The sequence below is a fragment of the Lytechinus variegatus genome, chromosome 6 (assembly GCF_018143015.1).
Source record: "Lytechinus variegatus isolate NC3 chromosome 6, Lvar_3.0, whole genome shotgun sequence".
Lineage (NCBI taxonomy): Eukaryota > Metazoa > Echinodermata > Echinoidea > Temnopleuroida > Toxopneustidae > Lytechinus > Lytechinus variegatus.
The window spans coordinates 27,353,960-27,477,488 of record NC_054745.1 but is presented as its reverse complement, the minus strand read 5'-3'; the positions used below and the strand labels follow the sequence as shown (position 1 = coordinate 27,477,488).

The 123,529-nt window shown below is 37.3% G+C and overlaps 3 protein-coding genes across 3 annotated transcripts; 2 read left to right on the top strand and 1 right to left on the bottom strand.

The window, feature by feature from the left end:
* Window positions 1–13,469: 13,469 nt before the first annotated feature.
* On the top strand, window positions 13,470–37,385 carry LOC121417673 (aldehyde dehydrogenase family 3 member A2-like). Its single transcript, XM_041611407.1, has 11 exons — window positions 13,470–13,632; window positions 16,475–16,570; window positions 18,154–18,375; window positions 20,782–20,945; window positions 23,219–23,449; window positions 26,193–26,319; window positions 31,651–31,721; window positions 32,102–32,217; window positions 34,190–34,325; window positions 36,330–36,468; window positions 37,341–37,385. Exons 1-11 carry the CDS (start codon window positions 13,576–13,578, stop codon window positions 37,383–37,385), a joined length of 1,404 nt encoding a protein of 467 aa, XP_041467341.1. The 5' UTR covers window positions 13,470–13,575.
* An 8,810-nt stretch (window positions 37,386–46,195) lies between these two features.
* LOC121417297 (protein XRP2-like) lies at window positions 46,196–61,580 on the bottom strand. The gene is made up of 9 exons (XM_041610952.1): window positions 61,425–61,580; window positions 58,101–58,218; window positions 56,432–56,523; window positions 55,167–55,339; window positions 54,404–54,507; window positions 52,962–53,090; window positions 51,124–51,201; window positions 49,580–49,682; window positions 46,196–47,202 (listed from the first exon to the last, which is right to left on the bottom strand). The coding sequence occupies exons 1-9, from the start codon at window positions 61,493–61,495 to the stop codon at window positions 47,033–47,035; spliced, it is 1,038 nt and encodes a 345-aa protein (XP_041466886.1). The 5' UTR covers window positions 61,496–61,580; the 3' UTR covers window positions 46,196–47,032.
* A 90-nt stretch (window positions 61,581–61,670) lies between these two features.
* On the top strand, window positions 61,671–79,900 carry LOC121417298 (SPRY domain-containing protein 3-like). Its single transcript, XM_041610953.1, is given in 9 exon segments — window positions 61,671–61,939; window positions 66,748–67,216; window positions 68,386–68,516; window positions 70,448–70,598; window positions 71,867–72,058; window positions 74,152–74,359; window positions 75,909–76,023; window positions 77,530–77,737; window positions 79,139–79,900. Coding segments are annotated over 8 exon segments (1,530 nt in total). The 5' UTR covers window positions 61,671–61,939; window positions 66,748–66,829; the 3' UTR covers window positions 79,277–79,900.
* The last annotated feature ends 43,629 nt before the right edge of the window (window positions 79,901–123,529 follow it).

Sequence of the window (123,529 nt, the reverse complement as noted above, 5' to 3'; positions counted from 1 at the left end):
TTTCCTAGCGAAATACATGTAGATACCCTTCTTTCATTATTTTAGTGTTTTTTACACCCTTATTACGTTATGTACGTAATGTGCCCTATCTTGAAAAAGACATGTTTTTACGTGTTTTTGGGGTCACCCAGGGTATCCACTCGTCAATGTAAGTGGCCCCCCCCCCCGGGGCACTTGCCCGAAAAAATGGTGGGGGTGTGCCGCGGGCGAGACAAAAAAACGATAGCCTTGGAATGGGCTTATTTTAAAAGAAAGGTCCTCGGAAGAGCCTTCGGAACTACAAACATTTGTGATAACAGGGGTCCCTAGAACGGATCGCCAGCGTGTGAATGCATACATGTATGCAATTATGCATCCCTATGGAAGCCAATAAGATGGAAGGATTTCAGTAGCTTTTAACTGTTATTTTATCAGCCTCTATACTGTATCCTTGAATCATCATGTCAGTATCTGTATGTACAGTGGTAGGGGGGGATGATGTTAATATCCCTCCCTATTTTAAGAGTAAAATCATAAATAGTGCTGAATTCTTTCAATTTTCTTGACTTTCCAATGAACTTGATTTTTTCATGATTATTTCAATTTTACATGGCATAAGGCTAGTATTAACTTTGATGTTTGTCTCTTTAATAATTGTCTCATTGCTAATTTGTTGGTTTGATTTTTGAATTGTAAAAGAATCTTTATAAAAAACTTACCATATCATCGATAATCATTATTTGATTGATAATCATCACATGCATGTCGGACTGTCATCATGATGCCACCATAATTATTTCATCTTTTGCTTTATCATTATCAACCAGCATCATCATTAGACCAAAAGCCTTAGTCTCTGTATTTTGGTTGTTCCGCTGAACTACGTTGGCTCCACTCACCATGAATGGGGATTTATTACAGTAAAATGTCAGCTATTGTTGAATAAATCCCCAGAAACGATGGGTATTCCTGTCTACATCATCATCCACATCACATCATCATCATTTTATTGTCATCATCATCATCACCACCATCATTGTCATCACCGGGGAGGGGGGGGGAACTCGACAAAAAAAGTAGTAGGGGTGTGCCGTGGGCGAGACAAAAAACGCGATGGGAACCATGGAGCTTCGGAACTACAAATGTTTGTGAAAACGGGGGTCCATGGAACGGATCGCCAGCGTGAGTGCGTAATGCATCCCTATGGAACGGGCTTGAGTGCATGATGATGCAGCTAGCACGGCCTCCACCGGATGCGCTCACGCAGAGGCGATGGTCGGATAGCGTTCTGCTGCCACTTTTCTCCAAAATTGCAGCTCATTGTAGCTGACCAGTGCGACCTTAACTGCGTAACGAAAAATATGCGAAGCGTGGGGGCGGATTTCTTTTTTTCTTTTTTCTCGAGAAGAAAATGCTATGCTTTTGAACGGCTTTCTTTGTTCTTTTTCTCAAGAAAACGAAAATGCTATGCCTTGGAACAGAAATTTGAGTGTAAAAATGGGCGTTCCCTCCGCTGCACATATGGCCAGAGCTGCCAAGTAGTACTGATTTTCAGTATTTAATACTGAAAAGTGAGAAAAATAAAATACTGATTGCTAAATTTTCAGCTTTATGTGTTGTCCTATGGTATTTCTTGAAATTACTGATTTCCTCACCGACATACTGATTTTCAACTTTAAAAGTACTGAAATATTCTTATTCAGGTTGGCAGCTCTTCATACCCACTATGTATTATATACTGAGTGCCCCCCCCCCCGGATCATCACCATCATTGTATCATCATTATCATCATCACCGGCAGGCTTCATCCTCATCATATCATCATCAACATAATTATCATCGTCATTTCATCAACATTTTATCATCAATATCAGAATGATTATCATCATCTTCATCATTATCACATCATCATTACATCATGAACATCGTCATCATCATCATCATCTTAGCTTTCATCATCATCCTCATAACCATCTCCACAAATATCACTGCCACCACCCTCACCGCATCAGGGGCAGCGGAATGATTGCCCGTTTCCGCAGCCTGTGCACATCATCATCACAACCACTACCTAGCTATCACCACACTTTCATCATAAATATCGCTAGCAGAGAATGAAATGTATTAACTCTTCATCCTTTACCTGTAAACCCCCTGTGTGTTGCATTATTTTAGCAGTGATCCCCTCTACGCAGTATAATACACTCTGTTATTTAGAGTGCCATATTAAACTTTTTATCTGATCATTTTGAAAGAAAATGTTGTGTAGCAAACTTGTAGAGTGTTTCCTGGGCTTTCTTATCATATATAAATTTATTGGATAAATTATGGAAAAATGTATAGTAAATTACATTTTCTAAATGCTTTCTCCTAATACTTCCAACAAAATTTAGCCCCCCTTTTACTTTGGTTCTTGTGTTAGTGGCATGATTTTTATTTATCCACTTGGACTCTAGCAGAGAATATCAAACACAAAACAAATAATAAAAACATGGAGGTCTCTATCTAGCCCCTCTACATGTACAGGTATCTATGTCACTGTCTCAGATTTTAAATTTCTCATTAGATCATTGTTTACTGCGTGTACATTGTGCTAGGGGAGTCGTGGTCTAGTGGTTTTGACACCCTTTCAATCTGAGGGACCTAGGTTCAAATCCCAGCCATGTTGCATTTTCCTTCAGCAGGAAATTTACCCACATTGTGCTGCTCTCGACCCAGATGAGGTGAATGGGTACCCGGCAGGAAGAAATTCCTTGAATGCTTCAGCGCCTATATGGCAGCACAGCTAAAGCCATGGTAATACCAGCAGCGGTTCGTATCCTCAGGCAAAAAAGGGCTAATGAATCCAGCCATTATAATTATTGTTGTCCGGAAACCTTGCCCTACATTGTGTGTGAAGACATGACAACATGTTCAATTACAGAGCTGTATCAAAATGTAATGCATAGTTCATTTCAGTTCTTTGCCTGATAGAAGCTAATTAATCAATAACTAAGTATTAAATGGAAGAGGTACAAGCTTTGTCCTTGACGATCTACATGAACTCCAATGATCTTACCATGTATTATCAATAGTCAACTTTGTACTATGAGTGTTTGATAAGAATATACTCAACAGTCTAGTTATCTTGTGATGCGTATTCAAGAAGTTAACACTGTACTTGATATGTACAATGTGCAGTGTAAGTACCCTGCAGGCTTGATAAGCTCGCCTTGTTATTTGCACGCTATGGATCTCCAGGGGTCCCGATTTTCTGGGTGAATTCACCCTCCTTCTTTTTCCTATATATACAGTGTACCACCTGTGGTGTATTGTCGTACTGTATTGTGGATTTGAGCGCTGAGTATCCACCGTTTGGTGACTTCCATAAAAAAGGTTTCGGTAAAATAAGCCAACATATATATTATTTACATATTTACAAACAAATGCAGACTAAAACATAGTCTGACATGTTGCACCTCACTCTTGAATATATTTGCTGAGGTGCTCTGTGCAGGTTATTTTACTTGATGTTGGGGGGAAAGTACTGTCATGTTATCGTGATTAATTTCGAGCTGGCTACATTTTATGGAGTTGATCACCAGAGAGCTATAGTCGAGAAAAAAACGCAAGTATATTGTACACTCTACTTGTTTTGATAACAACCAGATAGATTTTAAATTTGAACGGTTGTACACATTGTATGGTCTTTATTATTCAGCAGCTGTTGAGTGATGAATATGATTGATTGTATGATGGTGGGCCCCAAGTCTGCGCACCTAACAATTTGAGTTCAGATTTAACATGATTTTTTTCTTATTACACAAAATCTTTGAGTTGATAATGTTCCTTATATTATTAAGAGTAAGTGTACCAAATTTCTCATTAAAAAATAAAAGAAAATATAGGATTTTCTTGAAAAAACTGCGGGCAGTCATTTTCAGATTGAAAAAAACAATGGTACCCCATGTCTGCGCACTCATTCACTTTTGCACACGTTTCAGGGATTTTGATGACAAAGGCTGCATTTATGAGGCTGTCACATGAAATGCCCTGAATTCATTATTTTTCCACCATTTTGAGTCGGATTTTTTAATGAATACCTGCCTATGTATTGCATTTGTAAAGTTCGTGCTCGTTGCGTATCTTCTTTAATTAGAATCGCGCAGATACGCGGGTGCGCAGACTTGGGAGACTGCGCAGACATGGGGGAACTGACCATACAACAATGCTTTTGATAATTTGTGTAGATTTTAAGCAACAACTTTTCTCAGCAACGTACATTATCCCATGGCCCATGATATGATCCATTTTGTAGGGTTAATGATGTACATGTACATGTATGAAGCAAAATAGGCATTGCTTGTTGGCCTAGGTATAAAAGGCAAGTACTGTTTTAGTGACAAACAGAGGAAGTGGTCATGGCTTATTATTCATCCAAAGAGTCATGTGATTACTTGGTTAATTGGAGAGTAAAGTCTATTATACAAACGCAAAGTCCATTGCCTATAGATGGATTATTTTCATTTAGCTTTTATTTCTAATTTCATTTGATGTGAATTATGAGTGTTTTTCCTGTTGAAGACGGAGCCTGCATAAACTGTATGCGGGCTGTAGTCCACATGTGTTCAGCAAAATTATTCAGTCATTTGCTGTCTCCAATATGCAGGTTCAAGGTCAGAGGTCAAAAGATGTGGGTCATGTGTGTGATTTCATACAGAAGCGTGATTTTGAAAGTGTAATTTCATTTTGACTTTCCTTTTTCATTCAAAATGAAAATTTAAACTTTCACAATCATGTAGTTATGAATCTCTGAAATGTTTAGATTCATACCTACTCAAGATTTGCCATAATTGTGGTCACAAACGTGACCAAGAATGGCCCTTATGCGCATTTAATGAGCACTTTTAGAACATACATAAAAGACTTGTACGAGATGACATCATTTTTTGACCTGACATGCCTCAGGTCCTCACACACGTCCACTATCAGAATCAAGAACCTCGCCACTTCCATTCTAAGGTTCTCCTATATCATAGTCGACGTGTACGTGAGTAACGTCATTTTAAAGGGCCCAGCAACTGACAAATCATGGGAAAATTGAAACTATACAAAATTTGCCAAACGCCAATTGACTTGCATAATATAATCCGTCCGTCATGAGCGCCCGTCGGACTAATGCGATATAAGTTCGGACAGCACGAATTTGACCGAACTCTTGATGGTTATTTACATGTACGTACTTCGGATCATCGCAGTTCCAGTTTCTAACAATCCCAATTCCTAGACTCAAAGCAGGTCTCTTGATTGCTAACCCCAAATAAATAACTACTGTGGAGGTACATGTTTCATGAAAACACACAGTTAAATACTTCTGGTTGGTTAGTCTACTTACTATCCCCTACAGAAATTTAAGCGTGCCGCTTGCTAGTAACTAGCATGCGACTAGCAGGGCGCTCGCTTAATAAGCGAGTGCATGCTAGCGAACAGTCCCTGCTCGCTAAAAGATCGCTTAACTATTACTCTGCACGCATATTACACGCTTATTAAGCTAGCCGCATGCTAGTTACTAGCATGCCGCAAGCTTGCGCAAGCTAGTCGCACGCTTTCCGCAAGCTTGAAAATTTCTGTAGGGGATTGCTCTCCTCCAGACCTCCCAGACATGCCAGCATCTATTACATAACACCCTCAGGCATGCAGCCGAGTGAAAGACTTGAATCCCTTCTCTGTTCCGAGATAAGCCTTGATTTCCCCATGATTTGTCAATAAAAGGTCGCTTTGACCGCTCAAGCTCAGCATGAAGATCAACCTTTCCCTTCTGAAACACAGTTTTCAGTGACTTTCCAAAAAATCAATGTAAGTTGTGCGATGCATTATATGAATTTATCATATTTGAAATTGCTTTTTGATCACCAATATATATATATCGATCTATATATCCAAACTTACGTAAAAAGGAATCAAAGCGAGTGAAAGGGCAAGTGTGCACAATTTGCACCTTCGCATCACTCGACCGGGTCGCCAGGCGACGGTACGCCAAATCTTCCGGTCGGGCAGCGTGTCATGACCCGCTGGTTATCACGCTTTTTCACGTGGACGTAGTCGAGTGAAATCTAAAATATTTGCATCTGTATTGAACAATGGCAGACGACGATGTTGACTCGAACAATCCGATGACTGCAACGCCGTTCTCATTCACTGCTCTTAGTTAAAACTATCATCATGTTCGCATCGGCGCTAACCCTGATTTTAGGTCGCACTTACATCTTTGTGAAACACCCCCCAGAAATATTACATGTATGCTTATCCTAATTAATGATTTCCTTCTGTTCATGAATGTTTTGTAATCTTAGACTGCTAACAAGAGCCTATGTGGCACCCGATAAGAAACTCTATCAGATATCTCTCGACGGTCAAGAGCGGTTGGACCATTCAAAGGCAAGTTAAAATTTTGAACAAGTTTATTAAACAAACGTGGTCAGAGGTTGTTTGAGGCCAACAAACCTAGGATTTATTTATTATTGCTAAGAAAGCATGAATGCATGTAAGCAAGCAACCAGGGGACTGACGGCTTAAGGTCCTCGAAGGACCTGGTAATGAGGATTAATGCCTTTAATACCAAAGGGCATTAGCTCACCAAGTGGGAATCGAACCCGGATCACAGGAATACGAATCCACCGCTCTATCTACCGAGCTAGATCAAGCCTCCACTCTCTCTTTATTCTTTATGATGATTTTGAAAGTTTAATTTCATTTTGAAATTCACAGGAATTTCATATTTGTGCTACATGTAGATACTTCTCAACACAAACATTTCAGATTACACTTTTTGTTCCGCAGTGACATATCATGATAGAAAATGTAATATAAATATAGATTTGACATTTATATATTTTCAAACAATGTTTGAAAATATGATATGAAAAAACAAGAGAATACATTTGGCACAAATATGACTTTTTCTTCCACCTGAAATATTCCTTAATCCCAACGGCATCCCAATCTTGTGAAAGAGCTTAATATGCTCTTTCATTTAATACCAACTGTGTCATGGTAGTATTTATATTTCTAAACATACATGTAAATATATATAGTAAATTCTACAATATTTGGCAAGCGAAGAAATTTAACTGAATGCATATTCCATGGAGTGTGTACTTAAAACTCTTAAACTTCATCAGGGAAAAATAAGGGAATTTTGTTTTCTTGAAAAGCAGGGCCCTGTAATTAGACTCCCTAGGGCCCATATGCACATAGTAGCTGCGCTATATAAATGGACCTATTATTATTATTATATTCTGAAGTTGGGTTTAATGTAAACTCTGCTCTAAAGTTGTGGTTTAACTATGGAAAGCCAATTGTAACACAAATCTCAAACTGTAGAGGTTCAATTTATCAGCTCATTTGACTCTCAAATCATTTCTATTATTATTATTTGTTTGGCGCCACCTGTGCCTGGGAGGCAAAAAGCGAACTGAATCACTATGACCCGCAGGTCTCTCCTCCTGATCTAACTGATTGTAAATACAATGTAAACAATATTGACGTTTTTTAGCGCAAGGTTAGACCACGAACTAGGTTTAAACCGACTTTAGAATACGGGCCTGTAGAGTACTGAAGTGTGACGTCATCAAATTTTCACTTTTTGCATATCAGCGTTTTTGAAACGGTATTTTGGTGGAGCATGGTGAAAAACCCCCACTACCGAAATTAGGTGGGAATCAGTCCATGGGGACCTGAGATATGACCTCATGAATACATAATTAGACCTTTTGAAGTCAATGTATTATTATTGGCCTGGTTCCTAACATTAAGAACCAGGGGGCCGTTTCATAAAGCGGTTCGTAAGATAAGAGCGACTTTAAGAACGACTGGTGAACCTTTCTTACGCGCTTAACCATCGCCAATGTATATATACATTAATGGTAAATGGTAGATAGCCTATATACCATTTACCACAAGAAAGGATCACCAGTCGTTCTTAAAGTCGCTCTTAACTTAAGGCCCGGTCACATATAGGCGACGCACGAGGGGCGCATGGCCCACGTGTTGAATTTTTGCTGTTTTGGTCAATGCGTTGTTACTCGCTAGATCTGCGCTATTGTTCGTTAAGCGTTCGACGAGCGCGTTTTACCAACGTTATGTATTCGACGCTCTTCGCTTGTGCGTCGTGATTTTTTGAGCATGCTCAAAAATATGCGCAGAGCTCGACGCATGACTCTATACGCCATGAACTCGCTAAACATTCGCAAAGCGCGCTAGACCAACGCTAGACGTACGCTGAGCCTACGTTGAGTATTCGGCGGCTGATTTCGAACGAACGACTGGCGCACACATAACGTGCTTTCCAACGAACACACAACGAATATGAACGAGCTGAACGAATGCTGAACGAGTGCTGAACGTGTCTCTAACGCACACAACGTGTATCTTGCGTGTTCATAACCTATACCCGGCGTGTTTCTAGCGTGTAGTCATAGGGCATTAAAGTGGATCCGGCACCAACTCCTCATCACTTCTCCTCCAGCCCTCGAAAGAATCACCTCGGAAGATGGATGATCCTGACACTCAAATGAAATATAAAATTGCAGTTCTTCAACATCAGCATAACCTAATGGCACTGACTATTCACCAACTACAAGTCTCCAGAAGGAGAAAGGAAACAAATGTAACATTTGAAGACAAATCCGGGCATGGTGGCTCAGCGGAAGAGCGTCCGCCTCATGAACGGGAGGTCGTGGGTTCGATCTTTGGCCGAGTCATACCAAAGACTTATAAAAATTGGACCTTCTGCCTTCTTACTAGGCGCTCAGCATTTAGATTGGAGAAGGGAAATAATTACATCTTATGTTATGCAGGGCCCGCTGGTAGAACAGTTTCCTAACTGAAATGGCTACCCTGGGTAAATAAAAAGTTATTATTTATTATTATTTTATCATTAAATCCACACACCCCTTTCTCCTACATGTGTCTATTAGCTTTTTTCATATTTCCCCTCTCTTCTTTGTAAAGTATTAAAAATATTATGTACAGTGATAATATTCAGATATGCCGGCAACTTTTTTTTCAAAAAATAACTTGTGTTTTCCCTGCCTGATAAATTGAAACTGCTTTAGATATAAAATATTTTCAAATTATTTTTCTTTGGTAGTGTAAGTATAAGTAACAAAATATATTTTCTTAATAACTTAGTATTTTTTCTACAAAATTAATGTATACAGTTGTTTATAGGGTTTTGCGTACTTGTTTTTTTTAATGGATATCACGTCAGTCTTTTTTACCAAATGTGTTCTAATATACTTCTGCTCCCATTTTCCTGATATCCCTTTCAATTCCTATTCTTTATCTTTTTCTCATTATTCATGTCCTCTCTTTAATTATGTAATTATATTTTGTCTATTTCAAGAACTAAATGTATTCGCGTTTTTATATTTCCATTTCATTGATTATTATGTCGACTTTTACATTGTGTAAATCCAATTTGCATGCTGCAGAAGAGTAAGTTTAATAAACATAAGTTTGACAAGAAACAAGACTGTGCTGTATTTATTTAATGCACTAATTGTTTTTATTAAATACCTTGCAAAAGTTAATACCCCCATCATTTTTTATTGAGGGGAAGGAAGGGGGGTACAAAACCGAAATGGAATAAACTAAAATCATTATAAGTGTTTTCTTTTTTAGCATTTCTATAACATTAAAATCTTTGTCTTAATCTTTTGCATTCAATTTTTTATATCATTTACTTGGCAAGTCCCCTTACATTAGTTTTCATTATTAATATTCAGGTAATAGCAAATCAATAGTTCAAACAATATAAACGAAGAAAAACTAAAAGAAAAAAAGAGGTACAAACACTGAAACTTGAACTGAGGGACTTGTTCAATTAGGATAGTTTCCATAATCTACTGCACATTAAACAAAACGTGTTGTAATGAGAATGAAAAAATTGAAGGTGTAATAAACATTTTACTATGTTTAATAACTAACGCTTTCTCTTTTTACATTTTTGGAATATTAAAATCGAATACAAAGCACATTGTTTAACAGTTGAAATGAGAGGTTGATAAAAAATCATTTACCAAGACTTTTATTACCACTTGTTTTCAATCTGCACTGTCCACGTATGAAATAGGCAAACACAAAGCGTATTATTTTAATTAAACATTAACAATGAAATATGCATTAAAAAGCAAAACTGTCCTTGTGCATCATTCCATAGCGTCCCTCCCAATCTTGATCAAGACTGATTCTCACCGGCACCCGACATATTAGTAGGAGTATTCATATCCCTGGGTGTCATCTGGCCCGAGGTTATTTTTAGTTTTGCAGCCACAGTCACGTGACTGGAAGTTTTTGGTCGCGGGCTGCGCGTTGAATGCGCAGTGCATGCGCTAGCCCAGCGCTAGCCATTCGTTCAACACGCTCGCAATACGTAATGCATTCGTTGGGAGGTTTTGCATATGCGCTCTGTGTACGGTCAAAATGCGTCCAGTATACGCGCAGCGCGTTAGCAATATGTTATGTATTCGATGCAAGTTCGCTAGCCTTTCACAAATTCTGACAGGAGTTGAGCGCACAACAACGCACTGGCCCTATTTTCCAATTTTCAATGCGCGGGTCGTGCGTCGGGCTATATGTGACCGGGCCTTTACAAACAGCTTTATGAAACACCCACCAGGCCAATAAAACTACTTCAATAGGACTAATTATGTATTCATGAGATCATATCTAAGGTCCCCATGGACCAAATCCCACCAAATTCTGGTAGTAGTAGGGGTTTTTCATCATGCTCTAACAAAATACAATGTATAGTATTAAAAATGCTGAAATGCTAAAAAAGTTGTTTTCTGATGTCATCACTTTGGTACTCTGTAGAAAGTCACTTATCATTTTCAATTTTTTTTCTGTAGGTGTATTCATCGTTTACCACATTCTCCCATCTTTCAAGGATTAACCAGATCTGTTACCATGGCAGCGTTTGATGCAAAAGCGGTAAGTTTGTACTCTTTCACACCATTACATGAAAGTAACAGGAAATTGGTGATTTGTATTGAGGAGATTTAAAAAAGGACTCTATCAGGACAAAAGCGACAAAATTTAAAGGGCACATGAACATTCAATATCATTGAAAGGGATATTGAGGCCCTTTAACGAGGCATCCAATGGAAGCGCTGTGGTGTAGCGGTTCTGACTCTTGCCTTGTAATCAGAGGGTCGTGTGTTCGAATCCCACCATGGCCTAGCGCCCTTTGGCAAGTCAATCCACACATTGCTACTCTCACCCAGGTGCTAATTGGGTACCGGTAGGAAACAACCGTCATTGTGGTTGGTCTAGCAAGTAAGCGCCTAACAGGCTGCATGAAATGCTATGAATCCAGTGACCGGGTAATAATAATTGTGAAGCGCTTTGAACAGTCGTAGATTGATAAAGAGCTATATAAATGCAAATTATAATTATTATTATCCAATACTATGATCTTGAAAGACCTTGGATTAATTTAAGCTCTGAATAAGACTTTGATATTGGTATACTATAAAAAATCGGCATAGGAAAAACTTATGATGACAGGCAATTTGGCCCTCATAAGACAACCAAAACGGCCCCTTAAATTTGAAAATTGGAATGCTTTTGGGAGATTAAATTTTCTAAAGTTGCCCCAAAGATCTGCCACAAAAAAAACATTAATCAAGAACATACACGTAGAAAATAATAATTCTACATTACATGCAGCAAATGAGATACATGCTTTTACAGCATAAATTAGCCATTGCAACAAAGAATACCCCCCCCCCGCAGCTATCACCCCATGATGGCAATTAAAAAAAAGGTCCATTAACCCTATCTAGGCCGGGGTATTTTGGGAGTTCCTATGGCCGGGGGGGGGGCCTCCCAGGCCCCCCCCTAAGATCTCGGCCGTCGACCGCGCGATCACGTCGAAAATTGGCACGCGGGTTGCCTGGGACATAATCTACAAGATTGTATAGTAATTTATTTCATGCGAATCGCTATTAAGTGATTATGCTAATTTATGCGTAATTAGTATACGAAATCATACTTTTTCCTCTAACTCCCTAAATAGAGCTCCAAATGTACTAATTTTTGGTATAGAAACTCTTTGTGGTGTCCTTAGCAAGTGTACATGAAAAAAATTCTAATATCAAATCATTTTCTTATGTATTATATTGTTTTTTGCAATTTCTTATGTATTTCTTTGTTTTTTTTACCTTTTGTTTTTCATTGTTTTTTCAATGAAATTTGTTGGGGACTCTTCTGTGATCATAAAAAGCATAAAATGAATACATTTAGACTAGCAAAACTAAAAATAATCATACATTTATGAATTTTGGTTGAAAACACCATTTGCATTGACTTTGTACACGAAATCACGTTTTTGAGCAATTTTCGGTCTGACATGCACTTACATAATGTTGCGTAATTTCGGAACCACGTACCCGGGTGACGCAAAATTGGTCTCAAAAGTTGCGCAAGACTTAAAGGAAAAAGTCAGCGAGCGGCGTGGTCAAAAAATTTCGCACGGCGAAAATATCGCGCGATTCGTTGAGGGGGGGGGCCTCCGAGGCCCCCCCCCCCGGCCTAGATAGGGTTAAAATAAAACTTATTGTACAGTCCAACCTCTCTTATCCGGACGCACACTTTCCGAGATTTTTTAAAAAAATTTAATCTAGTACCGGTATGTGAGGAAATGAGATTTCAATCTAAACTCAATCCTATACGTAAACTCACTTTGATTACATATATTTCCCAACATAGTCACCCTACACCAAACATATTTTTCATGAAAATATCTCACCCAAATCACCAAAAGAACTTTAGGAATGATAATTTCCAGTAAATCAGGCTGCAGCGCAAATTATCATCACGTTTCTCTTTTTGCTTCACGGGAAAAACAACACATGTCTTGCTAGCTAACTTTAGGCCTCAATACGGACAGCGCCATCTATCATGTTTGAGCCTACAGTCAGTGTAACAATGGCTGACATTGCGAAGCTGCGATACCCGCCGCGATGATCTAATTTTAAAACTTGGTTTCATCGAGTCATTCTCTTTCTTTCGAGGTATGCTCAATGTATACCTCAGTCATTTTAGCAGGTAAATTATCCGAGAGTTTTGGCCATGGATGAATTTAATTTCCATAAAAACAATGCCTATAATTTGCACTGACTCTGCAGTGAATATTGTCTTTACCGTGCGCCCACTACAAGTGTAGCTACCGCCGGTAGCCTGGGGAGGCAGTCGGCAGTGCAGCTGCTTGTATTTAATTGGGTCTCCCAGATCCGGATAAATCCCTTATCCGGATTGGTGCTGGTCCCAACTTGTCCCGATAAGAGAGGTCGAACTTTAATACCTACCCTCTTTGAAAAATATTGAATACCTGCATATGTATATCATGCAGATCTACTGTTCACTGTCTTCCTTGGGTAGAGCAATCCTTCTGTGATGCCTTACTTGTCCAAAAAGATATCCAGACGATCTTAGAATATGAATGCACTCTGTCATTTTTAACAGGTGGTCGAGCGAGGGCGGGCTGCATTCAGAGCGGGGAAGACACGATCTTACGAAGCGAGGATCAAACATCTTTCAGACTGCCATCGCATGATCAAAGAGCATCGGCAGGACTTTATCGATGCCATTCACAAAGATTTGAAAAAGGTAAGATTAACAGCTGGGGCAGGTACAATGAAGCTTCCTGACAGTAATTCAATTCATTTCAATTCATGTATTTTTCTCTTTTAATCTTTTTACATTTACAATGATAGTTCAATATACATATTTACAAAATATAATATATAAATCATTTCTATAATACAATGATACTATGAAATTGAAAGAGGAGGTGACCAACTAAAAAGCAGAGCTTGTAGGGTGAAGGCCCCCTTTCATAAGTACATTTTATGATTAAAAAATAAGATAAAATAAAGAAATAAACAATGCATATATATAATGAATAAAAAATAAACAAAAATAAAAATGAATAAATAAAAATAAATGAATTTCTGTATACAGAAATCATAAAACGATTAAACATATGTACAAAGAGAAATTAACAAACATATTTACATATTAAGTTCTAAATTACATTACTTTGTGAAAAAAAAATGATTTTTTAAATTTTTATAACTAGTTTGTTCTTAGCCAGTGAGATGCAAGGATTTCACTAGCTTTTAACAGATTCCAGTGAAAATCAGTGACCAGTTGTTTTATGAAATACTCCAAAGCTCAAATGAATGGAAGGTGAGGGAAGAGGGAAAGGGGGGGGGGGTAGAGAAAGATAGAGAGGGGTATGGGGATAAAGACCGGATGGAGGGTGGGAGAGAGCAATCGTCCGTTATGTTGTCGTTCATACTATATGCTTTAATCCTAATACTCTCGGGCTATTTCAAAGCTTATTATTATCGTGGGGAGGGGGGCATAATCCCCCCCCCTCCCCCCCCCTGAAATCTTTGTATCAAAATGTGCAGGAAAGATCAGAGAAAAAAATTGGGGCATTGGGAAGTACCAACAAAAGTTTAACAGGGAGGGCCACTACGGGTCAAGCGTCGGGCTGACATTCAAAGCAATAATAATACACTGTCCCACGTGCGCTTATCTGTGTTTGTGATCTTCAGTAGATTTAAAGATTTCACAAAGTTCAGTTTTAACTGTACCAGATCTAGATCCTCAATGATATAGTGACAATTAAACCTGGTTTTACTTACTTTCTCATGAAATCAGTGTTTACTGCAACTACTTTCATTTATCTTTAGATATAGGCTCAAATCAAATTAAATAGAACAGCCTATCAAAAGGATGATAATTATCAAAAATCTGCAGTGCAGGACCCCCATGAATGAATAAAAAGAGAGGGGAAAGGAAAGAGGGTGGGGGGGGGGGGGCTAATAAGGGGGAGAAAGATATCAGAGCTTCTTCCATGATAATAATGTACTTTGCAATTGATATGGTTGTGAGTATAGGTGTCATTCTTGCATCCAAGTCAAATGATAGTACAGCTCTCATCAAATCAGATAGGAGGGATTTTCTCATCCATTCTATATTAAACAAAATGAACCGTATTCTAAAGTTGTGTTCTTACTAGGGTTAGTCAACAATGAAACAAATCTCTAACGGTACAAGTTCAATTTATCAACTCATTTGGCAATCAAGTCACTCATCACTGACAGGAAATGATGGTAATTGTTTTCTTCATCATTAAAGATAAATGCCAGTTGTGGTAACGATTTCAAAATGAGCTCATACAGAATCCAATGAAATGACCACCAAAGTGTCTGTTTGTAGAAATGAAAAATATGTGCCAAAGGATTCTGGAAGAAAAATTGCTGAGAAATTAGCAAATAAGCACTGGATTCCAGTCAAGCATCGGGCCGACATTCAAAGCAATTCCAACACACTGTCCCACGTGCGCTTTATGTGTTGGTGATCTTCAGTGTGAACATTTTTTAGTGTAGAGTTCAAGATTTCACAAAGTTCAGTTTATGTAACTGTGCCAGATATAGATCCTTGATGATTTAGTGACAATTAAGCTTAGTTTTACAGACTTTCTTGTGAAATCAGTGTTTACTGCAACTACTGGCATTTATCATTAAAGCATGAAGAGAGAGCAAAGTAAACATGAGAAACAAAAATGTAAATGAGCTTTTTCACCATGGGTGTTGATTTGTGTTGTGAATCTATTGTTCAAGGGGGAATGATGTATTGTTTCATCCCCCCCCCTTGAATAGTATGACATCACTAGTGCTTTTTACATTTTCAGCTTTGCGTAATTTTAGCTCAGAGTTTATAGACCATTTAACAGGGTGCTACATAACTTTTTAGAAGCACTTGCCCAGTTGGGCAAGTAAATTATTAAAATAGTTTGGATTTACTTGCCCCAAAATCTATTTCACTTGCCCCCAAAAAAAACGTGAAAAAAAGTTTTACCTCTTCTAAAAGAAAGTTTGGTGGTCTTATTAACCATTGACCTCAGAGCTACCAAGTCTCATGCGTTGTGTGTGAGACTCAAGCATTTTGGACTCTTGTTCATCCCCTCAAATCTCTGTCTCACGCAACTATCACAGCCTATCCCCATATACATTGTACACAATGTCTCTGATCTCACTCAGATTCACAGAAAATCTCATGCATACATGTAGCTAGTCTTTGAACTTGGCATCTCTGTGACCTTTTTCTCTCTTTTGACATGAACTGATTACCTGCCATGACCAAAAGTAGGGTCAATATCATATCATATCGACCCTAATTTCGGTCATTCTACTGTGAGAATTTTGCTTACCCAATTCAGACAAGTAGTTTTGTTCTTAACTTCAAAACACTTGCCAGACTCTAACTTTTACTTGCCCCGGGCAATCGGGCAAGTGCTTGTGTAGCACCGTGGCCTGCATTTATTAGTTAAACCAGATTTCAGAGTATGGGCAATTGTATATTGTATCGCTTTTGTTCTCCAATATTTTCATATAACTCTTTACGTGTATGTTATCTGATTTTGATCCTGAAACAGCCAGCCTTTGAATCTAATGCGTATGAGATCATGATGGCAGAGAAAGACCTGGTTCAGTTTATGAATGAATTAGAAGATTGGATCAAACCAGTCAATGTAAGTATAACGGATGGGTGTAGGACATGGCCACTCTTGGATCGGTTACCTTTTGTTTGAAACGCCACGTACATGTAGGCCTATACTTTGTTCAAAATTATGCTGTGTGTATGATATGCTTAGTATTATGTCAATCATTGTTAAAATGTTTATGCAAATATATGCCCTATCGGAGGGAAATTAAAAAAAAAATTGAAAAAAAATAATAATCACAGATGTGACCAGCCAGTTTTATGTCATTTGCACCGGCGATTATTGCTCCGCTCTAAATTCCACACACTAATCGACCAACTTCAACCCTGGGTTTAACACAATACCCTACCAGACATGCCAATCATACCTATTTTACAGTATTCCTCTTTTTTGCTATAAATGCAACAATACTTTTTTTGAAGTATTTGTTACTCTTTTTTAAATTTCTGATCATGGAGTATGTATTCATACACAGCACGTGACACAAGTGCGGGTCTGACAGTCCCAGACTGGGAAAAATCACTGTCGGGCCGGTAACTCCTTGCATGAAAAGAACAAGTAAATTCTTGCCTACGAGCACATGATTAAAAGGGTGGATTATCAAGTTTTCAAGTAGAGTAGTTTCACATGTTTTTTCATCGATCTCACTACAACAGGCTGGTGATCGTTACGTTGAGACAAATTTTTAGAAATACTCTTTTTTGTAAAAAAATCCTTTTTTTTCCCTTATTGTGTCACGCGCGTAAAACATTCCCCATAGACTTGTGTGTTGAAATGGCACTTTTAAAAAATTCATAAAAATAAACGTGAAATTAGAGGGTCGAATGTTTATTACCATTGGATAGGATATATATCTAACATTCCATATCTGACCAGAGAAGGGTATCGTAGCCAGCTCATCTTAAAAATAAACGCCATTTATGAACTATGATGGGCTCAAATTTATCAACTCAAACAGTAAAACAGCCCTAATTCTTCCACCGGTCAAAAAATAGTTCCAAAGCCACTATTCTTTACGATCTTCTACCAACCTTGTGATTCCGCGTAGCAGGACCAAGCATTATGGAGATCAGGCTTTTAGCTATGTGGAATAGACTGCCAAATACTATCAAGAATATGAACACTCTTAAGACATTCCAATCAAGTGTCAAATATTACCTATCTTTACAATCATATTAGTGAAGGCCATGTTTTTTCCTCATATGAATGTTATGTTTGATGATTTTAATTGTGATTATTTACAATGTTTTTGTTTATTTAATGTGTAGCGCCTTGAGTAATGATCCATTAGAAATATTAGGGAACTTTGATCAGCCGAAAAGTCGAAAGCATGGTAGTCAGTCAGACTCTGTTATATTTTGTTGCATATCAATACAATATCCATTGAATAACTGGTTATGGTGGTTTTTATAGTGTTTTTTTTACTTGTTCACTGCAACAACTTAAAAAACATGCGAAACTGGGAATGGGTTTAAATAATTATCAGAATTTTCAAACTTCATCGGGGAAAAATCAGGGAATGTATTCTTGAAAAGCTGGGAACCCTGGTGCACGTTTAGACCACTGTTCAATCTCGTTTTTTCTTCCATCTATACATGTATCTTTCCTAGGTGTCCACCAACCTGATGACCGTGGGCAAGGTGGCCTACAACATCTGGGAGCCCCTGGGCCTGTCCCTCATCATAGGAGCCTGGAACTACCCATTCCAACTGGTCATCGAGCCCCTCGTGGGCGCGATGGTCGCGGGGAACACCGCTATCATCAAACCATCGGAGCTCTCACCCGAAACGGCCCTTCTCTACGAGAGGCTTATTCCACAGTACCTGGACAATGTGAGTTGTTGCTTACAGGTCAAGTCCACCCCAGAAATTTTGTATTTGAATCAGTAGAGAAAAATCAAACAAGGATAACGCTGAAAATTTCATCAAAATCGGATGTAAAATAGGAGAGTTGTGAAATTTTAAAGGTTTGCATATTTTTCACAAAACAGTTATATGCACAGCTCAGTGACATGCATAACTTTCTTATTTTACGTCTGATTTTGATGAAATTTTCAGTGCATTGCTTGTTTGATTTTCTCTTTTTATTAAAACCAACTTTGTTGGGATGAACTTGTCTTTTAATTAGATGGTTCTCTTTATTTCTGATCTTCAAACCCTGGTTCGGGCACCGCGGCTATTTTAGGGTACAGACAAGAGGCTCCTGTTTTTCTGGACCATTGCTCTACCACCCAAACCTCTTTCTAACGCCTGTATCACAGCCTTTGCTCATACGTTCTACACATTTCGTGATGATCTCATGCATTTGTACCATCAGTTCCAGTGATTACAACAAGCTCCGTTATCAACTCGATCATCTGTTGCAGTGCATTCACCTAGCTTGACATCTTCGCCATCCATTCCAGGTTCTAGCTACTCCTGCTCAGCATCTCTTACTACAGTCGATCATAATGAGAAGTTCGTACACCGCTTCATTCAAACTCGCTGTCTGCATGTATGCAGAGGAGTTTGGCAACAGGGCTGCAGGCAGGAAATATGACGTAGATGAGAAGAACGTTTGTCGATGGTGCAACAGCAAGGAGACCTTGAAGGCCATGCTGAATAAGAAGAGGGCGATGAGGAGTGGCAAAGCAAGGTGGCCATAGGGAGAGGAGACCGTCTTCAGCTTGGTGCAGGAGAAGAGGGCACAGGGCCATGCGGTGTCCACATTGGCTCTGCACTTGAAGGCTAGGAAGATTGCTGAGCTGTATCGCAGACGGTGGGAAGTTGCCCCCATACGTCATTTTTAAGAGGAAGACAATTCCCAAGGGCGCTACCCGCAAGGTGTCACCGTGATGGCCCAGGTGAAGGGGTGGAAGGACCAAGAGCTCACCGAGGATTGGCTGAAGATTGTCTTGGGTCGTCGTGTCGGAAGGCTCACCAATCGTCGAAGCATGCTGGTATAGGATGCCTTCAGGTGCCACAACTCTGCCCCCACCAAGGCGTTGCTACAAGACCAACACTGATCTCGTCATGATTCCAGGAGGAATGACTTCGCTTCTACAGCCTCTGGATGTGGGGGTCAACAAGCCCTTCAAAGTTGGCATGCGGCGATGCTGGGAGGTATGGATGATGGACGGAGAGAAGGAGTACACAAAGGGCGGTCATGTGAAGAAGGCAGTTCCTCCAATCATCTGCGGGTGGATCGCCAAGGTTTGGCAGGAGCTTGACCTGGAGATCATCAGGCGGGCATTTCTCAAATGCCGCATCTCCAATTCACTCGATGGAACAGAGGACGACATTCTGTGGGAAGACGACTCAGAAGTAGATGGCGACTGCGACGAGGATCTGGCCTACCCAGTCATGGATGACAAGCAGCTCCGGAAAGTATTTGAGGACAACTCAGACAAGGAAGATTTTTACGGCTTTGAGCCTGGAAAACAAATGGTCTTTTTCAAGACCACAAACCTCCAAGAAAGAATCAGTGTTCATCTTTATTTCACTTTGTCTTTACCTCTCTCTCAGTCTTTATTTCTCTCATATGACATCGCCGACTTTAATAAAAAAAACATTGAAACACCACCCATGCTTGTGTATTCATTTAACTTTATTTGTAAGAAAAGAAGACGTTAATTGAAAGAAATGAAATATATCCGCTGCGCTTGATTACCTTCGCAGCGCTTGTTTATCTCCGCCACGTTTTTCACCTCTGCAGCGCTTGTTTATTTCCACCACGCTTGTTTCCCTCCACAGCGCTTGTTTACCTCCGCTGCGCTTGTTTACCTCGGCCGCTTCTTCATGCCGATGGTGGTGGATTATTTTCCTTGCGTCGCCTTCCGGGATAGATGAAATAGTACATATTAGTTAGAAGAATTAAAGCATGCGTGTTTATTATTTCCCATTCTGGGGCTATTGTTGAACAATTTTCACACCAAGTTTTTTGTCCGACTTTTCAGGACTGCTATCAAGTTGTGAATGCTGATGCAAGATAAAAACCAAGTTGTTCGAACCAAAGTTCGATCACATTCTCATGTATGTTTTGACTGGTAGCCTTTCTATTCAGAATGCTTTCAAATTGTGAATGGGATGCCAAGGTATCAAGCAGAAGGTATCAGCTCAGAAGTTTGTTCCTATTTTTTCAGTGGTACACTTTCTTTGCACGATTTTGATCAAGTTGTGAATGTTGATACTAAATTACAAAAGTGTAATTGAGGACAGAAGTTTGATCACTATCTCAAGACCGGTACCCTTTCTTTTCAGGACTGCTATCAAGTTGTGAATGGTGATGCGAAGATAACGACGGAGGTGCTAGCTCAGAAGTTTGATCACATTCTCTACACAGGAAGTGGTGTAGTAGGGAGGATTGTGATGACAGCTGCTGCAAAGCACCTGACACCGGTCACTCTCGAGCTTGGAGGAAAGAGGTGAGTATAGACCAGTTCGTAGTTACTTCATGGGCAATTTTGGTCAAATGACCTTTCATTTCTTTCATCATGATAGGCAGATTTCAAAGCACGATATTACGTAAGCTTGCCTTACATAGCAGGATGAAGAAATTGAATAGACCAGGTGACTAGAATAGCACACCAATGAACACTTAATGAAGGTATTTGTTGCATTCCTACTTTAAATGCATATCTTAGCATGTTGCACAATGTACTTGACAAACTGTGAAATACCAGTCGTTCGTGGAAGCATTGTTGTTTTTTGTGGATGTAAATGAAAACGACAATTCAAAAGAATATATGAATAATCAAGACATCAAAGTTGATGCTTATCTCATTAGATTTTAAAGCACCATGTCACTTTAGTACAAATGACCTTCTTCTGATCATGCATAGAATCTTTTGATCATGCGCAGAAAGGAACTACGAACTGGCTTATTCCATCTTTGTCATGTTTGGCCCCAGAGTGACCAGACGTCCCGTATTTCCCGGGATTGTCCCGTATTTTGATTCTTTGTCCCGGCGTCCCAACAAACCCTTCCCGGGACGCCTATATGTCCCGTATTTGAGATTATTGAACAAATTGTATTCAAAAGTGACAAATTTTCATCAAAATAACCAACAGATGACGAAGTAGAGACAACAATAAAATCGAAAAATAAATAAACTTTTGTGAGTTCTGCGGTGATTTTGTCGCTAACCCAATACATCGCAAATGAACTGACCTCCTGCCATTGTGTGGCAGGCTTCTAGATGGCCATGAGCAGATTCTCTACACCAAAATAATCACAAAATTGGCGGGAAATTTGTATAATTACATCATGGGTTCTCAGATTACTGATTTGGAGATAATTATGTAATTGGTGGAACAAGTTATTGAGTTTTCATAACTAGATCTAGTTGTTTCAGCTTTTGTTTTGAGTCTTGTCGTGTATGATGCCGCGATGTTTCATCTAACATTTAAGTTAAACAAAACTTTGAAATTTTATTCTCTTCTAAAACATTTTTTTTATTATTTTAAAAATATATTTGAAAAACACCTAATATCATTAGGATTTTTGTTAGATGATTGGATTTTTTTATTTGCTTGAAGTTTGAACCTTTTTTCTTCTGTCTTTCTTTTCTATCCTTTCTTTATCCTTCTATCCTTCCTGGCTTCCCGTTTTTGTTCCATCCATCTTTATTTCATATTTGTCTTTCCTGATCCTATCTCTCTCTCTGTTCATTTTCTTGCTTTCCTCCTTTTTCTTACCCATCTCCTTTATCAAATTTCTTTTTTTATTTCCTTCATTCATTCTTTCTTTCTTTTTTCTTCCTCCTCCCTTCCTCTCCTTTTTCTTTTAATTCTTTCTCTTCTTCCATTATTTTTTCATTCCCTCTTCACTTCATTCTTCCTCCCTTTCTTTCCTCTTTTCTTTCATTCTTTATTTTATTTTTCCTTCTAATTCTTTCCCTTATTCTTTTTCTCCCTCCCTTTCTCCCTTAATTCCTTCCTTCCCTCCTCCCTTACCGTTTTCCTTTCTTTCTTTTTTTCTTTCTTTCTTTCTTTCTTTCAAAGAATGAAGGAAACATTTTTCTTTCCTTCATTCTTTCTTTCCTTCTTTCTTTCCTCCTCCTTTTTCTTTCTCTCTATTTTGTCTTTCACACATGTATTCTTCTTCCATTCCTTTCTCTTTTTCTTTCTGTATTCAATTCAATGAATGATGGAAACCCTTTTCTCTCTTTTATTCTTTCTTTCATCCTTTTATTCTAACTTTCTTTTATTCTTTTTTCCCTTTAATTTTTTCTCTTTTCTTTCTCTCCTTCATTCTTTCATTCACCCTCCCTTCCAATACTTTATAATTTTCACAGGTCTAACACTGTGTAGCCTTCTTTGTTGATCTTTTTTGTCAATTGTCCATATTTCATTTTGTGAAATCTGGTCACCCTGTTTGGCCCTTATTCTGAAGTCGGGTTCAACTTTAATAGACAGTGGTCTAATTCTATGCTAAAATTATTGGAAGCCAAAAGTGCCAAATGTTTTATTAAGTTGTATGTTTCTTGTGTTTACTGTGCTCTTTCCTGATTCATCGATGGTGAATACAATCATCTATTATACTTCCTAGACAATTACGAATGATTTATAAGCCAAATGAGTTGAAATATGATTTCATGGAACCTTTAGTTTATGTGTAGTTGATAAAATCACTTTTTCAAATTATTCACGAGCAATTGTTGAGTTTTGTGATGGCCACTATCTTTGTTCGTTTCAGTCCTGTGTATATCGATTCGAACACGGACATCAATACCTCTGTGCGTCGGGTCACATGGGGGCGCTACATGAATTGCGGGCAGACCTGTGTCGCTCCGGATTACATACTATGTCACTCGAGAGATAATGACCAGATACTGAAAGCGTTCAGAGCGAACATCAAGGAGTTCTTTGGGGATGACCCACAGAAAAACCCTGCCTACGCGAGGATTGTCAACCAAAGGCACTTCAAGTAAGTGGGTCAATGCTTATGGTCAGTCAGTGACAATATTCTGACCTCCAATTGATGACCATATTCTCCTAATTATGTGATAGAGGAATTCTGTTTCTGATAATGTACAATTCCGATTGGTTCCCAGTCAGTATGCAGAGCAAAATGCACATGCAACGATTTTGATAGGCTACTTCATTTAGCAATTAAATCGCTAAGCTTTGTATTACGGTGCCCAGATAAGATTTTAAGATCACAAGCTCAAAGGTCTCAAGAGGTCATTATCAGAAACAGAATTCCTCTATCACATAATTAGGAGAATGTCGTCATTAATTGAAGGTCAGAATATTGTCACTGACTGATGGATCTGATGGGTAGTTGTATAAAACAAACAATGCATGCATTCTTGTGCAAAGAGGACCTAAATAATGAACTCTGTGCTTGACTCGCCAAATGGATATACCACACTCGGTCTTGCGGACCTCGGTGCAGTATATCCATTGGCTCTTCTCGCACATCGTTCATTATTTGGCCTTGCATGCATGCGTACATGCATTATTTGTATAATATGGTGATCGGTGGTAAGACTGATAATTCTGATCTCTACATTGTACCCACTGGCAAATATCTCATTAGATATTAAAGTCACAAGGTCATATGTCACAGAGGTCATCAATATAAAATTTCTCTCTTTGCTTTATTTAACTAGGAAAATATCAGCAATAATGGAAGGTCAGAATATGGTGATAGATGATGAGACTGATGAATCTGATCTGTACATTGCCACCATTGTGGAGATGCTCTGATTAGATGTTAGCGTCACAAGGTCATAGGTCACAGAGGTCATGGATATATATATTTTTTCTTTCTTTGACCTAACTAGGAGAATATCAGCGATATTGGAAGGTCAGAATGTGGTGATTGGTGATGAGACTGATGAATCTGATCTTGACAATGTTTCCACTGTTGACAATGATCTGGGGCCCATTTCATAAAGAGTTCACAACAGTTGCCACTTTGCCATTATGACGACTACCATGGCAACAGGGCTCAGCAGCCAATCAAAATCAAGATTACCATGGTACTGTAGTTGCCATAATGGCAAAGTGGCAACTGTTGTAACTCTTTATGAAACTGCCCCTGATTAGATTTTAGGGTCATAAGGCCAAAGGTCATAGAGGTCATTGATAGAAAATTTCTCCTCTCTTTCACTCAACCAGGCGAATATCAGCGATATTGGAAGGTTTGAATATCGGTGTTGGTGATAAGAGTGATGAATCCGATCTGTACATTACGACCATTGCGGAGCTGGTCTGATTGGATGTTAGCGTCACAAGGCCATAGGTCACAGGGGTCATTAATATAAAATTTCTCTCTCTCTTTTACTCAACTAGAAGCATATCAGCGATATTGGAAGGTCAGATTGTGGTCATTGGTGATGAGACTGATGAATCTGATCTTGACATTGTTTTCACTTTGACAATGATCAGTTTAGATTTTAGGGTCACAGGACAAAGTTCATAGAGGTCATTGATAGAAAATTTCTCTCTCTCTCTCTCTTACTCAACTAGAAGCATATCAGCGATATTGGAAGGTCAGATTGTGGTCATTGGTGATGAGACTGATGAATCTGATCTTGACATTGTTTTCACTTTGACAATGAGCAGATTAGATTGTAGGGTCACAGGTCAAAGGTCATAGATGTCATTGATAGAAAATTTCTCCTCTCTTTCACTCAACCAGGCGAATATCAGCGATATTGGAAGGTGTGAATACCGGTGTTGGTGATAAGAACGATGAATCCGATCCGTACATTACGACCATTGCGGAGATGGTCTGATTAGATGTTAGCATCACAAGGTCATAGGTCACAGAGGTCATTAATAGAAAATTTCTCTCTCTCTCTTACTCAACTAGAAGCATATCAGCGATATTGGAAGGTCAGATTGTGGTCATTGGTGATGAGACTGATGAATCTGATCTTGACATTGTTTTCACTTTGACAATGATCAGTTTAGATTTTAGGGTCACAGGACAAAGTTCATAGAGGTCATTGATAGAAAATTTCTCTCTCTCTCTCTCTTACTCAACTAGAAGCATATCAGCGATATTGGAAGGTCAGATTGTGGTCATTGGTGATGAGACTGATGAATCTGATCTTGACATTGTTTTCACTTTGACAATGAGCAGATTAGATTGTAGGGTCACAGGTCAAAGGTCATAGATGTCATTGATAGAAAATTTCTCCTCTCTTTCACTCAACCAGGCGAATATCAGCGATATTGGAAGGTGTGAATACCGGTGTTGGTGATAAGAACGATGAATCCGATCTGTACATTACGACCATTGCGGAGATGGTCTGATTAGATGTTAGCGTCACAAGGTCATAGGTCACAGAGGTCATTAATAGAAAATTTCTCTCTCTCTCTTTTACTCAACTAGGAGAATATCAGCGATATTGGAAGGTCAGAATATGGTGATCGGTGGTAAGATCGATGAATCCGATCTGTACATTGTCACCATTGTGGAGATGCTCTGAGCAGATTTTAGGGTCACAAAGAACATTAATGTAAAATTTCTCTCTTTCTCTTACCTACAACTAGGAGAATATCAGAAATATTGGAAGGTCAGAATGTTGTGATCGGTGGTAAGATCGATGAATCCGATCTGTACATTGTCACCATTGTGGAGATGCTCTGAGCAGATTTTAGGGTCACAAAGGACATTAATGTAAAATTTCTCTCTTTCTCTTACCTACAACTAGGAGAATATCAGAAATATTGGAAGGTCAGAATGTCGTGATCGGTGGTAAGACCGATGAATCGGATCTGTACATTGCCCCCACTGTTATACTGAACCCAAGCGAAACTGCTAAATGCATGACGGAAGAGGTACGTATTGAAACTAAAGCCAAGGAGAATCGCCCAATTAGGATTACTGCAGCTAGATTGATCTTAAAGGGGAATCCAACCCAAATAAAAACTTGTTTTTATAAGAAAAAGAAAAATCAGACAAGTTGATAGGTGAAAGTTTGAACAATATTGGACAAACAACAAGAAATTATGAATTTTTAAAAGTTGTAAATATTGGTAATCACTATACCCATGGAGACTTCAAATTGGCTGCATATGGGATGTCATAGTGGTGTACATGTAAGGCAAGGACTACTCTTCCATGTACTCCAATACATATTATGGCTAAAACAGGGCTCGACACTAGCGGCGGTCCGACGGTCCCAGACCGGTAAAAATCGCTGTTGGGCCAGTAGATTTTTAGAAATTGGAAGATTTACTGGTCCGACATGACCAGTAAAAAATATCATTGTCGGGCCAGTAATTTTTCCAAAAATAGCAAGATTTAAGGGTCCGACATGACCAGTAATAAAAACCATTGTTGGGCCAATAACTTTTCCAGAAATGGTCAAATTCACAGCAAACCATTTCCCCCCGTTAAATTCTGCAATTCACACACAGAATACACACAGAATGAATCGCACGTGTTACTAGAGTACTATACAGCATGCATACAGTGTACATGTAGTCAGCCACACAATCCACATGGTGAATTCTCCACTGGCCGCACGAACGAAGCCTGGCTAAACTCTGGCAGAAATCTCTCACAGAACTGTCAAAATTCACGGTTCATACTCATGAAAGGCTCTTATAATGTCCATATTTCCTAAAAATTGGAGTAACTCTGTCATCTGTAAGCAGTAAAAGGGTAAATTTTCACTTCTGTTTGGTTCAAACAGATCGGGTCTCGGGTGGTATCGTCTGAATACATATTAGCCCCACATATGCATTTATGTGTGTGTTGATCGGGGTGTTGATACACTTGGTTTCTGACTTTCTTTCGTAGCTATTTTAATTGAGCCAAAAAAGAAACATAAATTATTTATGATAATAGTTTTAGCTTTCTTCCTCTGTTTTCTTCCTGTTTTCTTTCCTTCTTTCTTTTCAATCTTTCTTTTAATTTTTTTTCTCTATTTCTTTCCTTCCTTCCTTCCTTCCTTCCTTCCTTCTTTCCTTCCTTCCTTCCTTCTTTCCTTCCTTCCTTCCTTCTTTCCTTCCTTCTTTCCTTCCTTCCTTCCTCCCTTCTTTCCTTCCTTCTTTCCTTCCTTCTTTCCTTACATCCTTTCTTTCTTTCCTTCCTTCTTTCCTTCCTTCTTTCCTCCCTTCTTTCCTCCCTTCCTTCCTCCTTCCATCCTTTCTTTCTTTCTTACTTTCCTTCCTTCCTTCCTTCTTTCCTTCCTTCTTTCCTTCCTTCTTTCCTTCCTTCCTTCCTCCCTTCTTTCCTTCCTTCTTTCATTCCTTCTTTCCTTACATCCTTTCTTTCTTTCCTTCCTTCCTTCCTCCTTCCATCCTTCCTTCCTCCTTCCATCCTTTCTTTCTTTCCTTCCTTCTTTCCTTCCTTCCTTCCTCCTTTCATCCCTTCTTTCCTTCCTTCTTTCCTCCCTTCCTTCCATCCTTTCTTTCTTTCTTACTTTCCTTCCTTCCTTACTTCTTTCCTTCCTTCTTTCCTTCCTTCCATCCTTTCTTCCTTCTTTTCTACCTTCCTTCCATCCTTTCTTTCTGACTTTCCTTCCTTCTTTCTTTCTTTCCTTCCTTCCTTCCTTCCTTCCTCCTTTCCTTCCTTCTTTCCTTCCATCCTTTCTTACTTTCCTTCCTTCTTTCCTTCCTTCTTTCCTCCCTTCTTTCCTCCCTCCTTCCTTCCTTCCATCCTTTCTTTCTTACTTTCCTTCCTTCCTTCCATCCTTTCTTTCTTACTTTCCTTCCTTCCTTCCATCCTTTCTTTCTTACTTTCCTTCCTTCCTTCCATCCTTTCTTTCTTTCTTTCTTACTTTCCTTCCTTCTTTCCTTCCTTCCTCCTTTCCTTCCTTCCTTCCATCCTTTCTTACTTTCCTTCCTTCCTTCTTTCCTCCCTTCTTTCCTCCCTTCCTTCCTCCCTCCTTCCTTCCTTCCTTCCATCCTTTCTTTCTTACTTTCCTTCCTTCCTTCCATCCTTTCTTTCTTTCTTACTTTCCTTCCTTCTTTCCTTCCTTCCTTCTTTTCTTACTTCTTTCCTTCCTTCCATCCTTTCTTTCTGACTTTCCTTCTTTCTTTCTGTCTTACTCTCTTCGTTTCTGTCTTGCTTTCTTTTTGTCCTTCATTCCTTCGTTTTACGGGGGGGGGGGGGGGGTCACGAAAGGCTAGAAAAATAAACTTGCGCCTTTTTTTAATGTTTTCTTTACTTTTTGGGACCAGTAGATTTTAGGTTCGGACTAGTAAAAATTTGAAAAACTGGGTATCTACTGGTCCGACATGAATAGGTTGGACCAGTAGAAAAAATGGGTTAGTGTGGAGCCCTGGCTAAAATATTATTTTTCCCAAATTTCAAATTATATTTTTCTTTGATAAGGACATAAAACATTATACTACCTGGATTACATTACGATTACTGCCCCAGGGGAATGGGTATTTAGGAGAAAACCACAAACCGCTGATAATAAAGTATGTGGCCTATGGGAAAGTTGTCCTTGCCCCTTGTCATAATTTACTTACCCAGTTGCCAATTTGAAATCTACATACTATTAGTGATCTCAATTTTAAAGTAGTTATAATTTTCTTATTGCTTGTCCGATTTCTTTGAAACTTTCGCCATTCTGTTGAATTTATTTTTCTCCTTCCCAGCAGAACATGTTTTGGCCAAGGCTGGATTCCCCTTTAATTCTTTGCATGATTTAATGAATTTAATTGTATGAATATGCAAAATACATCATTAGGAAGGCTGCCAAGTTGTACTGATATTCTGTATTTGGTACTGAAAAAATGAGAAGAATAAGCCTGTTCACGATTGTAAACTGCGCACGAGCAGAAAAAGGTCATTTGAGATAAACCATGAAGGTGGCTTTCAAATTCACTGACATAGGCATTTGTGATTTGATCATGTATTCCTTTCAAAATATTCATTTTATCACATCCAAGCTGAAGAGTAATAAATAGAGCCTTCATAACCACTGGTATTTGACAGTAGCCTAGACAGTAGTCAAATGTGCCAAAGGCAGACAATAAAACAGATTTCCAAACTTTATCCCTGATGTACTATTCTAGTCACCTGGGGCCTGTTGCAGAAAGAGTTGCGTTTAAACGCAAGTCAAAAAATCAAACGCAAGTCCCAAATGCGCGCTGTTGATTGGTTGAAAATCAAGTTGCGCATGATTTTTAGAGTTGCGATCGATTGCAACTCTTTCTGCAACGGGCCCCTGGTCTGTACAATGCCTTTTGTTCTTAGAATTTGAATACTCTACCAGTAAAACTTACGCAACATCTGCATTTGAAAATGATAGTGCTTATCCTAATGAAAAATCACAAAGGTCATTTGAGAAAAGTTGATCATGACCTAACCGTGAACTGGCTTATTCTGATGGTTTCATGCAAAATACTGATCTCTCAAGTTTCAGTTTATGTGCTGACCTGTGGTAATCCTTTGAAAATTCTGATTTTCTCACCAAAATGCTGATTTTCAGCTTTAAAAACACTGAAATGTTTTTTTTCATGTTGGTAGCTCTGTATTAGCATACATGGCCCCGTCTTACAAAGAGTTACGATAGATCCAATTAATCATAACTCTATGGAAATCCTTCAGTGTCGTAATTTTTTTCTACAGGAAATTTGCAAAATGTCCTTTGTAAACAAAGGAGAACACACCAAATTGTCAAGAAATCAATGAATTTATGGATATACATTCATATCTAGAACTTATTTTGAGCAAACTTGTATTTTATATGATGACTTTGCTGGCTTTCCATAGTTGCGATAGATCGGATCAATCGCAACACTTTGTAAGACGGGCCCCTGAGCTGCCAACCAACTTCATAAGGCGTCTTTTCTGGGGGCCCGTTGCAGAAAGAGTTGCAATCAAACGCAACTCTAAAAATCATGCGCAACTCTAAAAATCACGCGCAACTTGATTTTCAACCAATCAACACGCGCATTTTGGACTTGCGATTGAATTTTTGACTTGCGTTTAAACGCAACTCTTTCTGCAACGGACCCCGGATTTTGATTTACCTCTGCTGCAACAATAAAAAAAAAATGCAGTGCTTGCTGGTATTGGTGTTAAAGACTGATGAATGTCGTTGGGGGGGGTGTGGTCTGGTTGTTATGACTCATCTTTCAACCTGAGGGAGGTTGGTTTGATTCTGATCAATCGCCTGTTTTCCTTCAGCAAGAAATTTTCCAACTTTGTGCTGCACTCAACCCAGGTTAGATGAATTGGTACCTGGTAAGGAAGCAGTTCCTCAAATGCCTAAGTAGTCGATTTGACAGTCCCTCAGGCTCAATACACCAACCTAGAAATGTTCTTTCCGATGAAGTTTTTTTCTTGATTCGTGTTCCTAAGGGGTCCTAGAACAAATTCAGCTCGGTTGCCCAAAGTTGCCGTTTGGGCAATTTTGCTAATTTGCATAAATCCAAAATGGCCGCCAGATGCCATCTTAAAAACCTAACGTGTGAACCCCTTGCCCCAAAATAATGAGTAATGACTCTTCTTAGGGGTTTAAGGGTGTGTAGAATCGATTCCTATTATCATTTTTGCAATATAAGGTAATCTTCAGGTCAAAAACAAGATGGCCGCCAGATGCCATCTTGAAATATTGACTTTTGATCTCCTTGCCCCAGAATGACAAGTAATACCTCTGTTTGGGGGTTTTAGGATGTGTAGAATTGCTTTCTGCTAACTATTTTACGATATAATGTCATCTTCAGGTCAATTCCAAGATGGCCGCCAGATGACGCCATCTTGAAATATCAACTTTTGAATCCTTTGCCCCAGAATCATGAATAATAACTCTATTCGTGAGTCATTTTTGTATGTTGCTTCAATTTCTGATGTAATTTTGCAAAAAAGGATAATCTTCAGATCAAATCCATTGCCATGCCTGGGATTCAAACCAACGTCCCTCTGATTGAACGCCCCCACGATTTTCATTATTATCATTAGGAATTAAAGGAAAATTGCCAATTTGAAAGAATAATCGGTGATCCAATCCACTTTCCCCAACGTGAATTAGTGGATTTTTTCTTAAAGTGATCTTACCAGATTTTTTGAAGGCTTCTGAGGCAGAGAAATATTAGAATTCATCAATTTTGTTTTCACATTTTATGAAGAAGTTTTCAGTGATTTTTATTAACTTATCTGCTCTCGGCTAATTCTTAACACACAGCTTTTCTCTCTTTCTTCAGATCTTTGGCCCCATCATATCTATTTTCAATGTAGATACACTAGACCAAGCCATTGATTTCATTAACGACAGGTAAGATATGGTTCCAGAAGGGAGGGGGGGGGGGTGGGAACAAATTACATAGGGGTCAGGGTGTTATTCCCTCCCCTGAAATGCTTAAAAGACCCCTGCAAACCCCGAAAGGGGCCCTGGAAAATCCTCATCCATTGTTATGTTTACGCTTATCTAATGTTGCAGATGTGAAATGTTTTCAATTACCCTGAGACCCCCCCAAAAAAAAAATTGCCGGGGTGGGGGGGGGCACAAAACGATTTGTTTTTTTACTTTATTAAATTGTTTATTCATTATTATCATCATCATCATTATTATCATTATTGTTATCATTATCATCATTATTGTTGTTGTTATCATCATTATTATTAGTATACATTCTGTTTTTTTTTCTTTGACAGGGATAAACCACTTGCGTTATATGCCTTCTCCAACAACCAGAAGACATTAGAACGCATTGCTCATGAGACATCGAGTGGAGCCTTCGTTGGAAACGATGTAATTATACATGCTGCAAGTGAGTTACTCTACATTCTTATTTATGGAGTAAATTATATGATGGCCCGTATTCTGAACTCGGGTTTAAATTAATCCCTGGGGGCTGTTTCATAAAGCTGTTCGTAAGATAAGAGCGACTTTAAGAATGACTGGTGAACCTTTCTTGCGCTAAACCATCGCCAGTGAATATACCATTTACCACAAGAAAGGACTACCAGTCGTTCTTAAAGAAACCAAAACCCAAGAAGAGAAGCAATCTTATTGGAAAGAGTAAAATGAGAGAAACAATTTAAAAAAAAGTTTCATCAAAATCGGTTATGAAATAAGCAAGTTATGGACGATTAAAAAGTCTTGTTGTACTTCCTATGTGGATCCTCAAATTGGCAAACGTGCTTCAAAATGGCTGATTTTGTGGACAACTCTCCATTTGTTTTGTAAACATATTTTCAGATTTCCCCCTTTATTTTACATATTTCACATTATCTCCTCCTGACCTTGACATACATGGTGTGCATTACATTTATCCATGACATATGTTGTGCTCAGAAGGAGGCAAGATGCAATTTGAAAGATAATGAGGAAAATCTGAAAATTTGTGTACAAAACAAATAGAGTTGTCCACAAAATCAGCCATTTTGAAGCACGTTTGCCAATTTGAGGATGCCCACAGAAAGTACAACAAGAGTTTTCAAACTCCCATAACTTGCTTATTTCATAACCGATTTTGATGAAACTTTTTTTAAATTGTTCCTCTCATTTTACTCTTTCCAATAAGATTACTTCTCTTCTTGGGTTTTGGTTTCCTTCAAAGTCGCTCTTAACTTACGAACAGCTTTATTAAAACACCCACCTGGTTTAAAGTTTTGGTTGAACCATGGGGAGCCAATTGGGGCACAAATCCCTAATGGTTTATTCAATTTATTAATGCATATGACACCTATATTGTCTGTGAGTGATCAATGAAGTATTTTGAAGTATTTTTCTTCATTATAAAAGCAAAGTGACAGAAAATAATAAACATAAGAAATGTACAATATAAACAAGATTTCTGAATTTTTGGCTCCCCATAGTTTCAGCACAGAGTTGATCGCGGTCAGGATACGGGCCTTAGTGTTTCTCTCAATTAATCAATTTGAAAGGGAAGTTCTTCCTGATAAAAAGTTGAAAAATACAAGCGAAAATGTAAAAAAATAATTGGTGAAGGTTTGAGGAAAATCCATCAAAGATCAAGAAAGTTATTAGAATTTTACATGTAAGTTGTTCCCTTTTTTGCTATTTTTACTAGAAATGTTTGGTCAGGGTGAAATTCCCCTTTAATCAAATCCAGTTCAATTAAAAGCCTGACTATATCTTAGGCAAAGTGTCTGTAATTTGAATTATACTCCAGTTTCGTCCAATATTCCAGTATTACAACAGCGTAGTGCTTATTGAAAGTTTTCCATTAGAATTTTGATTTGGCATCTATCATCTTCTCTCATTGATTTTGGTATTCATATTGAAATATGAATTTCTGCACTTAATTTACAGTATGATGATGATCAAGATGATTGGAATGATGATGATGATGGTGGTGATGATGATGATGATGGTGATGATGGTGATGATTGTGATGATGATGATGATTGTGATGATGATGATGGTGATGATGATTGTGATGATGATGATGGTGATGATGATGATGGAGATGATGAAGATGATATGATGGTGATGGTGGTGATGATGATGATGATTGTGATGATGATGATGATGATGATGATAATGATGATGGTGATGATGATGATGATGATGATGATGATGATGATGATTGTGATGATGACGGTGATGATGCTGATGGTGATGATCGCGATGATGATGATTATGATATTGGAGGCGGCGATGATGACGATGATGATTATTGTTTTTATTGTTACTATTATTAGTAGTAGTAGTAGTAGTATCATTATTATCACCATCATCATCCACAGCATCTTAATCATTATTATTATTTTCAGTTGAGGAAATGCCATTTGGAGGAGTCGGTGGATCAGGCCAAGGGGCGTACCATGGGAAGTTTTCCTTTGAGGTCTTCTCACACAAGAAACCAGTCCTCATTGACAAGCACATGTGGTTCACCGAGAAGGCACAGTCGTAAGTTCTTAGATTGATTTCCTTAAAGAGAAATGCCAGTAGTTACGGTAAACACTGATTTCATGAGAGTCTGTAAAACAAGGCTTAACCCTATCTAGGCCGGGGGGCCTCGGAGGCCCCCCCCCCTCAACGAATCGCACGATATTTTCGCCGCGCGAAATTTTTTGACCGCGCCGCTCGCTGACATTTTACTTTCAAGTCTTGCGCAACTTTTGAGACCAATTTTGCGTCACCCGGGTACGTGGTCCTGAAATTACGCAACATTATGTAAGTGCATGTCAGACCAAAAATTGTTCTAAAACATGATTTCATATACAAAGTCAATGCAAATTGTCTTTTTAACCATAATTCATAAATGCATGATTATTTTCAGTTTTGCTGGTCTAAATGTATTTATTTTATGCTTTTTATGATCACAGAAGAGTCCCCAACAAATTTCATTGAAAAAACAATGAAAAACAAAAGATAAAAAAACAAAGAAATACATAAGAAATTGCAAAAAACAATATAATACATAAGAAAATGATTTGATATCGCAATTTTTTTCATGTACACTTGCTAAGAACACCACAAAGAGTTTCTATACCAAAAATTAGTACATTTGGAGCTTTATTTAGGGAGTTAGAGGAAAAAGTATGATTTCGCATACTAATTACGCATAAATTAGCATAATCACTTAATAGCAATTCGCATGAAAAAAAATTACTATACAATCTTGTAGATCGCGCGGTCGACGGCCGAGATCTTAAGGGGGGGCCTGGGATGCCCCCTCCCCCCCCCGGCCATATGAACTCCCAAAATACCCCGGCCTAGATAGGGTTAATTGTCAGTATATCATAGAGGATCTAGATCTGGTACAGTTACATAAACTGAACTTTGTGAAATCTTGAAATCTACGCTGAAAAATGTTCACACTGAAGATCACCAACACAGATAGGCACACGTGGGACAGTGTATTATTATTGCTGGAATAAAGACCCGACGGAAGTGACCGAATCCGCGCTTATTTTGCTTATTTCTCAGCAATTACACAATTTCTTCCAGAATCCTTTGGCACATATCTTTTATTCATACAAACAGACACTTGGGTGGTCATTATAGTTGATTCTGTAAAGAGTCATTTTGAGATCGTTACCAAAACTGGAATTTATCTTTAAACTATACATAGATGACATGAATATGATATTTGTTTCGATTCTATTCCATTAACACAGCTGACAATGATGTTATTGCCTTGATTAATATGCTTTTTCACCCAAATTTCATCATAGCAATTTTTCAAATATTATATATATTTAAAATTTATTTATGTATTCATTTATTTATTTATATATTCATTTATTTATTTATTTATTCATTCATTCATCCATTCATGCATTCATTTATTTATTTATTTATTTATTTATATATTTATTTATTTATTCATTTATTTATTTATTTATTTATTCATTTATTTATGTATTCATTTATTTATTTATTGCCAATGCAAGGATCTCCATAGCATTACTGATTGCAATATTCAAATGCTCGTAACTTTCTCATTATTTGTCCGATTTTTCCTCAAATTTCCTTTGTTCTTATTCTTTGATTTTTATGTTTCCACACAAGCCTACACAGGTTCCAAAGGTTTCATTCCCCTTTAAGATTGATGTTGACAATTCCTCCTCTTTATCTTGTTGAAAACTCCTTTTTTTATGATTATGCCCAACATTTACTGTGTGGGCTGGCTGATGCGGATAAGTACATGTATACACTAGCTGTATAATCATGCACATGCATGCTACCCTCTGGTCACTAGACTGAATAGCCAATGTCAATGCACTTACACTGACAAGAGATGGGAGCCTCCATGTAGAAGCTTTCGGCATGAAATTTAAGCTATTATTTATTTTTGAGACATTTTTGTGAAGTCTACTTCCGGCTGCATCTTCCGTTTAAAGGGACAGGACAAGCGTGATAACATCTTTGTATGAATTATTTTTGTTTTCACTCCTTTGAATACAGACTTCGTTATCCCCCATACACCCCTGGCAAGGCCTCTGTAGCAGAGTTCTTCCTGAAGAAGAGTCCAAAGAGAAAGGGTTTCTTTTACACCTTCCTCAGACTAACGCTCATCGGCTTCCTACTCGCTGTAGTATGCAAGGTAACAACGATTCTCTGTTTATTGTAATACTTTCTTTATATTATTTTCATTCGTTTCTATTTTTTGTTATGCTGATGTATGCATAAAATCAAAATTTTACTCTAATTTACTGAATAATGCTCCTAAAATGCTCATTTTTTGTATACAGACTCTTTATAGGGATTTTTGTTCACCATGCATAACAAAAAAATAATGTGACTGAATGTCATCTATATTTTTTAAATGTATCTTTGTTTTTCAAACTTTTTTTGTGTGTGTGCTTTTTATCCAAATTTACAGCAGAGCCTTTTTAAAAGCATGAATATGCTATAATTGATTAATTTCAGCTGATGGAAGTAAAAATAATCATATCGTCATGAATAAGATGAGAAAAGTCGATTTACATTGACCTTGTTCTCAAAATCATGTTTTGGGTCTGACATGCACTTACGTGATGTCGTGTAATTTTTAAACCGCATACCCAGACATCGTAACTTTGGTCTCAAAAGATGCACAAGGTTTCGAAGTAAAAATTCAGCGAGCGGCGTGGTAAAAAAATAAATCGGCTCTCGCTTAATTTGACAAAGACCTGTTATGGCAATGACACGTTTGCTAAAATGCCCTCTAGATCAAACTGTCACCCCAAATGCAAAATGCTTGCTCTAATGAAATATTCAAATTGCTACGTAAAACTTGCCTCTTCATTTCTAAGAAGTACAACTTTGGTTTATTTTTTTCTTCTTTTGTTGTCATAAAACAGATTCAATGTTTTTATTAGTTTCTCTTTCAACCTGCACACTTTGAAATATCTGTGTAAAGCACCCGGCAAATGTTATAGTTTTTTAAAAATAATTATTGATATTTTTTCTCTCTCTCTGACTGTTGTTTTCTAGGCCTTCGGTGTGGACAAGTATCTCCCCCAGGCCCTTAAGCAGTGAATGAAATGGATGATCAGACGATGGACCAAATTTTTTAAAAAGCCAAAGAAATCCATTGGTTTAGGATTTAGTCACTAATTGGAACCTAATTCAATGATTGATTGTGAATATGACCAGAGCCTCGTCTTACAAAGAATTGCGATGGAGTCAGTGAACCTCAACTATATGGAAATCATCATCATAATTTGTTCCTACAGGAAATTTGCACAATGTCCTTTGAAGAACTTGAAGAAATTTCTTGGCCCCAACTTACAAATAATTACAAGTGGTCCCATCAACAACAACTATGGAAAGGGATTTCCAATTCAAATGAAAAGATGGTTTTAGACCCAAAAAAAAGAGAAATCAGAAAAGTAGATTGGTGAAAGTTTGAAAAGCATGGAATTTCAGTACATAGTGTAGTAGGTTTCACGGTACACCATGTATCTTTCTTGGGCAAATGTTGGTCCCGAAAAGGACCACCCAATCTCGACGTTTCAACAAGTGTGTTCTTGTCGTCCTCAGGAGAAATTTCATTTCATGTTGGGTATTTTTCCAAGCAATATAACTACACTGTCCCACATCTGCTTTTCTGTGTTAGTGGTCATCAGAATTATCGGTTTGGAGCTAAGCTTTTATGGGCCTGACAGGTAATTCCAACTCAAACTGAAAAGATGTTTCTAGACGAAAAAAAGAGAAATCAGGCACGTAGATATGTGAAAGTTTGAACAGCACAGAATTCCATTAAAATGACCACCCAAGTGTTATATGAATAAAAACATAAGTGCCAAATCAATGGCTCTGGGAAAAACTATGTAATTGCTAATAAATGAGCCAAAATATGCATGGAATTACATTTAAATGTCAGGTATTTTTCCAAGCAATATTAATACACTGTCCCACATAATGCTTTTCTGTGTTAGTGGTCATTATAATTATCGGTTTTGAGCTAAGATTTCATGATTTCGAAAAGCTAAGTGTACATTTATATGCCAGATACATGGTATGGTGACAATTGACCTTGATTTAAAATACTTTCTCTCATGAAATAATTGTTTGCTGCTATTACATTCTTTACCTTTAAAATGATTTTGCAGTCAGTTAAAGATAATTACTTTGGAGGGTAAATTGGTATTTATGACTGGTTTTTGTCATTATCTGTTCTTACAAGGATTTAATATGTACAAAAAAGGGCGAAATTAAGGTTAGTGACAAATGTAAATGATAAAGGTACTGTTTATTTTGTTATATGATTTGTTTACATCAAGCAATATCTCTGAAAAATTTGCAGCTTTATTGGACTGAAGTTGGCACAAGTGACTTTGGATAATTAAAGGGATAAAAAGATGCAAGTTTCTGTATATCTGGGACTGCATATGTACTTCTTTCATGTAATATACATTCAGGTTTGTTGATTGACATGATAAATGACTCGGATATGGAATTTTAGATGAAATTCTGTGTATCAAACCTTGAGGGACCATAGTAATCTGTCTTTTGGCTGTACTTAATTTTGTTTTTTTTGTAGGGGATGGGGGCGGGGTGAGATGCATAAAAAATTGAAGAAACTCAAAAGTGAGGAACCAAAGTGACAGAGTTTGACATGTGGGCACTTATGCATTTTTTGTTGTTGTAGAATTAAAGGATTTCATGCACACTTACGGTGAATATTTTCAGTGAAAAAAAAAATATGTTTTAGTATTTTCTGGGGGTAACTGCCCCCATCCCCGCTGCATACGGCCATGATCTTTTAACAAGAGTAATGTTTGAAGAGACAAATTGCCAATCATGCTCTGAATAATCTAGTCAGAAAGCATTCCCTGACATCAATCAATTATTGGAATATTAATTATTGCTGACCGAACTCTATGGCCTGTATTCCGAAGTCAGGTTTAACTTAGACCATGGCCTAACTTTGTGCTAAAATTACGGAATGCCAAAACTGTCAAAAAATTTCCTTACATTATATGTTTCTTATATTTACTATGTTCTTTTCTAACTTGTGAATGGTGAAGAAAGCTGCCTTATTGAGCCTTCCGAAACCATGAAGAATGATTTAAGAGAAAAATGAGCTGGTACATTGAACCTCGACTACTTAAGATTTATGTCACCATTGGCTATCCATAGTTAAACCACAACTTTAAACCACAATTTAACTTAAACCTGATTCCAGAATACATGCCAATATGTACATAGATGTGTTATTTAGAATGTGTGCAATCAAAAAAAATTAATAAAGCACCAATTTTCAATTCAATGTTATGCAAGATGTACATGTAGATGGTTGTACTTAGTGAATGTGCCTTGTTTGTACATGTATGACATATTGTGATAATATTGCCTTAAGTTTGTATTCTATGGATTTTATATTTCCATACTATCTCTGACATTTATACTTCTGGCAATATTAACTGCCATAATTATTCTGGTGAATATTAATTGCCACTCATATGTATGAAATGTTGTTGCATGCATGAACTTCATGTTCTTTCTGAATTGAATAGATGATTCTCAAAGACTTCAAATTTTTATTGTAAATCGATTTTCATGTATTATGATGGAAAGCTCTATTTTTTGATATCTACAAATTCTTATTTTTCTTCTAAGTTTTATTCTTGAAGGGTAACAGAAGTTGTAAGTTCTGGGGTCCGTTGCAGAAAGAGTTGCGTTTAAAAAAAATCAATCGCAAGTCCAAAATGCGCGCCGTTGATTGGTTGGAAATCAAGTTGCGCATCATTTTTAGAGTTGCGTTTGATTGCAAATCTTTCTGCAACGGGCCCCACAAGATGGAAATAATGTGAGCAATCAAATTCTCTTGTCACTTACATGTTTTTGTTCAAAAATGAGAGGAAGGTGCTGCACCTTGGAATAGTATACTAGATAGATGGTGCATAATTCAAATTTTATCAATAGGATGATGCATATACTTATGTGCATGTCCGCACTAAAGGCCACCGCACACCTTACGACCCGACCGGTCGCCGACTGGCTTGCGACTGAGTGAGGGGAGATGAGTCGCAAGGCAGTCATAAGCCTCGACACCGCACACCTTGCGATCCGATCTGCGACTCACGCATGCGCTTTTTGCTTTTTGGCATAGCATCTGAGAAATTGCGCTTACTACTGCGTATGCGCGTTGTTTATCATAATACGCATTATGCAACTCTGCTGTCTGATTGGCTGGAGGTTGGATTGAGCTTGCGATCCAGTCATAAGGATTCGACATGTCAAATCCTTCCGATTTTCCTTGCGACTTGTCTCTGACCGGTCTGCGACGCTCAAGCTGACAAGAGCTGTGACGTCACATCTCCCCTCACCCAGTCGCAAGCCAGTCGGCGACCGGTCGGGTCGTAAGGTGTGCGGTGGCCTTAACAGCCTGGGGCACACACACTATACGATCCATTGTGACCTGATTTTCAAAGAAATTGTAATAACATTTGCTACAAACATTCTGACATAAAATGTTAACGATCTTAGTTCCGAAGAGAAGTATGATACTGAAAACTAATTCCCAGTCTATTTCGAGCCTTCCTGTAGTTCAATTAAAGCGCATTCAATTCCAAATCGTAATGACATTATCATCGGCTGCAACTTGAAGCCGATTTGGATTTTCCTCCGACCACAAGGCTTTCAACAAAGTAGAATTCTGATTTCGGTATATCTAGCGTTATGCCAAACTTCAAGTGAAATGTCACTTCTTGGAACTTTAACTTTAATGCAAAGTGCGATTTGTTGAAAAATCGCGCTGTATGTGTAATGTGCGCTGGTCTTAAAGGTAAATGCTAGTTTTGGTAACGATATCAAAATGAGTTCGTACAGAATCCAATGAAATGACCACCAAAGTGTCTGTTTATATAAATAAAACATGTGCCAAAGAGAAATCAGCAAATAAGCACAGGATTCGGCTCAATCGTCGGGCACGACATTCAAAGCAATGATTATACACTGTCTCACGTGCGCTTATCTGTGTTGGCATCTTCAGTGTGAAAGTTTTTCAGCGTAGATTTCAAGATTTCACAAAGTTCAGTTTATGTAACTGTTCCAGATATGGATCCTCGATGATATACTGACAATTAAGCCTGGTTTTACAGACCTTCTCATGAAATCAGTGTCTACTGCAACTACTGGAATTTCTCTTTAAGAATTCATAAGTCTTTACAGTGATTTCACTGCCTGTGTATATTTTTGTTTTTAGTGGATTTATCGCAATTACACATATATTTCAGATATTGATCGTAGAATGGGACCAAACAGCACGACAATTAGATGTAAAATCATTTTTTTTTCAATTCAGCCTTAGTTGGCTTGATTTGTTTCATTTTTAGTGGATTGATCGTAACTACGCGTGTATACATTTCAGATATTGATCGTAGAACTGAACCAAACAGCATGACAATCAAAGTTTAGACTGTCATTTTTTTTTCAAATTAAACCTTAGTTGGCTTAATTGGACTTTGGTACCTTGTCAGGCGTCTGCGCAGCATCTTTTAGCAGTAATCCCGCTTATTAACCATTGCCTACTGGAACCGAGCGATTCCTGTACAAAGCTTACGGGAAATAAAGAAATCAGTAGTCAATGGGTTAAGGCACTTTGCGTCTTTGCATAGCGGCTCTCCTGCATTCCCCCATTGTCTTGTCTGTGATGAAATGCAAGAATTCGGTGGATTCACAATACGGTGCGCCCTCTATGGGTTGCTGCGGACAGGCCGAAATTCGCAATGCCTCATGGGAAAAGTCGACATCTGTTGCACAGCCTAGTACCATGCAGGGATGCCAGTTTTCAGGCAAAAGCCTGAATTCAGGCTCTGGCAATTTATTTTCAGGCCATAGTTTTCGCATTTTTGTGTACAACATATTGTATTCTAGGTGATTCTCAGGCCCTCTGATCAATTCCAACTGGCATCCCTATAGTACTAAAGTGCAAGGCTCAACTGATTATGCTGTTTACTAGGGTCCAGGTGGGGGGAAATTTGCCCGCATATTCATGTGCGAAGTTTTGACCGTTTTGGGTGAATTCCTGCCATATGGTTTAAATTTTTGAAGCATCACAGTCACATTACAGTACATGAGCACATGAGCCTTTCACCTGCATGCAATGTCGGCCCAAAAGTTAGACAATTGGCCTGTTTGCCGCAACCGATAGATGGTGCACCATATTATGAATCCACCGATTGGTAATGAAAGGCTGCTTATGGGATTCCTGTCAGAAAGACGCACCTCTTGCCATTGACAAGGTACCTTCAGGTAATTGAACACTTTTTGCATAATATCTTATGAAGACTTGTTTCGAATTGGATGTTTGTACTGTGCCATGATATTTCCACTGTATTTAATGAAAATGTTCATAATTTATTAAATAAAATGTATAATCATGATCTAATCTCTACTTTGATTTAATGTAAATAAAATATTCACCTGATTAAAAATATCAAGAGATTAATTATATGCAGAAGTGTTACAGATTCTTATTGTGTATAAATCCCCGTTCTACAGAGAACGAGACCTCTGAAAGACTGCTGTAAGACCATGAAACTTGCTTGATCTTTCAAGGGTCTTTCAACAAACTTTCAAAGATTTCCAAGGTCTTTCACGATGGATTCCTGATGGTTCTTCCAATGGCCTTCGTGGTCCTCGTGAGTCCCAAAACTTTTTGAAACTGTTCAAAATGAGTCTTTCAGCAGTCTTAGGCCCCCATTCTTACTGGTCTTAAGAGTAGTCCTATATAGATCTTTCAATGGTCTTTCAGAGATCTTGTATGCAACAAGTGATCTTTCAGAATTCTTTCCATGGACTTTGCCTGGTCTTTCAATGATCTTTCAATGATCTCTCAAGAGTCTTATAGTGATCTCCACAAAAATCTTGACAGACTGCCGAAAGATCATTGAAAGACTATTAAGACCTTGAAAGTTCATCCAAAGATCGCTGAAAGACCACTGTAAGACCGTTGTAAGACAGTTTTGAAACTTAAAAGGTCATAACTTTCTTATTTTACATCCGATTTTGATTAAATTTTTGGTGTTTTGCTTGTTGCATTTTTCTCTTATTATTCAAATCAACTTTTTGCTGGGGTGGACTTGTCCTTTAGCTCTATCTAGGCCCGGGGGGGATCCTCGGAGGCCCCTGCCCCCTCAACGATTCACACAATATTTTTGCCGCGCGAAATTTTTTGACCGCGCCGCTCACTGACTTTTTACTTTCAAGTCTTGCGCAACTTTTGGAACCAAATTTGCATCACCCAGGTACGTGGTTCCGAAATTACGCAACATTATGTAAGTGCATGTCAGACCAAAAATTGCTCAAAAACGTGATTTTATGTACAAAGTCAATGCAAAATGTGTTTTCAACCAAAAATTAGAAATGTATGATAATTTTTAGTTTTGTTGCTTAAATGTATTTATTTTATGCTTTTTATAATCTCAGAAGAATCCTCAACAATTTTCATTGAAAAAACAATGAGAAAAAGGTAAAAAACAAGGAAATACATAAGTTGCAAAAAACAACATAATACATAAGAAAATGATTTGATATCACAATTTTGTTCATGCACACTTGCTAATAACACCACAAAGAGTTTCTATACCAAAAATTAGAACATTTGGAGCTTTATTTAGGGAGGTAGAAGAAAAAGTATGATTTTGCATACTAATTACGCATAAATTCACTTGATGGCAATCGGTATGAAATAAATTACTAATAATACACTTTTGTAGATTATGTCCCAGACAACCCACGTGCCAATTTTCGGTGCAATCGCACAGTCGACGGCCGAGAACTCAAGGGGGAGCCTAGAAGGCCCCCCCCCCCCGCCATATGAACTCCAAAAATACCCTGGCAGCAGAGATAGGGTTAAAGAATATGTGACATAAAAGAAATACATGTATTAATCTTTTCTCAGGTATTCTATAGTTTATGTACTTGCTTTATTCAACATTGATCTGAATATACATAAGAAAGATCTGTAATATACAATAATCAATTCAAAATGAAATATTACATCATTAATAAGTAAACCAAGGTGATAGCATTTGAAAATACATTACAATCGAAAGATGAGCAATATTATTGAATTCTTCAAGGGGAATTTCACCTTCACAATAAGTTTGTTTTAATAAAAGCAGAAAATTCGAGAAAAATCTGTGAAGGTTTGAAGGAAATCCGTCAAAGAATATGAACTTTATAGATTGCGAAGTTTGGATTTTGTGACGCCAGTCAAGCAGCTCTTCCATTTCTGAATTCCAATAAAAAATTTAAGGATTGTATTTTACGTGATATATGGTGGAGTTGTTCGCAAATGACATCACAAATTAGGCTTTATAAATTTGTAACTGTCATTCTTGATGGATTTTCATTAAAACTTCACCAATATTTTTCTCCATTTCATCTGCTTCCCCTTTAATAAATTATATAAGCATGTACACATAGCACAGATTATTGAGAGAAAGTTCAAGGTCTTATTTTTGGTGGAATACTGATTAATAATTTAATGGGTGGTCGTGATCAAGTTAATGATGATGATGGTGTTGATGATGATGAATTTTGGTGATTATGATAATGATGATGATGAGTTTTGATGATGATGACGGTGATAATGAAGATGGTTGTAATAAATTAACAATACAAAGCTGATAAAAAGGATAAAGCCAAAAGCAAGGGATTAAATAAAACTTGTGAACTGTTCTTACTCGCAGGACAAAATTATACATTCAATCAGATACATAAGCACATTCATCAAATATAACATACACTCAATTAACATCATCTATTCTTAAAATACACAAACATACAATGAATACAGATTAATGTCAAGGTACACACAAATCTATGAGTTAACACAGTATACACACAATACAAATATACACATTCAAGTAGTATTCATAAATTAATTATATATAAAAAAGATAGTTTCTCCAAAAATGCTTCTAACACTTGTCTCTTTACACAACAACATACTTCTGTTATTAACAGGAAAACAGAATTCATGATACAATTAGCACTTTTTTCAGTGCTATTTTTTAAGAGAAGGAAGTACGTTACACTTTCTAAGACAAGGTAGTATGTTACATTCCATGCCTCTAAATGTTTGGGGTTTTTTTTGCAATTTGTCCAAATTAAAAGCTGAGAGGAAAACATAACATGCCCAAAAAAACATTTTCTTGGACAAAAAGGGTAACAAATAAACATTGCTGAGAAACTAATAAACATGTAACAAACAGCATATTTTTCAAGCCAATAATCGCTTTAGCAAAATTTGCACAACACACATTTGAACAAAAATCGCAGCCAATGGCATGGGTAGGGTACGGTATTTTCATTGTCAAAATCAAAATTAAGACAAGTTCATGGATGTGGCCAATGACGATTGCTTACGCAAATCATGTACTCACACTTTAATTATATGCACCCATACGATGCTGCATAGTTCGTTGCAGCACTGTGCACTTTTTGCTGCACCACTTCACTTCTGCGGCAGTAGACTGAGATGCCAATGACGTCATGTTCTCTCACAAACAAAGGCTATGGCAAGGATTTTGAGGCAGTTACTCAGCCCCGAAATTATATTGGCAAGGCTAAAGTGATTTCGCCATAGAAAACAAACGTCGCCTCTTCGTCTGCGCAATTGATGTAAGGAAATGTGGAGAGATTAACAAATTCTTTCCTGCAGACTCAAAATGCTGAACCAATTTATAAAACAAATAATGCACAGATTGAGATTGGAAAGGTACATGTAATGAGCTAATGCAGGCATCTCGGTTATTACAAATAGAAAACAAACGTCGCCTCTTCGTCTCCGCAATTGATGTTAGGAAATGTGGAGAGATTAAGTTGATTAACATATTCTTTCCTTCAGATTCAAAATGCTGAACCAATTTATAAAACAAATAATGCACAGATTGAAATTGGAAAGGTAATGAGCTGATGCAGGCATCTCGGTTATTACAAATGAATATTTGGCGCAAGTGCCTCATGCTTCTCACACATAATAAAACTCTTGATGTGCTGCATGGCCACTCACACTCTCATACCTGTGCATTATTTGTATCTATCAAACCACTAAATGAAAAGTCCATAAATACTTTCAATCATCACACAAGCATTTTAAAATCTAACAGCTCAATCTTATCAATCAAATAATTATGATTTTGCAACTAAATTTGCATCAAACACTATTATAAATATACATTCAATAAAGACGTTTTTGTCACAATCGGCCGCGCAATCCTGTAGGCACCATCATACATACATGTACGATTGGTGACACACAAGGAAATTTTCGTCAAATCCACATTACTGACGTGAGAAGTCACCTATGCATCTCCCTACAGACAGTGAGATGGGCCTTGAATACAAGATATTCTTATCAAGTACTGCAATTTTCTTTGAATGAGTCACAAACCCTTTCAAATATTAAAATAAGCGAACTGCATGCCAATATTGCCATGCAAGGCCTCCTTACTCAAAACACAGCAGGCGGGACTACACAAGCCCCCCACGACTTGCATGAATCCACCCCATATCGGACTACACAGCCCCTTCCTACTTACACAATCCACTCTATATGGGACTACATGGGGCAGCCCAACACCCAACACAAGTCACTGCACGTGGGACTTAAATCAATGAAATCTAAGATGACAGCCTCTATCAACAATCAATCAATGGCTTCCAGCTCACATGGTCATCTGGGAATCGATGAAATTGACCCAGTTGTCGTGATCGCGGGAAGCCGCTTCCTGATCTGCGGATAGGTATACGACGCAGTCTCCTGCAACCTGCTCTATGATGCTCCGGCATTTGTTTATCGTGTCCGTGCCATTGACTTCAAGTGATGTGACAAGGCCTACACGAGGAGAGAGAAATATACGGAAGGAATGTTGAAGGAGAAAAATTAATATTTTCTTCACAATGGCTGTTCCCTACAACCAGTGGCGGATCCAGGGGGGGGGGGGTGGCACAGCCGGCCCTTGCCCACCCCCTCCTCCCCTTCGAGAGCCATAATAAATATTTGTGATGTAAATTAATATACCGTTTTACTGAAGTTCGCCCCCCCCCCCCTTTTTTTTTAAGTAAGGACCTTTTTGGGTGTCAAATTTTCTGCTGACGAAATGACCTTCAATTTTTTTGTGAATTTTTTTCTTTCTTTTTGCTTGTCAAATTTCCATTGGGAAAATGTGCCTTCTCCCCCCCCCTCTTTGGAAAATCCTGGATCCACCCCTGCCTACAACTACTTCTGCCAAACGACAATTTTGATAAAACCTAGTGGCAATTTCAGGAGCAGGAGGAATTATGGGTTGTTTTGAGTTCTAAGTGAATCATTCTGTGCCATTGTACACTTTTCTCCAAGGCTGTTTTGTAGTGATGTTTTAGATATGGAATAAAAAATGTACAACAAAGTCTGGTCACTCCACTAGTATGATATTGTTGCATTATGTACAGATGCGGCCAAGTTTAGTATTTGCAAATCGCAGATACTCCGCTAGACCCCTGGGCTCACAGCACCAACTCACGGCTAGAAGCGAAGAATCCAATAATAATAATATAGGATTTGTATAGCGCACATATCCACCTTTTTAGGTGCTCAAGGCGCTCCTATATTACCCCGGCTAGGCAAGTCTACCAATACTGGTGCACACAGCTTTTTGAGGAATTACTTCCTGCCAGTAACTATTTACCTCACCTGGGTCAAGTCCAGCAAAGTGTGGATATATTACAATACTTGTAAACAAACATGACAGTGCGAATGCAACAATATTGTAACACTCCGGAATGATAAAATATAACCGAGAAGTCTTGCATAGAAGTTTACTTTCATAGTTCCACTTGATGATGATATTATGAATTTTTTTAGGATGTAGTTCTTAAACTGGTTACTTGTCAGTCTCTGTGAATTTTTAATGCATTTCTTTATTCCATGGGTTGACCAATCTGCAGGAAATTGCACCGGTGGGTGGTCGATTTGACTCGACCTTAGTGGCTGGCGACCTCTCTCACTATCTGTGACCAACCAGCCCAGAACCAACAATATATCACCACAGAAGCTTCTCTGTGAAAACCCCAAATAGAAATTTGGTCTTCAAAATGAAGAAATTCTAAATATTGCTTATCTGAGAGAGTAATTTCATCTTCTTCACAATGTCAAACTTTGAAGCTGTAAAGGTAAATAAAAGACGAGGTATAATAGTTTCTTTGACACTGTTTTTCCCTAACTGCTTGGGAAGTTCATCAAGATTGCACCGTGAGCACATCTCATGCTTGAGTGAATCCTTGGTTTTCCTTTTTTTTCTAGCATTTGAGGCTTTTTGGGACACCATTTTTCCTTCATATTTTTTTTAAAATCTCGTCTTAATGTTTCATGATTATATTTGTGGAGCGTTATGGCCCAGTGTAATAGTCTCCGGACTTTGAAACAGAGGGTCGTGGGTTCGAATCCCAACCATGGCATAATTTCCTTCAGCAAGAAATTGATCCACAATGTGCTGCACTCAACCCAGGTGAGTTAAATACCTGGCAGGAATTTATTCCTTGAAACGCAGCACGCGTAACAGCTGCACTGCTAAAGCCAGGGTAATTATACTGCATATACTGTAGAGCACTTTATAGAGACTTCTGCCAAAGTAAATATTAAGTGCTATATAAGCAAGTATAATTATTATTTGTATATTTATGTTCTATTGTATGATTTTTGTATGTTTATACATGTATATATTATCGAAAAATGTGAGCACTTTCACTCTCCCTCAAGTCGAAACTGAAACTCAACCCCAAACTTCAATCGCAGTTTTCTCCTTTATATTCGTTAAAGCTCTCACCAAATTTCTTCTACATTCAATCAAGTACATGTACTTAAGTGAGCTACTGCTGATCAATTTTGACAATATACCATTTTAAAGCTTAGCAGAGCTGCGAACCTGAACAAGAACATTTCAGTATTTTTAAAGCTGAAAATCAGTATTTTGGCAAGGAAATCAGTATTTTCAAAGAAATACCATAGGACAACACATAAAACTGAAACTTGAGAAATCAGTATTTTGCATGAAACCATCAGTATTCTTCTCATTTTTCTAAATATTGAAAACTAAATTTTACTAAATACTGAAAATCTGTACTACTTGGCAGCTCTGGCTTAGGATGCGCTCTGTCAGCTCAATGAAATCTCAAAATTCATTTTGGCGACTTATTCTTGGTTTTGTGGTGTCTGGTCACATTTATTTGATTACCTTTCTTCGTAGCTTCCTTATGCACAGGGTTTCCCCCGAACATCCTCGTCACATCTTGCTCATTCAATTTAGTTTGTCTAGTGTTCAGCAGCACACAGTCACTCTAACAATAGAGAACAGACAGAGGAAAAACAAATCTTGTAACAAAACGAGTTATAACACGGGTGTGAGTGGTCACAAATAAAAAGACCTGAAAAAAAAGCTGAAGAGTGTTGAAAAAGTCTGAAATAGAAAGAGCTCCCATACTTTTTTGTACAGAGGAATAAGCTGAAATTAAGCTGAAAATCAAAACAAAAAAATTGTGAAATCAGATAAAAATCTGAACTCTCACATCCCTGTTATAATCAGACCTGCCAACATTTTACAACCAAAAAAGTATTCTTATAAGGGAAAAAACAAGATTTTTTTGACAAAAAAAAAGTTATTTCTAAAAATTTGTCTTAACGTGACGATCGCCAGCCTGTTGTAGTGAGATCGGCGGAAAAACGTGTGAAATTACTCTACTTGAAAACTTGATAATTCACCCTTTTAAGCATGTGCTCGTAGGCAAGAATTTACTTGTTCTTTTCATGCAACGAGTTACCGGCCCGACAGTGATTTTTACCAGTTTGGGAATGTCAGACCGGCACTAGCATCACGCGCTATGTATAAATAAATACTCCATGATCATAAATTTAAAAAAAAAAGTATTGGTGCATTTATAGCAAAAAAGAGGAACAAATACTCAAAAAAGGGAACGGTTGGCATGTCTGTTATAATGCAGGGTTCGCACAGAAATTTGAAAACGGAATTCCACAACTCTTCCATGACTAAATTGCTGCTTTCCATGACTTCCCGTGACATCCCAGGAGTTATGTATAATTTGAGATGTCACCAAACTGGAAAAAAAGGAAATCATGAACACCAATAATATGGACCTTTGTAATGCGCCGGGTATCCATCATGGAAAGATGGTAATGGCACAGAAAACAGGAGAAAATCAATGGAAATTGGAAAGAATTATATTTACTTGAAAGCTTGCATAAATAACCAGGTTTCTCATGATTTTTTAAGGTGGTAATACAAAAAAATAGCAGGAATGGCCCAGCATACTAAATTGATTGATCCCCCATGAATTATGAGATTGCGGTACAGCAGTTATGGGAGATAAAAGGGAACAAACAGTGTCGAATGGGGGAGGTCATAAAGATCAAGATTGCACAGTTATTAACACTGAATTTTCCACCTATCATTCCCTTTCAACTCACAAGCTTACAAATCTATAAATCTGTCAAATGGAGGTCAGTACAATTTCTTCTTTCAACTGAGATAGGGTGGTCAAAGGGGGGGGGGGGTGGGAGGTTGAGGGGGTTCTTTAAGACTTTAATTGGCAGTAAGATATCATGCTAAATTACAACTATCATTGACTTGTCAAATCTCCCAGCGTTATAGATCAGTCTAATGACGACACATTTACTTTTTCTTTTAACTGATATTGACCAAGTATGGAAGGTGGAGGGGCTGGGCAAGAGGAATAGCTGAAATGAACTTTGTATTTGACTTACAGATTTGTGAACCTCTCTTATGATGGCTCTAATCCTTTCGTCAGAATGCTCGTTCCTAAACACCAACATCAGACACGTCTGTATCAAAGAATACATGAAAATAAAGACATTAGGTTCTTAAGTGGTTGACATATATCACACAGTCAATAAATGAAAGTTTCAAATGCATTTGAAATTTCGGATCCCTAGCATTAAATGATATTTGATGAATAATAATTTAATAACTAGAGATGCTCGGCCGAGCACATGTATCCCCCAACCCATCGAGTCATCCGTAATTGCAATATAGAGAACTCACACAGAAATTTGACAATAAATACAATTATCATGGCAACAATAACCCTAGCATGCAGGTCCCCCAAGCCCATCTACCATCCAAGTTTGGTTGAAAAGTGACTAAAGGTTGCGGAGAAACGTTAACCTGAAAATGACCTTTGACCTTTCCATGTGACCTACGACTGCAGCATAACATGCAGGTCCCCCAAGTCTATCTACCACCCAAGTTTGGTTGAAAAGTGATTTACGGTTGCAGAGTTATGTGTCATAAGGTTTGTGACGGACGGACGGATGACATTTGGATCCCCAAGTCTCACCTTCACCTCTGGTGGGCGAGACAAAAACTATTGTTTCCATGAAGAAAAGAATGAAGAAGAAATGCAGCTGGTAGAGTGCTCACAAGGACATCTGTTTATTTTCACAAAAACTCTTGTTACCATAGCAACGATTACTCCGCCCACACCAAAATCAATAGGCGGCTTCGCTATACCATACTCAACCGTTATGCCAAATTTGAAATTGATCGGAGAAGAAATGCAGCTGATAGAGCGCTCACAAGGAAATCTCTGCGGCAACACATACATTTTTTTAGAGTGCAGAAACTATTCCCCAAAGTATATTCTACTGTGCTTTATGGGACTCCTAAAATGCTTGTTATGAGATGTTTTGAGCTTTGATTTAAAGTTTGCAGATGGTGTTTTCCTAACTTCCAGGGGCAAGATATTCCAGAGTTTGAAGGATGGGATCTGTAAAAGCAGAGGATCCGTTGAACTACGGAAATTGCGACCATGATTACTGGTTTTATACCTAAATAATTCTGTAATCTAGCCAGGAGCTTGATCAAGAACTGCTTTGTATACAATAAGCAAGACTTTGAATGCTATTCTCTATTCTATGTATGTGTAATCAAAATTCATTCATAAAATGCATTGATTAGTTTTTGACATCTTACTAGAAACCGCATAAGCAATTCAGAGGTTATCTGTGATTTTTTTTTAAAGAATAGATGTATATGTCGTACAACAGAAACTGTCAGAGGATGAAGCAACCCCCCCCCCTTCCCCAAACAAAAATAATACAATAAAGATCAGGAAGATGCTAAAAAATAAGCAAAAAATAGAGTAAGATCTAAAGATAAATGAAAGTAGTTGCAGAAAACACTGATTACATGAGAAAGTGTGTGAAACCAAGCTTAATTGTCACTACATCATCGAGGATCTAGATCTGGTACATTTACATAAACTGAACTTTGTGAAATCTTGAAATCTATGCTGAAAAATGTTCACACTAAAGATCACCAACGCAGATAAGCGCACGTGGGACAGTGTATTGTTATTGCTATGAATGTCGACCCAACGCTTGACCCGAATCCCGTGCATATTTGCTTACTTCTCAGCAATTACACAATTTCTTCCAGAATCCTTTGGCACATATTTTTTATTTATACAGACACTTTGGTGGTCATTTCATTGGATTCTGTACGAACTCATTTTGAAATCTTTACCACCACTGGAATTTATCTTTAAGCCCAGTTTATGGTAGTGATTGAAATACATATTTACCAGATCTCCCACACGTCTTCTTGTTCCGTGTGTAATGGGGACAACGCTCTTCTCAGGGTTTAACGATGCTCCCACGGCAACTAGTTCTTCGGACTTGGGTAACGGTAAGAACTCCTCCACATTCAAATCCTGTGAAAATGAATATAATGATAATAATAATTCATAATAATGAATATTTAGAGGTACTAAACAATCAGTACCATAACATTGTGCAATACATGACATAATAATAATAATAGCTGGATTTATAAAGCACTTTTTGCCACAGGATACAAAGCGCTGCTATTATTACCCCGGCTTTAGCTCGAACTAAAAGCCGGGGTGAACAACTTGTGAACAACTCTCCCCATTACTTGAGTATACATTTCACTTAAATTGCCTCTTTTATCACATCTATCAGTAGATCATGTGTTCTTTCTATAGGAGGGCATGTAATAAAGATTTTTAAAGAATACATCATGGATAAAGAGTTTGCATCACAAGAAAAGCAGAAAGAGACATTTTAAGGGTATTTCATAGTCCATCAAAGGGAAAGTTGTTCACATGTGACATCACACATCCTTGTTGCATTGCCAACAGAGGATCTCCATAGCAGTAGTGATTGCCATATTCAAATGCTCATAACTTTCTCATTATTTGTCCGATTTTTCTCAAACTTTCTTTGTTCTTATTCTTTGATTTTTCTGTTTCGACACAAGCCTTCTCATTCCAAAGGTTTCATTCCCCCTTAATTAAAAATAAATTATTGCCAATTTGAAGATTAATCCTGAACACATCATCAACATCGATAAGCTGGATGGAGCTCGTTGTGCACTGCCTCACGTACGACCTTGGGGAAGAGGAAAAAGGAAAAAAGGAAAAAGTACACAATTAACAGCACATGGGGCTGTACCAACGTGTAAAGTACTCCACGTGCGATGCATGCACATGCAATAGAAAAAAAAGTGTGTAACTTTCTGCTCGCACTTGACCTTTTGGGGCACTATTTTTGTTCCCAAATGAGTGCACTGTAGCTATATCCATCTATTGATATCAATGGATCACATAGGACCTTGGGGGTTACATGAAAGGACGTTTTATCCGACAAGTGAAGGGTAAATTGTGATTTTTTTTACCCGACTGCTATTAAGGAAGCATGAATGCTTGTAAGAAAGCAGGAAGAGGAGCGACGGTTTTAAGGTCCTCTCCGAGGGATGTGGCAATAAGGATTAATGCCTTACCAAAGGGCACTAGTGCACCTAGCGCGAATCGATCCCGGGTCACCCGTATCCGAAACCCCTGCTCTATCAACTGAGCTGTTGTGTCTCCCCAAGTCCCATTTTGTCCGACAGTTACCATAGTAACGGTGCTTCTTAGCCAACCAACATCAAGGAAAGTTGTCAGACCTGACAACTTGTCGGACAAAACGTTGATGAAACGTTCCCCAGATGTGTCAGGCTTACCTCTGGCAAGAGGGACCAGTTTTCTTCCCCAGGGACTGGTGTGTAATCGTGTATATTACTCCATGTGTTACTGAAAGCCTTCAGTCCAGCAGCCTTGAATTGGTCTAAGAAAGGAGAACAGTCAAGTATTTAGAGACAGTGTGTCAGTGATTTTATATTGAAAAAAAAATGCCATTTGTTTCCGAAAACATGTTATTCTGTTAAACTTGATCTACGTGTCAAATAGAATTTCTGTTTTTTCAAAGAAAATGCTCACAGCAAGAAAAATATGGATTTATTCATGCAAAGGTAAATCCACTGAATTTTCTTACGAAAAGTCAGAAAGTCAGAAACCAAAATGGATATTCTCTTTTGATTTACCAGTGAAACGGAATATCAAAGTTCATATTACAGTATTTATATATAAAGAATTACATAAAGCTCTGCCAAATTTGTTATGCCCTGCCATCACTGATTCCATCATACAAAGTAATTTTGAGTCAGGTTTCTTGTTTTTATTGACAAATTAAACAACTGTCAGGTGTAATTTCAATGGCATACATGCAGCTATTCACAATTTGTAACTGCAAAAATATATTATTAATATTTGTCATGAAGAGCAAGATTGAAAACCATGCCATTGCATCAGTTCAGCAAAGAGCCTTAACCTATTGCTTTTATACACAACAAAATTAAGTTTTGAGACAATTTTTCACCAATGCAATTTTTTATTTGAACACTGGCCAACGCAGTAATCCATTTACATTTTGCTGCTACTACTCACCGTACAGCTCTGGGTAGTAGAACTGGAAGCAGCCAAACTTCATTTTTATTGACGACTCTATGATAGGCTTGGAATCGCAGTGCAAAAGCGTTTCTATTGATTTGCAATCTCTCGTCCTGAACTGCTGGCAGGCGATCACACATTTCATCGAGCTGCAGTTCCTCAGGAAAATACTGTTAATGAGAGGTAAGCCAGAAAACATGAGTGACAGATCATACGGATACTAATCATAAAAATAAAGAGAAATATTCTTCTTCTTCTCCTTGTCTTATCCCCTCCTCTTCTCCTCTTCCTCCCTCCTTCCTTCCTTCCTTTGTCCTTCATCCTCTTCTTCTTCCTCATCCTCTTTTTCTTTCTCCTCCTTCTTCTCTTATTTTTTTGTTGGCCTCTTCCTCTTCTTCTCCTTCTCCTCGTCCTCCACCTCATTCTTCTTCCTAGTCTCCTTCCTCTTCCCCTTCTTCTCCTCCTCCTCCTTCACCATTTTGTTCTTCTCCTCTCCACCCTCCTCCTTCTCCTTCTCCCCCTCGTTCTTCTACCCCTACTTCTCCTTCTCTCCATCCTCCTCCTTCTCCCTTCCTTCTTCTCCCCTAGTTCTCCTTCTCCTCTCCATCCTCTTCTTTCTCCCTTCCTTCTTCTCCCCCTCCTTCTCCTCCTCCCTTCTCTTCTGCCTCATCTTCTTCAGGGTGTGGTCGTTGCATACACCAATCAAATGTATGAAGTAATTGTACTCGAGGGAGGGAGAATTTCCTGCATGCAAGTTTGGGCTTATCCAGGGTGCTACATAAGCACTTGCCCGATTGCCCAGGGCAAGTAAAAGTTAAAGTCAAGCAAGTTTTTTAAGTAAAGATCAAAACTACTTGCCCGAATTGGGCAAGCAAATTCTCACAGTAGAATGACCAAATTAGAGTCCATATATGATATTGACCCTAATTTTGGTCCTGGCAGGCAAAGATGAAAATGAAATGCAATGACAAGGTAGATCAGTTCATGTCAAAAGAGAGAAAAAGGTCACTGGTGTAAACCGCAAAACTTTCCTTTGAAGAGGTAAAACTTTTTTTTCAAGGAATTTTTGGGGCAAGTGAAATAGATTTTGGGAGAAGCATATTCCAATTTTTTAAAAATTTACTTGCCCAACCGGGCAAGTGCTTCTAAAAAGTTATGTAGCACCCTGTCAGGGTACAGGGTGTAGCCAGGGCGAGGGTAAAGGAGGGATATTACTATCCATCATCATAGGTAGAGATCAAAATCAAGTTTAAAATACAAACCTTCCTTTGTTTGGTCCTACAAATAGCCTGCAGTTCGTGCAATCATCCACGGTGATCGTTGCCATGTGATCAAACAGATATATGGTACAATCCTAAGACCAAAGACAAAAATGTTATACGGTTAGAGTCATACCGGGGGGGGGGGGGGGGGGCACTTCCATTTACGAGTTGATACCATGCGTGACCATGGGGTCTCGAAAAGCACCCAAAACAAGTATTTTCCATATTCTGAAAATGCACCCCTTAACAAGTATTGGCGTGTAAAACCCTACCCTTAACAGGTATTGGAAAAGCCCTTGTCAAGGATTCCTTGAATTGAACCCCTAAACATGTACAGCTTTATTTTAATTATGTCACAGCTAGACGTTGGTCGTTGCGTTTAATCTCTCCATATGGGTTTAGTACGGCCCCACCTAGCGCAAATCGGACTTTAAACACGTAGTATTGTCTGTTGGGGCAAACCAGGGGGAAAAAGAACATCCTTATTTTAGTCTTTTTTTATACCCTCGCAAATTTTTTACCCTACACACGTAGCCTTCCTGGCGAAATAGATACCCATTTTCATTATTTTAGTGCTTTTTACACCCTTATTACGTTACGTGTGTAAAGACATCCTCTTTACGTTTTGGGGGTCGCGCATGGTATCCACTCGTCAATGTAAGTGCCCCCCTCCAAGTCATATGAGGATGTGTTGCTGCTTTGGGTAAGTTTAATAACTCTGTCATGTAGAATTAATAAATATATTGCAAAGCAGGACCCTACAAACAGGATTCCCATAGCTCTTTTCTTTTTTTGGGGGGGGAGCATTTTGGCGGACAAGATATTTTTTCCTATATATATTTTCATTGTAGATGTTTATTGGAGATGTTTACCAATGCAACATGTACCTCCAAGAAGATAAATGAGCATTGTTTGAAAAAAATATATTTAAATGGGATGACGATACATTCCCACACATTATTAGTCTTCTGTAAACCTAACCCTATGGAGTGCAGTCTCCATTAAAAGTACAGCTGGCAAAATCCATATCATGCACCCCTTACAGGTTCAAATTTAACAAGTTTCCAATTGAATCTCACTGCAGTCACATTGCAGGCCAGCGCACACATTGCTCAAGCTCAGCAGCACGTTGCATGTCATGTTGCTTCTTCTTTTGCATGTATGTGGTCTATGTAGCAGAAGCGCAGCAAATTGGCCTTGACGTCATTGTTAAGAACAAATCCGATGGGCTGAAATGAGCAAAATCACAGCAAAATTGTGGATTTGTATAAATGCCAAATGTCTGAGAGTTGGTCTGCGATCCTATTGCAACAAAGCAGCTCGCATTCGCAGCGCTTTGTAGGTTGGCGCTCTTTCTGTGATGTTGTTGCCATCGGTCCAAACATTGTCATTGGAGCAATCGCGTCGCATTGTGTGCTCTGGAACTTACAGACTGTACTACACTCAAATACCAATGGGCAATTCCATAAAATGACCAACCATTTTTTTACGTCCGACCCCCATTTTTCTCAAGTATCACGTCACTTCATAAACTGACCAAGTCATTGTCCCTTGAGAACATCACAGACTGTCAAGAGAACAAGAAATCAGAGACAGAAAATTTCATGAAGGTCCCATGTAGAAGGGGTTGGACGTACATATTTTACAGAATTGCCCCAATGACACTTACCTCACAATTCTTGATGATGAATCTCTGGCCATTTATCTTCCCCGGAACCTTGCCGACCTCCTCGCCCTTCAGGTCAGCGAAGGTGAAGTCCTTGATGTCGAGTTTTTCTCTCTTTTCCCTGCAAAATAGAGGACAGGACATACAACTGTAACAGCAGAGAAGGGCAGAAGCAACGCATGCGAATATGGATGTTTGAATATTGAATAAGGAAGAATCAAATTTAAATACCGGTATACAAAACATGTATGATTGCAGAACAATGAGAAGATAGAGAGATGAGTAGAAATGGAGCGTGGTAATTAATAGAGACAGAGAGGGAGAAAAGAAGAAGAGAAGAAAAGAAGAAGAAAAAGAAGGATGAGGAGAAGAAGAAGGAGGAGGAGGAGGCAAAAAAGAAGGAAAGGAAGAAGAGGAAGAAGAGGGAGGAGGAGAAGAGGGAGAAGGAGAAAAGAACGAGAAGAAAAGAACAAGATGAACAAAGAGAAAGAGAAGATATCAAGAGGAAGAGTAATCAAGAGACCAATAGAGGCAGACAGAGATGTTGAAAGATACATGTAGCAACAGAAACCGTGATATTGTAAAGGAGAAAGAAAAAGAGGAAAATATACATTCAGGAATAATAGGGAAAACGATGGGAAAGTCATTCAAGTGAAGAGGAAAAGAGAGTAAATAAAGAAAAAAAATAGAAAAGAACCGAGAGAAGGGGAAGGTAAAGAATAAATGGTGTTATTGTCAGAAAGTAGAGAAAGAGAGAGAAAAGGAGAGCGAAGCAATATTATCAAAGTGGGAAAATAGGAAAAAAAAACAATGGGAATACATTTTTAGTATATTGGTGCAGTCTGCATGTATTATCAAACTAGAACACATGCAGTTTGATATTGTAGAAGGTTCTCAAAAATTCACAATGGATGACAAAAAACAAGGCAAAAATGATGACATAAATGTGACTGAGACTTAAAAATCTTCACAGATACATGTGCCTTGTACAATTTTAAGATCTCAGAATGGTGCAGCAATCATTAAAGGACAAGTCAACCCCAAAAAAAGTTGATTTGAATAAAAAGAGAAAAATTTAACAAGCATAACACTGAAAATTTTATCAAAATCTGATGTAAAATAAGAAAGTTGTGAAATTTCAAAGTTTCGCTTATTTTTAAAAAAATAGTTATATGAACGAGCCAGTTACATCCAAATGAGAGAGTCGATGATGTCACTCACTCACTATTTCTTTTGTTTTTTAGTGTTTGAATTATGAAATATTTTGGATTTTCTCGTCATTGTCATGTGAAATGAAGTTTCATTCCACCCTGAACACATGGAATTCCATTATTTTAACATTTTGTGCTTCAGGCAAGGAGATCCTAATCGTCAAATTCGTAAAAATTGAAATATTGTATAATTCAAACAATAAAAAACAAAAGAAATAGTGAGTGAGTGACATCATCGACTCTCTCATTTGGATGTAACTGGCTCGTTCATATAACTATTTTGTTAAAAATAAGCGAAACTTTGAAATGTCAGAACTTTCTTATTTTACATCCGATTTTGATGAAATTTTCAGCATTGTGCTAGTTTGATTTTTCTCTTTTCATTCAAATCAACATTTTTCCGGGGTGAACTTGACCTTTAAAGTAAAAAAAAAATGTGGATCAAGGATGTGCCCGGAAAGCAGTAGATGGCAGGTTCGAATCCCACTGGTTCCAATTTTTTCTGACTTATGATTTTCATTAAAGATCAAGCATGCGATCTTAATACATAGGAGTAATGCCGAAAATTTGTTTACAAATGATGTGGATCAATTAATGATGTGATACCAAGATACATGTAATTGTTCCCTATCACTGCTCTGTACACACACAAGCAGTGTCCTGTTAATTATTTATTATCAACTTTCAAATGGAATAATATCACCATTAATGTACGTGAGGCAACATCGTTAGAACTGTTTCAATCCCTCCTGAAAACCCACCTCTTTTAATTATTTCACTTTCCTATATTTCGCTTCCACTGTGTTCTGTATAATATTATACCCCTCAGTTAATTTACATTATCATATTGTGTTCAGAATTTTTTTTATAAGTCGGATTGTGTTCTTAGTTATTAGGATTATTTGAATTTACATACATGATTATCGACCCGTTTATTTATGTTGTATTCGCTGATTATCTATTTATTTGTAGGCATAACTGATTTTTCGCAATGGTGGTTTCACTTTCAATTTCTTTGTTGTTCTTTTACTGAGATATCTTGTATTTATATTCTTTTTTTCCTTCTTTCTTAGCGCTTTGAAACTTTCGTATGAAGCGCTTTATAAATTATATTTATGAGTGTTGTACTCAACCCAGGTGAGGTGAATGGGTACCCGGTAGGAAGAAATTCCTTGAATGCTTTGAGCACCTAGGCAGCCCAGCTAAGCAGGGGCCCCCTGGGAGAACAGTTTTCAGAACTGAAGTGGCTTCCCTGATGGGTAAATAAGCCTATACGGTACCTATATTATCATTATCCCTTCCTCTGTTTTCTTTCTATTTTTTCAATCTTTGTTTGTTTCTTCCCTCTCTTTTTTCATTTTTTTTGTTACTTTGAAATTTTCCTTTTTTCTTTGTCTTTCCTATGTCTGTCCTCTAAAAAATATTTTTCTCTTTTATTCTTCTTTTTTTTCTTTCTTTTTTTCTCGAGTCCATCCATCCTATATTTATCTCTTCTTTCTTTTTGCCCTTTCTTTCCTTCATTATTTGTTTCTTTATTCTTTCTTCCATCCATCCTTTATTTACCCTTTGTTTTTTACTTCTTTCAGCCTTTTCTCTTTTTTCTGTCTTTCGTTCTTTCTTTCTTTTTTTCCTCTTGGCGTTCAATCTATAATTTTACCTTTCCTTTTTTTCTTTCACCACCAGTGGGGACAACCCCTTCCACACCCCCCCTCGAGCACTCTGCGCCCTCGCCTCGGGCTTTCACTTGGCCTCAGCTTCACCCCCTCGGCCTCAACTCTCACTCCAAATCCTCTTCTCAGTCAAATGTTGGCAGCCCTACCATTCTTCGTAATCGCCCCAATCGGCTTTGTGAAACAGTTGAGCGATATCTCGTTCTTACGAAGAGCAGTTCTCCCAAAAACCATTTCTTTTTCGTGAAAGTTGAAACAGGGCCGGGCTACGCCCTGCCCTGGCCCTGGCTGGCCTAGCTGGCCTGGGGCAGGCTGGGCCAGATCAGAGCAGTGCAGGGCCGCCAAGGCAAGGCAAGGATCTCTCTCATTTTCTCAGTCTCCGCCGGCTGCATCTGCTTGTAATGAGATATTCACCACGAAATCAACTCCATTCACATCAAACTCACCAACTAAATTGAGGGGCAGGTTCCTCTTGCTCAGCCAGTTTTCCATCACCACCAGAAAAACAACATCCCATGGTGAAATCAAGAGGTAATTTCTGTCAAAATTTGTCTCTTCGGACGGTAGGATGGGGTAGCGTCTCGTTGCAAGGTTGCAATTTGTTGGTCTATTCCATTATGTCAGAGGGTATCATGTAAGGATAATAAAAAAAAACATTATTTCAAATTGGAATATCAAGAGCTCAGAAGATCTAAGAATTTATATTACATGTAAATAACTGCTTTTATTATTATATTTCATTATGAATCACTCTGAAATGTTTCGAATCATGTTTTTGAACAGGAAAATATACGCTTGTTTTTCAAATATTACCCACAATATACACAATTGAAAACGTCTGAAAAAATTTCGCTGATACACAGAATTGCGCATAAATCATAACGTATAAAAATTGTGTACATCAGTGAAAAAATTATGAGATCATCGGAGCCGAAAGTGAACATCAAAACATGGAAATTGGGTAAGTTCTTTTACAGATTGTCTTCTTGTTTTATATATGATTTCATAAAATGATTAGCGGAAGACTGATTACGTATATATTGAATCAAATTATAAATGTCTTGAAAGTATCAATGTTTTATTCTTGTCACTTTTATCATTTTTTAATTTTGTTCTGTATGGCATTGAGAAGGGAGTCTCATTTCGGTCCCACCCATATATAATGTTGTAGGGCTATTCTGCTACAGTAGACAAGTATTGAATTCAGCATAATTAATTTGTTCCCATTCCAGCTGTAGCGTCGGATGAGGATTTGTCCAGGACATCAGGACCAGGGTCCAGATCACATCAACCATTAAGAATCTACACCATTTTCTATAATTGATTAGGCCTATTGTGACATTTTGATGAGAAGACGTCATTCGATTCACTGTAAAAATATTTTTTTAAATAACCTAGGGTCTAAAAAATAAAAGTAAAAAGTAATGATGATATAAGCCAACGCCAGATATTGGCACCTTCCTCTAAAATGAAGAAAATAATCCACTAAATCACTATAAAAAATGAAAGAAAGAAAGAAAAAGGAGGGAGTGAGTGAGTGAGAAAAAAAGGTATGAAATGCTAAAGAACAGAAAAAAGAACGAAAGAGAGTGAGAAAGAAAGGAAGGAGAAGGAAGGAAGGAAGGTAGAAAGAAAGAACAAGAAAGAAAGAAAGAAAGAACGAAAGAAAGAAAGAAAGAAAGGAAGGAAGGAAGAGCAAAAGGAAAGGAAAGGCAGAAAAAAAGAAAGACAAGCTAAAGATGCTGTAGATGCTGGAAAAAAAATAGAGCCAATAAGATATGACTACAAAAGCCCTTTTCCTGGCCTAGAAGTAAGCCAGCCATCTTGAAGAGGAAAACCTGAACTAAATACAGAGGCATAACATGCCTGTGTTCAGAATTTAATCTATTTATCCGACTTATCCGTAGGTAAAGAAGAAAATGGTGGTGGGTGGGAAAAGAGGGGAGAGCTAGAAATCAAAATAGAGGAAAGAAAAAAGAAACGTACTTGTATGTAAAGTGTAAAAGAAGGAGAAAAAAAATGAATAAGTTAACGAAGAGATGGAACTTCAAGGATGGGAGAGATAAGAGGAGAAGAAAAGTAGTCAGATTTTTCACACAACATTTTAAGAAATTTGCTGAAATGTACTTTGGTACACGCAGAAGGCTATTGCTGGCAAATGCGATTCTTTCGGCATATATATCCTTTGGATCGGTAATTCTAACTCTCCCACCCCCCAAAAAAGAAAAAATAATAATAACAATATTTGAATAAGTGCAGGGCTCGAATTAATCCAAGGCCATGGCCTTAGATGCCCTCAGAAATGGCCTTGATGCCCTTTCAAATATTTGTAGACTTAAGGCCAAAATAACTGCCCTTTTTTGCTGTGGCCTTGGTGCCCTGTGGTAATCCAGTGCATGTGCCCCATTGAAAAGTGCATTTATTATTGATGCCCTTTTTTTGGTGGCCTTGGATGTCCCATAAAGTGAAAACTGCCTGCCCTTTCCCTTAAGTGCCCTTTTAGATAAATGGCCTTGTCCCTTTAAATTCTTAATTCGAGCCCTGAAGTGCATCCCACAAAAAATTAAACCAAGGGTTAGCGATGATTTGTTATAAAAAGCTTAGAATGTCCTCTTTCAGCTGGTATAACAGATAAGATTTTTCATCCACACATGAGTGAGTAAAAAAAATTAAAGAAAGTAGCAAACAGTCATTTGCCTTGGGGTATCAAAATTTCGAAAAGAAAATCACATGCCTAAAAAGTTCAATATCTGCTCTTCAATTTGATAGCTAAATCGCAGAAAATGTTTCTTTGAAACGATGGTTGTATTCCATAATTTCAGGAAAAATATGTGTTTTCACAGGTTTTCCACCAAAGCTATCGTACAGTTAACAAAAGACTTTCTGCATGGCTGATCGTCAACAAAACGGAGTGTCGAGTAAGTCTAAAAGCTATCCTGTAAACCCTTGAGCTCTTCACTTTTTGAAATTATTTCAATGACACTATAGATTATATGGTGGTCAATGCATGGATATATGCAGTGTAGTATGTACAAGTACAGTGCATTGTATGTATGGTTTAGCCCCTATAAATGACATTTTCTTTTTTTATTTGATAAGATATATTTTGCAAATATTCATAAACCCCAATTTAGAGGAGTAAAAGGGTATAGCTATATAAGCTTCTTGCTACTGTTCAACTGGTATCATATGATCCAAGAACCACAAGATAATGAAACCTTCTTTTTGGCCGAAGAAATGGCTTTAAAAATTAGTAAGTAAAATCACCTTATAACTCAATGATTTAAAGTACTAATTTTAGGAAAAACAAATTACCTGCCCCCCAAAACACACATGTATGAATAGACATCAAAATCAGAGAAAAGACCACCAAATAAAATCAGCTGTGGCAAAAAATGTGATTTTAGGGGTTTTCAAGCAGCCCTTTTGCAGAGTTGCTAATTTTCCGGATTTTTCCGGAATTCCGGATTTTTTCCTTTGCTGAAAAATATTCCGGGAAAAAAAATCGATTGTCAAAGTGAAATCCGTAAAAATTTCCCCTCCAAATCTTGTCACGGAGTTCGCTACGGAGAGCGCAGTTTCAATTTTGGATGGCCAATTTGCGCAGACGGAAAATTATTAGCGTTGTGCGCAGCATGAAGTTTAGCTGGTACTGTACTTGCACGGTACGCGCGAGCAATACATTGTAGCAGTTGCAAACGCCGCCCTGGCCCTGCAGGGATATCGGGTGTCAGCGCTATCCCAGTCGGGCGATCGCGCGCCCGGTAGAACCGCTCAAAGCACGGCCGGGTGTAGCTGCAATTGCCTGCTGCTGCGTGAGTGATTGGTTGTCTGCCGCGGGATTTCAGCTGAAAACCTATTTGCTACCATTAAATATGTGTTCTCTGGTGCGTATTCATTAATTCATATGTGTGAACTATCCATCATTTTGATAGAAATTGTGATTTATGGATTTTCAATAGTATAGGATTGTCTTGTTGATGAGTACAGTGAGTGAAAAAGGGCACCCCAGCTGCTACATACACCCGTCCCGAGTCGCACCCATTGGCCGCAGCATATTAACCCGCAGCAGGTTAACCCGTACCGTTAAATGAGTACGGGTTACATGATTTTTTTTTTTGAGCACCTTTCTTGCCTATGATATGAAGTTTATTATGTCATTAATTATTTGTTATGTACTACTGTAGATTAATGATTTCAGCCCTCTAAAGAATAAGAAAACGTTCCAGCTTCAGGGGGCTTCGCCCTTGACCCCGCCAGGGGCCCTGGGCGGGCCCCTGGACCCCCGGCCTGGGTTTTCAGGATTTTTTTGAGCTATCAGTTAGCATCTCTGCTTTTGTATTTTAGCCTGACACACTTCTTGGACCCAAGACAAAAAATACTGTAATTTCATAAAGGTAAAAGGAACCCAAAAAATTGTTGCCACAGTAAAACCAAAAATCATCCAATTATAGCCAACTCCTACTATAATTTCCATGTATGTACAGTGTACTTCGTATTGTGAACATTCATGTACCTGTATGCCGGTTGGAGTATCAGTGAATTCGAACAGATCCCATCAAACGATCACCGAAGTGTTTATACTTTGAATAAAAACATTTGCCAAATGAATCTGGAAGAAAATTTGTAACCGAACATGGAGAAATTGAAAAAAAATATGGTTGGTATTCCAGCAAGATGTCAGCCTTTTGACAAGGCTATTTTCCTCATCAAGTAGTGGCTTAAGCAAGACTAGGGTCCGACATAGAGAATTGGCGCGACCTGAGTGAGCGTGAGAATGAGCCTTTTGTAACCTGGAGGAGACGTGAATGTATGAATTATTTATGAGTATGTCAATGTTCCAATCCACTCTGTCATTGTTGATGATGTCATGGGACCAGCAACTTTCGCTTCTGCCGTATGGGGTCATCCAGGCTTCATTGAGGCGAATGATATGCTCGCTGAGTGGCCGCTACCTGAGAAACAATTATTACCGTAACAAGTCCTGGGGACGTTGCAGAAAGAGTTGCGTTTAAACGCAAGCCAAAAAATCAATCGTCAGTCCCAAATGTGCGCTGTTGATTGGTTGAAAATCAAGTTACGCATGATTTTTAGAGTTGCGATCGATTGCAACTCTTTCTGCAACGGGCCCCTGGGCCCTGTTGTACAAAGAGTTACAATTGATCCGATCAATCGTAACTCTATGGAAATCCATCAGTGTCAAAATTTTTTCTAAAAATTTGCACAATGTCCTTTTTATGCAAAGAGAAGCGCAGTGAATTTTCAAGAAAACAATGAATGCATGAATATACATTACAGCTAGAAAATATTTTGAACAAACATGCATAATACATGTAGATGTTGATGTTGCTGGCCGTCCATAGTCGCGATTGATCGGGTCTGTCGTAACTCCTTGTACAACAGGACCCTAGTCAGGTTCATAAAGACCCTGTGACCGGGCTCACAATCCTGGCATTCACCCACCCTTTCACAAATGCTCTATTTTCCAGTTGACAGGCATTTTATTATTGATTAAAATATCGTAACAAACACAGGGCGTCGTTTAAATGCTATCCAGATATTTGGTCTTCTCCAAGCAGTGATATTACACTGTCCGTTGTGTGCTTATTTTTGTTGGTGATTTTACAGAGTATTAGGTTTATGTTAAGATTTTTATTTGAAAGAACCCCTCATGAAGTCATGATTGTTTGCTGCTATTGCAGTTGCTTAGCTTGAACTCCATCATGTTAATCTTTTTTTTATTCTTTATATCCCCATGTATATATCTAGGAATTTCACTTGTTTCTTCATTCTGATCCATCTGCACTAACTTTAAAGACTAGCTCCTTATTAGTCATCACACGTGCGAAACATGGATCCACGCATGGATCCCCGGCGTCGCAGGAGACGACTTGCCGACAACGGCGAAGACCTTTTTGCCCAGCTCCTTGGTCGCCGAAATATGCAACCCCCTCGGCACATCGCGGCAAACCACATTCAAGGACCGCCTGGGCCGGTAAATGTGGGTCGACCATTTCATGCCCCCAATTTCGCCCCACCGGCACTGCGGTTTGGCCAGCAGGCTCCAGCGCAAGGTGGAGCCAAACGAGGAGAAGTCCAGTTCATCAAGGGTCTCTCATGCATGTTGTTGAATCTGTACGGAAAAGCGAGGAGCTTCCGGCACACGGGAGGGAGAACGAAGGAGCCGGTGGCGTGCATAGCCTTGGTTGATTTGACGGAAGAGGAAAACTTCTTTGAGGTATGTTATTGATAATGATAAAAAATGATGATGATAATAAAAATAGTAATAGTTGTAGTGATGATGATGATAATAGTAACAGTAGTAATTATGATGATAATATTAATAGTATAGAACATCATATATCTACCCATTGTAGCCACTTCAGTTCTGAAAACTGTTTCTCCCAATTGGGCTCTGCCGTTCTTGACAAATACTGTCCTTGCTTCAGCTCGGCTGCCTTGATAAGGCACTCAAGCATTAAATTCAGTTCAATTACTTTGAGAAAGTGTCTCCCGCCATTCAAGAATTTCATCTTTATTTCAAGAAGTTATCTTTTTTGGGGTAAGAAAGCCCTAATATTGAATATTTAAAATTTTCTTTAAGAAAAATTTAATAATATGCAAATTTATGCTAATTTGGGGCACCTAATTTGCGTAGTTGGTAAAATGGGCGTCACGTATGGGACAATTATAAAAAATCATAGAAAATAAAGAAAAAACTTATGAGATTTAGTCATTGGTGGGACTTGGACCCCCCTAACATCTTATTACTTTGGGGGGGGGGGAGTGGTGTCATCAATATGATAACTAGGTCTTGCCCAAGGATGGATGTTGCATATGTAACAGTTTGAGGGTGTTTTTTAAGTTATTTCTTAGAATAAATTATTTGTTTTGTTGCTTCTCTTGGAAGTTCTTATTCATTGAGTATGAAAATTTTGTACCACAAAAAGTTAAAAAAATATAGTTTGCTTTTTAAATTAAAAGTTGATTTAAAAGTTGTTACATATGGAACAACATGTTACGTATGGGACATTTACACAAAATGTCAGTGGGGAGATTTGTGTACAAAGAGAATGGAGAAAAACTAATTTCAAGAGTGCTATTAAAAGCAATTTATTTACCTTTTCTTCAATAGTGTCTAAAGACTGATGTCTTATAAACACTGATTAATGAAAAAAACTAAAGCCAAAAAATTGTGAAAATGGAAAACTATGAGAAAAAAAAACCAATAAAATTAGAAATACACTGAAATCTTCTGTCAAGAACTCTAATAGCTTTACTTGAAAATATGTTACAATCATTGTAAGTAATAAATCTTAGCTTGTTTTGTGTCTCATCACTATCATCTGTGTAAGTTGATAAATCCAGTTATAAGTACAGTTATTACCTCTTTATCTACCCTTGTAGGTGGAAATTAAAGGACAGGGAGTAGGGAGCGAGGATATCCGTGTTGGTCTGGCAATGCAGACACACCCTACAGACGCTTATCTAGGATCGACAAAGACCTCCATAGGGTACAGCGTCTAAGATGGCAAAGGGTAAGTTCTAGCTGATTATCAACAAAGACATTTGTAGGGTACAGCGTCTAAGATGGCAAAGGGTAAGTTCTAGCTGATTATCAACAAAGACATTTGTAGAGTACAGCGTCTAAGATGGCAAAGGGTAAGTTCTAGCTGATCGTCAACATTGATATCCGTAGGGGTAATAGCATTTACGATGATGAAGGGTAAGTTCTAGCTGATTATCAACATTTGTAGGGTACAGCGTCTAAGATGGCAAAGGGTAAGTTCTAGCTGATTGTCAACATTGGCATCCATAGAGTATAGCATTTACGATGATGAAGGGTATCCCTGTTTGTCTGGCAATGCAGACACACCCTACAGACGCTCATCTAGGATCGACAAAGACCTCCGTAGGGTATATCGTCTACGTTGGCAAAGGGTAGGTTCTAGGGAAAAAATTACTGGGGTGATCGGGGCGATTTTGCCTTAAAAAATGCTCAAAACAGCCCTTAAATTTCAAAAAGGGCTACAGAACATCTGCATTCACTGCAGTATTATGTTTATGCTTGTAGCAGATTCACATGTTGGTATTAGGCTGTGAAGTTTAGCCCCCTATTTTTGCCTCGGAAGTTGTAGGTCAATTCCTTGGGCCTAAGATATGGAAGCTTAAAAGTGCCACCGAGATGTTGAGATAATTATCTCGGGAAGTCGACATCTTGATAGCAAAATATAAGATGACGAGATCCTGGATCTCATCATGTTGACATCTTTTAGAAGAGATGATGAGATGACGAGATCCTGGATCTCATCATGTCAACATCTTTTAGAAGAGATGTTGAGATGACGAGATCCTGGATCTCATCATGTCAACATCTTTTAGAAGAGATGTTGAGATGACGAGATCCTGGATCTCATCATGTCGACATCTTTTAGAAGAGATGATGAGATGACAAGATCCTGGATCTCATCATGTCAACATCTTTTAGAACAGATGATGAGATGACAAGATCCCGGATCTCATCATGTCAACATCTTTTAGAAGAGATGTTGAGATGACAAGATCCCGGATCTCATCATGTTGACATCTTGTAGAAAAGATGATGAGATGATGAGATGATCTTGTCATCTCAACATCTCTTCTTAAGATGTTGACATGATGAGATCCAGGATCTTGTCATCTCATCATCTCTTCTACAAGATGTCAACATGATGAGATCCAGGATCTTGTCATCTCATCATCTCTTCTACAAGATGTCAACATGATGAGATCCGGGATCTTGTCATCTCATCATCTCTTCCAAAAGATGTCAACATGATGAGATCCAGGATCTTGTCATCTCATCATCTCTTCTAAAAGATGTCAACATGATGAGATCCGGGATCTTGTCATCTCAACATCTCTTCTAACAGATGTTGACATGATGAGATCCGGGATCTTGTCATCTCATCATCTCTTCTAAAAGATGTCGACATGATGAGATCCAGGATCTCGTCATCTTATCTTTTGCTATCAAGATGTCGACTTCCCGAGATAATTATCTCAACATCTCGGTGGCACTTTTAAGCTTCCATACTAAGATATTGTTATGCTGCCCTCATAAGCCTAGGTCAGAAAGTTGGGTCAGTTAGTTGATTTAGTTTTCCCTTTTTATATTGCTGCTGCGCTGTGTATTAAAAGAGAAGGGATGATTTTTTTTATGCAGTCACATCGCATACAAAAGTTCTTTTTCATTGAATACAAATTTGAGCAAATTCTTCACCAAATCTGGCATTTTTGCCCAAAGACGTTGCATTCGTGTATTCTTCATGACACTGTTTTTAGCATTTTATGGTGGCTTGGATGAGGGCAGTTGACTTGACATAACATTTTTTTTGCCTAATGCTAATGAGCAATGCCATAAAGAATGTGTGTCCATTACTTTTTTCATATGGGACCTTCCTAATATACTTTTTATTTGTTCATACAGGTACTTTGGCAGACCAGATACGCTAGTCTGCCCACCAGCCCACAACTTTGACAAAGTTGGCATTGCGCTTCACTTCGAGCGAGCAGAATGCTCTGGGGAGGATGCCAGCACGTTCATCTGCCCACTCTCTGTTGTGGTCAACGGGAAAAGGGTAAGAGGGCGCTACAATGTGGCACGAGAAAGCTCGATTCACAATTCAATTAAAGGCAAAGTTCATTCTGACCATAATTTTTTTGTTTATAATTCAGTTTTTATTGATAAAATAATTATACAACAACAATAAAAAAAACATTCACATGAAATATCACACATATAATACAATAGAAACAAAAATTGAATAAAAAAATATAGAAAAAGGAATAAAGGAGCGACATGAATTTCAAAACATAGAGATTAATGAAATAAGATAACCACTAACATTCACAGCAAATTACAGCTCAAATCTCCATTTGCGGAAATGAAGAGATAGTTTATATTTCTTTTTGGCTATCCTATACTCTGTTTCCCTATTAACATTCAAGTGAATTTTAAAAGCTTGGTACGTGGGAGAGTTATTTTGAAATTTACAAATATGAATAAAATATTTCAGTAACAAGTCACAAATCTATCGTCTTTGTTTCCAAGCATTCTTTCAAAGGGTGTAAATTTCATGTTATCATGCATTTTCATATTAATAGATTTGATCACTTCATACCAAAGAGGTTGAATGTGGGTGCATTTCATAAACAAATGTACAAATGTTTCTGGTTTGATTAAAAGCAGAAAAGACTCTAGAAAAGTTTGCCGAAGGTTTGATGAAAATCCATCAAGGAATTTTGGAGAGTCATGAATTTTGAAAGTGAGGTCACAGACGAGCAGCTCCCCCATATGCCACGTGATAAAAAAAAGGAAAGATTTCTCAAAATAATGGAAGTTTCTGTTTCTGTTTTTGTTTGTGGTAACTCCCGTAGGAACTCGGCAGGACAGCATTTTGGTAAAAGTCCAGCCGGTATATAACCAATTACCTAGGAAACATTTTATGTCTAGGTAAATCAGTCATAGTGGCTGACCTTATAGACGACAGATATTTAGTGATTTAGTTGTGTCTTGGATATATCAGTTCATCCCTCTCCTGTAAGAAAAATATGTTTATTTAGCTATGCTATATTACTGATATAGATTATCAAATGGTTACCCCAAAATTTATATAAATTTGATTATTTTGTATGGTGATATTTCTTGATTTTGGTTTAGATCCTACAGCAGGAGATAACCCTTGACCCCTTGAAGCCATTTTACCCAGCATTCAGTTCATCCCCCTCATATTTTTATTCAGCTATCCTATATTACTGCATATGAAGGATGTAGATTCAATCATTACCAAAAAAGTCATATAATTTTAATGATGATGTATGCTGATATTTCTTGATTTTTGTTTAGATCCTACAAGAGGAGATAGCCCTTGACCCCTTGAAGCCGTTTTACCCAGCATTCAGTCTGGGAGGCCGAGAGCAGCACGTCAAGTACCTCGGCCTGAGTAGATGGTCGTACCAGGAGGAGGATATGCTGATAGATGATGTCATGGAAGAACAGATGTGGAGAAGGGTCAACCATGCATCGGTTAATGGACAGGTAAGGGTCAAAGGTCATCTGAGGTTCAAAGGATCTGGTAAAGGTCAAGGGTCATTTGGGTCATTGTAAGATGTCATCAGAGAACAGACTTTGTAGAAGGCCCACAATGTGACACTTAATATGTATGTATTGAGGCCAGCGCACACCTTACGACCCAACTGGTCTGAGACTGGCTTGCGACTGAGTGAGAGAAGATGTGATGTCACAGCTCTTGTCAGCCTGAGAGTGGCAGACCGGTCAGAGACAAGTCGCAAGGAAATCGTAAGGATTTGCCATGTCGAATCCTTTTGACTGGATCGCAAGCTCAATCCAACCTCCAGCCAGCCAGACAGAAGAGTTGCATGACGCGTATATGATAAACACACGCATACGCAGTAGTAAGCGCATTTTCTCAGTTGCTATGGCAGAAAGCGCATGCGTGAGTCACGGACAGCATGGTAGTCGGATCGCTAGGTGTGCGGTGTACAGGCTTATGACAATCTTGCGATTCATCTCCCCTCACTCAGTCGCAAACCAGTCGCAAACCAGTCGCAGACCGATTGGGTCGTACGATGTGCATTGGCCTTTACAGATCATTTTGTGTTATGCTCCGATATAGGTCAAGAGTCAAAGGTCATTCACTTAATCAATCAGCAAGAAGACAAAATGGTTATTAAACAACAAAAAAATTAGTAAGGGGTTTTTAAGTAGACCTTGGAGTATAGGCTGATACCTGATACACTCGGATTGAAGAGATACTTGGGCTTTCTACCCCTTCGCCTGTACAGCATGTAGCCGTATGGATTGACACATAACTGTAATTTTCAATGTTCTATTTTATATAGTGCATACAGTGGACATAGATTGTCTCATTAATGACTGCTTTACTCACTTTATGTATTCATGTATCCAGTTAATAGCTTCTGGTACCTGTCTGCATGCTTGATTACCCACCCTAGATTGCATTGTTCCACTGTGGTGACACTTTGTCTCACACACTGGGTCAGTGGTTGTGTATATTTACTTTATTCATATATTTACTGTATATTACATGTATGTGTTATTCTGATGTATTTATAGTTTGTGAATTATTTTTTTTATGCACTTTTTGTTAAGAAGTGACCGAGGACAATTTTTGTGTTTTTAAACATGACAATAAAATTAATTGAATTGACTCTGGGTGAATTTTATGGTATTTTGATCAAGGTTTTGCAATGAAACCTGTTTTTAAAGCAAAAGTCCACCCCAAAAAAAACTTGATTTGAATAAAAAGAGAAAAATTCAACAAGCATAACACTGAAAATTTCATCAAAATCGGATGTAAAATAAGAAAGTTATGACATTTCAAAGTTTCGCTTCATTTCACAAAAACAGTTTTATGAACGAGCCAGCTACATCCAAATGAGAGAGTCGATGATGTCATTCACTCACTATTTCTTTTGTTTTTTATTGTTTGAAATATGAAATATTTTTATAGTCTCGTCATTGTCATGTGAAATGAAGTTTCATTCCTCCCTGAACACGTGGAATTCCATTATTTTAAAACTCTGTGCTTCAGGGAAGGAGGTCCCAATCGTCCAATTCATAAAAATTGAAATATTGTATAATTCAAACAATAAAAAACAAAAGAAATAGTGAGTGAGTGACATCATCAACTCTCTCATTTGGATGTAACTGGCTCGTTCATATAACTATTTTGTTAAAAATAAGCGAAACTTTGAAATGTCATAACTTTCTTATTTTACATCCGATTTTGATGAAATTTTCAGCATTGTGCTTGTCTGATTTTTCTCTATTGATTCAAATCAACATTTTTCTGAGGTGGACTTGACCTTTAAAGACTGCACGATGTACATGTAGATAAGAAAAGTGGTCTTGATGAGCATAATTATTCTGATAATGATAATTATGATAATATATAGAACTTTTTTTAGATGCTCAAAGCAGTATAAAGAAAGAATAAAAATGACACAGTTAATACATACCTGGATGTATTACGTGTTTCAACAGATAATTCTATTCAAAGGAAAATATCTTGTGGTCTTTATAAACTAGTGGTTCCTGTTAATGGGTTGTCACTCTGATTGTTTTTTTTTCCTTTTTATTGGCTACAGATTGTGACGTATACAGGAAAGGGGGAGGATTTCTCGGAGTTTGGGATGGCTCAGGGACGGAAACGGCTCGGCCCGGCAAACCATTACTTTGAGCTGGAGATCATCGACCCGGGAAGGAGTTGCTATGTCGCCCTCGGCGTGACCCGGAAGGACTACCCCACCAATATGCATCCTGGGTGGGATCGAGGGTCAATCGCTTACCATGCAGGTGAGGTCCAACTCTAGACTAATGTTTATACTTGACGAGCCACCCCAAAACCCCATTTGGAGCAATGTGGCCCAGTGGATTAGTCTTCGGACTTTGAAACAGAGGGTCGTGGGTTCAAATCCCAGCCATGGCGTATTTTCCTTCAGCAAGAAACTGATCCACAATGTGCTGCACTCAACCCAGGTGAGGTAAATGGGTACCGGTAGGAAGTAATTCCTTAAAAAGCTGTGTGCGCTATGAACGCCTAGCTTAGCCGGGTAATATAGGAGCGCCTTGATCACCTAACAAGGTGGATATGTACGCAATATAAATACCCTATATTATTATTATTAAAACTAACAAGAAGTCGCCAGGAAGGTACTCTCTGAATCAGCACTTCTCAACTGGTGGGCCGCGAAAAGCTCCAGAGGGAGAGAAAAAATAAGAAAAAACAAACTATCAATATCGCACAAACCTTTCCGAACATGGTATTTCCGAACAGTCTACGTGGGTCAAACGGAGCTATGTTGGTTATGATCTAACTTTGAAATGAACTGCATGTATATTGTGTCTTTGATGTAGTTTATTGTCGCCCATTTACCGGACCTTTGCGAATGCAGATTACCTCTCACAATATTTGTTTCAAAAGGGCTTCGGAGCTTTGTGTTTAAATATCTCACGAAACACTTCATCAAAATGGACGTTTTCTTTAAAATGTTGGTACCAGGTACATGTACACATCTCATGCTGGAGTGAGTGGATTTTTTCAGACTACTGACATCGATATGTGGTGGGACTGGGAAAAAATTTAAACCCTTTTGAAGGGACTCTTTACATACTCTTTTTTTACTCTTGTTATTAGACGATGGTTAAATCTTCACAGGCCATCGTTCTTCTGTTCATCTCTTACTTTCTTTTTTTCATATGTCTGCTGTTTTAGGTACTCATCTAACTACATGTACATTTAAAGGGATGGTCCAGGCTGAAGATATGTATATCTCAATAGAGTAAAATTCACAAAGCAAAATGCTGAAAATTTGGATAACAAATAACAAAGTTATTGAATTTCAGAGATATGCATTATTCCGGTGAAACAGTTCTAAGCATGTCTTTATGAATATTCATTTAGTGGGCTGATGATGTCATATCCCCACTTGTTCTTTTGTATTTTATTATGCGAAATCAGGTTCGTTCAAAATTTTTCTACCAAGAACTAATTAGATTTACAACTGAGTAAGTGCATTAGTTATTTATTGCCGCAACTATTTCATCGTAATGGAGACACATCATTTACGCACATATGAAAAATTGAAACCATTATGATTTCATGTAATAACATAAGAAAAGGGAAAGTGGAGGTATGACATCATCAGCCCACCTAATGAACATTCATGATGCTGTGCATATAACTGTTTTCACAAAGTATTGATGAATTTAAAAATTCAATAACTTTGTTATTTGTTTCAGCCCGGACCATCCCTTTGAAGACTACTGACATGATTATGTATATGTGGGACTGGGTCAGAATCAATGCTCTTATTAAAGTGACTCTTTACTCTTCTTTCCTTAGATGATGGTAAGATCTTCACTGGTCATGGAGTAGGAAACCCTTTTGGACCGAAATGCCATAAAGGTGACATCATGGGGTGTGGTATAATGTTTCCTAGAGATTACCAGGCAGATAGGTGAGAATCGTATTTCCGTTCTCTCCCTCCGCTTTTCTCTTTCTCTCTCTCTCTTTCTTTCTCTTTTTCTCTCTTTCTTTCTTTCTTTTTTTTCTCTTTCTTTCTTTCTTTCTTTCTCTCTCTCTTTCTTTCCTCCTTTCTTTCGTTCTTCTTTTTTTCTCTTTCTTTCGTTCTTTCTTTCTCTCTTTCTTTATTTCTTTTTTTTCTCTTTCTTTATTTCTTTCTTTCCTTCTTTCTTTCTTTCTTTCTTTCTTTCTCTCTCTTTCTCTCTTTCTTTCTTTCTTTCTTTCTTTCTTTCTTTCTTTGATTCTTTCTTTCCATATCTCCTTATATCCCTTTCTTTTTCATATTTTTGCCTTTTGGAGGGACACAACTGAGGTCGTGAAGTCAAAAGTCATCTGCTTTCGACGTAGTATTGTATCATTATATGAACGGTGGTTTTTGTGAATAACCATTTAAGTAGTTTTCAAAGTCAGCACTGCTGCTACAGGTATATTGAACCGTGTAATGCAGGTGAGACTGCCAGAATCGCTTCACTTGTTTTCTCTCTCCCAGTCCTTCTCTTAATTCTCTTTATACTGTTTACTTCGTTCCCCTTTCTCTTCCTCTCCCTTTCCCTCTCTTTTTCTCACTCCCAGTCTTTCTCTTTATCCTGTCCTTCCTTTCTTGCTCTTTTTCCCCCTTCTCATTCCCTTTATTCTCTGCCTTTCTCTTTATTTTTTACTCACTCCCCCTCTGATATTTCTCTCTTTTTTCTTTTTTTTTTCTTTCTGTTTTTTTAATCTTTTTTCCTTTCCCATTTTCTCTCTACCATCCCCTCTCTTTTTATTTTTTTCACGCAAGCAAGCAACTTTTTCCTTTCCTTTCTATCTTTCCTCTTTCTCTAAACTGGTTATTAGGCCAATTCGATGGCCAGTAGATGAACTGGTTAGAAACAGCATAAAGCCGGGGTAATAATAACATTACCATGTTAAGCAGGGCCCGCTGGTAGAACTGTTTTCAGAACTGAAGTGGCTTCCTTGGGTGAAATATGACGTTCTTATTATAAAGTAATACCATGCGGAATTTGCCTCACTGGTATAGAGCAGGCGAGGTTGTTACAAAATACAAACTTTCCTCTTTTTTCCATATTGATCTGTAATTAGTGATATCGGGAAGGATACAGGGGAGGAAATGTTCTGAAGGTAGCTTGCATGGATAATTTTCCCCAACGCCCTCACTGATGTGTGTTATAACAAAATACCGACCCATCCCTTCTTTCCTGTCACCACAGTGATGATGGCAGTGATACGGAAGAGGGTAATTTTATTGAAGCAAAGCCATCATTCTATAGTTACTAGTAGGTACTTTTGGAACAGTTGAAATACCATCCGCTGTATAGTTCATGGGTTACATATGTCCGTAAGGTACACTTAGCTTATGGGGATTAATTTTTACTAACGCCCTCACTGATGTGTGTTATAAGAAAATAACGACCCATCCCTTCTTTCCTGTATTAAACTCCAGTGACGATGGCAGTGATACTGAAGAGGAGATCATTGACGAATGGAGGCCCGGGAAACCCAACCCCAACAGGCTTGGTGAACCGGGCGATCAAGATAACGTCGGTATCCACCTCTACGACTTCTCGGACGACGAGGACCTTTGGCTCGAAGACGAGCTCATCAATGCGATGGGTGATGGTCAGAGGAAACAAGAGAGAACAAAAGTACAAGTGAGTTAGTCAATAGTCGTCATGGTAATAGTCCACTTTTGATGATGATGATGATGTACGGCATTTGTATAGCACCATGTATCTGTCAAAGACATTCAAAGGCGCACTTGAGGAGCCTGCCAATCTGGGTCGCCTACAAGGGCACGCCCACAGAACTGTGACCTGCAGGTCTCTCCTTCTGATAACTGGTTTGGGGAATGCAGGTGGACCACTCCACTGGGGTTTTCCCATTACTCTTATACGAATAGTGAAGTGGGTTCTTAACATGCAAAGGTGGTGATTCTCCTCTACACGGGGCCTCCATTTAACGTTCTATCCAAGAGACGGAGTGTTTTCCACTGTAACATAGCCTGCATCTATGAAACAGGGGAGAGACGTTAATACACACAACGCACTGGCTTCAATCATCCGCCGGGGTGGACTCAAACCCGCGATCTTTGGTTCGACGGGCAGACGCTTTACCGTCTGCCAACTTTGCTCTCTCTTTTTATACAGCTCCTTCATATACATATGGTGCCATATTCACGGAAAGCCTCAGAAATGTTTGTCAAGTAGGGCTAAAGGCTGGCTTTCACGTGGCTCACAAAAAATGTCTTTCATAGGTTCTGCAAGAATGCTCCTGATTATGTCTTTATATCGTGGTAACATGATTTGACCAAAAAATTAGTTTTTATGATGAAAGTTAATCACCATTTATTGACCAAAATACTGCTCAATGTTTCTTTGAACCAATTTCGGAACTTTGTAAGTTGGTACCCAACTGCCCACTTTTTATGGTCAAGCACTGATGCAGAGCTGCCAACCAGTACGTTTTGGGCGTATTTAGAACGTTTTTGTAACCAAAATACAACAGTAAATTTTTTTTTGAAATCATAATTTAATGAGAAAAATCATCTATATGTCTCTATTTCATAAAACTTTCACAAATATGGTCATTGAATCAATGTGATTTCAGGTAACTATTTTTTTTCAATCATTTTTTTAACACCAGGGTTAGATATACACATGTTTCATTGTTTTGTTTTCTTTTCATCTGCAAGAGCAGTGCAAAAGCGTGCAGCTTGAGTGCCGCGCATTGTATTATGAAATACATTTTGGGGGGGGAATATTCTTTTATCACAGAATACAATTTTTCATTTCCAGAGGTTGGCAGATCAGCTGATGGAAGCATCATTTTCTTTTTCCCCCTTCCATGCTCTCCTGGAATTGGAGTTCACAATGAAACTGAATATATAATGAAATTCAGACTAAGGGATATACCGAGTTATCGGCAATATTTTGCTGATGATAATCGACAAACAGAATCAAATATCGACCAGCACTAATTAAAAGGCAAGAATCACAATCCCTACGATACTTTCATAACACGCTTTGTCTTTTCTGTTTTGTGTATCTATCTAGGTCTTCTTTACCCGCAACGGAACAACGATCGGGAGAAGAGAAAATGTCACCATCCCGGCTGGCGGCTTTTATCCGACCGTCGGTCTTCTGAGTCCAGAGGAGAAAGTTAGGGTCGACCTACAACCCCTGAGCGGTTGAGACATGAATATTCATGATCCTCATTCTCATCAATATTCAGGTAATATTGAGCAGTCTTGCTGATGAACAAAGATGAATATTCATGGAACTTCATTCTCATCACTATTCAGGTAATATCAGGCAATCTTGCTGATCAACAGAGATATGAATAATAATGAATTTAATTCTCATCTTTATTCAGGTTTATTGAGTCATCTGGCTGATGAATATTCATAAATATTCTTGAAGTTAAAGCATCGGATATGTTGATTATCGTATATTATCTTGGACAATCTTGTTGATTAATACTATTAAGTTGAATACCAGCATTTGATGAATATTCATGAAGTTAGAATAGAGATCTGCTTTAAACAATCTTGCTGATTATGAACATATTAGATGAATATTAGCATTAAGATGAACATTATATGACCTTCGTTCTCATCAATATAAATGTATTGTTGGAGCAACCTTGATGTCGAAAAAAGATGAATATTCATGATGCAGGAGTATCAGTTGTGGTGTTGTATAATCACACTAATAAACATTTAGATATCCTAGGAGATGAATAATTATGTTGTGACTCCACCCTCCACCATCACCTTATAGGTTCTTTTCTGAAGAACACTCACTGATGAATTTATTCACTTTTTGAAGAATATCAATTAGTAGGTAAATATTATTAATAAGTAACTGAATATTCATGAATTTGACTCCACCATATTCTTTTCTGAAGAAAGTACATCCATAGATGAATATTCATTGTGTGAAGAATATCAATGTACAAGATGAATATTCATAATGTGACTCCACCCTCCACCATGTTCTCTTCTGAAGAAAGTACATCCATAGATGAATATTCATTGTGTGAAGAGTATCAATGTACAAGATGAATTTTCATGAGAAGATGAATATTCATGAGTAGATGAATATTCGGGATGTGACTCCACCATCCACCATTTACTTTCACCAAGGTATATAAAAGTGAATTACTCAAGGAAACCTTGGGGGTGTTTCACAAAGATTTAAGTATGACTTAGAGTTGCACTTAAATACCGAGTTGCGTACGGTATGAAAGGCTTGACAGCATTGGTAAGATCTGTCGTGAGGACGCACACTACTGCGTATCTATTAATAAGATCGTGCGTCGTATTTCAGATCTTTGTGAAACACCCCCCTTATCGTGATTCTTCCATTGCTGTACTGTACCTTCTTGTCATGGAGTGTTCACTGTTTTTTTTTTATGTTTTCAAGGCAATATAAAAATAGCACAGTCACTTCGAATAGTGCCAGCGTATGACCAAAGTGGTTCCTAAATCGTTACCCATGATGCAACATTTTGACATGCAGTCTTTTGAATTATTCCAACTAGAATAAAGCAACTAATGATTTAAAGCACTCATATACCACAATATGCCACAGTCATTTTGAACAGTGCCAACCCGAGACTAAAACCAATCCCGTAGTTCCCTGATTATTACCCAGGGTGCAACCGTTTGGTCATATAGTCTAAGAATTGTACCATGACATTTGCTCCGGCGACAATTGCTCTGATGGAAAATCTGCATGTTAAGCCAAACATAAAACCTAAACTCCAAAACTAAGTAAACCCTAATCAATATTAATTTGAACAAAAACTCTATTTCTATCCTAACTCTAATCCTGTCACCTACTATATACATATATGGTTAATGATCATGTTGTTTTCTTTTTTTTTTAAATCAACATTTGCAACATATTTCTGATTGATTTTATATGGAATAAGCTGGTTTGTTTATTTTGGAGATCATTCAATACAGAAAACCATTGAGGTGATTGATTGTTAGTTTTGAGGAGGGAGCCATGCGTATGAAAGAGCTATTCTTTAGCTCTACGTTGATACCTTTACACTTGCATTAATCTCTGACATGACTTGATAAATCACTGGCTTGAAAGAAATCTGGGGAGTGCTTCATCAACATTTTTGTCCGACAAGTTGTCAGATCTGACAACTTTCCTTGATTCTGATTGGCTGATAGTCACTGTTACTGTGGTAACTGTCGGATAAAACAGGACATGTCGGATAAAACGTCTGACAAGTTCTTTCATGAAACACTCCCAAGGGGGGTGTTTCACAAAGATTTAAGTATGACTTAGAGTCGCACTTAAATGCCTAGTTGCGCGCAGTATAAAAGGCATGACAGCATTGGTCAGATCATGCCAAGAGGACGCGCACTACTGCGTATTGATCAATAAGATTGCGCATTGCATATCATGTACGCGTCGACATTTAAGTGCGACCTAAGTCATACTTAAATCTTTGTGAAACACCCCCCTGGGCCTGTCTTACAAAGAGTTACGATTGATCTGATCAACCTCAACTATATGGAAATCCATCAATGCCATAATTTTCTTGACAAGAAATTTGCACACTGTCCTGTGTAAGCAAAGAGAAGCACACTGAATTTCAAGAAAATGATGAATGTATAAATAGCCTGTACATATGTAGAAAGTATTATGAATAATACATGCATTTTACAAACCTGCCAACCAGTATGATTTTGGCGTATTTAGTACAGTTTTGCAACCAAAATACGGCAGTACATTTTTTCTTAAAAAAAAATGTTTTTGTTTTAAAATTTAAAATTTAAATTTCTTTCTTTTTTTTGTTTACAAAATCGTAATTTATTGAGAAAAATCATCTCTATATGTCTCTATTTCATACAACTTACACAAATATGGTTTTTAGATCAATGTAATTTCAGGTGACTTTTTTCAATCATTTTGTTAAAACCAGGGTGAGATATACACATGTTTCGATGTTTTTTGTTTGTTTTTTCATTTGCAAAAGCAGTGCTCATTATAGCTTGCATGCAGCTTGAGCGCCGCGATGAGTGAGTGCGCCATGCATTTTATTATGAAATACACCTGGGGGGGGTAAAATACAGTTTTTTTTATCACAGAATACAGTTTTTCATTCCCAAAGTTTCGCAGGTCTGATTTTAGATGTTGATATTGATGGCTTTCCATAGTCATGGTTGATCAGTCCAATGGCAATTCTTTGTAAGATGGGACCTTGGTTAATCTGGGATCAGCTTTCACTGTTGTCTGGGCTTTATAGCCATTTCTTTTGACACTGCAAGTAGTCATTTTGAATAGCCCCCTTGTAGGGAAAACCATTATTGAATTCAAGGATTGAAGCCTCATTTAAGATTGAGTAAATCACTAAGCAGCTTTCAGTTATTCCACTTCATTACTACATTATAATAAATCTGTATGCAGTGGCGGACCATGACCGAGGAGACAAAGCATTGGAGGGGCACTGTATTGTATATGAACAATGCTGTGCCCCTCCAATGCTTTGTCTACTCCGGGTCATGGTCCGCCACTGTCTGTATGTCCTATTATAAAGCAAGTTCAGTTCCAGCCGGAGAAGCCAACTGTTTTGGAAAAACAATATGGCCCAAGTCCGACTGGATCCGCACCTGCTAAAAGTGTAGACGTAATGATGAAATAGGAACATGTTTTAGTGGACATATCTTATGATCTTACAAAAACATTTATTTTTATCGCTATCCTTTTTTCTTTTTCATTTTTTTTCATTTTGATATGTATGTTTCCTAATTATCATTTCAGTTATTTTTTTTCTATTTTCATTCAGTTTGTCTTGCCTTTTGAGAAAAATGATAGCATAGGAAAATAATAGAAAAGCATGTTGCCATTTATCTGAAATTTTAAGTTTTATTCTAATTTTTTTCATTCATTTAAAATGCTGTGTGGTATATCATATTTTTTTATTTTGAAATATATGTTTTAAGCTCTTTATTCAAATCAAACCGCTTTGAGGTAAAAGTTTTATTTTAAATTATTTTTATATTGTAATATTTTGATGTAAAAGATGCTTTATCAAATTGCTTTTCTGTGTTTTTCATTATATGTAATTAATTAAGTTCACAACATTAAACATTTCCCTCTCTAATGGATGGCCTAAAAAATTTCATTCGCAAAAAAAAAAAAACACTTCAATATTCACTTCTGTCAACAATCAAAGCAATGCATTCAAATAACAAATACTCTATTTCCGGATGGAAAAATAATAATACATGTGTGCAACATTTATATAGCGCTTAGTACAAAATGTTTCTAAGCGCTGCATACTATTACCCCCGGCTTTAGCATGGCTATCCTGATCGAACGCTCGAGCATTCAAGGAATTCATTCCTACCGGGTACCCATTTACTACACCTGGGTTGAGAGTGGTAAATGCCTTGCCAAAGGACGCGAGTGCTGCCGTGGGGTCTGAACCCCGGACCTTGTGGTTCAAAGTCCGCAGACTTATCCACTGAGCCACAACACCTCTACATAGTCAATGTTTGCTAAAGTATTGGTCATATTGCAACAAAATTGAACATACTCTTTACGGTACATAAAATGCCTTCCTGCTCTCTATATGCTTGATAGTTTGGAGTGTTTCTTTGATTAAATTCAATCAAAATTTGAAGCTAATACAATACTTCCATGTTCTTGAACATTGTATCATGAATATTCATATGTGTTTTAGCATATTCATGAAGTAATTAGTCTTAATGCAGCTGATGATGATTATTCATATATGTAAATATTCCTTTGAGATGAAAGGCTTCTTGATCAACATAAGACCATGGATGGTGTTTGCTTGGTGCTTGGGATAATTCGCCAGGGAGGCATACATGTTTGTAAAGTAATAGACTGTTCTTTTCTTGTCCAAATTCTATAATACGTCTCCTCAACTTTGTGGTCTAAATTAGCATGTTCTTCTGGGTATTTTTTCTTTAAATCTCATTTCTACATGTACATGTATGTGTTCTTTCCCTGCACTCTGTTCCATTTTTGTTCCATTTTCTGTTCTCCACAGCTTTCTTTTTGCCCTGTCTATTTCATTTCATATTTCTTCTTTCTTCTTCTTCTTCTCCTTCCTCTTCTTCTTCTTCTTCTTCTCCTTCCTCTTCTTCTTCTTCTTCTTCTTCCTCTCCTCTTTCTCCTTCTCCTTCTCCTGCTTCTTTTTTCTTCTCCTCTTTCTTCTCTCTCCTCCTTCTCCCCCTCCTTACCCTTCTCATCCTTATCCTCCTAACTCCCCTTACTATTTCATACTCATTCTTATTTACAGAAGTAATTCAAATTTTAAAAAAAGTTGTAGAATTACTAAAAGTAAGTCCTCATGAAACCCATCACACGGGGTGCTTTGCCACAGCTTGGTGCACATAAAATAAAGAGTCCTCTTTTTGTGGATGGAGGGATTAACTGGATTTGATCTAATTCTCATTGCAGAATGTCTTTAAAAGACCCCTGCGCTAATCAAAGGATTTTAGTACTTTGGAAGTACTTGTAAATCCTGATATTAGAGTTGTAGTAGTAGTGTGCCTTTTTTGCTTAGAGAGATTTCTGTACTTGACTTGGAAGATTCTCTTCAGACGAGACGTGGTTGCCCCCTGAGCCACATTTCTAAATGGGTAGGGTTTCTTTCCTTAGCTGCCCCAAAATTTTTAAATTTTACGATTACAAGGTTTAATTTGACCCCCAATCATGTACAGCGATAGTTTAACAGCCCAAGCAATCATTTTTTCTAGTATTGTATGCTCATTTGAGTTGCAATTATTACCTTTACTTTCATTGGATGAAAGTAAGCATGGACGCAACCGTGTTTTGACTAATCACGTTTGGAAACGCTGATTCTGGCCTGAAAAGTGGAAGCATAAACACGGCCTAAGTGGCCTCCAGGGGGTATTATCAATGTAGCATTGACCATTTAATTCTTAACAGTCTTAAGCTGTCTAGACAGATTAGATTTCTGTGTATCTTATCTTCTTTTGACAAAGCTGTCGCTTGGCATTGGCAGAAGATTTGTTTTTCCAGACTAAATTATGTCACAAGTTACCCCGATTTCAGTTGTCATTCAAAAAACAAAAGATGATTTGAAGCATTGAAAACAGATGTGATTTGTATTATAATAGGTGGTTTCAAACCGCCTCGATCACAAGAATCCCCGTTAAATTACGGGAACTGTTTTCGGCTAAAAAATACCCATTAATTATTCCTGCATTCACACCGCCCCGAAACATACCCTTCGGGATAAGTTCCTGAAGTTACGAGCATGCGCATAGTATGGTCTGATAAGCAGGCAAGGCGCGAGATTCAAAATCACTAGCCCAGCAGCCACCCACGGCGCCGCGCCCAACGACAAGCTAGGCTAAAAGTTCCCGTAATTTGCTTTCACATCGCCAAAATACCTGCGACCTTGGAAAAATCCCCGCGAAAGTTCTCGTAATTTCGCCAAGTACCTACTATTTAGCGGGTATTTTCTTTCGGGGAAATTACACATAGTTTGCTTTCACATTACCAAAATACCTGGTACTTTCTGATCGGGGTAAATTTCCCGATCAGACAGAGAATACCTGGAACTGGCGAACTTCGAGGCGGTCTGAAACCACCTAATGAGTTTAGTTCCCCCCCCTTCTCCGTCTCTTTCCCCTTCTTTACCTTCATCTTCTTATTATCCTACCCCTTCTTCCTATTCTTTGTCCTCCTTTTCTTCTTCTTCTTCTTCTTCCTTTTCTTCTTCTACTTCTTCTTCTTCCTTTTCTTCTTCTTTTTCTTCTCCTTCTCTCTTCTTTTTCATGTTCTTCCTCTTATAATACCTAAATTTCCCTCCTTCTTTTAATTATCATCTCATCCCTCCCCCCTCGCCCCTCATTTGATTTGCTATTCTTAAAAGCCTGCTCTGCATTAACCTCTTACAGAAATGGAGTATTCCCTGGCCTGTATTCTGAAGTCGGGTTTAACTTAAACTCGGGTTTAAAGTTGTGGTTTAAGCATGGATAGCCAATTGTTACATAAATCACTAACAGTAGGGATATGATATTTCAGCTTATTTGGCTCTAAAATCATTCATAATTGCCTAGGAAGTACAAGTCGATAATTGTCTTCACCATCGATTAATCAGGAAAGAGTACAGTAAACACAAGAAACATACAACTTAATAAAAATTTTGACACTTTTGGCTTTCCATAATATTAGCACAGTGTTAGACCATGGTCTAAGTTAAACCTGACTTCAGAATACGGGCCCCTGTCTAAACTCTATGAGAATAGAGAATGTGGTATTCACCAGGTTCAGTTTTGTAAATCTAAAAAAAAATCACATTATTGAACTTTTACCAGACATTTATCAGGTTGTAAAAAAAACCGTCAATCTAGATAAAATCAATCCTATAGACATATCACCTAGTCTGAGTCCAAAGTTTACAAAAATGTTCTGACTGTTTGCTGATGAGTGATTACCTTGTCAAATCAATACTGGTGTCATAATAGTCATGTTTGCCAGATTAACCTGTGAGGATAAACCTTAAAGTCAATACTTTGCTCATATTCCTCTTTGTATTTTACTCTTTGCATTCTGAATTAATTTCAAAAGGATGATAATGATTTATTTTATTTATATTTTTGAACAATATTTCAATAGGGTGCCCTTTCAGCAAAAGCTTGCATTAAAAGGGCCCTAAAAACATAAAAAACAAACAAGTATATATATGATAAAACTGTACGAAGTAAATACATTAAGGCATACAATATCAGAATTATCAAAGAAGTTGAATAACAAGAACCATTGACAGTTTAACATTTTTGCCGGTCATGATACATGATTATTGTAAAATATTTTGATATTTTTTCCGGAACTGTGCTTTCCCTCTAGTACCATTGATACCGATGGTTATATTGTAGATGTTACTGAAGAATTATACATTTTAGTTATGTACTACTAAGCCTCACTGGTACAAAGAAGAGTAAGACAAACTGATTATTACAATCAGTGAATGTAATTGCACTAATTAATTTTGCAACATTTGTGGGCAGAGGGTAAATGTACAAATGATGCACAGATGTCAGCGCATCGGTAGGTTTTATGAGCATAAGGTAACTATGGATCTGTTGCGCCGCGTGGGTTTAGACTAGTTTCCATCGTTACCGCAAGCTCACTCGTCCTCACGATGCGAAAACAAAACCTGTGCATCATTTGTTTTATAGAAAAGTGGAATTTGGGGCTACAAATCACTTTTTACAACCATGCATGGGTTTAATTACCGATGCGATGCATGGGTAGTCATGCATGCATCCGGTAAATTTGCCATGCATGAGTAATTGCCAGATGCATGGTTAATTTTCCGGATACATTGTTGGTCATGAGTCGGTAATTACTTTTGCGTGACACCCATCTATATTGCCCTTTACTTGCTTTGTCAGCAGTCTTGAGCAATTGTTCTCTTTTTTATTTACTCAATGTCAGATTCGTAGACAACTCTTGTTTCTGTTGATGCTATCTTTTCATCAATTATCTACATGTTTTTGCTTTGTCAGCATTATAGTGAAAGATCTAGGGCCCGTCTTACAAAGAGTTGTGATAGATCTGATCAAACGCAACTATGGAAAGCCAGCAAAGTCAACGTATGAAATGCATGTTTGCTCAAAAATATCTCTACATATGAATGTACATCCATGAATTAATTGATAACTTGACAGTGTGTTCTCCTATGTTTACCAAGGGCATATTGCAGATTTCCTGTAGAAAAAATTATGACACTGATGGATTTCCATAGAGTTATGATTTATTGGATCAATAGTAACTTTTTGTAAGACGGGGGCCCATGAGCCCGTCTCGCAAAGAGGTGCGATTGATCGGACTAATCTCAACTACATGGAATTCCATCATTGTCATAATTTTTCTTACAGGAAAATCACACAATGTCCTTGAGAAACAAATGAGAACACACCAAATTATCAAAACAGCAATGCATGTATGAGTATGCATCAAGTCTAGAAAACATTTTGAGCAAACATGCATTTTCGATGTTGGAGTTGCCGACTTGCCATAGTTATAGTTGATTGGATCAATCGCAACTCTTTGAAAGGCGGGCCCTGGTGGTTGTTGTTTCAGCTTATTTTATTCTTCAAGTTACTTTCTAAGGCAATGTATTGATTTAATTGTTTTTCCTCTTTCAGTGAGCTTTTTAATCATTTTTCGAAATCAGGATCAGTCATTGTGAGCGTAAAATCCTGATTATTCTCTTTTTATTTCAGTATTCTCTAAGAAACAAAAGTAACTATTACTACACTACTATATATTTACATAATCAAAATTTTATCAACATACACTGTAGAGCTAGCAATCCTTTATCAAAAATGAATGTCACCTTCATAAACATGTCCTACATGTATCAAAGTCAAATATTTTTTGTTATTCCTTATAATTTGCACATATATAAAACTGATTATTTTTGTACGCTTCCTATAGTCTAAAATTTATGTTATGCCCATTGCTTGTTGTATGATATTGTTTGTATGGGTGATGGGTACAAATGTGAAATAGATTTTATCTATTTTTTGCACTAAAAGTGCTTTTGAATTTTTTTTTAATGGCTGCTAAATTCCAACATATTATACTTCCATTTGTACCATATATTTTCTTATGGTTTTTTGTAGTTTTGTGTTTATATATACGTATATTTTTTTGTGATCCATTGTTTTCTGTTATAGAGAAGTTATAATTGATATTCTAATTTTATTTTGATTGTTGTCACTGACTTTCATTGTTATTATTCTTGACAAATAAAACATGCATTATATTTTTGTTGTTATTGTTATTACCTGTAATGGTAGCAGTAGGAGTGATATTTATTATCATCATTATTATTAATATTATAATTATTATTATTTTTTTTTATTATTTTTATCATTATTATCATTATTGTTATCATTATTATTTTTGTCATTATTATTATTATTATTAGTGTTATTATTATTTTTATTATCATTATTATTATCATTATTATCATTATTATTATCATTTTTTATTATTATCATCATCATCATTTTTACTATCATTATTATTATTATTATTATTATGATCATCATCATTATTTTTATCATCGTCATTATTTGTAGTAGTAGTATTAGTATTATTTGTAGTAGTATGATTATTATCATGATTATTGAGTAGACATGTAAGTGACATTTCTTTTAATGTTCTACAGTTCAAGCATAAAAAGTGCTACAGAGTACATGTACACACAATCTGCTGTGATGAGAGAATGATAATAATGTAATGAGGATAGTTCTACTCGTAATTGTATATACATGTATGCTTACCTTATCAGTACTATATATGTTGCATGAAAACTTTAAAGGAAGATTCAAGATATATTACAGAGAGTGCATTGCTATGCGGTACACTGTAAAAACTGCGGTGTTAAAACTGACACCAGTTGGTGTTAATAGAGGACCACACCCTGAGGTGTTAAAATTACACCCTAGATATTAAACATAGCACTAAAGAGTGTAAATGTAACAACAAAAGGTGTTGTAATAACACCTGTAGGTATAAAACTAACACCACCAATTTAACACCGGTGTAAAATAACTGGTGTGGTCTTCTATGTACACCGGTTAACACCACAGTTTTTGCTGTGTAACACCAACGAAACGCACCACAAACCGACCGATGATATGCCGTTCAAAATAACGAAATAGTTCGGATCAATCTTGGTCCCTCTTTCATTAAGACTTGTCATAATAACAAATGCACAGTTTCTATAACAAATATGTCATCAGCCAGTGAGATTGAAGGATATCAGTAGCTTTTAACTGTTATTTCAAATTTGTTATTGTGACAAGTTTTATGAAACTAGGGCCCTTAAGTCGGTTGCATTGGTGTTACCATGGAGCTATAGCTCTATGGTGTTACTTTGGCATAAAAAGATGTGAAGTTTTTCTTTCTTTGACAATGTTGTAAAGTTGGCCCTTGTCAAAAAATGACCACTTCATAGAGACAAATATTTTTTTTAAATGTTGTTTGGATTGTATTTTAGCAATTTGATTGCAAATGATTTTATTTTTTTTCCATTTTGTTTGATGTTGTTTTTGTTTTTATCAAATATGTAAAAAATGAAATTTCAAAATAGTATGGTAAAACAAGGCATTTACTTATTTCAGAAAATGAATTTAAGTAGATTCAATTGATGTGGGCTTTTGTTTATAAGTTGTAGCATTTTGAATTTGATCGCCTTAAATATTTTCATCCTTTTTTCTATAGCATTTTAGAAATGTTGCATATTCTTGAGCAGAAAGAACAAACAGAATAATTGCTGATTTGCGTCTTTATACTTACTTTTTAAATAATGGGAACCATATAATTGATTGTAAGATGAGTGTACTATGCTATGTGAGTAACATGCATTACAAAATTTGTATTTGGGGGGATTATTGAGACTGTACACTAAAATCAAAAGCTTGTACTTTATAATGGGCTCCTTACAGAAAGTAATAGCTGTCAATGGAACTGGAAATATGTTTTCTCAGAACAACTTCCCGCGAAACTTCTGCTTGTTTTTATTGAAATCCAACTGCATGTGAGAGAGGTTGCTTCCCTAGAAAAAATGTTATTGTATTAGAAGACAGAAGATATTCCGTTAGTACTGAATTATGATAATTGCTGTATATTACATGTATGTATTTATGGCAATAAATAGCCGAATACCTATGGATTAAACGAGATTTGTATAATGTACCTGGCTTTGTTTGTTCATTCAATTGATTTGCCAATTGTGTGACGGTTCGTTATGATAACAATGATTGTGAGAGCGATTATGACAAGGAGGGGGAGGATGATAGTCTTGGTGGTGGTCGTAATAATATTATTTTTGTTTACTCAGGGTAGCAATTTAAGCACTTATGGGGATGGTGGTGGTAGTGGTGGTGGTGGTGGTGATGGTGGTGGTGGTGATGGTGGTGGTGGTGATGGTGGTGGTGATGGTGGTGGTGGTGGTGGTGATGGTGGTGGTGATGGTGGTGATGGTGGTGGTGGTGGTGATGGTGGTGATGGTGATGGTGGTGGTGGTGGTGATGGTGATGGTGGTGATGGTGGTGGTGGTGGTGGTGGTGGTGATGGTGATGGTGATGGTGGTGGTGATGGTGGTGGTGGTGGTGGTGGTGATGGTGATGGTGATGGTGGTGGTGGAGGTGGTGGTTGTGGTGGTGATGGTGGTGGTGGTGATGATGGTGGTGGTGATTCCCGTGGTGATCATAGTGGTGGTGGTAGTGGTGATGGTGGTGGTGGTGTTGATGATGATGATGATGGTGGAGGTGGTTGGGGTGGTGATGGGGTGATAGATGCATGGTGATAGTGACGAGTGTCGCCAAAAGCGTCATATCAGACACTGGTGAGAAAGATTGCGTATGAGTATGGATTTTTTTTCCAGTAAAAAGATTTTGCAATGCTAAATTCATCCAAAATATTGTGCAATAATGAATTTTGATTTATGATAATTTATTGGAACGAAAGTTTGAATAGCCCCCCCCCCCAAAACAAAACAAAATCTACCCGGGGGTGTCACAAAACTCTGTTAATAGGGCGAAACCGTTCTCTAAATGAGTTCAGGCCTACCCCCCCCCCCCCCCGCCTCCCCATGCCTATGCGGTCAAGGTCCTCCTAGAAATGACAATCTTTTTTTCCAAAGATTGTCTTTTGCAAACGGTTTTTCTAATTTGATATTTCTATAAGAGAAATCAGTAGCAGTGCATTGTTAAAGAGTGGTGTGGTTCGAGTATGACCTTACATGTATTTGCTTGAAGGGGTCACAATCGCATAATATATTCCGCAAAGCATTCAATGGTTATAGGGCTTCAGCCATTTCCATTATTTTGCAAGCCGGTCAAATAAAACCCTTTCTCATTCTCATTGGCAGACAGCAGAACCTATCATCAATTATCAAATCATAATTATGATTTAAAAAAAATAAAGTCCACCTCAACTAAAAGATAATTTGAATGAATACAGTTTTAAAAAAGCATACTGCTGAAAATGTATCCTCAAAAAAGTTGATTTGAAGAAAAAGAGAAAATCAATTTGCTTAACACTGAAAATTTCATCAAAATTGGATGTAAAATAAAAAGGAAGTTGTGACATTTTAAAACTTCGTTTATATATGCACAACTCAGTGATATGCAAATCGCTGATGTCCATCACTCACTTTCTTTTGTTTGTTATTGTTTGAATTATTCAATATTGCATTTTTTTACAGATTTGAGAATAAGGACCCTCTTGTTAGAACCACAAAATGTTAAAACGATGATAATTACACATGTTCAGGGAGGAATGAAACTTTGTTTCACATGACAATGAGGAGAAAATTAGAATATATTTCATATTCCATGTAATGAAATACAAAAGAAATAGTGAGTGGGTGACCCCTTCATTTGCATACCGACCAGAATGTGAATATAACTATTACGTGAAATTAAGCAAAAGTTAGAATGTCACAACTTTCTTATTTTACAACTGATTTGGATGAAATTTTCAGTGTTATGCTATGGATTTTTCTCTTTTCACATTCTTACCAGCTTTTTGTTGGGGTGGACTGGTCCTTTAAGCTTATTTGTGCTCTATGAGATATGGTCAGATTCAGACATACATTGCTCGACAATAATAATATGGTGCTATTTTTATCGGACACATTGACCTTCTATACAAGTTAGTGATCATCAAATGCTGGAGTGACTCTTTAAAAAAAACAATTATTATTCTCATGGCCGTACGCAGCGGGGGGGGGGGTAGTTGAACCCCATAAATTTGTAAAACTTATATTTTTTAATGAAACCTTTTTTAAGTCGCAAAAATAAGTGCACTAATCCAATTTAAAAAAAAAATTATAAGCGCCCTCATGATAAGCCCTTTAGCTTTGCTTCCTTGCTTTCGAGATTCTTCAAAAAAGTTTTCCGCATCTTACACCCCCCCCCCCTGGGGGAAAAAAATCTGCTTATACGGCCATGATTATATTGTTTAGTGGTGAAATTAACGAATGGAAGGAAACAAAACAAACATGCTACGTGTTGTTTGTAATGCCTTTTTTTGAAAATTTATTTCAATTTTGATGCATATAAGTCGAAGCGTAATTGCCAAAAATTTTGAAAGGTAGATTGATTGATTTTATTTGTCAGGTAACTGTAAACAAGTACATGAAAAATATGAACAGTAGTGTATACCTTGACAGGATTGCCCATGAAAGCCGAGATGGCTTATTTCCAATGGGGTCCTTACATCAGTAATTGACAACAATGTACATATATGAAAAACACCTATAGAAATCTACAAACTACATCAATTAAGTCTAGACCACTGAAATTACACGAAGAATTGTAAAACTTAATATATGAAAAGACAAAAACAAATAAGTTTGCCATGAAAACCATTTACGCAAAATATGATTAAAATAATTGTAAAACAGGTTGAGTAAACGATCATTACTTCTAGGTTACATATGAAAATTATACTATAATCAGTTTTTAAATAGCGCTAAATGCATCGTAACTAGTACAAGATTCATGAATCGTAAAACCTAAGATATGAAAAAGTACAAATAAGTTTGACATCAAACTTTCACGCAAACAACAAAAGATGATGATAAAATGTAAAACAAGTTGATTATTAAAATGAATCATAACTAAATAGTTATATATAAGACTACATGATACACATGAAATTAGAAAGAATATTTAACATTACAGAGTGGGGACATTTTTTAAGTGTTGTTTCAATACTCTTTTAAATTGTGTAAAAGTCTTAACCGATTTAACATGATTAGGGAGGGAATTCCAAAAATGTATACCATTATAATAAAATGTGTTGCCAATTTGACCTTTTCTCATAGGTACAACAAAGTTAAACAGACTATTTCTTGTTTCATGCTCGTGAATATTAGATGACCATGTAAAGTTTTTTGAGATGTAATGATATTCGTTTGAATAGAAAATTTTATGAACATGGTGAAGTATAAGTTGTTGCGACCTCAAGTCTATGCGAAGAAGGCCAGCTTTTTCGATTTCATTCTTCCCAACATGTGTTCTTGGGTGTAAGCAAGTAATAAATCTAACAATCTTATTTTGAATAATTCTAAACTTTTTTTGATCAACCTTTCCAAGACTGCAGTACCATGCTGCATTAGCATAATCAAATAAACACTGTATTAATGAAAAGCTTAAAAGGTACAACATGGCATATAGGCCTATGTGGGAGGATTCCTCAAAAAGTTGCAAGCGAGCGAAAATATTGACACTTTAAATTCATTTATCAATCAAATTTTGTGATATATTTTTATCATAACATTCCAATATTAAATAATATCATGTCACCATATTCTTTCTTTCAAGTTCTATCTTTATTTTTCTCCCTCTCTCGATCTCTCTTTCAATTTTATCATAATTTTTCCTCCTTGGTCGTGACTCTTTAGAACCTGCCCTTAACGTACCACAGTGCCCTCGATCTCTCTTTCATTCACTAATCAGTGGTGGATCCATGCAGGATTTCCTAAAACGCGGGGGCATATATTTTTCCGATGAAAATTAGACAAGCAAAAAAAAAGGTTTCAAATAGGGGGCGGCGCTTGGGTAAAAGCTGTATATTTACATGACAAGTTTTGATTATGGCTCTCAAAAGGGGGCACGGATCCGACGGTGCTCCTAATAGGCCGACACATTGGAATGACTGACAAATAATAGATAATACTTGGGAAATGTTTATTATGTATATAGGCCTATCAGTATGGATAGCTCATTTTCTAGAAGTGCCGCAAAAGTTCGAAAATTTTGCATATAAGGCGAGCCCTGCATGTTCACTTCATACAATATATAATTTTATTTACTTTTATATTAATAATAATTTCATTACCACTGAGTCTACCAGTAAATTTACATTGCTACATCAACTCCTGTTTCCTGATGCAATTATTATTATCCCACAACTCGTAGATTTTAGCAAGGCCAAACATAATTGTTCATATCATTATCAACCTCATAAGCTTTAATCAATAAGGACTTTCCCCTCAGAAATAGGAATGCCTATAGATGATGCACAAAAACTAGTTTCCATACATAGTAAAAAAAATTATGCAACGCTGTTTACTATATGTACCTTACAGTAATTGTTTAAACAGTTCAAACAAGTGTTTAAAATCTTAAACAACAAAGTTTAATTTTCAATATCTAATCTTCAATAAATTAAAATGATTGTTTCAACTGTTAAACAACTACTGTAAGGTGTCACTAAAAAGCGTTGTATAAAATTATTAAACAGCGTTTTTTGTGTACATTGTTTATAATATTGGACAAGGCTAGTCTATGCATAGTTTCCCAATACAATTGTGTAACCACTTGTTTTGTTTGTTTGTTGTTTTGTTTTTCTTTTTCAAAATCACACCTTTTGTAAAGACACAACCTTGGATCAAAGTTGGGGAGGAGCGTAATATTTGTTAGTCTTTCTCGCAACCTCCAGTGGTTCTCTTCTACTTCTTCGAATGAAAGTGTATGTCCTTGATGTAGGTCAATAAGAACCCCATTTTTTCTTCATGTTCCCTCCTCCGTCCGGCATAGGGATGGGGAGGGGGGGGGGGGGGCTAGCCCTAATGCAGGGCCCTATATAGGAACGATTGTTTTTTACAAGGGGGAGGGGCTGGGGTAAGAAAAAAGGGTTCTCAACACAAAATGATGGTCCGTTTTCGTACATTTCTCCAATTTATACTATGGAGAATAATACACGCAGCATCACCAGGGAAAATCTCGGGAGTGCTTCAGCATCCCCGCTTCCCACCGGGGCCATGCCTAAATAATTATGTTGTCCACCCCCTCACCACCTGCTTTTTCTGTTTTTCATGAATTTTTATCCGATTCCGACTTTTTTTAAGTCCTCCTTTCTCTTTCCCTCATTCTCTCTTTTCTTTTGCTTGTTTTCGTATAATCTTCCTTCTTTCTCTCATTGTTCTTTACTCCACATAGGGACTAACAGGACTCTTCTCAATCATTATTCCATTCATCCATCCATCTATCCATTTAACCATCAATCCATCTATTCATCCATCCATTCATCAATTAATTCATCCATCTATCTATCCATTCATTCATCAATTCAATCATCAATCCATCCATCCATTCATTCATCAATTAATTCATCCATCCATTAATTCATCTATTCATTCATTCATTCATCCATCCATTCGTCTTTTCATTCATTCATCCATCCATTCATTCATCTATTCATCCATTCAATCCATCCATTCATTCATCAATCCATCCATCAATAATCAATCCATCCATTAAAATTCATCAATCCATCAATTCAACAATCCATCCATTCATCAATCTATCAGTTCATCAATCCAACCATCAATTCATTGACAATCCCCTAACCAGCCCAAGGGCTCAAAATGTCAGACTCTGGGACAGAAGTGATATTTGACCTGTTCAAGTAAATGCTTTGTTTCTTTCCAAAGTAGCTCCATGATTTTAACAGATCAAACACTTGAATCATTTAAATTTGATGTCACTAAAGTGAATTTTATTAACAACATGGGATTAGTCGCCCAAAACAATCACATTGTCCAATTCAGTAATTCACAAGCTTTTGGTAACATAAAAAATGCAAAAATATTTACATAGAAATGAAAATCATTAGATTTCATTATTTAAAATAAGCCTCATTTTGCTTGCATTGAAATCAACACTTAAACGAATACATTTAAATATGCAACTTATACGAGGTACATGCTGTACCAGATATTCAAATACATGCCTCATTTTTCTGCATTAAAAATAATACTTTAACAGGAATACTGACAGAAGCAATGACTTCTACAAGAATTAAAATAAAGCTTTCAATATTTGTGACCTATGTCTAATATATGCAGAATTGTAAATAGTCACAATTATAACAATATTAAATATCAGAGAATTTTACTTTAAAAAAATGTGCAATATTCCATGACATTGCATGTACATGGGCTGTTTGTAATTTTTTGAAACACAAAATTTAATTTTGTTTCCTTTGATCTTAAAAATCAAAAAGAAAAACAAAAAATTCATTTTCATTGTCCAAGGGATACAGTAAAAAGTCTTATGTGACTGATAACACACACACACACAAATATCTTCAGGTGTTTTTTTTTTATAAATGGAATTGAAAATGCATACAAATGAACATTTTGAGCCATTTTAGTAAGATCTTGCAGATGACCATGAAAAAACCCTGTATCTTGTCATAGACTCCAAATAAATATACAGTAGGCCTATCCTCGATAGTTGATAGCGTGATATTTTTTCCTGTCTACTATCTAGCATGCCTTCTTACTACAGTACATTGTAAATGCTTCATGGCATAATCCAGCAGTAACATTAATGCATTTCATTCCTTCTTTCGTCCTACTTCAAAGTATTCATTTCTCCATAAAATTATTCATACATGTAGTTATCAAACGTAACAATGGTTACAGTATTGCACATGCAATCTGAGTTCAGTAGGTCCTCTTTTTTTACTATGAATACATGCATGATACACTCCCCTTATACGTGTAATGCAAACTGCAATACATCTATTATTACTGCGAAATGCCCCACACATAGCTTGCCATTGATTAATGTACAGAAATACAGCGGTACAATTGTGTTTCAGCGTCCATGCATGATCACATAGTTGGGTACACACACACACTGACTCACAGGAGAATAAATGGAGAATATTTTGATGAGCAGACAATATTGCAGGCAATATTTTCCGCATTTGGATTTTGGGGAAAGTGGAGACACCATTAAACAAACAGATTTTATTCTGTCGATAGACTTAGTCATCCAAAAGGTTGGATAAAGTGAATTCTTCATAAATCAGGGTCCATTTTCATCTACATAGTTCCATGTGAAGTAGCATTGCTTCATGCAAAATATACCCCCCCCCCTTTCTTTGAAATAAGTTTACACCTACATGTAAGCATAAACCATAGGGATCGACATCAAAACAAACCTCCATGCATGAACTTAGCTATGGATAGGCACAAATTATAACATGCACAATATAATGTCCCCAATAATGCACAAACTTGCACAGGTACACATATAATAATTATCACCTTCCTTGGTAAATAATCAATCAGCATTTTCAACTCACACACAATACACATAATATGGATGAAACATGTGGAAAATGTTAAATCCCTGCAACTTTTCTAATGATATTAAAAACGCATGTAAATGTATATAGGCGCCAAATTGTTTTATTCTATAAGATCTATCTTGTGTAGTATACAAGGCTGGATCATTTCAGATCTGGATGAACTGAGCACCTTTTCACTACATGAACAGTCTCGCTTTTGTGTGCAAAATCTCCCCATCTTGACTCGCCAGACATTAAAAATACGAAAGTCTGTAATGACAAAGTTCAAGATTTTCATTGTACATGTATCTCTGAATAAATATCCAAGACAACTTCTACAAACAGTGATAATGCACAATGGGGCCTACTAAAAAACAATTTGACAATGACAAATGGCTCCTTGAAAGAGCAAGTATTGTTTACTTGTTTAATGTACATTCTAGCAGTGTGACTTGAATATTAAACGTAACTAAAGGACAAGTCTACCCAACAAAAAGATGACTCGACTAAAAAGAGAAAAATCCAACAAGCATAACACTGAAAATTTCACTGAAATCGGATGTAGAAGAAAGTTATGACATTTTATAAAATTTCGCTTGATTTCACAAAACAGTTGTATGCACATCCTGGTCGATATGCAAATGAGAAGACTGATGACATCATCCACTCACTCACTATTTCTTTTGTATTTTATCATTTGAAATATGAATTATTCAAATTTTCTCCTCATTGTCAAGTGAAAGAATGATTAATTCCTCCCTGAACATGTTGAATTTGCGTTGTTTAATTATGCTTCAGGCAACAGGCAAGTTGGTCCTTATTGTTAAATTTGTAAAAAAAAAGAAGAAATATTATATTATTCAAATAAAAAAACAAAATAGTGAGTGATGGACGTCAACTGTGTCATTTGCATATCACAGAGTTGTGCACATGATCAATGTTTTTTGAAAAATAAGGGAACATTTAAAATGCCATAACTTTCATATTTTACATCCGATTTTGATGAAATTTTCAGCGTTATGCTAGTTTGATTTTTCTCCAGTTGTTCAGATCGACATTTTTCTTTGGCAGATTTGACCTTTAAACAGGATTCGCCCCAAAAAATGTTATGACTGAAGTATGTCAGAGAGATCGCGCACTTCGTAATGAATCAGCAGTTACAGTGTAATGTACACACAGCACTTAGAAAGTGCATCTGCACATGTCATTGACAATCACAATTTTCAGGACAAAGCTAACTCTAGCTTTCAGTTTCAAAATACAAACACAACTCAAAAACAAAGTTCCATTTTGCAAAAATAGGAACGAAGAGTACTTGTACATGGTACTGCACATTGCAGGCGCATATCAAGCCGAATAAAGACACAGTACCATTTAGGGGCCACATTGTTTTTGCACGCAGCTGCCTCTCAAAACTAATTTGTATAATCCGTCTGAATCCGCGTCTGTACATATACTTCAACAAAAAATCTAATTTTAATGGCTTTGAGTAAATTGTGGATACAAGATGTCTTTGACATGTTTGAGAATTGAGGCTTGGTGTTTTATTGAATATTAAAATATTTATTTCCAGACCTTTGTGCGAGCATGCAGCTTACAAAGACATTGCTCAAGATATTTTAAAATTTGCTTGTCAACCACTCATCGATTCTCCATAAAAATGTAAGACAAATTTACAAGTACAATTATATCAATTTTGATAATCCACATGAAATATGACTTTTGAGTGGGCCGTATTGGGATATTTATTCTTCTTTTCAAGTCTTACAGACCTGTAGTATATACTACGAATTGATTCGACATTTGAAACCTTTGTGACCAAGAATTAATGAGCAAAAATAAACAAGGCCAACACTCAAAGCTGTAATTACAAAGAAACAATCTTTCTTTCCTACATCCCAGCCTATCTAGTTTGGGGAGGTTTTTGGTTTGTTTGTTGAATGTACTTGATATCTTGTAAATAATTATAATTTGTACTTTTAACAATGTAAACACTCAGTTTCATTATTGTTGGGTCTGTGTACTTCTAAGTCGCATGTGTCCATTGCCATTTGAAATTAGGTGATCCCCCTTTCCATTCATGACGTCATGGTTCGATCCATTGGCATTGACCTCGGCGACCTTTTTGCCGTCTGCTACGCTATCGCGCGATGGCCGTACACGCCGTGACCCGATGTATGCATCGTAGAAAAACTTGGAGAAAAGTATCATGTAACTTGTGTAAATGACGACTCCAAATATTAGCTCTGGGATTTTCGTATCGCAGCGGTGGCCGTTGGCTATTTGGTGCACTGCGTACAACACAGCATAAATTCCTACGAACATTTGCAGAAGTTGTAGCGAGGTTATAACCATTGCAATTTTTCTGTTCACTCGAAAACCCGCAGCGCGGATCGCGTAGTAGCTGTACATGAGGCTGTGGACGAAATAGTTCATAGTGCAAAACCAATAGGCGACTGAACTGCGTGTGGAGTACATTCGCCAGGCGAAAATGAGGGTGCTAGCGTGGTGATACCAATGGAGAAATATCAATTTCTGCTTGCGTAGGATGATAAATAGGGTATCAATCAGCTCGGGGATTTTCGATAATATGAACAGAAATCCCCAAATGCCTACGTGGTCTTTCAAGAAGTAATTGCTCTCGCAAAAACTAGCATAAAATCCATCATTGCGAAGGTTCTTGAGAAAGTCTGGGAGAACCCTCGCCGTCCCGATAATGCTGAACATCCCTATAATTACATTCCAAGCGACCAGCGGTCCACGGAGTTTCTTCGGCTCTTGTGGTTCCATCCATTTTCGTAGGGGGTAGATCAGCATGATATAAATGGCGGAGAAAATGAAAGTGATATACCACGAAGACAGTGACCAGTCGATCCAAGAACCGTCAAACGTGCTCTCCAAAGCTGCCAGGGGATCACTCAACCACGAAGCCATTTTGTGGTTTCAGTTTTCCAGTTCAAAATAGGTTGATGAAGGAGTCTGATGCTCAAAAAAAGCAGAAAAGATCGTCTAACGTTTTATGTCACGACACGAGTGAACCGGCTATAGAGTATATATAGTGACTGGCGAAGTACCGGTACTTTCGTTGAAATGCCAATGGTTCACGAGGCGAGGCTGAGCCGAGACTGGTCTCTGTTTTACGTTTGTTCTTGAAGAAAATAATACGAGATTTTATTCATGAAGAACACAGTGCTCCCGACGAATATACACATGGCTCTGTATATCCTGATTTAGTCGGACGATGTATTTAGGCACGAGCATGCATACAATTGGTAAAATTGTCGAGCTTCATCTGACGTGAGGTCTTGTCATTTATTTGCACGCACCATCGATCAGCTGAATGGCTGCTGAATATAATGCCAAACCGCATGCGCAGAACATCGAACGATTATGCTGTAAAAGTATGCACGTGGTGAAAGAGGGGGCGTGGCACTCGCTTTGTTTTGTTTCCACCAATGCAAATGGCTCAGCTGACGGTCAAGAAGGGGGGGGGGGGCTATTATACGAGTAGGTATATGGAAAGAAATATCTTAAACATTAGACTAACATAAATTACATGAATTATACCGAAAGAGGTTTTTAAAATCGGTAACTTTTATGATCATAATTCGACTGTGCATGTATCTCACTATAAAAACCCATATTCCACAGAGAACAAGACCTTTGAAAGACCATGGATTTTGCATGGTTGATCTTTCAGAGGTCTCTCGGTGAAATGGTCTTTGAGGTCTTACACGAGTCCTGACCAATCTTTCAGTGGTCTTCGTGGTCTCCATGGGCTCCAAAACTTTTTGAAACGGTGCAAAACAGTCTTACAACGGTCTTACAGTGGTCTTTCGATGAACTTTCAAAGGTCTTCATAGTATTTCAATCTTTCGGCAGTCTCTCAAGATTTTTGCGGAGAGCACTGAAAGACCATTGGAAGACCAGACAAAGTCCATGGAAAGAATTCTGAAAGATCACTTTTTGCATAAGAGATCTCTGAAAGACCACTGAAAGATCTCTATAGGACTAGTCTAAGACCAGATAGACAATAAATATCCATCACTCTTTCAAAGTTCTTTGAGGGGTCTTTCGAGCCATTCCACACTGAGATGACAAATTTCATTGATCTTGAAGACCGCTTTAAGACCTCACCAATTTAAAGTCTTTCAGATGGTCTCCGCTCTGTGGAATAGGGGCCTAAACAGTTATCCATCCCTGCATTATGTATTCTGACTAATGAATGAATTTATTTATTATCCAATGCAGTGATATGATAATAACCATCTCTCTTATTATTTAAAGGAAAAGTCCATCCTCCAAAAAATTGATTTAAATAAAAAGAGATAGATCTAACAAGCATAACGCTGAAAATTTCATCGATTAAATCGGATGTAAGATAAGAAAGTTATGACATTTTCAAATTTCGCTTAATTTCACGAAATGGCTATATGCACTTCCCGATCGATATGCAAATGAAGAAATCTGTTATATGAAATTAAAAAAAATCCTATATTTTTCTTCTCATTGTCCTATGAAACCAAGTTTAATTCTCCCTCAACATGTGGAAATTACCATTGTTTAACATTCAGTCAAGTTGTTTCTTATTGTGAAATCTGTAAAAAGGGAAATATTGTATAATTCAAACAATAAAAAAAACAAAAACTAGTGAGTAAGGGACAACATCGATTCTCTCATTTGTTTGTGACTAAATTGTGCATTAAATCAGATGAAAAATAAAAAAGTTATGAAATTATGAATTTTCGCTTTTGCTTTTCATCTGATTTTCATGAAATTTCCAGCATTATAATGCTTGTCTAATTTTGTACTAGTAATTCAAATAGAAAATAATCTAAGGTGGACTTGACCTTTACAAAGGGACTTAAGACATTTCTTTTTTCCTGTTCGAGAATCTTCGGATTGCAAATATAATTTCATACTTGATTTGATCTTTTTGAAGATGTAAGCGCTTTGGGACATTTTGAGAAAAGTGCAGTACATGAATAATGATAATAATAATTATGATAATATTAATAATAAAATAATGATTTTCAAGCCTTTACAGCCATTCAGTTATGAGTATATAAAAAGCAATAATAGGAACCAGAAAATCGCATTAAAGCTTGTGAAGTCTGGACCCTTGTAGTTTAGGCAGAAGATATCTTTCATAAGTAAGTTAAAAAATGAACAATCGTAAGTTTACTAAATATACTCTGTAATATATATATATATATATATATATATATATATATATATATATATATATATATATGCCTACATAACAATTGAACAAAAACTTACAGTATTTACAGATAATTAGATAAATGATAACAAAAATCCCATATAGATGATAACAAAGTTCAGTTTTCCAACAGATATTAAGCAACAGCTTTATGAAACCTTGACACTGATGGTTTCTTTCTGATTGGTAGCTTGTTCCAAGAAGTTGCATGTGCCTACATTGAGATAAACACTTCTTTCTCAAGATCTCACCTTCCTTTTGCCTACTATATCTATGTTGAATTAGTGAGCAATAATGTAGCAGCGAATACAAGAAACCCTGATTGATGGTTTCTTTCTGATTGGTAGCTTATTCCAAGAAGTTGCATGTGCCTACATTGAGATAAACAGTCTTTCTCAAGATCTCACCTTCCTTTTGCCTACTATATCTATGTTGAATTAGTGAACAATAATGTAGGAGAATGTGACAAACTAGATCATACATAAAACTGCAGATAGATAATACACAGTTTGAAAATGTCAAGTATCTTAAAGGGGAAGTTCACCCTGATTTTTACAACAAAGTCTTAAAGACTTTGTTGTAAAAATAGCAGAAAAAATAGTAAAAAATATGGTGAAGGTTTCAGGAAAATCCGTTAAAGAGTAAGAAAGTTATTAGAGTTCAAAGTTTTGGATTTGTGACGTCATAAACGAGCAGCTGCCCCATGTGTTATGTAATATAAAACGCATGAATTTCAAATTTTATATGATTCCTGATGACTTGATTTTGTTTTCTATTCATGATCGGGTGTGAAATGATATGTTTATTGATATACAAAAGGTACAGTAAAAACCATTTTCAATTTTCTGAGAAAATGACATTTCATTGATTTTTACCATTCGCTATGTAGGAATGCTGCTCGCATATGACGTCACAAATTAAATAATTGAAATTCTAATAACTTTTTAATTATCTAATGAACTTTTCTCAAACCTTCGCCAATATTTTTCATTATTTTTTCTGCTATTTTTACAATAAACTTTTTGTCAGGGTGAACTTGAATTATGGTGCTGATCTTGTCATGTACGTACTAAAATAATGTTATCGCACGCATTGCCATTTTTTAATTTGTAGTATAGAGTCTATCCATTTATCAAGCCCCACCCCAGACTTCAATACCATATGCGATACCTCATTTTCTTAGTGCAAATTAGGCTAAATTAGTATCACTGATCTACTTGTGAGATAGCCTCTATTTGAAACGTAAAAAAAATATTACCAAGAGAGGGCGTTATAACTATCAGTAGAAACTGAAAATTAAAGGGATACTCAAGGCTGAAGTAAAATTCACAGAGCAAAATGCCGAAAATTTCATCAAAATCGGATTACAAATAACGAAGTTATTGAAATTCAAAGTTTAGCAATATTGTGAAAACAGTTTTATGCACGTCATCATCAATATTCATTAGGTCGGCTGATGATGTCACTTCCCGGCTTTCCTTTTTTTAAATGTTATTACATGAAATCATAATTTTGTCATTTTTCCATGCATGTGTTAATGATGTGTCTCCATTTTAGTGAAATAATTTACAGCAATAAATATCTAATGCACTTAATCAGTTGTTCTGTCATTACAATTGTTTAGTTCTTAGTAGAAAATCTTCGAATAAACCTAATTTCATATAATAAGATACAAAAGAACAAGAGTGGATATGACATCAGTTTGCCAATTGAGTATTCATGAAGACATGCCTAGGAGTGTTTCACCGGAATAATGCAAATCTTTAAAATTCAATAACTTTGTTATTTTGTTATCCGATTTCGATCAAATTTTTAGCATTTTGCTTTGTGAATTTTACTCAATTTATTGAGATATCTTTAGCCCAGAGTATCCCTTTAAAGTGGTACAATATTGTAAAATTATGTGATATTGGGTTTTTCTATTCGATTGATAGGAAATTAAAGATTGTTAATATTGCAATTTTTTGTATGGTTCTTGTTCTTATCATTTGTTTTAGCATAATTTCTGACAAGAGTATAAGTAATAAATATTTTATTTACAATTAATTTATATGATTTATATGCGAGTTGATATACTCTTATTATTCACTTTTTAATAACTTATTTGTATTAGTTTCATTCTTATAAATGCCGAAATATGTTTAATTAAAGATTTGCATAATTCCGATAGCGAAATGTTTGCTACAGCGAGGTTTCTATTTTCGGTGATTGAAATTGATGGAATTTTGTGCAACAGTAAATTGTTTCTTTTTTTGGGGGGGGGGGTGTATTCAGATATAGCATGTTTGAAAAAAAAAGTATTATGCTTGAGACTTCATTTAATTATTTATTCATTTATTAGTTTTTTTATTCATTCATTCATGTATTCATATATTAATCTATATATTTATTATTTTTAGAATATTTTTAATCCCCAACCCTAACCCTTATGTATGTATGTATCTATTTATTTATTTATTAATTTATTAATGTATTTATTTATTCATTCATTCATAATTTGGTGAAATGTTGCCCCATAAGTCAAGGTGTACGGACTTAAATTTTCGGGGGGGGGGGTTCATTACGTTATTAGGAGTCAGCACGTGCTTGGTTTATCTTATTTTCCTCAAGCAGGCGCTGATCTAGCTTTTCCAGGGGGAGGGGGGGGGTGGGCTTGACCGAGAAATTGGACAAGCTTAAAAGGGGGGGGGGGGTTGGCGACTATCAATGAAATAAAGGTAATTTTGGTACAAAAGAATTTAAAAGCACAAAAACTGGGTTATCCGCCACTTTCACTTGGGGGCGCAACGGAACTCTGCCCCCAAATAGCAATTAACTTGATTATGTACCAGCAGGGGCGGATCCAGGATTTTCCAAAAGGTTGGGGGCAAGTTTTTCGGAGGAAAATTTTGACAAGCCCCCCCCCCCAAACAAAAGGTTTTCAACCACAAATTAAGGAAATTTCGTACCCGAAAAAAAATTGACAAGCAACAAAAAAAGGTCTTTAATTTTAAACATGTTAAAAGAGGGGGCACACCTCGGTTTCAATGGCATTTTTACATTACAATTTTTTTTCTTCTCAAAGCCCCCCCCCCCATGGATTCGCGCCTGTGCACCAGTCCATATAATGCTATGACCCATCGCTGTGCCATACGTGAGATCAATATTGGCCTATTTAACAGCAATTATACGTGCTCTTGGAGAAATAGATGAAAAAATTAAACCAGATTAATTATTTTGTTGATTAGTAGCGAAGTAGGCATGATGGAAGTAATTTGGCGTAAACACGTATATGTCACTTGTACTCACTCGGCTGTGCATCGGAGAAGTAGGCCCCCGGGTAGGCCCTATACGTTTGTATTTTTCAAGACTTTGGCGTGGTGCTGACGGAGTTTCTTTTCGGTAATTCAGGATTTTTCATTTCGTTTATTTGTTACGTACATTTTTAATACATATACATATAAAATAAAATATGAAATAAAAACATTTAGGGAATGTCTACGTACAAAATTACAGTAAAGATTATCATTTACACCGAGATTGTTATATTCTTATAAAAAAGTAGCACCCCGCTCCCCCCCCCCCATCCAAAAAAAAAAAAAATCAGGCAAAAAAAAAACCCATTCATGATTTAATTGAATATCACTTTGGGGTTAGATCAAAATGTATTACATCCGAAGTGAATGGTGGTGAATGACAAAACTTCAAGCAATATATTTCACCGAAAATAGACCCCAACGTTGGTAATTGTCCGAAGAGATTAACCTCGGTATACTCTTTTTTCCATCTGATTTTGCAGCGAAGCGGATTTAGCACGACGTACGTTGTAAATGGTAAGTGGACCCTCAAAAAAGATTTAAAAGTTGGAGCAAATTAGATTGTGTGAGAACAGGAAATAATATAATACGATCAAGGAAATAAAAAAATAATGATAAAAATAATAAAATCATAATGCGACGACGACGATGACGATGATTAATGAATGATGAACTTTGTTTTTGGTGGTGATAGTTACGAAGATGATGATGGTAGTCGTGGTGGTGGTGGTGGTGATGATAAAATGATGATGGCGATGATGATGATGATTGAATTAAAACAGAAAAAAATCATTGAAGTATCGTAACTTTCTTATCCGACTTGGATGGAATACTGTGTGCTCAATTATGGATAGTATTATCTAGCTGACTTTACACCCGCAGACTTTTACAGCGCGGTGGCATTTCAAGGACTACATTCCTGCCAGGTAACCACTGACCGGTTACACTTCGTAATTCCGAAGCTTCGTAATTCCGAAGGTTCTTTATTCCGAAGGTTCGTAATTCCGAAACACGTAAATTGCCTATACCTCGATGTTCGTTAATCCGAAAACGAAAAAGGGTTCGTTAATCCGAACATTTGTGGCGTTATTCCGACGGTTCGATAATCCGAAAACGAAATAAGGTTTATTGTTCCGAAGGTTCGATAATCCAAAAACGAAATAAGGTTCGTTGTTCCGAAGGTTCGTTAATCCGAAAACGAAATAAGGTTCGTTGTTCCGAAGGTTCGTTAATCCGAAAACGAAATAAGGTTCGTTGTTCCGAAGGTTCGTTAATCCGAAAACGAAATAAGGTTCGTTTTTCCGAAGGTTCGTTAATCCGAAAACGAAATAAGGTTCGTTAATCCGAAAACGAAATAAGGTTCGTTTTTCCGAAGGTTCGTTAATCCGAAAACGAAATAAGGTTCGTTAATCCGAAAACAAAATAAGGTTCGTTAATCCGAAAAAGGAAAACCGGGAAAGCAGAGGCAGAGGCAAGGGGAGGGGGAGGGGGGGGGGGCGGGGGACACTGTTGCCGTTCAATTGTCATGAGGATATGAAGGCATGGGCGGCCGAACGAATTTTCGTTTGTGGGGTAAAAAATGAAACTCATACGTCAAAATGGACACTTTGGTGATATTTTCCCCTTAAGATTATCATCTGCTTGAAGTCATTGTGTGTTTGATAGTGATTAAGTAGAGAAAAACCTTTTTTGAAGTGATTTCTTATTATGGCAAAACGTATATTTAGGCTTTATTTTTCGGGAGAGAGTGTAATGAGCGAGCGGCTTGGTAAAACAAATTCAAAGGTGAAGTTGTAAAACGTTTTTTGGGGTCAATTATTCTTAAAATGGCATAATTGCGAGGTGTTGCGAGCGTGAATCACAAGCTAAAACTTTAGGGTATTTCAATAAAAAATGAAAATAAGTTTTTAAAAATCCGAGCAGATTTCTGCTGTCATTAAAAAGATGTGCATCTAACTAAAAAATTAACACGAGCGCAAAACGCAGCTTAAACATACTGACCAGAAAAGGAACCTGTTATTTAGTGACCTCTTTAGGATGCATATTTCACCAATCGAATGAGAGTGCGAAGCGCAAGCTGAAAATTTGCAATATTCCAGCCTGAAAACTTAACTTGTATACTTTAAAAAGAGTATTCTATTTCGAAAAAACACGAAAAACGGCATATTTATTTTTGAAAAAGGAACTTTCCCATTTTGGAAAATATTAATTTCCCTGTTTTTTATTTCATTTTTGGGGTGCAAGTGCCCCCTGCCTCCCTCCCGGCGGATCCAACTTTCGTCAAATAGGGGGAGGAGGCAATATTTTTTTCAGCCACATTTTCCTCGATCGGCAGCTTAAAGTTGATTTTTGTTTGTTTCTTTGAAAGGGTAGTCCTAACAGTCAATAATTAGCTTTATACTTATAAAATAAAGTAAATATGTAATAACATGATAAACTCTTTTTAAATAATGCGAGCGCGAGCTATATATTTTTTTTAATATGATGGGCAATATGTTTGTGATCTTCAAAACGAGATGCCTATGTAACTAAATTTAGATAATAACTGCGAGCAAGATCGCAAACAGAAATTTTAAATATATAAGCTCTGACCTGATCTAAAGGGGACATTTAAAGAACTTTTTGCAGTTAGCCATGAAGACGATGGGTGTTTCAACCAGTGGCGGCGGAATATATTTTCCTGGGGGGGGGGGGTGGCAAAGCCCAAAAAAGGGGCAAATAGGGGCAATTTGGTGCAAACGTATATTTTCACCATGAGATTATCATCTGTGTAAAGAGGTTGTGTGTTTTGTAGTAATTGAATTGAGCAAAAAAAATTAAGTGATCACTGATTGATAAATTATATATTTACGTTTCATTTTTGCGAACGTAGCGAGCAACCGGTTTTGGGGGAAAGAAATCAAATCTGAAGATGTAAAATTCGCCTTTTTGGTCAATTACTGTTAAAAGGGCATCCTTGTGAGATGTTGCGAGCGAATCACGTGCTCAAACTTTTGGAAATTTCATGTAGGCCTAGAATGATAATAATGATATAAATATTATTTACCCAGGGAAGCCACTTCAGTTCTGAAAACTGTTCTCCCAGCTATTATTATTTTTTACAAGAATGCTTAGAATGTCCAGTTTTCAGGTTGGAAAATCGGAAAATTTTGGCTCACGTTTCTCGCTCGCATCAAGTATTGTTTATTGAGGAACTCATTCTATTCCTGGTTACAAAAAAATATAAAATGTCCAGTTTTCAGGTGGAATATCACAAATTTTAAGCTTGCGGTTCGCGCTCTCATTATTTAGTTCGTGAGATATATATTCTATTCATGAGTCACTAAATGCAGTCCTTAAAAGATTACTTAGTAGAAGCCTGTTGCATAAAACTTTTTACCTGAGAAAACTCTGGTAAAAACTGAAAACTAAGGTTAGTCTGATTTCCGCCATTGACTTTAGCACAGGGCAAAAACTCCGGTAAAAACAACCTGAGTTTTCTCAGGTAAAAAGTTTTATGCAACGGGCCCCAGGTCAGTATATAAACAAATTACAGCTCGCCCTCGAGTTAATTCTTTAGAAAGATACACATCTTTCTCACGATTAAAAAAACTGCTCAGAATGTTTAAGTTCACGTCTTGTTACATGAAATGTCTACTAGTTTGAGCTTGCGATTCGCGCTTTCAACATCTCACAAGGATCATTATTATAGTATTATTTTTATTTTTATTACCAGCAGAAGCTGTTATTAAAAATGACATCCCCTCCAATACAAATCATATTATCTAGAGGTTACTCGCACGCGACCAACACACTTGATCCCCTGCATCTTTAAACCATTTGCTTAGGCAGCAAATTAGCCTATGCTTGATCAGGGCGCCTATTCTTAATGAAATACATGCTTTTGGCCATAAACACATGCATGTATCATCGATCGTCATTGCATAATAGTGTAATCTTGTAATGACAACACCGTTTTTGTTACCATAATGAATAATTTTTCATTTACTGAAATACGAACCTTATTTAATTTTCGGATTAAAGAACCTTATTTCGTTTTCAGATTAACGAACCTTCGGAATTACGAACCTTTGGAATTACGAACCTTCGGAAATACGAACCTTCGGAAATACGAACCTTCGGAATAACCGAACCTTCGGAATTACGACATTATGAAAGATTTCTGCCTAAATGAGACAGAAAATCGTGTACAACTCTTGAACGCACACACAGGTCACGGAGTGACCCTGAGTGCAAACAGCTGACTGTGTTACAACTTAGGGGTGATACATTTTCACAATAGGGGTGATCAAACTCACTGGAGGGAATTTAATTCACTTATAACAAAGAAATGTGTACTACAGTACTCCTGTTGAATGCTCTGATGAAAATTATATGAGTTTCATATTCATTTGAACGGGAGGACAAGATTATTGTATATATCGAGTGCATTATGCATAAATCATACTACCATTGCGACCCCTGCCCGGCCGATGGTTCAGGCATGACGATCCTGAGTGACGTCACCGATAGAGACCTCAAATGCCAGGAGAGCCTATTCGACAACTAACTTCATCTAAAAAACACGTAGTGAAGATAACATCCAATGGGGAAATGGCTTTCATTTTCATGAAATATACATTCCATTCTTCAATAAATCTTTCACCCCGTCGTTAACTGCCCATTCATTCTCGAGCAATGGGGGAATGAATACAGAGTGTCTCAAAGTTTGTGTGAAAAAAGGTGCATTTTCCATAGAACTTCTGCCAAAAAGCAATGCGTAAGGGAAAGATTAGCCCCAAAACACGAATAGATGAGTTAATCAAATGGGATGAATCATGAAAATCAGTGAAATATAGTTTCTCCTGTACTCATTACTGAATACCCCGACTTGATACGATTAATTTTTCCCCCTCTCCATCAACTTTTAAGAAAAAGGGTGCATATTTTCATAAAAATATCATGTGTTATATCGACGGACGCCCGTGCGTACGAGCAGGAGGAAGTCAAATGTCTCGTATTTTTCATAATGATGTATGCGCCACTCACCTCACCGGGGTTGAGTGCAGCACGATGTTGATACATTTCTTACAGAATCAAATTACGCCATGGCTGGCCAGGATTCGAACCCACGACCCCCTGTTTCAAAGTCAAATCCATGCACTAGGCCGTAACGCTCCACACGTGGAATTTTCAGCATCATGCTTGTTTGATTTTTCTCTTTAAGAAATTCAAATAGACATTTTGTTTGGATGGGCCTACCCGTAAGAAGTATTAAAAAGCTTGAGAGTAATTGGAGAAACAAAAATAGTATATATTCGAAGGTTATGATCTTTTCAATGTGAAGATCGCTAAGGATTATGGCGATCCTAACGTAGTGCATTTGGTATAATGTGCATGTTTATGTCGCAGTGGCGGATCGGGGGGGGGGGCATTTCCGGCCCTTGCCCCCCTATGAGAGTCATGGTCAATATTTTGGATGTAAATATATGTCGTTCATGCACAAGCTTGCCCCCCTCCCTCTTTTGAGAGTAACGGTAAATACTTTTTAAGAGAATATGCCGTTTTTACGCAACTGAGGACCTTAATTTGTTTGTTTTTTGGCTTGCCAAATTTTCCATAAGAAAATGTGACCCCCCTTTTGGAAAATCCCGGACCCCTAATGTCGTAAAAATAATTTTCTTCCTTTTTGTAAACAGAACCGGATTATTGGGCTGGCTTTATGGATTTCTTGCAATAGTAAGTGTTCTTTTTCGATAACCTTGAAAATTTTCTTTAAAGAAATAAGTTGTTACTTCTTAAATCGGTAATTAATTGTATTCAGATGAAATAACAGTTAGAAATGTGAATATCGGCCCATCGTGGTTTAGTGGTCATGACTCTCGTCTTTCAATCTGAGGGACGTGGGTTCGATTCCAAGCCATGGCGCACTTTACTGCAGCAAGAAATTCACCCAGTGTGCTGCACGTACCCAGGTGAGATGAATGGGTACCGGTAGGAAGGAATTCCGCCGGAGTGATAATGGTAGGGCCCGCTGGGAGAAGGTTTTCGGAACAGAAGTGGCTACCCTGGGCAAATGATTATTATTAATTTGTAACCCAGCTAGCCTCTGGCAGCAAGAAACATTTCGAAGTATTAATAATGAAAGACCATGAAAGGTCTCGCGCAACGTCATGGAGGACGGCCGCAACCCGTTGTCTTCTGACTAGAAAATCTCGCCTAGGACCCAAATTCAGGATGTAATACACCTCAAACTTTGGAAACTAATCTAGTATGAGTGACTCTGCAAAGCATAATCCAGGACGTGACCCATATTTTCTTCGTCAAAAGAGAAAAAAAGGTGATAAAGGTGACTCAAATAGGGACTCAACTACTCGACCACGTGCACCCGCACCGCAACACACAGACGCCCCATCTACAGGCAGCATTACACCAGAAAACACCGCAGAAAAGGCGACGTTTGCTCATCCCATAACTTCACACACAGATACGCAAGAATCAAACATGGCGGACAAAAACGAACCGGTGAGTCATGCTGAATTTCTAAAGGTCACAAACACAATTATTGACAAAATTGATAATATGAACTCGAATGTTTCTTCTCTGAGAAAGGAGATCATAGACATCAAGAAATCAATAGCTGATTTAGAGAAATTTGCTACTGACTCTTCTGATAGGCTAACAAAAATTGAAAATGAATCATTGCCAAGCATGCGAAAGGAAACACAAAGAGTAGAGTCTGACTTGAATGTGAAGCTTAGTGCACTTGAAATCTACGATAGAAAAATGAATCTGTTGCTATATGGGGCAAAACGAGAAACTGATGAGAACATTGTCCATGTGGTGGGAAAGGTCTTCAAAGAAATGGGTATCCAGCAAGATATACTCCTCAGTAATGCTTACTGCCTACCCCGCCGTGCTCAAGGCGGCACCCAACAATCGCCAGAACCAGTCATCATCAGATTTGTCTCGATGATGGATCGAAACAAGGTCTTGAACGCCTACCAGCAGAGGACATCAAGAAGAGGAGACAAGACGCCTACGCAGTCACAACAATTCCCATGGAGATTCGTCGTAGATTTACCTCCTCAATTGAAAAAGCATCGATACCTACTCGAGAAAGAGGCCTACAGAATCCGTAAAGAGGAAAATAAGTCGACTAGAATCAGGCTGATTGGAGTCAAGTTGTATCTACAAACCAGAGAAAGGGGCTCAATCCACTCAGAATGGAAAACTGTGAATGGCTAGCTTTGCAGATTTACTCATCATCATCAAGTTTGGATCATTATACTTTTGACTTTCGGACTTTCCTGAAAAAAAAAGAATCATCCCAAGCGGTTTATATTACCTTCATTTAACTTTGGACTACATCCATCCCATTTCTAGTGCTTGGTTTTCATTTTTTGAGTTCTTAATACATTGCTTTTTCCATGTCATACTAAAGAAAATAAGCACACGTTTTCAGATTTTTGCCTAAATGAACTGATGGGCAATGGAATGTTTTTGTTGTTGTTTATTACATGAAACAAAATGAATAGGAAGGAAAGTAATATAAAAGAAAGAACGTGAATAACGTGTAGCTCAAGTAAACTGGTATAGTTTTCACCAATGTTATTTGTATATCTATGGAAAAGTAGTAAGTATGCGAGAAAATAAGGAATAAGTACATGTACCAACGGTTTCAGAAAGTTTATTTTATTTATTGGATGATATTTTTAAAATGCTGTTAAAAAAACAAAGGACATTCATGTATATGCAAGGCTGTGCATTCAATTGACTAAATAATCTTTATAATTTTGATATTGCAGAATGAGCCCTGGCATTAACAACGCATACTTCTTTCACTCAGATACTGGTTGTTTTATGTAGATTATTTCTGGTTGCCTTGCGCACGAAATTTTTGCACGAAATGTACATAGACATTTTTACAGTGCCTAAAAAGTAGTGGATTTCAGTTTCTATTCTTGGCATAATATGGAAGTCCTGGATAAGGACCTAGGCGCGATGGTATGCGCCATGTCTTTCTTGATCGTTTCGCGTGAAATTATGTTTAGTGTTGTCTTGTTTGTGTGTCAAGTGTTTATGTTTGTTTATGTTTGTTGTTTTGTGTTTGTGTTGTCAGTGTTAAAAAAAAAAAAAAAAAAGCCTCCACAGGAATTGTTATTCATAACTTAATGCTAGATTCAATGTATGATGGGTAGTTTCAGTATAATTTCTTTGAACTGTCGAGGTTTAGGAAATAGTAAAAAAAGAAATGATGTCTTAGAATATATTAAGGCAAAAAAGTTTCATATCTGCTGCTTGCAGGACACTCATTTTGTAAGTGAAGACGAAGTTTCAATAAAACGTATTTGGGGAGATAATTGTTTTTTTAGTCATAAAACGTCTAATGCTAGGGGTGTAGCCATTCTCTTTGCGGAGGGTGTTATTTTTAATATAAATCAAATTAAAAGGTCAACCGAAGGGAATTTTGTTGCTTTAGATCTCCAGATATATGATTATAATATAACATTGATATCTCTATACGGCCCTAACCAAGACAATGTTAACTTTTATTCAGATGTTGAAAATGTTGCATTAGAATTTGAAAACCCTTTAACAATTTTTTGTGGTGATTGGAATTTGGTCCAAAATTTTGATAAAGACACATTTAATTATGTCCGTTTGAATAATCCAAACGCAAAGAAAAGAGTTGATGAAATGAAAACTAACTTAAGTTTGGTGGATCCATGGAGAGAATTACATGAACATGAAAAGATATTTACATGGCGCCAACCCACTCCATTTAAGGCAGCCAGATTGGATTATTTTCTTGTATCTCATGAATTAATGTCTCTTGTCAACAGAATAGAAATTCTACCGGGATATAGAACTGATCATTCGTTGGTGAAGTTATCATTGAATCTAAATCATTGTAAGACAGGACCGAGTTACTGGAAATTTAACAATTCATTGTTAAAAGATGATATTTATATAGAACTGATTAAAGGTGTTATTCAACAAACAATTGATACCTACTCAACTCGACCGGTAAGATCCGGTGGAAATGTAGTCGATGGTCAAAATCCTTTGTATGAGTTTAATGTAAGTGATCAGCTGTTTTTTGATACGCTGTTAACAGTTGTTAGAGGTGAAACAATTTCATATGCTGCAGCAAAAAAGAAAAAAACCGTTAATCTAGAAAATGATTTAGAGAAAGAAATTGTAAATTTAGAAAAGAATTTGGTTTTAAATACAAATATAGAAAGGGGGTTAACTGTTTTGAATGAGAAGAAAGCTCAGTTAGAGTCATTGAGAAAAGAAAATAATGAAGAAATAAAGATGAGATCCAGAACTAAATGGATGGAGTTCGGAGAGAAACCATCCAAATATTTTTTAAATTTAGAAAAGAAAAATGTTGTTAATAATAAAAGAATATGCAAATTGATTACCAATGAAAATAAGGAAGTAACAACACATGAGGATATTACATCAGAAATTGTTTCTTTTTATTCACAACTATATGAAAGGCACCCTGTTATAAATACTGATTTAAATGCAATGATAAACAATGATGAACTAAATAAATTAACAAATGCTATGTCACGGAATTTAGAAGGAGAGCTCTCCATCGACGAGGTTTATTATGCCCTAACAAATATGAAAAACAATAAATCTCCTGGTCTAGATGGATTCACTGTTGAATTTTTTAAACATTTTTGGAAGGAAATCCATATATTTTTAGTTAGATATTTAAACTCTTCATTTTTATCTGGTATGCCTTACATACAGAAGTTGGGAGTTATTACTTTAATCCCCAAAGGAAATAAAGATAGACACTATTTAAAAAATTGGAGACCCATATCATTATTAAATGTCGTATACAAAATAGGATCTACTTGTATAGCTAATAGATTGAAGAATGTACTGCCTCTTCTTATTCATGAAAATCAGAAAGGGTTTATGTCCGGACGCTTTATCGGAGAAAACATCCGCTTGTTATATGATATATTATTATATACTGAATTAAACGATATTCCCGGTTTATTGTTACTTATAGATTTTGAGAAGGCATTCGATTCAATTTCTCATGACTTTATTCGCAATGTACTACACTTCTTTAAATTCGGTCCGACCATTGTTAAATGGTTTGATGTGTTTTATGAAAATGCTCAATCTTGTGTTTTAATCAATGGACACCTGTCTCCCAGATTTTCAATAGAGCGAGGCTGTCGCCAAGGAGATCCATTGCCTCCATATATTTTTCTATTATGTGCTGAAATACTTGGCGTTTTGTTTCGACAATCAATGTCAATAGATGGTTTGAGGATGCCCTCTGGTAAATGTCATAAAATATTGCAGTATGCAGATGACACTCTTCTGACATTAAACGGTTCAGAAAGAGAATTGAGTAGTGCTTTTGACATCTTGGAAAGATATAAAACAATTTCAGGTTTGACTGTTAATATAACAAAGACACATGCAATATGGATTGGAGGATACAAGAACAAGAAAGACTGTATTCTTGCCAACAGGAATTTGAATTGGGTATTTGATGAATACTTCAGATATTTAGGTATAGATTTTTGTACAGATCTTCAGAAAATGACAGTGCATAATTACAATGAAAAGTTTAAAGAAATCAAAAGTCAAATGACTTCATGGTTGAGACGTTACCTGACGGTCCTTGGAAGAGTTACGGTTGTCAAGTCATGGTTTGTGTCTAAATTGAACTACTTAATTCTTTCTCTCCCGAATCCAAGTGAGTTATTTCTAAAAGATGTAAATTCCCAATTTCATAGATTCATATGGGGAGAGAAACCAGATAAAGTAAGTAGAAATCAAATGTCTCAGAGTTATTCTGAAGGTGGAGTAAAAATGATAGACATAAATCTCCATTGCCAGTCATTGAAAATTTCTTGGATGAAAAAAATGATAAACGGTTCCATTGACGGTAATATTATTTGTCTTCTCCACTCTTTTTTGCATAAAACTAAAAACTTGGATCTTTATATGGGAAATAGCTATTTTTTTAGACTGGCACACGAAATTAAAAATACTTTTTGGAAAGAAATGTTCTTAGCGTATAGCACACTGTTATCTATGCACTGTAATGATATACCTTGCCAACCCTTATGGAACAATGATTTTATCAAAATAGGTAATAGCTCAATTCACAGTAGATCTCTAAAAAATAGGGGTGTTCGTTTTGTTAATGATATTTTAGATGTACATGGCAATTTCCTCTCTTTGAATGACCTTCAGGAAAAATACAATGTTCAAATAAATTTTCTTTTTTACCGTGGATTATGTGATGCTATAAGAGACGGTTTTAGCAATGGCACACACTTTAGCAAGTTCCAAGAACCTATTATCCCTGATACAATAGCACTTGTTATGAAATATGATAAAGGTTGTTCACACATCTATACGATTCTTAAAAAGAAAAGAAAAGTGGAGTGTAAAAGTTTTCTTAAGTGGAAGTGTATATTCGATATGAATGACAAGCAATGGCAGTCGTATTGCTCTATTGGATTCAGTTGTACTACCGATGTGAATTTACGTTGGTTTCAGTTCAAAATAATGCAACGCATTTTATATACAAATGAAATATTGTTTAAAATTAATTTAGCTCAACAAAAAGAATGTACTTTTTGTAATGTACACCGTGAAACAGTCACTCATCTACTTTGTGAATGTACATGTATTAAACATATATGGGACAAGTTTGAACAATGGATATTTCTTAAAACTGGAAATAGAATATTTTTCTCTAATAAAGAAAAATTATTTGGCTTAAGAGGTTCAAGTAATCATGCATTAAATTGTTTATTGATAGTGATACGGCAAATGATTTACACTTCCAGAGTAAAACATCAATTACCTGTTTTTGATAATATCAAATTTGCACTTCAGAACTATTTCAAGAATGAAAAATATATCGCAGAGTCAAATTGTAAAATGGTAAAGTTTACAAAGAAATGGTTTCAATTACGTGCCATGTTTACATGAGGTGATCTGTTCAGTTCCCTTTCCATGTACAATTATACATATGAATATTATTGTTCATTTACTCCTCGCTTGTTTCTTAAATTGTTTACTATTATGTGAATCTGACAGTTCAATTTATATATTTGTTGCAATTACTGTTGTACTGTATTTCGTTGTTATTAATTTGATTTGTCATTGAAAAGATATCTTGTTATGTTTGAATAATAATAAAATCCCTGTGGAGGGGAAACAAATTGAAAAAAAAAATTATTATTATTTTTTTCATAATTGCTGATACATTAAATGATTGTTTTATTAATTAATGTACCGAATACAAATCTCACAAGTGGAATACGAGCGCAAAAAGCGAGCTGAAATTAAAGTTATACCAGTGGCGGATCGGGGGGGGGGGGGTTGCACATCCGACCCGTGGCCCCCCCCATTGAGATTCATAGTCAATACCTTTTTTATGTAGGCCTATCTATGCCGGTCTTACTTGTGTGCCCCTAGTCTACAAATGTAGACCCACATCTGCAGTGTGTGTACCTCAGCTGATTCAACGAGTCTGCATAGCAGACTAGGTCTAAATGGCTCGCTTCGCTCGCCCTTTCAGGCTGGTTTGCTTCGCAAACCAGTAGCAGATCTCACCTCACGAGCCATTCAGAGTCTGCACAGCAGACTAGTGTGCCCCCCCCATGTATGCGTAACTATTTTAGTGTAGATTGTTCTATGCAGATTCTTATGATTATTTTTTCACTTCTTGTTTGTCTTTAACTAAAAACAGTGTTGCATCCATCTTTTCCAATATCACATTGTGACCTTTCAGAAGTAGTTTGTCCCATGTTCCGGAACCCCGAAGGTGCGCTCCAGAGAGGTGTTCCGGTCAAGAACTTAACGTTGTTTGGAAGGCCGCATTCTCCTACCGGTAGCGCCTTTTGTCGCCCTCCCGGCAGGCCGGCGACGACAGATCCCCGTCCTGGAGCCGGTGAGTAGGAGGTTTACTGTACATGCAGTAAAACTGTATAATTTGGCGGAACAGTCGACGGTTCTAAGACAATATACCCCCCGAGGACAATAAACCTCGGACAATTACCCCCCACACAACTTCCTCCTGACAATTATCCATTGCCGGGACAATTACCCCCGAGGGTAATTGTCCTCGGGTACTGGTAGTTGTCCGGGGTGATTATCCAGGTAGCAGTTGTCCTGATGCGGTTGCGCAAAGAACAATAGGGATTCATGAACACAGTAAATGTATTGAAAATTCCCGGCAAACGACAAGTAAGAACAGCTGGGAGGTCTTTGTCGAAAGTAGGCGAACGGGAACGGCTATGTCGTCCTAGGTTTCGGATCCGACGAAAAATTGCAAATATGTTCATTTGTCCAGAATCTAGGACGAAGCTGCTGGTTGATTGATTAACCAATAATATTTTCGACAAAGACCTCGTGGTTGCTCTTATATAAAGTATTTGACAATACATTTTCTCCGGTTTTTTTTAAATCCGTTATGAACTGTGGAGCAAGAACTCCTCTATGCGAGTATACGCGAACAATCACATTGGGGCATGATGTCACATAAACGCAAACGCATGTCATGTTTTCACAATTTTTTTTTAGATAAAATTGTTTCGTGGAGAATGAAAGTACAGGCGCTGTACGCACATAATTGATAGGGGCATTATTGTATTTGGGTCTGTGATCCTCGTCATGCCCCGTATAAGGCCGGTGCCCGTTTGATCGATTGCATAATCATAATTATATGTCCCCCCCTTAATTGAGGTGTGGGATGGTCCCCCTCCCTAAATTTTTAGTCGATGACCCTTTTCTGGTCGTGGAACGTAAAATCTATTTATTTATTTGTTTTTACTACTCCCCGGCATTGGCGACGGAAGCCAAAAGTTTTAGAGGGGACACAGGCAAAAAATTTTGACAAGCAAAAAAAAAAAAAAGGGCATCAGCTAAAAATTTAGGGGGGGGGGGGTCGTCCCCCCTCTTCAAATTTAGGGGGGACACGTCCCCCCCCCCGCTTCCGCCGCCTATGCTCCCGGGGTTTAAAAACACTTTTCTTTTCATTTTCATTTCAGTATGTGGAGACGATGAATTCGCTTGTTGGAACCGTGAGTGCTTGCCATTGAACAAGCTGTGTGATAACATCGATGATTGTTTAGCGAGCGAAGATGAATTATACTGTGAAACCGGAAGTAAGCCTCTACGTCATACCCTGTACAAACTGCATAACGTTGTTTACTATATGAACCTTACAGTCGTTGCTTAAATAGTTTGATTAAGTCGAAAACCACACCGTTTAATTTTCAAAATAATTAATTATCAATAATCAAGCATGGTTGTTTAAATTGTTAAACAACATTTAAGTTTTATCATTAGTAAACAACGGTGTATAAAATTTCAAACAATGTTTTAACTGTGTGGTATTGTAAAAGTGCATCAGGGCTTCGTAACATAAAGAGTAGGGATAAATCGAAATGGTACTTTTGTACACTACGAAAAGCACAATGTATACTAATACAATTCCAAGCAAGCCTGATCTATTGTAACTAAACTTTGTTCTACACATTCTCGCGTATTAACCACTTTAGGAAGTTCGAACCATTTCTAATCGAAATAAGATAGACAGCAGAACTGGAACTTCCAGCCAGGGACGTTGTTCCAGCTAAACTGAACTTCCCTCTCCGATGTACTGATAATATTAAAGTACATGTTGTCTTCTTTGTTCTTTATTCTTCTAAAGAATGCGAGAGCTATCGTAACTATGTGCTATGCAGTAACGGCATGTGCGTGGCACAACTGTTCGTTTGCGATGGGTTCCCGCATTGCAATGACCGAGCAGATGAACAAAATTGTTGTGAGTATAAATAAGCCTTTAATTTTTGTTTTTGCGAATGGCGTTTTTCTCTTTTTTTTCTTGACATTTTTTCGTCAGTACTTGTGCTTCCGACGCGAGAGGGCAGTGTGAATGACGATATAAAAGGGTTTATTTAATCAGACTACGCCTCATGAATATTCATGAACACGAAACGTCAGGAGATATGCTTATTTCCGACCCCTAATTGGTGTGGCTCAATCAGCAAGCCATTCCTACAGTCGAGTTTATGGCGCAGGTTCGAGTCTCAAATAGCAATTTGAGGCAATAATCTTAAAAAATATAAGTCCAAGATTTGTCATCTGGTTCAAAGTATCACCAAAAAAAAGCCTTAACGCCAGTCCCATTGCCCTCTCGCGTCTGGTGCACAAGTAAAGAAAAAAAAACAACCGGGATAGCAGATCGTCTTGAGATTCGGAGCTGAAGAAAGCTTGCAAATTTGTTGCCTGTCCAGAATCACGGATGAAACTGCTTTGTTGATTCATTTATTTTCGACAAAACGTGTTTTGGCATGAAGGGCTTTTGACAATAGATTCTCTACGTTCCAGAATGCGTCTCCTTAGTGGTTGCGAAAAATCCCTATTTTGGTATCGCGGCAACATTGATCCATAACAGGTGCCTTTTGTGGCCGGGTTTTCACTCGCGACGCACAACAAATTCAAGATCACTGTAAACACATTTAACATGTTCTTCGAATGATAACGATTTGACTTAAGTTCAAGTTCACCCTGAAGAAATCTTTGTTGTTAAAATAGCAGAAAAAAATAGTAAAAGATATTGGTAAATGTTTGAGGAAAATCCGTTAAAGAGTAAGAAAGTTATTAGAGTTCAAAGTTTTGGATTTGTGACTTCATAAACGAGCAGCTGTCCCATGTGTTACTTAATATAAAATGCACGAATTTCAATTTTTTATGGTTCCTGATGATTTAATTTTGTTTTCTATTCATGAACAGGTGTGAAATGATTTGTCGGTTGATATACAAAAGGTACAGTGAAAACCATTTTCAGTTTTCTGAGAAAATTACATTTCATTGATTTTTTACCACTCGCTATATAGGAATGCTGCTCGCATATGACGTCACAAATCAAATAATTGAAATTCTAATAACTTTTTAATTATTTGATGAGTTTTTCTCAAACCTTCGGCAATATTTTCTATTATTTTTTCTGCTATTTTTACAATAAACTTTTTGTCAGGGTAAACTTCCCTTTTAATAATTGCTTCAGCTTAACAATATAATATGTAACGCAGATATAACAAAAATAGTTTGACAAAAATCAGAAGTATGCATCATCGTGATCATTAAACATGTTGAACATACAGCTACATACTACACACAGCTCAATGGTACAATCTCGCCCACACTAACCCCCTCATGTGTCTCACACACATACACACCCACTTACTGTCCATCTCTACCTTTATCAAACACAAACGAACTCCCCCTTCTCTCTTTCACACTTCCACACACACTCTATCACTCCCTTATTAATTTCTGTTTCTTATCACACACACAAACCCTATCTCTCCCACTCTCTCATATACACTCTCGATCTCCCTCCCTTACTCTTTGTCTCTGTTTCTATCTCTCACACACACACGCACCCATTCATAATACTCATACTTTTGTTTAAGGTTGACCTCGCTCGCTCTCTAACTTTATCAAACACACACGAACTCCCCTCTCCCTCTTTCACACCCAACACACATCATACCCCCTTCCTCTGTCTCTATCACATACACACACATACAATCAATTTCCCCCTCTCTTTCACACTCACATATACTCCCTCCCTTACTCTCTGTCTCTGTTTCTACCGCACACACGCACCCCATTCATTATACACGGATGTCTTCCACACAAACCCCCTTATGTTTCTCATACACACCCACTTACTGTCCCTCTCTACCTGTATCAAACACACACTCTCTCCCTTCCCTTCTCTCT

Bases quoted from the DNA above. Each gene is read 5' to 3' on its own strand.
- LOC121417297 (XM_041610952.1), bottom strand. From the start codon at position 61,495: ATGGGATGTTGTTTTTCTGGTGGTGATGGAAAACTGGCTGAGCAAGAG. The intron at 54,508-55,166 runs GTGAGTAGTAGC...CTCCTTTCTTAG, and splicing joins CTACTACCCAGAGCTGTACG to ACCAATTCAAGGCTGCTGGA. The intron at 49,683-51,123 runs GTAAGTCAAATA...CTCTATTGTTAG, and splicing joins TAAGAGAGGTTCACAAATCT to AGTGACTGTGTGCTGCTGAA.
- LOC121417673 (XM_041611407.1), top strand. From the start codon at position 13,576: ATGATCAAAGAGCATCGGCAGGACTTTATCGATGCCATTCACAAAGAT. The intron at 18,376-20,781 runs GTGAGTTGTTGC...CTTTCTTTTCAG, and splicing joins TTCCACAGTACCTGGACAAT to GACTGCTATCAAGTTGTGAA. The intron at 20,946-23,218 runs GTGAGTATAGAC...TGTTCGTTTCAG, and splicing joins CTCGAGCTTGGAGGAAAGAG to TCCTGTGTATATCGATTCGA.